Source organism: Pagrus major, chromosome 8, assembly GCF_040436345.1.
Source record: "Pagrus major chromosome 8, Pma_NU_1.0".
NCBI lineage: Eukaryota > Metazoa > Chordata > Actinopteri > Spariformes > Sparidae > Pagrus > Pagrus major.
Genome location: NC_133222.1, coordinates 8,578,491 through 8,688,221, shown reverse-complemented (window position 1 = coordinate 8,688,221; position 109,731 = coordinate 8,578,491). Strand labels below are relative to the sequence as shown.

General features: G+C 42.1%; 2 protein-coding genes across 2 annotated transcripts; both read left to right on the top strand.

Moving 5' to 3' along the window:
- The first annotated feature begins 47,734 nt into the window (after positions 1–47,734).
- Positions 47,735–71,026, top strand: sema3ab (sema domain, immunoglobulin domain (Ig), short basic domain, secreted, (semaphorin) 3Ab). Its single transcript, XM_073471822.1, has 17 exons — positions 47,735–47,852; positions 55,859–56,019; positions 56,470–56,532; positions 61,004–61,123; positions 62,108–62,198; positions 62,981–63,100; positions 63,490–63,632; positions 65,045–65,159; positions 65,277–65,346; positions 65,449–65,593; positions 65,685–65,904; positions 66,048–66,139; positions 66,241–66,282; positions 66,915–67,072; positions 68,832–68,899; positions 70,077–70,222; positions 70,487–71,026. Exons 1-17 carry the CDS (start codon positions 47,735–47,737, stop codon positions 71,024–71,026), a joined length of 2,412 nt encoding a protein of 803 aa, XP_073327923.1.
- A 5,624-nt stretch (positions 71,027–76,650) lies between these two features.
- sema3e (sema domain, immunoglobulin domain (Ig), short basic domain, secreted, (semaphorin) 3E) lies at positions 76,651–108,586 on the top strand. Its single transcript, XM_073471766.1, has 19 exons — positions 76,651–76,655; positions 76,742–76,932; positions 87,738–87,881; positions 98,556–98,716; positions 98,985–99,044; positions 99,405–99,524; positions 101,841–101,934; positions 102,216–102,332; positions 102,594–102,736; positions 102,835–102,949; positions 104,311–104,380; positions 104,465–104,609; positions 104,947–105,172; positions 105,473–105,564; positions 105,979–106,020; positions 106,621–106,787; positions 107,144–107,214; positions 107,540–107,673; positions 108,086–108,586. Exons 1-19 carry the CDS (start codon positions 76,651–76,653, stop codon positions 108,584–108,586), a joined length of 2,598 nt encoding a protein of 865 aa, XP_073327867.1.
- The last annotated feature ends 1,145 nt before the right edge of the window (positions 108,587–109,731 follow it).

The following is a 109,731-nucleotide window of genomic DNA, read 5'->3' as shown; positions in this document are numbered from 1 at the left end:
GGGCATTTACATGGAACATGAAAAAACAAGTTCTTCATATTCCTGTTTACATGATCGTGACAGTATCCAGGTTTGTGATCATCTGCCTGCAGGTGTGTCCCGATTTCTCATCATCTCAGCCACTGTGAGATTAACATGTCAGAGTATCTTAGTTTCTATCCATTGCATCCTCATGTCTAAATGACTGAACAGGTCCAATGCCAGTGACTCCCAAAATAACATACAGTATATCATTGTTCCCATAATAACTTTGTCACAGTTCATCAAAAAAGAACCCAAACACAGACACAGAGGCAGGCAGATGAGCCGATATCCAAAGTCCAACAACCTAAAATGCAAACAACAAAATGCAAGCAAATAAAAGTCCAAAGAAAAAAACTCAAGACGAACTAGAAGCCATGGAGAACAAAGTGGGAACACAAAGGACACACAAGGACCGGGGAACCAACAAAGAGTAAAGGAAAAACACAGACTTAAACACACAAGGGGTTAATGAACAAATGACAGGAAGCGCAAAGCAATACATGAGACGTGAGGATAAACTGTCAACATAAAAACTGTGACGATTGTGGCTTCCCTGGTTGGCTGGAGCTCCTGCCTCTCACACACCTGCAGCCCATCTACTCATCAGCGTCTACATACTCTGGTCTTCTTCGCTGCCAGACTGTTTCCGCTTGTCACTGTGGTATTTATGGCTAAACAACTCGAGTTTTTCCTCTTGTGATACTTTGTTTGAAATCTCCTCCACCTCTGCCAGAAGACAAACACCTCTGTGGATTCACCTGTATCTCACTCACCTGTGCCTCCACCTCAGCCTCTACCTCCTAGTACCATGAGACCTGCTACACCACCCGCTGTGCCGCTCACCTGAGCCTGAGCCATTATCAACTACCCTTTCCCCTGAGCAAACCAATAAATTCCTTCAAACCTTTTCCCTTCAAAGGTGGTTTATAGCCACAGTATTTTCATTTCCTCCTGCATCAGGAATGCTGTGCTCTAATATGATTTGCTATAATATACCTGGTACAGAGCCTATTCATAGCTTATATGCCTCTATTTTCTGGATGCATTATCCAGCAATACATAGTAGAGTTTTAAACACATTTCAGTGTCTCTTTTGATTTAAAGAGAGGCTCAAAATTAAAAAAAATGCCTTCGAAAATAATCATCGAGTGTTTGATGTCACCGCCCGGTGTTGGCTGGCACATCCACCAACCAGCAACACAAATTAATGTCGGGTTTATGCAGCTGTTCCCAGGTGCAAGAATTTAAAGCAAAGGTGTTTTCCAATAAACACTGTCCTCACAGCAAAACCTGCACAGCGCCACGCCGCAACTCAAGATATCAAAAACCATGACAGGAAGACTAAAGGGAGAGAGAAAGAGAAGAGCGGAATTAAGATGTCAAATCACGGAGGTTTTTCTGCTTCTATATTACAGGGTATTTACAGCTGTGCAGATGTGTGTGTTTATCAGGCGTTGACATTGAACCTCTGGGCCTCCGGGTGGAGAAAGCTAAGTGTTGTATGAGAGTTGTCGGGCTGGGCGGTATTGATGGCCGCCTGGGGGTGATGGAAGGCGAGTGGTATGCGCGTATGAGCTGGAAACAGTTGTTCCCTCGGAGTAATGACTACCTGTGCTCCCCCTTCCTGATTTACGGTCGTCCACGATCTCTCCTCACTCCTGGATTTGTGGCAGGACAGGCAGGATGCAGTGAACGTCCTAACCACACCCCATGATAGATGTTTTCATTTATTGAGTAAGGAGCTGCTTTGAAAATCCATGTAAATGAGACGTCTCCTCTGAGCGCTACTTGTCCTGTCGGTCTCCCTTGCTGTGGAAAAATGCTTCGATGTTCCTGCGTCAGCCGTGGGGGTCATCGCTGCTGATTGGATATCGGGCGTCGTTTGGCGTCGCGCATCCACGCATATCCGCTTTCACAGGGGTTTTGATCAGGCCCATGTTCTTCTCATTAGGGGTCAGGGGTTACATGAGAGGCGGCTTGGCTCAGACATCTCTGGTATCAAAGTACCAGAGTTTAGGGAATGCTCCTTTTAGATTTTATCAACAGAACTTGCAAGTTCAAAAATCCAAGTAGCAGCCGTACTGATTGTATTCACATGTCTTTGAGTATAATCAGATATAAAACACATGTAAATGTGGCTAAATCTAGTGTCTGTGACAGTTTAAGTTTTGTCTGGCCTGTGGTTTGTATAATTCACTTCAGTCTTTCCCGACTGGGTTCATGGGACAAGTTTCTCAATTCATGTGGCATAGAAATGTCATTCACTTAAACACTGAGACATTTTCAAACACGAGAAAACTTTTCTGATTATATAACCACTGTTGTGATGACACCACGACTGCTGCTAGTAGGACTGCGTTGGTAACAGCTGTTAGATCAATTCGGAATTACCTCTACGGATCAAGGATCAATCGTTAAATCATTTTAATTATCTTATACGGAATCGGACGGAAAACGTCAAACCTACGGAAGCTACTGAAATGTGTAACACGAGAGTGTGTCTGATATTTTATGTACAGACTGCTGAGCTGGAAAGGGGAAGATAATATGATTATATGAAAAACATCCTGTAATGTTCATTTGAAAAGAAAACTGTACTTAAAGCTGTCCTTTTAACTAACTTCCTGTCCGTTTTGCACTTAGCAATCCCCTCCCTCCTCTCTACATCACCACACTCACACAACTCCTCTCTTTTTTTCGAGGCAGCTCTCTTTGCATGGCCTTTTATAAGCCGTCGCAGGGAGTGCTGCAATTGGAAGGTTTCCCTGTTCTGCCATTGCTGGTGCAGGTTACGGGACAGGAGGATCCTCCTCGCTGCACGTTCTCTGACGGACAGGACCGCCTCTTTATAGAGATCTCTGTCCTGATTGGATAAAGAGGGCGGGGATACCAGAAAATTTCAGTGATTGCAATTTAAGATTTATTTTAATAAAAACATATTGCTTAAAGCAACTTTAATTTCGCCTCCACTTTTTAATAAAGTCCTTCACCATCCTATTTATTTATGAAGGCGTCCGCCTACACAACTCTCATGCTACAGACATGTGAAAAGGATTATAGAGTAGCAGACCTCCACATGTAGTGATCAGGTTTCTAGTTGGACTAATTAATCAAAACAGCATTGCAATAATAGTGTGAAAATCCAGTGATTGAGGTACTGTGTCCGTCACCAGTTTAAATAAATATATGGCTTGTTTTACTCTCTTCAAAGAAGAGGCTAATTAAAACGGGCGTCTCTCGAGGATTCAATCTGATGTTTTATGATCTGGGGACAAGGTTGCTGACCTTGTTCTGTTTGTGGTCAGACTTTCACATCAATGATGGACAAACTGTCCCTCTACAATACGACTATAACTTGTCTGACGAAGATAGATGAGATACTATACAACCCCTCAATTTGCTGGGATGGTATGTTACACAAAAATGTTTGAGTGATTGCTGTCTAGTACTACTACCTTGCAAGAGGAAGCAAGTACTGAGTTTCCTCTAACACTGTGGTGCTTTCGGTCAGCTGATCAGGTTTATATAAGGTCTGCTGGATACCAATGTTCCACAGGTGAACTCTGAACTCTCCTCGCTAACCCTTTGAGGCCTTTCCGTCTCATCACCTCTCCTCCCATTTCCTCCCTTGGTCCTTTTCCATAGTTTTCCATGCATCTGTATCGGTTAATCTCTAAGGCTCTAAGGTTTTCCTATGGAAGGCCCAATGAGAGTTAAGAGAGACTGGACAAAGTGCTGCGCATGATTAGCAACAACCTGTCCCGTGCCCGCCGTGTATTGTGGAAACCTACTCCCACAAGAGAACACCTTCAGCCATGAAGGTTAATGAGCTCAGTAAACATGGAAATCTTACAGAACATTGTGGGCTAGGGAGGATTTTCAGCTATTTCCCATGCTTGGGTGTGAAGAAAGCACTCTCATTTCAAGCTTGATATTGTAGATTAACAGTCAAATAATCGCCCTTATTTTCTCAAAATATCCATTTCAAACAGCCTCAGGTTACCGTGATTTCCAGTGCGGTTGTAAGCGTAATGAATTCAACTCTGTCAAAATATATATTGTGTGTGTTTATACTGCGTCAGATTCTTGGAAATTTCGCAAGATATACTCGAACGCATTCCTGCGTTATGTTGTAGTGTGCTCTAATGCTGTGTTGACCTAAGTTTGACCCACAGGGTTCACAGTAACATGTGGAAAATACAGAGGATTAAATATGACTGAATGTTTATGTCATCTACCCGCCTCAAAATAATCTAAAAGACTTTGTTTGGTCAATGTTGAAATTTAACTTGGAGTGTATAAAAATCTTCATTTGTCTGTTTTTCAGAGTTTTACTTTTCAATTGTTTTTACATTTTGTCAGAAAGAGAACATGTTTAACTTGATCAAGATATATTGGTGCAACTAAACCCTGTTAAATTTGAACAAATATTCCTCAGCCAAACAACCAAGTTTGTGAATTATGTTACTTTCACAGTTATCTGACAGTGAGTCCAATGCTTGTGTCTCCCCTTTCTGAAAATATACTAACTAAAATTTGTATCCTATTCTTTGACAGTTTATGTATTTTTGTTTACAATGAAATTTGTACAATATATGAGAAAAGACAGTTTGGTTGTTAAACCTCAAATAAAAGCAATTCTCAGTGAAGATCACAAACTGTTTCCTAACTGTGGAGAAAGTCATCAAAAGCACACACGCAAAAAGATCTCATCTTAAAGCAGTAATTTAAAATAAAAAATATAATATTAACAACAAATAACAATAAGGAACAACAAAAGAAAGACAACAAATAAAACAGAACATACAGATTTGTAGTACTGTAAGTATATACAGAGATAAAAGTAATATTAGGCTGACAGATATAATCATTTTATTGTTGTTGTTGTTAATCAGTAGACGGTAACTACAGTAGCCTGATGTCAAAGGATTTCAAGGGATCTTGGCTCATTACACAATTCAAACTTACATTTATCTAATACTTAAAGGTGCTATAAGTAAGAATTTTAGTTCAAAACATTTAAAAATTTAAAGAAGCCAAACAAGAGTAAACACTGACATGGCTTTACGCCGCTGGAGACAGCTCTTGGCAAGAAGCGGGATGAAGTTTGAAACTTGCAACATTTCTTCTAGACTGGTAATTTAACAGCTGCTAACGTAAGGCTATTAAGCAACAACATACAAAGCTATCTAGCTGTATAATGTTACAGTCAACGTTAACACATAAGCTAAGCTAAATTAGCTGTATGTTGAAAGAAAGGCCAATGGGAGAGACCCAAACATTCTGGTTACATGCTGAGTGAATTTGATACGCGGCCAATTCTTACATATAGCACCTTTTAGCACCGTCTTTCAGCTGGAGCAGAACCTATAGAGCAACTGAGTGATTCATACGTCTGCAGACAATGCTTTAAAATTATACAGCTAATTTAATGTACTTAATGAATTGGCATATCAGGTTAAGTGTCTTGCATCAGCCTGAGCCTTACTGCATTAGGGATTACAGTGTGTTGAAATAACTGGATGTATGTGTGTGTATGCAACATCGGAACGGACCACATTCCTAACTGTATGTGTTTCAGTATGAGTATGTGTGTTTGTGTGTGTGTGTGTGTGTGTGTGTATGTCTCATATTGCTGCTGGCATCCACAGACCCCAGGGGCGAACATAGTGTGCATATCCATGAAATAGATACGGCTTTCAGCGGAGTTTGATGCCACACCTCATTGACCTTTAGCCTTTCAATCGGTTTTTCCAATTGGTCACATATCTTTACTTTATCCTTGCTTGGCTGTGCGGCCACGTGGACTACACTAATCTCATTTGGAAAATACTTCCCTGAATCATGTATCAGATATCGGCTGTACGTAAAGGAATACCATACCATATATATTCAAGTTAAAAAATGAGTGCCTTCATAGCATCACTTCTTTTTTTCTCATTTTTTATTTAACTTCTCGAGCACTTTGACAACGTTGGACACTATGAAGAGTCTTTAAGCAGTTCAGCAAAGTCATCAGAATAAAATGTTGACATGCATATGTTCACTTTGTACTTTCCATATATTTCATATCAATTATCTACAATATGTTTCATATTACACTCAGGTTATGTCCATAAACTGGCTTGTTGGAGGGGATGGTGGTGGTGTGACAGCTGGGTGAGACGGATGCCACGTAAGAGAGCATTGTCTCGTCGGGACAAGGGTATTTTTAACGAGATGTCATGACAACGGCGAACAAATTTTACAGTGACGGGACGAGGTAAGCCTAAACATGATCTTTCCTGAACGTTGAAGGAGTTATTGATACCATACAGCCACTAAATGTGGCATTCCATCTCCCCCTTTCCATTGTATTAACGCCACAACACCGCTGTTGTTCCAATCATCTGCTCCCTCAAGTGGTTGCCAGTTGTTGCACCAGCTAACATTAGCGTTGCCAACACTTGCGAACATTAATGTTGCTATCACTACCTGGCTAATACTAACATTGCTAACGCTGGCTACCTTTAAGGTTGCTGGCGCTCCCTAGCTCACGTTGGGGCTGGGCGCATACCCTAGAACTCATCAACAACTATCAAACAATGTACTAATGGCTCACAAACCTTATTAGAAGCTGGAACCAATTGTCAGAAACAGAAAAAAAATTAAATTATTAATTCACCATCTCGATAAGGAAAAGAAGAAAAGAGATACTTTTTATTCTGCACCTTTCTACAAACTCTGTAGATAAAAAAAAAGATTTGTCTACATGAAACATTCTCAATATGACCTTTAAACCTAACCTGACCCTACACACTGTGTTCTTGCAACATAAAATTCAAAATCGAGCATAAGGAAATGTATAGATTTTCAACTTATCCATTGTTTGTAGAAGCATACATTGGTAACATTTATTCTGCCAGTTTGGTTGAGCAGTTCAGCTACTGGAAAGATATTTTAAGCATCAAGTGCCCATCTGTCCCTCCTTCCAAATTAAGGTGACTCACGAAAGGTAATTTCTCTTAAGCCCATTTGACGGATGCAGGGACTAATAACGAGACAGTAGGACATGGAGATAGGCTGACAGAAAATGATACTAAAGGTAAAGAGTGAGAGGTTTTCATCATATTGATCTGAGACACTGAGTGGGATACTTGGCAAGTGGTCAGGGCTATCAGATGTTAGGGTGAGGAGAGGGAGAGGAAGGAAGCAGCGGAGCGGGAGAGAGAGGTGAGAGAGGAAAGTGGGATACTTGAATGGGATTAGTATCCCTCTGCAGCCTGATGGCATGCGGTGGCATCTCCTCCTTCTTCAGTCATACCACATCACATCATGCCACTGAGGATTTGGCGGCTGAAACCGAACACCCCTGCGACGGTGCCCTTAGACACGACTCCCTCCGCTTGACTCCAGGGTGAGAAAAATTCCTTTTCCTTTTGAAAGCCAATTTGTTATGCATTATAACCAATAACAATAGGTTTTAGAAGCTGTGTTTTCCCTGTCATGGTCAGACTCCTGCCTGTTGGGGTCACTAATTCACTTGCTCATTCACCTAAACTGCGTGAGTGTGAGAGCACTGTGCAGGGCAGCCTGTATCATGCAGTTTTGTGGGATGTTTCTCTTTTCCTGTGTTTTTTACCTGATTTTGGTTGATGTTGTACTTATGTGGAAAATTATAATGCTATTATGGAATTACATTTTCAAGTTTCCATTATAATTTTAGTCCCCGATGGCCTTCCATACAATGTGTTTTTATTGGCACTGACTGGTTGTGATATCTTAACTTCTTACATCACACTAATCATGAAGCGACAGTATGTCACTGGGTTTTGTATCTTTAGGATAAGTTGATGAGCAAGGATCAATATTGAAAATGTTCTATCAATTTTATTGTGTGTCATTCCTAATGTTTGAGTCGTTTAAACATACGATATGTAACTTCTGCCTCGGGTAGAGAGTCGGGTGCAGAGACAGACTCTCTGGAGAATAAACACTCAGAATCACATCGAATACTGATATGATCCAGAGCTCCTCGATGGGAGGAGAGCTCAGAGATTACTTTATAAGTTTTGGGATTAAAAAGTGGATTTATCTTCACTCCCATTCATCAACCTGACTGCATCAGCGATCCGCGGAGAAAAAGTTTTATTCAGTCTTGCCTGCTGATTTTCCCTATTCCAGAAGTAGCATAGGGCAACCAAATAAAACGCACCCTTACTCTGAGTAAACTTGTGGATTTCTCTCTTTAAACATTGTTGGAAACATTTGAGATAATGTAAGTACACAACTCAACAAAATATATAACAAAGGTCTAGTCATTTTTAGACATTTTAATGCAAAATTCCTGCATATTATATCTTCAAGCTATATGGCCAAAGCCTGATTTCATATGCTGTGTTCAGGTGCTTGAAAATAAAATATTTTTTTTTTACATATTTGTAGTTTATCTAAGGAAAAAAAGCATGCATACCAATCAATGCTATCAAAAGACATGGTCTAAACATGTGCACATGTGCTGTGGGCCTGGATGGGCTTGATGCAAACACTTCCCCTCTTAACAGCTTCAGTTAAACCTGTTTTGATTCTCCTTCTCAATTATCAGCTGCAGTAATGAGCACGGTAATGAGATAAACAGATCTTCACATTTCTAAAAATATAACGAATCACATCAGAAGGTGCGATGGAGCTCAAATGCTAGTGGCTGGCTCAGAGAACGGGGACTTTAGCTGTGTAAAGGTATCATAGCCCCGTTTAACACGTTAACAAACAAGGTGGTGTAGGGACTCAAAAGACTGTATGTGTGTTTCCGTGTGTGTGCACTCCTGGTATGCTCTAAGTATTTTCCAGAGGTGTGAATGGTGATGAGTTGCCAGCGTCGGGAGATCAAAAGCTCAGATGAAAAGTTTGTCACTATAACAGCTGCAGCACTGTGGATTTCCACTTGATACTTGCGAGCACAGTGAAGGCTGCGGGCACCCCCATTCTTAGGTCTCTGCTGGATGACTTTGTTTTCTATAACTCAAAACACAGAATTTATTGAGACATTTCCGCATGTTTATCCTGGTTCGTCACATTTTACAAGGTCCACATTGGCTGTTTCACAAACAATCTGTTGTTCTTTTGCAACTACACACACAATGTTCCTCTGTGTTTTTCTGTGGATGACTTCCAAACATAGCTGTTTTATTAAGACCAAGGAGTATTTGATTTAAGTCCCCAGGTGCCTCGCCAAATTCACAACAACGTTGCATAAGACAAAATCTGGACAAAGTTTACTTCCAGGAGAGGCAGTAAAACAAGGAACTATGGTTACAGGCTGAATAATAAAATAAATCCAACTATTAAACCCAGCAGGAGGATTTGTTTTGACCTTAAGAGATACTTACCCCACTGCATGCAAAGTGCAATATCATCACCAGACTAAGATATATATAGACAGGCATTTCACGTGTCACATTTCTATTTACGATTGCTAACAAGATTTGATGCTGGCACCCCGGTGAGAAACAAAAACACGAGCAGTGCAAAGGCAGTAAGAACAGGCATTCTCAGTATTAATCAGTTTCATCTGAAAAGATGAATGGACGGGCCGCGCTCCTATTGAGTGAAAATTCCCCCTCCAGATTCATGGCCATTCACACGTCCCAGTAATGAATGCCAGTCATCAGCAGTCTAGCAGTCCAGTTAGCCGGGGCTATTGTATACAGCTGGAAATGAAAAATGACATCCACGGCTCGACAGTCCATACGTTGCTTCATCATTCATGAAACTGATGTCATGGCCTGGTGATCGCAGCGGGTCTTCACATGGCTTCCTTGTATTTTAAACTGATTTGTGTGACGGATGATTCAGTGCTTTCATAAAAGCGAAAGCTGCCTGCGCCTTCCTCGCCTGTGATAAGCCCCCGTCTTCTAGCATTTGTCTTAATGAGTCCATTCTACATTCATTACGAGCGAGCTAATTACTTTCCTTAATCGTCACCAGACACATGGTAGTCTATTATGAATATTATTTATGATAGACTGTAAAATGGCTGTATTTTTGAATACTTTCTTTCTTTATTTCTTTCATCCTCCCTTTCTTCCTTCCTTCCTTCCTTCTTTCCTTCCTACCTCCCTTTCTTCCTTCCTGTGGTTTTGGTAACCTTACCCATATGGCTCAGTCTTTGATGTCTTTCCCAAATCCAAGTGCATGTTGGTTGTCATGTTGCTTCGTAGCAGGCGCATTCCTGTCTTCCAGCGTGTGGGCCTCCCAACACACCGACACACACACACACACACACACACACACACACACACACACACACACACACACACACACACACACACACATCAGTGTCTCAGTCAAATCAAAAAAGACATTCGGTCCCATATTCTGCCAATGCTGGTCCAATATTATTTAAATTTAAGAAAAGTAGTTACAAGTTACAACTATTTAAATCCGGCCAGACGTGCTTGCACAGAGAGAGGTATGAAGGCACCAGTTTTGGCAAGCATGAAGGGCACCGCGATCATCAGGACAGAGGATGTTCGGTAGCCTTCTGCATGTGACAGATGACTGCGCTCACTGCCGTTTTATGGCACCTTCAGCCATGCTGAAAGTTGAAATATGTGAAAGAATAAGCAGAGCATATATTTCACGCCAGACATGGAGGTCACATCCAACCTGCTATGAATTTTATGGTGGTTCAGATTCCCACTCAGTAGATATATATATGCGTGTGTGTGTGCCTGTGTGTGTGTGCGTGTTTGCTAGATAGAGAGAAAGTGAGAGAGACGAAATAAAAGTCACAATCAACTTGATAAATGGTGTAACATTCTCAGTGGAAAGTGTCATTTCATGAGATTCATGAGTCTCGGTCCTTCCAGCTGTTCAGTTCTGCGCGCTGGATTCAAGGCTCAGCCGTTACTGTCGGTGGTGTCTGATATCTATCTTGGGAGTCCTAGACGGTTTAAAAGTTCATTCAACTGTACTTTTTGCCTCATTAATACGCTAGCATTTACTACTGTTTGTACTGTAATCACGCCACTGTCGACGCTTATGAATTACCCGTTTTTATATCGGATAACATCATAGGAAAATCAAATTAATGCGTAATATAAAAGACAAGCTATTTAGTGGCGAAGGGATAATTTCCGTGATCATATTTTACACAAATGATCTCAGTAACCTTTTTTTTCACTGGCTTTGTTTATGCAAAGAGAATGCTAATGGTCATTCACTGTTATGTGTGTCTGTATAAGTGTGTGTGTGTGTGTGTGAGTGAAATGGTGCAAGAGAGAGATAAAGAGAGGCAGATTGATCACAGAGAGAGGTATTACTCCCCTGTGAGTGTTGTAAGGGCATCACTATTATGCAGATGAGCGTGTTAAATGTAGTTGGACACCGCCCTGCATGTCATTAAATGTATAATGGTAGTGGGACCTTAATGTTAGGCTGCTATTTTAATGCGCTCCATCCTTCCCCCTGTTGTACGCTGAACTACACCGAAACCACCATTAACCACCTGGCAGAGCCTCTCGGTTGCTCTCACTTATTTATTTATTTATTTTTTTACATCTCTCATTCTGCTCGCTGTGTTCAGCTCATTCTCTTGTTCCCTCAAATCCTGGTTTTGTCTTTGTCTGCCTCAGCGTGCGCTCTCTCTCTTCTCTTCTCTCTTTGTCTTGCATTCAAACCCAAAATAAAAATACAGACAGCAGCCAATTACCTCAGGCTCATCCTATTATGCCACTGGGCAGCTAGCGTAAATATAGTGGCCCATACCTGTTTGTAATGATGAGCTCAGAGGACCACAGTGAAACCCATTACCCCAATTACCCAATTATCCCAAATGACGGGTGATTATCAGACATCATAACCAGTACTGCTGTGGCACCAACTCTAGAATAGCTGTTTTCCTGGCTTGAATGTAGCTATTCATGTCTCCATTTTCTTAGTGTCAACACAGGCGCACATGCAAACACACACACGCATGCATTTGGTCCTTGGCCGGCTGTCATACGCCTGTTTTGACAGGTCACTCAGTGCAGTGTTTCCTTTTCTGAACCATTCAGGGATCACGGATGAAGCTCTCGTATTCGATGGCAAAGGAAACAGAGCTGTTAGTGCGGGGTCACAACCTCTCACCAGACATGTGAGAAGACTGTGTGTGTGTGTGTGTGTGTGTGTGACACAGGTCACACTGTTCACCATCCAGTGATATGTTGTTTTTGTAGCTCCTCTGCCTCCCTCTATCCATCCATCTGTCCACAAACCCAGATCCCAACACTCAGTAAATAGGGCTCTGTTAGACCTCAGAGAAATAAAAACTCCTCAAAGCAGACAGCAACACAGATTGCATCTCTGTCCTTTAATCAGTGATAATAGCCCGAGGTCTTCATGAATCTAAAGTCAAGAAGCTCCGGCAGTCCTACTTCCTGATGATTATCCATCTCCTCCCCCTCTTCCCGCCCCCTCGTCTTCATCTTCCTCCACCCACCTCCTACAATTCATGGCATCACACCCAGCGATGATGGACATCTCAAGCACAGACCACTGTTTACTCAGTCTAAAAATAAGAGGTCGGGCTACAAACGCCATAACTCGCGCATGCCTGACATGTAAGGTGCAGCAGCTTGTATTTGTGTGTGTGTGTGTTTCTCTTTGAGAGTTGGAGGGGTCATTGGTTCGGTCATGTGTGTGTATCTATGCAGGTAAAAGAGATGTCCAATGAAGGACGAAGGCTCCTGAGTCCCATGGGCCGCAGTGTCACTTGCCCCCTGTCTTGCCTCTTGCCCTCCACACCCGCCCTTCTCTGGCGGTAATACAGCCAGGGCTATTCTTAGCTTCTGTGTCAAGCCTGTCTCTGGGGATCAGTCGAGGGGTCTCCGTTACATGACGCACACGCACACACATGCACACAGGTGTCTTGAGACATCTCTATTAGATCTTTATTAAGCCCTCTAACTCTAAAACCAATTTAAAGAACAGCCCTCGAAGTACGTGATCATGTTCCACCGCAACTGAAAAATCAATTAATTGAGCGCTGTGCAGATTCAGTTGCTCCAGCAGGATGCCTGCAGTTGACATGTTACTCATGACGGCCTGACATGACACAATCCAGAGAGCAAGCAGTATTTCTGGACTGCAGTTATATGTCTTGCGAGTCTGATTTTTTTCTAGCAGAATGCTGACACATATTTTATTCGTATTTTCAGTGGCATTTGGATAAATTAGCTCGAACACTATATTTTATGTAGGTAATAAAAATATTTCAGTGTGAGGTTTCAGGAGCATGTGTTTCCATTTAAGGTGGGAATGCAGAGCCCATACCTCGCATTGGAAAATGAAACATCAGTTTCTCTAAAGGGTCTGTACGTAAAAAATAAGTGTAAAACATTGAAAAAGTAACAAACTATCAACAGAATGCGAAGAAATAACACTTTTGACGTTATGTGTTGTGTTGCAGAGATATCTAGCATGCTAACTGGCTAGCCTTGGCCCCACCTGTCTAGTGAAAGCCTTTCATTTTGTACCTCAAGAGACAGCAGTGAGTCACCGTGGCGTCCAGTATGCCCTCAATCCAACATTACAGGATGAGGAAGTAGCGCTGCACAAGTATTAATTCAACAGATGGGCATTTCTCATATTTATCACCTTTTGGCATCTGTTTCTGTAATCTGTTTGTGAATTGTTACCCGTCCTCATATCCTTACAGGGTCATATGGTGAGGTTGTGGTGGTAGTGCTAATGGTAAAGTTTAAGGTTAAGGTTGGGGGAGTGAAATGTAGGTTGTGTCATGAGGTGAAAATGTCTGTATGCATCTTTTCATTTGTGCAGCTTTGCTCTTCCTGCAAACTGCTCGGTGCTGTTGCAGAGGAAACCTGAAGTTGGCCTACAGCTTTGCACAGACAGCTGCCCCTGAGTGACTCTGCATGTGTCACATCAACACAAAAACTGATGCTATTGCCCCTTTATTCACCCCTGGTTACTCTAGCCTCTCCATGATAATGTGATAGCTGTAACTCAATACTCCTTTTAGATGTGTGAGGCTTAAATCTGCTTCCTATTACAAATGTATTACTCCCAACACGCACTACATAAGAACAAGCCTGCCTGTGTTTGTTAGAGAGACGGTACCACCTGGCTTTTGGTGGCAGGCATGTGTGTTTGTGTGTGTGTGTGTGGGTTCACATGCCTGGATCAGGAGTACAGTTGAAACTTCCCTCTCATGTAAATCCTGAGGTAAGCGGTCCGAGCACGTAGCACTTCATAACAAGGGCATAGCCTTACAGACCACACGCATGATCGGCACCCTGCTAAAGCCTCGCAGAGGGTAGAAAATCCTGTCAATGTGTCTCTGTGTGTGGCAGAGGAAGGGACATGAAGAGGAAGGTCTGGTTTAGACCTCAGTACAGCTGTTCTGACCGGGGCGTGGGGCCAAGACACTCTGCACTTATTCAGTCAACTTCACACACATTACACACATGAACACCCACAAATACTGCAGCAGGATTACAAATGTTGCTTTAAATAATTGCACATAGATAAGTAAATCACACTGAAGACATCGGTGGGACATAAAAGGAACAGACTGTGCAAGCTTTGTTCGGGGATATCATGACATTTTATAGCTTAATTCATTTTTAAACGGTACACATAATTGTGTAATTTCCCATTAATTATGTGTGGCCTTTATTGTCAAATTAGATCTGCCAAATGTAAAAGAGATTTTACTCTTAAATTGCCTAGCTATGAATCAAATGACCTTCTCTGACCATGGAGAATTTGGTAAATACAACATTATTTGCCAATAAATATGAGCAACAGGCGTAAATTTGCAGTAATCCAAAGGTATTCCTTAAAGCTTTTGAACTGAAATGTAAGTCACTGCATCAAAAAAAAGGTCACGCCTAGTTCCCTCGGTGTTGAGTATTGTACGATGCCCTGGATGACAAGGGTGCTGTGATTGTCTGTCTGCCAGTGACCATCTCCTTCATCCAGCACCACACTCCAGGAACAGAATTACACCTCACAGCTGCATATTTAAAGGCTCCAAGGAACTTTTTAATGGTTATTAAACAGTCTCAATTTGAAACTGATGCCATTATGTATATGACCTATAAGCATTCAAGACTAGCAAAGATTTTATGAGTGCTGAGGATTTTCACTCTGCTGTTATTTTTTACACACACACAGACCCGAAAAATACACACATGCACAAACAGGACCTATATACATGCAATAAATAATGGAACGATGTGGCTTCCCTGTGGTCAGACACCACAAAATTTGGCCATGCCACAGAGGTGAACTGGCATTTCTCCAGCCACCAGTCCACACACCGTACTGACTGATCCATGTGCGTCTTGAACCAGCCACCCTCTGATCCCCAAGCCAAGTCCCTACAGATCAAGCTTCTGCTGCCTCAGTCTATGTAGGATAACGTTACCTAGGGATATGAACTGTTCACCATCTTCCCATAACAGTTATTTATCTTAAATAACCACAAATTGAAACATTATCTCATACCACAGCTAAGAAAAATAGCATATAAAAATAAATAAGTCATAAATTATAACTAATAATAATAAAACTCTCTCATTTCCAAAACAAATGCATGCAAAAGCAAACATTTGGGAATATAAGATGGCTTTTGTCTACATGGGGTGCAAGAATCAACAAAAAAAGAAAGTTTCTTGTAGCTGCTTTAACTAAAAAAAAAGAGCCTAACACACATAAATGAATAACTCATCCCAGTCTCTGCTTTTGTTACAAAAATATGTACTCGGTCTATTGCTGATCACTGTTCACCATGTTGTACACAGTGCTGCAGGGCCATTTGTTGCACAGTGCTGGTCTACCATACTTGGTTCAGTGGTTGTGTAAAAGAGTCTGCAGTCGTTTTGCTCTGCAGCAGAGCTCTAATGCCGCGTTTCTGGTGGTTAATGGCCTCCCATGAGCCCGCTCCTGTTTTACTGCCCGGCCTGTGGGAGGGAGGGAAGGAAAGAGTGATGGTGCCTGGGGGAGAAAAGAAGTACAGAAGCCCAGAGAGAGAAAGAGAGAAAACCTAAGTTAGGATAGGGAGAGTTTGCAGGATGAAAGGAGGAATGATGCATTGATATGAGATGTGGAAGTAAGAAGTTGACAAGGGTAAAAAGGTAGAGAGGGACAGGAATTGTGGTGTGAGACATGGTGTAAGGTGACCCAGAGCCCTGCAGCCAGCCTGACTCCTGCTGATGGATGGGCTGTACACCAGGAGACGTCAGACTACTGGAGCTAAAAACTTGACATTTACCCACACAACATCCCGAAGTAGTGAAGTACATTTCTGCTAACGAAATTATACACAGACTAGCTTGAAATATCTTAGCTCAAACACAAGTAGAAATGCAAATCTGGCTGTACCCAGTCACCACCCTGACAGCATGAGCTATTTATTTCACACGGTTTCTGTATGTGTGCGGTGTGTGTGTATGTTTTACTGGTTTCTGTATGTGGCCGCCAGTGTGCAAAGGTCCACCATCAAGTTCAGGGTCACATTCGCACCCATTAATCACAGACGAGGCACCAGATTGAAGTACTGCCTCAGCGTCTCTGCCATTCTCTCCCATTCAGCAAGCTGAGGTTGTGGTTTGCCGTTCAAGGTTCAAAATCTACTTCTAACCGCCCGCTCTGACTGCTGATCGGGGGATTTTCATTACCTTTTCATCTGTGTGGTCTATTTTGTGGGTCCTTAATGATAAACTCATTGCGTGCAGACAAACAATGCTCTTATATTTCAATGGTTTTGCAAAAAGATCAAAAAGGTAATTTAAAAAAAATAATTTTCCATTCCAGTACTGGTGCAACTATAAAAAAATAGTATCTTCAGTATTTCAGTTAAAAGTGCAATATGTAAGACTTGGCCACCTGTTGAATTCATACTCCAAAGGAGCCGCATATTACCAGGATGACTGCTAACTGTTGCTGCAGTAAGCTGGTTAACTCAGTTAGGTTCTAGCGGTTTTTGTCTGGGATCTCGGAGCACTGGGGGAGTGCGAGCACAGTAGCTTTATACCACTGGGAGGTTTCCTAGCCCAGGGCAGGAAGGGGGACCCAGCGGGGCGCAAGGCAAGCAGGCAACAGAACCAGGCTTAGCAGCCTCTCAGTGAACGCAGCTGGACCAGGACCGAATACAGCCTCAGCGACCAAGAGAGTCCAGTTTGACAACAAGGAATACATTACAGAGGCGATTTACAGTGGCTTCTGAGTCCGAGGACATGCAGCATAAAGATTGGGACAGGAGAGGCATGAAACGTTCACGTCTGGAGGCCAGAGCTATACTATTGGACTATTGCCACTTGAGGCATCAAAGTGGTATTATGAGAAAGCAAGGGCTCGTTAGCATGCTAACTTAATCAGATACTGTGATGTCAGAGCAAGCAGAGCAGACTATAGGCAAGGTCATACTTATACGTCACTTAATAATAGCTTAAAAATAATTGTTTTATGCGGCCATAAACAAAAAAAGGATATTTGGGATGAAGAAATTCTTGAATGAATCCACAAAGAGAGCAAATCTTTCCGTCTCCATTTATCTTGGGCTTTATGGCAAGCCGACAGGAAGCTGTGGTGGCAGTTTAGTACCTCTGTAGTCTATAGAGCTGGAGTCAGTTATAGGGCAGAGAGATGAGCAGCCACACCAAAGCACCCTCCCTGCAGTTATATATAGAGCCTGTGCACTCCCGCCCTGCTCTGGAGGTGAATGGGCCATACGCAAACACATTCTACAGCCTGACCTGTTTTCACACCCACCTCCTTCGTTCTGCTTCTCTTTCCTCTTCCCATTCTCACATCTCCGACATCCCTTGTTTTTAGTTAGTGGTTTGGCAGAGCGGCACGGTGGTTTAAGAGAAAATACAAAGCACAAAGCTGTCTCGTGGGATAGCTATTAGCTGAACATATCAGTTCACTCCCTGTCGTGACTGTTGCCCGAATTAGTATTTATATATGTTTAAATACAAGGTTTCCGTTGCACTTATGATTTAATGTCTTAGCAGTAGCGTGCAAATTAACACCCAGGCTGCATCTGAGAACACACAGACAAGAGTACACTTTGTTTTCTCAAGATGGTTTTATATTGTGCTGACTTGTTTATAATGGTGAATTAAATGATTAAGATTTCAAGACAGTGAGAGAGGCAACAAATAGAGAGAGGGTGAGAGGGAGAGGAGGGATGAGAGAGACGGGGTGGGGGGGTGGTAGGGGGTGCTGACAGCAACAGGATGCATGGACAGTGTCACAGAGGCCAGTGCGGTGTGGGATTGGTCGAGGCCTCCCATGGCGCTGTGAGTGTTTTCGGCGTGCGGGCTGTGACTGTGCGAGAGGTCGGAGCTGGATGGACACTGTGGCTATTGTCCTGAAATGGCTGAGTGCTCATTTCCTCTCACTGACCAGGTGCTGAGGCCAAACAGATGACCTGCGAGGAGTCTGTGTGTATATATGTGTGTGTGTGCAAGCACTTTCACATGTGTTGCTTCAACCATCAATAAACATTTTAGTGTTAATGGGTCAGATGTTAGCAACAGCAGAAATAATATACAGTTACAGCTCAAGATGTGATTGTATTACTGTACTGTATAAATCTAAATCAATCTATACTTAAATTATACTTTGAACAAGTGCAAGAAGTTGATATGTCTCTAAAATACCCAATATTTATGAGTTACAAATTCAATGAAAGTGTTTTCAAAGTAATTTTTTGCAAAGCATACTGATGAAATAATATAACCTAATTTGTAATTTATTGCAGTTGTTAAATGTGCACTATATTGTTAACATATCATTAATTGTATAATTCTAAACTGACGTAAAACATGTATTCATGTCATGTTTGTTTTTTTTACATTTAACTTAGTTTTTTTTAAAATATATTTTTAATTATAGTTTTCAAAGTTCTTTAAATTAATTATGTTTACAAATACATTGGCAAGAAACTAAACATTTAATGACACTATACTTTTGGACATTTGCAAATTAAGTATATTTTAACAACATTTTGTTATAACACTATTTTTGGTGGGTGAAGGTACCCAAAAGAACAGGGAAATATGCATTTAGTGTATTCATTTTTTTGTATTCATATATACATATATATATATCTATACTAATGTAAGGTAGTTAATGCCATTACGCCATTGTCAGTTCTTGCGTTGTTACTTGAGATTTAATGTAACGGGTTTGTTAATGCTCATATTACAAAACGACAGCTTTACTGCAACAGTCTGCACGCTGTCATTGATATTGCACCATGTATGAAAGGGTCAGATAGGTAAGCATGTGTGTTTATGTGCCCAAAGATTCCCCCAAGTCCTGGCTATTTAACTCTCAGTCTTTATTGGGTTCGTGCCCCTCCCCTCCTTCTCCTCCACACGTTTTCTCTGCAGAGTTAACTCATGAGGTGTTGTTTTTATTGCTCTTTCTTGGTGGGTCCTGGCCACCACATGGAGCTCCTGCTGTGAGCGTAAATCAACACCTTGTCGCACACACCAGCTTATAGCCACCTGTGACGAAACACCCAGAGAAAGGGGACTGGTGGAGTAGAATTAAAAAATGAGAGAGCCGTAGGGAGGGAGATGTTCTCCCGTTCCCCCTTTTTTTTTGTTCTTGCCATTCATCACGTGGCTCATTGGTGACTGAATAACAACAACAGTGCCAGGAGACACTTTCCATTCACACACTTTCCATTTCCCTGAGATGGACTGACAAACACAGACACGCAGACACCAGTCTGCAGTGTCACCAACAGCTGCTGCCCCGTAACCCTTGAAACAAAAAAGGTGAAGAAGGTTGAGAGAAACTCAAGGGTGGGAATGGTGCGACACGTGTTTTCAGAGAGCGTTTCTGAAAAGCTAAAAAGACTAGACAATGTGATTGTAGCTGGAAGGCTGAAACAAAGAGGATTATCTAATTTCTCTGTTGTCACATTTGACTGGTTTAGTGTGGCCTCAGTAGCACCATGACAAATTAAGGACACGCTCTCTGCCACACTCTCTCTGTGGTCCAGCTGCTTTGTCTATTATGAACCAGACACTGACACTCACCTGATCAATCACATTTACTCACTCACATTAGCTATCGTCACTACATAAGATGTTATTAATGACACGATCACAAACACCAAATAGGGGACAAATTCTTAAGGATTCAGGGGAGTTCAGACTGAATCTTTCCTTCGTAATGTAGAGGGATCCAGCGAAAAAACGCAGGATGGTTTGGCAGAAAAGTTGAACCTTGAAATCAATACATTGGCATGAAAAAAGCCTTCAGACACACGGATCTGTTTCTTCAAACTGGATTTCCTGGATCATATTTCATGTCTCGCCGGTAGCTGAAGCAACATGCCCCTTGTTTTTAAATCCAGGGTATTTTAAATCCTCTGTATTGAGTCTGCACCGGGCCCAAAATGTTTTCGAGGAGCCTGTAATTGCTAGCAGTGCTCCTGGACACACCTTTCTAAAGCTTCTCATCTTCTACAGTCACCTATAGTCCATGTAGTCGTCGGTCCTGCGCAGGTCCAGTTACCAAACATTTCCGTCTCAGGTAGAAATAATAAATAGTAAGGCTGGGCAGGTCAGATTAGAGAGACCGGTGTGTATTTTCATACAGCTGAAGACAAGGGCTGCATACTAAAGCTCTAATGCCCTACAGATGGTTCCACTCACTGTAGTCAACTACAGGACGTACCCTCTCTCCACGCCGGCTATTTGATATGCTGAAGCTTGACCAGACCTCTGATATGTCTGCGGAGACTTTGTGGGAGGATAGACAAGAATTCGTCAAGGATTTACCACATCAGATAATAATCTGCATGTCATAATCTACAGTGTGCAATCATCATTTCTCACTGATTCAGGTTTTCCAGAAAATTATTAACCAACGATCGTCACCGGATCACTTTCAGGGAAAAGTTCAGTGCTAGGCAATTAAAACAATACAGTTATCTGAAGACGCTTTCAGTCAACAAGAGTCTCCAGGAGACAGTTTTCATTTCAACTTAATGTCACAGAAAAATGTTTTTATTTCCAGACTGTTGACGTTTAACAATTACAGACACATAAATCCATCCAGAGTAAACATTCTTCTTTCCACGATAATGACTTGCGCTCTTGCGCTTCTGTAAAACTAACAGCTGCAACAAGTCCAGGCAGGGTTCTTATGGGGGTTTATCTCCAACAACATTTTCAAAAAGGTTGAAAATCATTAGATTAAAATATCATAAAAGTAGACGAGGGAGGTTGAGAATTACTGTAAAGCACCGTACGTGGACGATGTAAATGTAGATATGTATGGCAACAGTCACAAATAACAGAGATGATGATCTCAGACTGCAGTGGAGTATTGTTTTAAGCCCAGCCTTGTTGGTGCTCTGTTTCAACAGGATGACCTGGGCTTATATAGCCTACCCCATTTGCCCGTCTCACCATCTATCTGATACGCTGAAGCCTCGGCTCCGATAATGTCTGTGTAGACATTCTTGGAGGACATACTTTATACAGCAATTCGTCAGGGATTTACAGTGTCAGATAATGATCTGCCTGTCATGGTCTACAGTGTGCATACAAGAGCTCCTACTGGCTCTGGCTGTTGGGAGAAAAGCTCAAATCACTACAAGGTTGATTTAACTGCCACCCACATTGTGACTGCAGGTCAACTTAAAGGAAAACCCCCACCACATAACATGCTTTATAGGACATCGTTCACTGTACAGATTGTAAAGCCCACTGAGGCAATGTGATTATGATTTTGGGCTTTATAAATAAAATTGATTTGATTTAGAAGTTTTGATTAAGCGATACACGAGAGGGTGTCACCGCAGTGATGTTTACAAACGCATGACTGTCGTGCCAAGACGTTCAAGCTCACCCTCAAGTGTAATATTACCATTATGCAAATTACCAATGAAATAAAAGATTTAATCAAATGTTGTAGGGCAATAAGCTCTCAAAGACAAACAGAAAGAAACGTTTTGCTTGTGTTATCTTGCTTGTTTTCATGGAAACACACATTAGGGAAGGATTTCCTCATGGCCTGTATGAACAGGAATAATTACAGAAACCAAAACCTGTTTCGGTGCACTTATGGGTGCCTGACAGTGTTGGGGAAGCTACTTTGCAAGCGTAGCTTGTAAAACTACATGTAGTTCAGCCTGGCAGTAGTTTGAACAAACTACATTTCTACCCCTGGAGAAATGTAGTTTGTAAAACTACTGCTAAAAAAAGTAGCTTTAGCAACTACTTATACTCATTTAACTCAGCGTTAAATAAATCAACATATGGTGTATATGAAACAAAATATAATAGCCTACAAAAAATTCACATGCCAGCAGAAATATGCCTCTCAACTCAAGTTTTATTTTTTAAAGAACAAAAGCTGACATTTTTGGTCAACATCACAGGAACTTCAGAGGCACTAACACTTAGGCACTAGAACTAGATGCCAGGGCAGAATCGCTTGTTGACACGACACGCGAGCAGTCTCTCAAAGTTTTTATCAGACAGCCAGTTCCGTTTGGCACTAAAAACATCTTTACCAACACTAAAAAGCCATCTATATCCAACATGTACATGCTCAAATATGGCCCTGGGTTGGCTGGCGCGTTTGGGGGTGCATCGGGGGTAGCGGAAGGGTTGTCCATGATGTGCTTGTGCCATATGAGCACTGCCTTCCTTGGCATAAAGACCCACCCACTCTGTGAAGCATTTGAGTGCTGCCAGGGCAAGCCAATCAGAGGCAGCGTTGGCTTAGCATGTCATGACATGTTTCATGCCTTTTTTCAAAGAAAAGAAAAGAAAATTTATATTATATAGGTCTTTTTTTTATAAAAAAAATAGTTCATGTTATTGGCCAAAATTGTAGTTTGTAAATTGAGTAGTTAAACTACAAAAAATGACCCAAAAAGTAGTTGAAATACTTGACAAAGCACAAAATATGAATGTAGTTTAACTACCAGCAAGTTACAGCAAATTGTAGTTAAGCTATGTAGTTCAACTACATGTAGTTTAAGTCTCCCCAACACTGGTGCCTGACTATGGTTTAAAGTAACATCATGAAGAGATTTGTATTTTGTGTGATATGGTGCAACCTGCTAATCCTCTGTCAAAATGTGCAGACCTGCCTTTTGTTCAACAACTAGGGAGTTGACAACTTTGCTAACACAGCCAAATATTAAACCAGTGCAACAACACAGGACACCTTATTAGCCAGCTAATATTACTGACTACTCAACAGCAACAAGTCCAGCTCACCATCTGTCGTGCAGCCTTTGATTTAGTGAAGCTGACGCCAACGACTACATGCCATTCTGAGATTAACTCTTGCCTCTTGCTCGCCCACTGTCTCCTTTTCTCTTCTTAGCTTCCCCCTATATTGTCCTCTTTGGTCTTTTTTTCCCTCCATCATGATGTCCCATTCCGGCCCTGGCGGTGCTCCGAGCAGAGTCGGCTAGCAGAGCTACACACTAACTGTACACTCCATATATCACAGAGTCGAGGCAGAGCAGTTGGAGGACTTCAGAGGGAAAACCAGAAAACACCAAAACCTATCCCTGATAGTTGGTTGCTGTGTGCGAGGTACTGCCTCTCAATCTATTACAAGTCATTGTACCATCAGAATGGTTTTAAAGCTGTTATTTTAAGGAAAAAGTTACATAATGTTGATTTAAGGCAGACATGAAAAATATTATATAATATAATAATATAATTATATAATATAATCATTTTAGACTAATGCACCGAACAGCACAGAGTCATAATAATGTCTGAAATCTATTGTTGGAGCTGATTTTCAACCTTAAATTACACACACCCCTTTCCGCTTTCTTTAAATCTGGGACAAGGTCAGGAGTTGTGTAATCAGAATTCGTCTCGCTCTTTTTTGGAATTACTGTCTGGTCACATTCGTTTCTCTCTTCACTTCTGCATTACCGCGGTGCAGGTTGTTAAAGGGCATCTGCAGCGTCTCCGTGGCGCGGTGCTCTTTACAGGGGAGGTCAAAGAAGTGTCACGTATTTGAAATGGCAGAACGGTAATATGCGTGATTACTGGTGAAAGGTTAGCTGTGGACCCACGAATGTTCACATTTACGTCCTCACTTCTTTTATTAAACGGAACGCTCCGCTCGTTCAGTCAATCTGCTGAATTTACACAAGTTTTATGTCTTCAGTCGGGGTTCACTGACTTTTAATGAAAAACTGTACTTTATAACTTTGATTGCTCAACAGTGTCCAATTTGGGCGATTAAGTTTCATTTCAAGCCAGTAAACAGTATAACTTGCTCTGCCGCTCTTCTGTTGTTAAGCCACTAATCACACTGGAGCCTTGAATAACTGTTGTTTACCGAGGTTCACCAGCAGTATGCTAATCTGTACAGACACATAATTATCTCTTAAGACTTCTTGTTGGCTCTTGGCTGCTCTGTTCCTTGAATTCCATTAGACTTGCAACTTTTTGGTCATGCTAAACCATCTTGTCATTTAATTTGAATAATTGAATAATTAAACGAGATTTTGCTGATGGAGCGGGTCATGCCTCGGTTCAGCCATTCATCACGCACTTTATTTCATTATAATCAATTTCATAACGGACAAATTATTCATCCATGTTGTTATATGTAATGCTATTAGACTGGGCCAGTCTGTCTGGCTCTCTCCCCATAGGAAGATGGACAGGAGAGACAGTACAACTCCTAGCACAGAGGGGCTTTGTAAAGGTAACAGGGAACACACACACACACACACACATATGTGCATCCATGTGCATACACACACACACTTCCCAGCACCGCGGCGACAGGCAGTCCCACTCCGTTAGGGGTAAAAACACAGAAATTAAACGCTGCGTGCTTGTGGTTTTTAATTTAGCGTGCTGACAGCCATCCAATAGTCCTGTGGTGACATTGGATAACTTTACGACCCTGGTAAGCGCAGCCCGGGACAGGGACCAGGACAGACACCCACTTCAGCTTCAGCCCTCCTCTACACACAAACACACACACACACACACAGATCATTGAAAACTGAACTGAAACAACAAGACTGAATTACTACTGCAGATGTTCACCGTTTGATCAATCACTTGAAATACTTAATGCAGGGACATAATAGAGCTATTGATCATTTAGTGAAAAACATTTCTGTGGTGAAATAATAATAATATTGTCAAAAATAAAAATTTAAACAGTTACTCACTCACAGTAAGCCAAGTCTGCGTCGGTCGCTGTGGTCTCTGTAATTGCCTAATTTAGAACCAAATAGCCACTTTCCTGGACAACATTTATAGCAGCCACACACGAGTGCATTGTGTGTGTGTGTATGTGGTTGTAAGTATTTGTTGGGACTTTACCATTGTGCTGATTGCCAGTTCAGTAGTGCTGACTGTATAGTATTTGTGTACTCTGTACTTCAGACATGTAAAGAATTTATGGTTAAGAAAGCATCTCTTGTTCTCAGGTTACCATAGTTCCATTACTAGCTGTTGAGTGATGAAAACAGATCTGACTCTTCGCATTTGCTCGGTGAAACCTTGTGGCCCGGTGTCTTTACTATTGATTGGCTAAACCCCGTCCTGAGTTGACGATATTGACATGCTGTCAAGCGTCTCACTGCCATTTGACTGTGCTCGGTGTGACCTTGGTAGTGTAAGCTAAACGTCACTGTAGTGTGAGGAGTAAAACTGTTCAGATCAACATTTACAACGCATCAAAAAAAAAAACGTGGCTTCCTTATTAATTTCAACGAGACCACCGTGTTGGCACAGCAGGTGTGGCGAAATGGTGCGCTGTCAAAAAACGTATGGTTGTCCATCGAAGAGTTTGCCAGTGTGATAAAATATACATTAGTACACATTCCAATAGAGAATAAATACTGCGGTGGTGACTTTACACAGTTGTAAAATCCTGTCTTATAATATGATTAACCTTTTTATTGTAACATTAATAAGCCTTTCAATGAATGGTAGCACTGTTTCATTTCCCACGTTCTCTTCCCAGGTCATCAAATAACCCTTTGTCACTCCCCCCAGCATTAAATCAAAGTCCTTATAGGCAACTCTTGCCACTCGACAGCCACCTTTGCAACGCTCCCAGGCAGTTATTTTGGGCTAACAAGACCAGGCCCCTATCTCAATGAATGGGGAGGGAGCCAGAACTTCACTTTAATGGCCCTGCGACATAAAAACTGCATGTATAGACTTGCCAGTGAATCTTATAAAATCTGCTTTAAAAGTTTGGTGACTTTGCTGTTAAATAAGTTTTGAAATGCCTTTTCACCACAGGTTATACTTCTATTGATTTTCAATACACTAACTTCTTTGAGTTTAATGTCTTATCTGTGGATAAACTTGCCTTGCTTGGGAATCTTGTGAATTATTTGTGATATTTACTCCTCCATGCTCATGAATCTCAACTGTGTGCTCCCGTCAATGCAACAATGAGATTGACTGACATCTTTCCTGGTTCAGCTGCTATAAATCAGATGATTGGCTTTTTTTTGGGGGGGAAGGGGCCGTAGGTGTCATACAACTGCTATCTCTGGAGTTTTCTGTTCAACTCCTTTTCTGTCTCTGTCTTATAATGTCTCTGATTTAATACAGACACAAACCCTTTAGTTTTTTCCAATACGTGGTTAACACTGAAAAAAGGTCACAGTTTGGTTAGGCAACAAAACGACTTAGTTAAGTTTAGGAAGACATTACGAACGTGACAATAAGTGACGTCATCTTTGTGAAGTTACGTACATGACGTTTTGTCTGACGCAAGTTCAGTACATTATGTACTTACACAAGTTTGGCTTGACACGCACATGAAAAGAACAGCCGTCTCCGACTTAAAGTCCGGTTTTCATTTGACCAAATCATCAAGCCCAATCTCAACTCTACACTGACTTTGTCACTAAGTCCCCTCACTTGCTCTCAACATCTAATATGCCATGGATGGGTTTACATTGGAGTTAGTTGATAGCCCACTGCGTTTCATACGGATGTTTACGGGTTGTGTGTCCTACTTGTTTGCTTTAGTGCACTGCTGTTTTGGGCCTGAAAGTGATCAAATCCAGCAGGAATGTGTCGAAATTTAATGTACGATTTAGTTTTTTGCATTTATTGGAATTTGCACACAGAGCTGATTGATGATACGAGATCACAGACAGCCATGGAGTCACTTAGTTACTACAGACACACACAATCGCGCATAAAATGAACATACAAGAGAACACATGAGTAGAAAACCATGCCTGTGGTCTATGTGTTTTGCTTTCTTTATGAATACAGATGTAAAAGTATATGAATCGGGGCAAATGCTGCCTCAGAGGTGGCCTTGTGGGGACATCTTGAAAGTGCTTGCTCTGTAGGTGCTGGATATGTGGCTGCTCCACTGCCGCATGGTGGTGACAGTGTGTGTTGAAGAAAACCACGTGCGATGCCAAGAGAATAGTTCCATTTCTATGTGTGTTTTTATTGAAGCTCAATCTAAGTGGATTGTGGTCAAGGCTCATTGGACATCCAATAATAGGCTCTGACAGTGAACTGCATTAATATGATGTGAGAATGCATGTCTCCAAATTAATACTCGCTGATGTCTGTGTGTTTCCTGAATGAAGACATACAGAAAACGGGTCGTATGAAGTCATGCGTTGGACTGTCGGAGAGGAAAGATTTGCTGATCTGCTGGAATAGTCTGAATGGTTACCAGGCAGGCTGTTCTACTGTGTACAGCACTTTGGAGAGTTGTAAATCTTGTTCATTTGGGAACCATAGGCTGTACATACTGTAGCCTTTTTATGTGCCTGTGGCATCTGGAACACGCAGTCAGTCACACAGACTCCGTGAATGAGTCACAGATGAGTCTTTCTCCGTTGACTGGATCTCTGTAGTGCCATGCTTGTATCCCCGCACATCCTCTCTCAGCAGGGAGACACTCCACATCTGTGATTCCCCACCCACACTCTTCATTCACTCTCTATACCTGCCCGTCTCTCCCTATCACGCGCTCACTCTTTGCCAAATACTGCATACTCCCAGGTTCCCCACAGAGGCAGGCAGCAGGCGGGCATGCCCACTGCCAGCCCCTCGGTCTCCTCTGAGAGTGGCTGACGTCACCGCTCTTCTCCCAGGTGACTCTCTGAGGCACATCAACACGTTCACACACACCGAGATGATTTTTCACATCAAACCAGTAACTAAGGAACTGTGTGTGTGTGTGTGTGTGTGTGTGTGTGTGTGTGTGTATGCGGAGCACAACTGTGTTTATGTTTTAAAAATAGATGGAGAGAGAGAGACAGAGATGCTAATGATCAGCGGTTGGCAGATGGTAGAGTGATGTAGCGAGGAGTGATATTACTGCCCACTTAAACTCATCTGCTGTTACTCCAACCCCCAACACTACTACGAGGCTGGACTCAATGCACACTCATCCACAGTATATCTCTCTCTCTCTCTCACGCACCCAAAGGCGCTGGCTCTCACACACACTCTTTCAGATACACGGGACTCTGTACGAACACTAATCTGGATTATTAAGTGTAAGTGTACACCCTTTTGTTTGTTTAAAGCAGCATTCTTCCAGTATTAAGAGATTTGATATGTCTGTCTTGGGTGCGAGACAGAACAGTTGTTGTTAGTTACCCATAGAGACGTCTATTGTCTTGTCATCGCTGATATCATGCCGTCAGGGTAAGGAGTTTCAGTGATCACATCTTTTGTCACGGCAATAAAATGAGTCTCAATTGCAGTTTGTTTGTGTTGTTGGGCTGGGTAACAGATACAGAGGGGGCATGCCATGTGTTCTCATAACACAATCTGGTGTTTTCCATCACATCCGTATAGTAACCAGGAGAATGACTCTGTGTGTTTGTGAGTGCTTGTGTGTGATTTATGATGGCAACTCGGTTTATGGAATTATGAAGTGTTCAGTAATAAACTCAAGGCTTTTTATGGAGTCCGCAGGGTGTCATAATTTGCATATTGGTCTGGAGTTAGACAGGGATCTTCAGCGGAGGAAAACACTCACAGATCTTGTGACTCATTTAGGCGTGAAGCTTGAGGAAATCTCCTCGGTATGATTGGGTTACATTTCACATGTCGTTTGTTTCGCCGGTTTCTCGGGAGCCGTATTTTCAAAGTTGCAGTATTTATTTTAGAACTCAAAGAAATCACAAATCAATCAGATCTTACGTGATGAACTGCAGAGGGTCACGACTGATGATCACATTACTGCATACTTGCAAGTACACGCCCACTTACTGTATACCTTCAGTGACTGAGGATCTATGATCAAATTTCCACTTCTACATAACACCCTCACATCACTCACTGCAGTTTATCTCTACTCGACCATCAACAACTATGGTAAGGGTCACCCAAACTATAAATATATGCACCTATGGGACACACAATGCATGGTCTGATGGCAAACAATAATTAAAATCAGGCCTCGGGGTGCGTTCTAATGATGCATGCTGTCAATAGAAATTAAATGTAGCACATAATGCCTTGTGAAATAACTGGTGTAAATTGTGCAGTACTCTGTGGGATGTTATTCCTCAAGTCCGTATGTGTTTACACTGATCTTTTAAGTCTCTAATTAAAAGCTGTGTACAGGGATGTGCTCTCTTAAGTGAGAGGCTGAAAGGCGTGAAAGCGTATTTACTGCCATGCTGCACTGTGGGGACTAGTTAACGGTGCTGACAGAGGCTCGTGCTGGTCCGAATACTGTAACGCGTGCACACACACACACATTGATGCACACACCATTAGGGAGAAATGGATAGAGCACAGCTGCCCTGTCTCAGGAGAGAGACAGAAGATACTACTCTCCTCAACAAGACCACTCCACACCTTGTATGTAACTACAAACTAACAGCAAGGAATGAAACAAAAAGTGACATTTTTTATCAAACCAAAGCCACATGCATGACGGTGAATTTACCAAACAAAGCCAATGTCATTATGAGTGTGCATCCCAGAAAGCAGGCTGCAACTTTGGTGCTGGGACAAAGTGCTGAATCTCTGTCGAGGCATTATATTTGGGCCAGCTTGAACTGAAAATGCATTGTCTCCTGACATTTAGTCTAGATTTCTCTCCTCACGTGGTCAGCTGTTGCAAAGCCAGAACCACGCACATGGTTTTTGTTTCTCCGGGCACAATGCAACAGAATACCTCTCATTAAGTGTAGCTGACCGTTACCACATGGAGGTGAGGTTAAGAGGGGTTAGCATAACTCTTCTGCTACTGCTCAACCAGAACCTGTAAAATGCGAACCGGATTCCGAGAGGAAGGAGCTGAATGTTTGAATATGGAGTATGCAAAAACACAACTGTAGCGAGACAAAACAGATTTTGCTTTTACAAGCTTGGACGAGAGCGGTGCAGTCACAGAGGCTGTGTTGTGCTTTGAAATTTCTCTGAGCACACTGTGAAATGGCTGTAGGAAGTTTGAAATAATATCAGTGCAACGGTGCTGTGAAACTGCCAACAACACGTCTGTTGACTACAAGTGGAAATGGAGCTTCATCCCACCGCCTATTGTCATCAGGGAGGGTGGCAGAAAGCATGGAGTCGCTTATGCTATTTCCTCTCATTACACCCTCTTCACACACAGCTTTAGGGTCAGTGTGCAGAGGGCTAATTGATCCTTAAGATAGCGCAAAAGAAATGTGCTACTAGTTTACACCCACCATAGTCTGTCACTGGCATGAGCAGCTAGCGGTTATGAGTTACAGTCACTCCTTTTGAATGTTTGCTGGCAGTTAAGTATTTCTCTCGCCAAGACTCTCAAAGCAGAATCACCTGTCACCTGTCAGTGATCTGCTGGGTAGTCTCTAAGAGAGGTAGACAGAAGACTTCTCAGAGAAAGCTTTGGGGTTTTCTTCAGCTATACTTTACTGTATCTTAATCCCTGGATATGTGAAGGTTTTCTTTGGCAGGAGCACTGCTGCCTTTAATAATTTCCAGAGATTGGAAAATTACCCAAATGTAATTAAATTAGGGCTTTCTGTTTTTGATTACTGTGGATTGTGGCCTGTGGCTTTAACATATAAACTAAATATTTAGCAGAGATGCAGAGATAAATAAATAAATAAATAAACAAATGGCAATGCTTTTTTGAAGGCAACGTATTTTGAGATATCACTGATGGAATCTTGTCCTTATGTCCTTATGTGGGCTGCTCCTTTTTTTCATTGGGTGCCATCGCCTGCTATGTTGAACTCAAAAGTCTCATTCATAAGTCAAGAGTTTTGGTGGTGATCAGTTCACACAGCCTTCTTCAATTTCTCAAAGTTGGGGACACACATCCATATTTTTGAGAAAGCCATATGGCCTTACACCACCACAGATATCTGAGTAAAAAAACTTTGGTCTTTGTCTGTGCAAAATCTTTGGTGCAAAGTTAGTTACGGCATTAAGTAGCTTACAATTAGCTCAATAGCTTACTGCGTGTTGTGTCATACTGTGAGAAACACATAACACAACACAAACACAACACATTCTGCTCAGTCATCATGACTATTAAAACACAAACCAGCTGATTCCCAAGCTGTGCAGGAGAACTAATCTAATAAGTGCCACTATTAGGGCTGAGCGTACTACTCGGCTGAAACAAGTATCCGGTACAGAAGAGATGCTTTTCATAAACACAAGTATCAGCCGAGTCAGTGCGTCAATATGCATGATGAAGGAAAATCCTCAGCTGTGTCCACATCATTCTGTGCTACCATTGGTAGTTTCTGACCGACGCGGCTGTCATTTTCACGCCCACGTGTAAGTAGCAAGTGTATTTGCGCCCATCTGTGCACCCATGAGCAAAGTCTGGTCAGGCACATTGGTGGCACATTGCTATCTTGAGGCAGCAGAAAGAGAAAGCGCCACTGAAGAAAAACATGTTTGAAAATCAATGGCTATGCTATTAAAAGGGTGCACTATTCAGATAGTAAGACGTGCCTATGTAAGGGGGATCACAGCTCTGGTTAAAGAGGCCACTTTCAGTAATTTTAAATGTGCACAGTAAAATCCCTGCAGCAAATATTGTGGCACATTTAAGCGGCAAAACAAAAAATTATAAACTTGGCAGGATAGAGGAAACTCTTCAGAGGAAACGGAATCAAACTATTTGCTTCTGCAATACAAACTTTTAGACAGCTGTCAGATGGAGATCACGATTTCTCAGGAGAACGAAACAATTTCGCAGTATGAAAATGACACAGAACGTTAATTAACCAAATTGTGACAGATCCTGTCGACATCTGGAGATTTAAATAGCCTAATCAATGAAGTTAAGCTGCTGTGCCTCCAGCGTACAGTAAATGTGCACATGGGTCTCTCATAAAGATGCACTTATTGTTTCTGATGCTGGGAGATCGCTGCAGGCAATGTAATTAATATTTTCCTCAGTAAAGATAAATAATTGTACGCACCCGTATATCCCATCCTGGAGATCCATGTATCTCTATTAAACACACGGGACGCACATTGGAGTTTTTCTCCTCATTTACATAGTTGTCGAAACCGAGTACGAATACAAATACAGATGATTTAGCTGGTTGAAAAGATACAGATACAGATAATGGTGTGTAAACCTCAAATCACACGATTTTATTATGTAAGCTTTCAGTGTGTTATGTAGGCTATTGTAGCCAGCCTACCTGAAGCTTTACAGTTGGCCATACTTCCCCTTGTTCCCAAACTTTGGCCATGTGATTTGGTAAGAAATTACAGTAAATGATAAAACATGTTGCACTTATGATTGTTAATTTCATGACACTAGGTGAAGATGACACTGTTAAACAGAAAATCAAACAAGAATCTGTATTTTTAACACGTCAGCATGTTGATATTGAAAAAGTCAGAACAGTCTATTTCCTTTAATACCTGATTATTTCAGTTATTGTTGAAATACAATCCTCATCTTCGCTCACATCAATGTGATAATGTATCTTAACTCTGTCTTAATCTCTGACCCACCGTCAGTCGCTATCTCAAAGGTTATCTTGGAACAACAACCCCCTTTACACCAGCTCAGATTTCCTTCACTCCCCAACTAATGGATCTGCTTCCAACTGTGAGCAACAAGTCCTCTTTTAGAGCGGCCTTTCATCTTTAAGATAACACAACTTTGATTTAGTGATAACATGTGCTCGTGCACTTTGCAGTAAGCTATTTGTTTATTGCATCCACTAAACCGGAGTTTGCTCAGCGCTCCTGCTGGTTATTTTTACTTGAATCTCCATCTGCTCCTCTTTCATCTCCAATCTATCCGTCCACATCCCCTCCTTTTTAAAATTATTTGCTCCCTGTTTCAATCTTGACGCTCTTTTAAATTCCCTCATCGTCTCTTTAATTCTTTTTTCCACCTCTTTTCATCCGAGCCACACACCATCCTCCCCACCCGAAGCCCCCTCTCGGTGCTGACACAGATGGGCGCTCTGTTAGTTCATGCTAGCTGACCCATTCGGTGAACCCTTCTGCCCCACCGGACGCTTCTGTTTGCAAACTGTGACAAAGTATCAGATTTACCCTTTTCTGTAGGTGCAGGAAGCGTGGAGGAACAGATATCTGGGCATGTTCCTCCATATTACCTATCACGCCCCCATCGCACCCCGCGGTGCACACACTCACCGACACAGGTTGACATGCCTGCGCGTGCTCACACACACACACACACACACACACACACACACACACACACACACACACACACACACACACACACACACACACACACCAAACAGACATTCCAGGAAAACCAAGTGTGAGAAACCCTCTGTGGTTAGACTGCTGTTCTGAATAAAAGTCCGCCTTTGTCTATGAAGGACAAAGCCTTATTAAATTAAGTGATTATTTGGCATTTGCTAAAGTTGCTCCAAGGAACTGAATTACACACACACACACACACACAAAGATATCCTAATTAGCTAAATGAGTCATTAATTTTAGCAGAGAGTTATTAAGATAAAGTTAATGAAGGTACGGCTAATTAAGACATGACGAATCGACATGTCTGCAACACCCATTAACACGTTATCTACTGCCTCTCTGTTATCTCACTTAATCTGCTTTAACTGCAGAATGCTCCCTGGAAATGAGACATTAAAGTGTCATCCAGCTGCTTTATCTTACAGATTGACAGTAGCAGGGAATTGGAGGGAAGTTAGTTTTCTTTAGCTTTCTTTACACTTTTACGTCATCATTATTTTTGCACAAAGCTATTATGCGGCTCATTCCTCTGGCTTGAAACTTGGCTTAGAAAGATATGAGGTGGTTGCCTGTGACTGCTGTTGGCAGAACAACAAATAGATCCAAACCTTTTGTAACGCCCACTCTAAAACATACCTGAACAACACGAGAGGTGAGGCAATAGCTTGCTAACTAATGTTGGTGAAAAGCAACTAATCTCCACCAGGGTTATGGGAGAAAATACTGTAGTTACTGTAATACTGTTTGAAAGAAAAGTTTAGACATTTAGACTGACGACTGATAAACATTTCACTGGACTGGAAAGAACTTCTATTGCTGCTGGGTGGGATATAACTTGTTATAGTGTAACTTTACCAAGACATTTTAGACATTAAGTTGCTTATTACAGTTGTTGGTTAGCTTAAGTGTCCTTAATCAACAAGAATTTATTCTTTTTTTCATGCTCCGCATTATTATTCCCTTTTTGAGTTGTGTCTGAATGATCTGTCACGTAGCCATACTGCTTCAGCAACCCTTTTACAACTTGCAAGCAGTGTTAATAGTCGCAATTACAATTACAAGATAAGGCGGTGTTTAGACCGAACAGCACTTCATTAAAAAGGAAGAAAAGAAAAACAGCCTCCTTATTCATTTAATTGAAACTACTGCATTGGCAGCAGTGTGCACGGCTCTGGTAAAATGCACAGCCATTCAGCAAAAAAAGCTGAATCCGGCTCAACTTTTCTTCACAAAGCAAAAGTTATTTGGCATTAAACCGTGTTGGCCAATGAAATACGTGCAAGAGAACATTCACTGTATTTCATCTTTTCAGCAATACCTGAAACAACAGCAGTGGGACCAGCTGAGTGCAGTTACCTTGTAAATATGACACAGTCAAATGGTAATATTTATGGACCTGTGTGACAGGATAAGGATGCCTTAAGTAAACATTGCAGAGAACACAGCCTGAGGGGTATTTCTTCTCCCTCTATCTACTATCTGTTTAGGAAGGGAAGGTGACAGACCGTGTCAAGCGGAGTGTTAAAACGACCCAAATGTCCCGAGGTGAGTTTCGATTTGTTTTGAGAACACTTTCTAAGTACGCCATTAATTTCCGTTCCTCCCACCTTAAATGCTGACCTTCCTCTCCATGGAGAGTGCAGGGTGAAGGGGTGGGGCCAGATTATGATAAGCTCGTCTGTGCAGGTGTGAGTGACAGCAGTCAAAAGGTCACTCGTGTCTCCAAAAGCTCCTCAATACCATCAGTGCTTGCAAAGAAAAAAGGGACAAGAACAGAAAGCTCATGTGAAGGCTGTGGCGTGAAGAAATATTGCAAATGATAAATATAAATCACGAACGAGCTTGAGTGTTTGTTCACAACATTATTATTGTTCTGTGGTGTAATATGGTCTTATACATCCCACGAGCTATACTTTCGAGATAATATTGAGCTGGACTTGAGCTGCTTTTTCTCATCTACTTGCTAACTCCAACACAGCACAATATATTATGCAGCAGCAGGGGCAGACCACACACACCAGAGAGAGAGGGAGCCAAGCATGATAATACACTGCTGCCGGTTTGGTTAATTACTCAATTTAACAATGTAGCTAACATTGTGTTCTCAATTATGCTTTGTTACATATTCAGAGCGATGAAGTTCAGTGTGTCCTTTTTTTCCACTCAATTTGATTGTTTTAAACAAACACGGCAAAATATTCAGCAGTGGTACGAGGTTTGGCACCGGGCTACTTTGTAATGCATCTCTGAAAGAAAGCACGTCATTAATGGTGGAGAGATTGCCGTGTTTTTAAACAGAGTGGTTATTCACACGAAGGTGGCTTTATAGCTAGTGGAAACTTAAAATGGTGAACTCTGTTGGCAGAATTAATGATTACTTGTTTTGTCCTATTTCATTTCATCTTGAATTTTCACTCTGATTGGTGATTTTATACAGACCCTTCCTGGAGCCAGTCGAGAAAAGAACCAGACATGTTTTCGAGAAAAGCTTTCAGTGTCATTCTTTGGTCTTCTTTCAATGAAACATACTCATCACTTCTGATATAACCGATGCTAGAGAAGCTATGCTAACCTCTTGAGGTGCCACCATTGCTGTTTTCAAATGAGCAGTCGCTTCCCTTGCTTGTCATGACACCTAAACCACGCCTGTAGCTGCCAGTAAATCATCTAAGGGCGCTGATTAGTATAACCACTGTGTGTCGGGCCGCAAGCGCACAGCTAGCCAAAGGGTTTTGGGAGATCACATGATATCTTGAGCTTACGAATTCAGCTGCCTTGCAAGGTGACTCTAGCTACCAGTCCACTTCTGTAATGGCCGGTCCACCCTATAGACTGAGCAACTGCCGCCTCCAGTAGAAGTAGATTAGAAAACTGAGCCCTCATTAAGAATCATTTAAACCCATGTTTACAACACCCAGAGTAGTCAAATTCAATAGATCCATCGTAATGATGAAAACAAATTGATGCATTTATGCAATGTTTCCTGATCGGACGGAGAGATGAAAGCTGCAGAACACAGCGGTATAATTGGAGATGGCAGGTTTGGCACTGTAACCCTCTGTGATCACGGGCGGCGAGGCAGAGACTCTGAACACAGAGGTCAAGGGTGGCACAGACAGAAATAGAGTGACTGCGCATGTTGGGATGGTTTGCTGAGTTCCTTTGTTTGTGTTTGTATTCAATCAGCAGCATTACCAGAATGTGTCCGCTCACTGTAACAGTGGCTGCCTTCATCTTCCTTCACCCATGGGTCACTTAAGACTATACATCTATGGGCGCCGTGATGAGGCACCCAAGCAGAAGAACATAAGGCTTGGATGAGGATGAGTTAAAGGGATTAGGGAAAGGAAGAGTGGATGAATGAGATTTTTAGACTTGGAGAGCAGTGGCTGTGTTGTGTTTGATGCCTTGGCAAAGACCGGTCCCTGACTAATGTGGCGTGATACACTGGGTACTGAGAGCAGGGCCAAGGGTTCCTTCCTGGGCATGAGTTTCTGGGTTGGAGCTTCTGCTTAATTGGACAGCTGGACCGTTTTCCCCACATATTTTCACATTAGAGGATGCTGCAAGTTTCTCTTCTCTTCTGTTCTCTTTGTGCCTGCCCAGTATTGACATTACTTCAGCATGGGGTGCTGGCTATCAGTGCTGTAATCAGAGATTGAGAGACGGATATGTGTTGTTTCTCTCTTCGCTCCAGGTAACAGCCTTTCTCACTCGACCGTGACAAGCCCGGCAGTTATTGATACTTTAGCTAAGGGGGTCATACAATAATACCCCCTTCTCTTTCTGCGAGTTGTAGGGGTCCTCCCAACCCTAATTTGGAGCAGAAACTCTTCGTAGTCAGTGAGTGCCGTATATTACCTTACAGGAATGCAGGCTTTCTACTTAGACGTGAAACCAAACACACTGTCCTTTCATGATGACTTGTTTTTGTCTGCAGGGAACTCATTTTGATAAATGCTTTTTATGTGACATGAAAGTTGATCTGTTAAAAACAAGTTTCAATGAAGTGCTTACATCGATGAAATATCACTGTCGCTGCAAGGCGCAGATTGTGAGGAGGCATTATGCAAATTGGACATTAATCCTAAATGCTACTTGCCACAAGATTATTTATGAGCCGGATGTTAAATATCTTGTAAAAATTTTATAGCTGCACCTGGAAGGCTGCACGTGTGTCTGAAGACATACCTGTGGATGACGGAGGACAGAGGTGGAACGAAGGGTCGAGGAGTTAGTCGTACGTGGAAAGAATGCAAAAGATGAATTCTAGTGCAAATATATAAATACGTTTCTTTATTCTCTAAAAAACGGGAAAGTACTGTGGTGAATTAAGAGTCAACACCTGGGCTGACAGGGCAGGATGAAAGACATGTCGTGTCACATTTCTGCTATGTGTCCAGCAATAAGCTAAAATGAGGTGCAATTTCCTCTTGACTAATTAGTGTGGAATTGGTGCTGTTTTATCAACCTCCCCAGGGCAGAGTGAGCTTCGGCTGGAAGCAGGGGCAAAGAGGTGTGAACAAGAAAGGGAGAAGCAACAGAAGCGGCATCAGCCAGAGGTTGTCGTCTGTTGGTTTATTACGGGACAATGTGGGCTGAAACCCAAGCCATTTCTTTGGCCTCATCGCTGTCAAAGCAGCAACAAATAACGACCTGAGAAGCTTCTTTCTCACAGGTTATGTTAAGAGCACTGATGCAGCCTTCGAGCCCTGCAGCACGTTAGCTATGACCTCACTCTGAGATGCTTTGCACAGTTGAGTGATGTTCACCTGTGGACACTGATTCTTCCCTTTCCTTATAAACATCATGTAATGAATGATCCTGTCCTCTGGCCCCTTGTTATCAATGGAACTGAATGGCATCAACATCTTCTCTCCTTTTGTGCTTTTTGTCTTCACTTTTGTTGCTATCCATGTTTTTGTCCTCCCTTTTTACCTCACTCCCCCCTAGTCTTTTGTGGCCCTGTGTGATTTAGAGGAGGTAGATTGTTTTCAGTGAGGACAGAAGAGTCCAAGGCTGAATGGGAATTATTGGGTTTATGTCGGAGTCAAGGTTCTGATTGAAGGTATAAATCTTGGTGGAAGGACGGAGGCTCATGGATCCCTTCTGTTTGACCTCAGCTTAACACCAGGAACCCCATTAAAAGAGACGCCCCAGATCGATCGATCAAGCCCCTCCCTCCCCTAGACTCCCCCCTGCTATTGACAAGGTCAGTTAATCCATCGTTAAATGTCAGAACACACAATGTTTATGGGCTCAACTGGCACTGCTGATGTGCACATTTAGGGGTCAGTAATGGCAAGCGACTTGATTAAAATGCACAAAGGAGCATGACAAGGACATTCAACCTGTAAATAGGAAAGAACAGTAATCAAAGTAAAAATTAAAGCATAAAAGCTTTCGTACATAATAATTTAGTTTGTGCTTTTCTTAATCAAACTTATCTGGTATCAGCGACTATAAAATATGTGCAGAGATTCAGGGTCTGAAATGTGAATGCTTAAGTGCCACAAACCTGCATTCTTTGTAATGGCCAGCAGAGGCAACTTCACTGGTTTCAAAAAGAAGCTTATGAGAAAATAAATTCTCGCTTGATTTATTACCACAATAAAAAGTTTCGGAATGAGTTTATGGTCTCAATCGGTAGTTTCAAGTTTTCTTCAATTCAGCATGATGTTAATTTAGTAAATTATGGTCTCATTTTAAACAAAACAGACGATAAAGCAGGGTATGCTTTAGGGCGCGGCTACCTTGTGATTGTGAAAACAGTAACTGTCAGCATTGATTTAGGCTTGCCATGACCAAATCTTACCCATAAAGTCGGCATATAAGAAATGATTGCGAGATTGATTGATTATGAGTTTTTGCTGGTGATTTGAACAACTTTTGACTTGACACTGATGAGAGATATTGTTTTCAGACCGCAGGAGTTACAGGCTTAGAGGTGAGGCTTAACCCAGAGTGACACAGGCTTTTAGCTGACCCCCTTCTTCTCTGATCAAAGACTCAGCAGAGGTATAATCCCAAGTCTTCAGTATTGGTTTTTAATGAACTCTAACCTTTAACCCCCAATAAGCCCCAGCATACCATGACAGTAGTCACTGACCAGCGACTGAGTTTTCTTGTCATGTTGGCTCTCGTGTAAAGTTACAGTCATACAGTGAAAGTGTTTCCCTTTAAACCATCATATTTTTGTTTCTCGTGGAGCAAAACCATCAGAAAATATTAAGTGTTGATTATTATTGCTCGACTCTGTATGAGTTGGCAGAGACGTGTAAGCAGGGAAAGATGCATCTGTCTCAGGAACAGTGTATCAGCAGATTTAAACTGGAGAAACAGTAGCTCCTGTGTTCTTGGAAACTACTTTGCCACTGGCACTGCCCGCAATGAGTGGAAAAAAGAGGTTTGAGTCGGTCACGTTTGCCTCCAAGAAGTTATTGTTATGTCTACTTCCAGAAGGTATACCATTTCATGCTGCGCTACGGTTTAGTGCTTTACGGCTCTTTCCCTCCCTTTTTCCAAACATTTTTCCTCTTCACACCTCGAACTACACGGGGTTTTGCGGTGTAAACCACCAGGAGTGTGACAGAGAGACAGAAAGTGAAGTGTATGGTCATAGGTTTGTTATAGCGTGAAGGAAGTGAGCTGTGTGATGTCTAGACTGCTGTCAGTCTGAGCTGGGTCAATAAACAGCATCAGTGATGAGTTTCAGCTTGTCCATCTTCACATACAAACGCATTCACATAGACACACACTGTTTCTCTGTCATTAAAAGGTCCTTCCCCTCGCTGGAAAGTGAGACTTTGCTCCGAAACATCAGCTTTGCAAACACAAGTGTTTTATTCTCAAATGATTTATTAATTTGTACAGTAAATCAGCAAAACTGCAGAAGTTTTAAGACAGATTTAATGATGGAACAGCCTAAAAAAACATTGTTTATAAAAATAGATTTTCCAGACAAGTTGTGTGGGTCTCACTGTTGTTGCATTGCTTCTTTGCCACATTATATATTTGCTGTAACTTCCTGTTTGTAGTAAAAAACAGAGCTTGCTTGGGTGTGATAACATTGAATTTCTGAATATATTTGGAAAGAGCCACAAAGGCACGCATATGTTTAAAATGTGTCTGCATTTTTGTTAGACAGGAAGCATTTTTCTGGATCAATGCAGATAACCATCAGCAAGCCATTCAGTAAGAGGAACAGTTTACACTGTCCAAACTCAGTTTATGAAAGGATATTTGGAAAAGTCTTACAGGATCGTACAGCAAGTGTGATGGTTTCTTTCTAAGGAAGCAATAGTACTAATATTATTCTTCGGTTAATGCATTAATAGATAGCCAAGACAGAAATGGTGCGTGACTTAAGCTGCACTGTATGTCTGGTTTTTATCTCCCCACCATAAAAGCTCGGTTGGGTCAAATACAGTTTAGAACAGAAGCTGATTCTCCAGGATAGCAGATCGCTGTGACGAGAACTCCTCCAGAGGCATACGCATGGAAAAGACTGTCAAGGAAATTAAATGTGTCTGCCAAGTGGTGCTGCACAACACCTCTGCCTATCTCCACATATCATTAATATAACTGAGAAAAGTTAGAACTTCACGTGCTTCGAGATGATATCCTGGAACGAGTCCACGCTGCTGAACTAAAGAGCAAAACCCTGGAACGCTACCAGCTCCAGGCCAGTGTACTACAGCTGACCCTGCGCTCCTACCTCCAGGAAGGAAGGCAAACAAAAAGAATCCTATTACATTATTGTTATGTGACTTTTAGGCCTTTCACAAAGTCGTCAGAAGTTCAGCTCACAAATATTGTGTTCATAGGTCACCCTTTCAACTCTCTGCACTGTTGTACACATTGTGTCTTATCTAACACAATCACATGTTGAAAAGATGTCTTTACTTTATACACCAGTGAACACCTGCTGATTATCTTCCATATTTGTCTTCCATACTGACCTTATTTCTAGAAGTACATGACCAAGAGCGGTGCTGTCACAGCCTCTGTCCTCGTTCGTGTAATCTCCGGGTGTGAGTCAGAGAGAGGCTCTGTGTTTTTGTTTTTCCCTGCAGAGGTGAAAAGCAGGTAGCCTGAAGGTTGAAATATTGATGGATGATGATAAATTCATGTGGCTGGTGAAAGATTGAAGCACATCCAACAACAGACGCTGTGTCTTCTGATAGCCACTGTTAACGCCCATCTGAGGCAAACTGATATTGTCCCCTAGAGAGGCGATCCTGTGAATGAAATGAAATTTGCGCTCTATGTAGTTAAATTTCAGAAAGCTGTATGAGCATTCTTCAAAGTCTGATGTGCTTCCAGGATGTATGTTTTTTCCCTGCATTGCACAATGCACAGTCTCAGATTTGCCATCGCAGATCCCCTTGGTTGTCACAGTAAGGGTGGGGTTGCTTCGGTGTTGACGACAATGCACTGTTCTCAGTAATTTATTCATAACTCTGAGGATTTTCGCTGTATTTTTCATCAATTTTTCATTAAGAAAGAGTAAATCACCAACAGCGTGTGGTTTATTCAGTCATGAATAGTGCACAGCACACTCTGTCTATTTATGCCGTACTCTCATGAGCCTGCTTACACAGAAGAGTCGGAGTGGAGAAGAGTTTTTCCACACTTTTGTTAGATGACAGCGATGAAAGATGCACTCAAGTATGGTTTTACTGTGTCCCAACTAATGTTATGTTCTAAATAGTAATGCTAGTGTGCAGCGTGGTCGGATCTGATATGTTTTTCTTGTATATTGTCTCCCGGATGCTCCTGGGGTAAGTTAGTGAGGACTTGAGCTGATTCCAGTAGCTCCCAAGGTGAAGAAAGGCCTTCTCTTTTTCCTTCATACCAAGCCCTGCTGGCTCACACAGCTGGCTTCCATCACTGCATGCATTGTGTGTGTCTGCGCGTGTGTGTGTGTGTTTTATGCCCATAATAACGGCAGTGCCAATATATCAGTCCTGTCACAGGCAGCAACCCAATATCCATGGTGGTAGTGGGGCAAACCACGTCACCGCATCATAGCTGATCTTGTCTGGGGCATGGGAATAAAATGTCATATATGTATTTCGATTCTCGTATTGTAATTTATTCTGCTTTATTAAATCATTCAAAACAGGTTATTCTATACACAAACCAGTAAAATTTACTCTTAATAGTTTTTCTTCTGGATATGAGCTTTTTTTTCCCCTTCGCCTGTTCCAATCACTGAATAGTAGTTGTCGTGACGCTAATCTTAACTACAGCTGGGTGGGTGGATGCAGGGGGGAACTATGCAGACTGGTATTGTAAAGGGTAGGTGGGCGGCAAACGTGGTTAATTTGCTTGTCTCGGGCTTGTGGTTTGTTTTGCTGAGCCAAATCCTCTCATTTAGGAGATTATGTTCCCAGGCCTGTGGAGAGTAGGTGGAGGTCAGAGAAGATGAAACGGAGAAAAATGGAGAAAGGAGCGACGGAAAGAGTTTTTCAGTGTGGGGTATAGGTGCAGACGGATGGAGAGACATGGCAGCAGATGGGGGTTAATATATGTACTGGTGTGGAGTGGGGGTAGGTGATGCTCAGTAGAGAGGCAGAAGAGGAACGCAGCTTGTGTGTGGAGACATCTGAGGGTTGGGGGGTGTACTTGTGTTGGCAGGAGGTGTGGTGAGGTGGGATGGGATGGGCATTGTTTAAGGAGGGCTGAATGAACTCTGATGGGGGGCTCCAGCTTTCAATGGGTATTGACAGATCTCCTCCACTGCTGTTCCTACTCCACAGCTCTCATCAGCCCATCTTCCAAACATACCATTCCTCTCCACGAGTTAAAGAAATCCCCCCTCTCTTACTGCACTCACACACATGAGCTGATTAACTCTGAGATGGTCAGAGTACCCTGAGCCCTCTGTCTGAGTGAATAGAAGACTTGGGACCATAAAGCTGAATTGGTGCTTCAGAAGGGGGGGATCTACTTTAAACTCCCTTTGAGTTCTGTAAAAACCAACACTTGGGCCCAATACCATTTCCAAGTTTTACCCCTACCCCTCACTTTCAAGTGCTCCATATGTGGAGACAGAAAAGCATGGAGGCTCGCAATTCCTTCACGACTTCATGCTATCGACTAAGTCATCAAATAAAAAGGAACCCTGCTTCCTCACTGGCCACTAATGTTAGCACTGCTTTGTAGGCTAACATTAGCAACCCGTGCGCCTACCCTGCCAGTCTGCACTGATATCAGAGGAGTGGTACCAACTACAGCAACTTCGCTGATGGACTAACCCAACACTGAAATAGGCCAGAATGCGGGACAGTCGTGCACAAATCAGCAATAAAAATGTATGGTTAGCTAGCCAGCTAGTTGGCTACTGACATCAGCAAACTGATCATGATTGTTTATTGCTTGTTATCAATAATAGAACCATAATACACTGAAATAACACAGTTCTCATAACCCTCAGTTTGAAAGGGCCATGTAACCTTACCACTACGCCTCACCCCTCAATCCCATCAAGAATCGAGACAACCTACCCCTGAACGTGAACACGCAAAACAGAGTGAGAGAAGTAGGGCTAAGTGGTAGGGGCAGGGGGGTGTATTGGGATTCGGCCATAGTCAAGGACGTGCCCTTCTTCACATTGGACCACTGTTATTCAGTATATTTTTTAACCATGGCTAAGCTGAGAAGCAAAGAAGGAAACTATACAACAACTGAATAAAGCTAAAGAAAAGTTTGAATATGCACAGAACTTGTTTCCAAGCCAGTCAGAAAAAAACAAGATTTTTGAGGGACAATAAAGAGCCACAGTTAAGAGGAGAAATGAAAAAGATGAAAAGAAAAAAAGTTAGGGAGAGTTAGAATAAGATGTGAATTGAGAGGGTTCAGTGGGGTTGAGTGGATGAGTGGAGAACTCTTGAGTTGGAGCCTATGAATACCTCGCCTATGTCAGGAACTGGGACATTCTCACCACCGCCTTTTTCCTCTTTGAGGAGGGGCCAAGAGGATTTAACAGCTGATTGTCAAGTCTGCATATGAATCTTTTGATAAGAACCACACATAATCATAAGGGACAGTACTTCAGCTGAGAGCTTGAGATGGCATTATTGATGCCACATACAGCACAAGACGCTATAGCTGCTGTTATCCACTTAACATGCTGTTATCCACTTAGCATGAAAACACTTTGCCAGTTATCAACATGCAGGGAGTACGGCCAGTAGAAGTGTGGGGTAACATTCTCAAGTGGGCCATTCACTCCTAATTCACCTCAAACAATCGCTCCGTCTGGCCTTAGTTATGGCAGATTGTGTTACATGATCCCCGGAATAATGAACTGGTACGTCAACACTGCCAATCCCACATAGCAAAGAAAAGGATCTGTCTATTCCAGCCCCTAATCCAGTCTGTTTGGGAAGCGGAGTCTGTGGCGTGACACTTGTTCCCCATAGTCTCCAGTGTTCTCGCTGGAACCTCCAAGCGCCAGCTCACATTAGCATAACCGTGAGGCCCATCCACTCACTACAGGATTAGTTCAGCTCTCCTCCCACTGTCTGATGGCTCTTTATCCAGATGGATACAGCCTGTTAGAGGTCTTAACCACACCATTGCCACTAAAGTCATTATCATTCACCACGAGGAGGAATCAGCTCACCGAGGCTCTGCTGTGTGGAGCGAGATTGACATCTCATTTGGGATGGTTTAAGAGAATAGACAGGGAACTCCCCTTCAGACGATGATGGAGGAGCTAATAAATGCCCAATCAATCTGCCTTTATGCTTAAGTGACTATTAACAAATTGTTAAGCTAGTCTTGTAATGTTTTTTGTAACGCTATTATTTTTGGATTATTTTTGTGGAACAGGTTTTTCACCAATAGCAGCTTAAACTGAGATTTGTGTAAGAGTTTGTATACTTCATGTTCATGTCAAGTGCCCAAATTTGGTAAACGTACCGTTCTGTATCTCATCCTGGAAATGATGTTAAATTCTCGGGACTTGAACTCAAGACATTTGCCACACTGTTTAGCTTGAAAATTAAGTTAAGCTTGAACGTTACGTCATTCTGGGAACTCCTGTGTTCACCCATGTGATGTTTTTTAAAACTCCAGTGGCGCCATCCCTAAAGAGATGGACAAGATGTATTTGTCTTTTGTTCAGATAGTTCCATATCATAGCTACAACACTGTAATGGCAGCTTCACCACTAATCCATTGGACTCAGGTGAAGTAGATAGCTTGATGTTTTACATTGAGAGGGAGCCAGTTAAATAGCATGCAATTGTTAGTCTCTTTGCAGTCTCACTGTCTGGCTTCCTTAACCGGGAAAACTTTATCTGATATGTAATGGACATCTGTGTAAAATGTGTTTGTTTATCCTGTATTATATATATATATATATATATATATATATATATATATATATATATATATATATATATATATATATATATATATATGTATATATATATGTATGTATATATATATGTATATGTATATATGTATATATATATATATATATATATATATATATATATATATATATATATATATGTATATGTATGTATATATGTATGTATGTATATATATATATATATATATATATAATTTATGAAGTAGTGTGTTGGATAAGTGTATACATTTTCCTACTCCTTTTCAATCATGCACACTGTGTTGTTAAGGTTTTCTGTTCCTCCTGTTTCTCTAGTTTTTTCTTTCAAAGCTTTTATTTTACTGTTTGTTTTCTTTGGTTTTTACATGTTCGAAATAAATCATCATAACATATCAATCGACGTAAAAGTATAATATGATTGACCACGAGTGAGATAAATGATGTAAATCGGGAGAAAAAGATAAAGGGACAAGACAACAAAGAAATAACAGGACATTCAGCTGACTTAAAAAATATTACCAGTAGCAAATTTTAATATCTGTATATAAATTAAAAAACTGTAAAAATGCATTTAAAATTGTGCTGCTTTAATGTGTTCCACTGTTTTGTTAATAGTAAAAAATGTAAATCTAAATACTGCGCTATATTTTAGGGTCTCATCTTTGCTTAACGTACTAAATCTGCAATTTTTACTCGACTGAGCTCCCTCCGAATGTGCTGCTTTCATGCTCCGCTGTATTTTCCTGTTTTCCCACTAACCTCTTGCCTTGCCCTAACCTCTTCTACTCCTACTACTCTTGCTTTCACTGTTTTCTTTTCTCTCATGCTTCCTATGCTCTCTCTCACCCTCTCTTCCACCTACACTGCACTCTCTTTTCTTAATCCTTCCCTCCCTCTCTCTCTCTCTCTCTCTCTCTCTCTCTCTCTCTCTCTCTCTCACTCTGAATATGCTGTCTGCCTCAGCTGTTCTCAGTTGCACTGTGTGCCTTGTGCTGTGGGGACAGGGCAGGAGCTGCGCTTAGTGGGGCTGAACTAGTCCAGAGCAGTGTTAAGTAGAGAGGGAGAGAGGTAGATAGAAAAAAAAACAGTGTAAGAGGGAGAGAGAGAGAGGGAGTCAGTGCAGATTGTGCTTACCAAGCACACTGGATTAACAGCTGAAACAAACTGGACCTGTTTTTCTGTCTTTAGCTGAAGGTAGAGACTCAGCGGCAATGTGGATGGCTGCTTAGACAGAGCTGCACGCCGGTCGGGTAAAAGGACAAAACTATGGCAGTCGTACCCTCGCACTCTTCCCACAGTTTAACGTGGTGAAGATCTCTTATGTGTGCTTAGATTGGTCAAGTTTACCTTGGACTTACTGGTGTTGAAGGCTCACTTGCAGTGACATTGACCCATAACCCCCAACTCTGCTTTGCAGGTTCTTTCTCCCCCGGACTTGGACTCTAATTTTGGCTTTTGACCCCTGGAGCAGGAAAGAGTTTTTTGATTTGGCAGGGGACGAGCCCTGCTGAGAACCAGCCTGGACTGACCCACCAGCATTTATTCGTAATCGCTGGACAGCAGGAACATTTCTTCTACTAGACCAGATCTGAGACTGACCGCTCTGGAGGCGTGCATTTAAAAGGACCTCACTGGCCTCTATTGCCCCAGGACCATGGGCTCTCTCTGGGGCAGCGTTATGCTGCTGTGTGTAGTGGTTCTGCTCAGGACGGAGGGCAGCGCAGCCCAACAGACCAAGAACAACGTCCCCCGGCTAAAACTCTCCTATAAAGGTGAGTTCCTTGGATTTGTATTATCTGTCATAAATATCCTAAATGATTCAGCTCTTCACTATTCTGTCTGAAGTAGAGCCTGCAGCTTTGCTTCTTGATCATGCAGATTAAAATCCCCAAACCACATATGGTGTACTGTAATGATGAGACAAGCGGTGCTGACTAGAAAAGAAGTTGTAACCGTGAGATCCTCGACATCCCTGTGAGGCACCTGTAAAAAAACAAAGTAAACATTGTTGAAAGATTTTTTTTTTACAAGACTTGTCAAGCTTGACAGCTTATCAGCTGTATGCTGTAATTGTGTGATGTGATGTGTGAAAAATTTGCATGTCAGTGCAAGTTCCCGTTTAATGTTCATTCAGTCTTGCAGAAAAGTCGTCCGGATATTGTATTTATATTCCGTTTTCATCCACTTTAGCTGGAAAATAAGAAAAAAATTGTTTTTCTCGTGGAAACCTTGCGGCAGTGTTTAGAAAATTGTTCAGTGAAACAATCAGCTGGGACTTATAAATAGCAATTAGTGATAATTAATATTTCACCACATGTGCTGTCATGCCAAGAAGAGACCTGTTTAGTGGTATTTAGGAAAGTAACTCTTGCCAAATCAGAGGAAGTGTTCCTGAGTGTCCGTTACAGAAGTCTGTCTCTGATGCACGCTCTCTTCCTGTCGCTCCGTCTGTCTTTTGATCAACTGCTGTTGTCAGTTTTTCGATGAAAAGTGGTGCCAGACATGGACTCCCTGGCAGTTGAGCGTCATTTATCCCTCTCTCCCTTCCTTTCTTTTTTTTTTTCTCCTGGATGTCATTTTTCCGCTCCGCTTTTTTCCTGCACGGTAATTATGCTCAGGATGAATGGTGCAGGTCTGTTTCAGCAGATGGCTTTCCCAAAGAGAAATGCTTCTCGCTCAGTGCTGGGAGATCCATAATTATACACACACAAGCATGCGTGTACACACACACATGTGTGTGCGCACACACACACACACATGGCCATCTGTAGATAGCTAATGATACCTGTGAGCATATCAGTCACTTAAAACAACATGCTGTCAGTTTGGCGAAACACGCCCATGCAGTTATATCTCTATTAGACGTCAGGCCTTCAGGTAGCAGCCCGGCCAGCTTGGTTATTTGGCTGCCATCTCCACATTGAATTTTTCCATTAGAGCTCATTCACATTTTGCCCGGTGGGGACAATATCTGGCACCATCCTTGGCTTATGATAGTGAGCAGGTATCATTTTCATGCCTGCAACGTGGTGGAAATATTATTCACATAATACTGTAGAATTTCATCAAACATTATCCACTGTAGGTCCCATTTGGCAAGTGACATGGGATTATTGCATTATGAATCATTTATATCACCATATAAATTATTTATTACCCCTGTGATAGGTGAAGCAGGCTCAGATTTACTTGTGGGGAGGAAGAAATCAGATGATTCACAGAGCGGTACCTGCCTAGACAGCCTGAGAAGTCGCCGAGTCCTGAGCACAGATCGTCTGATCAGTGACGCATGGGACTGGGAGGTGAAGGAACTCTGACCCCTGCAGGTCGCTGGGAATACTGGGAAAATCGGTCCACATGGATGCGTCTGTGTGGGTGCAGGCATCCACACATACCCACATGTTTTTGAATCTACCGAAGACTTAAGTCTTATGAACTCAGCAGGGAGGTGTTTATCTCGAAAGTGCGAGTCTGACCAGCAGCCTGCTCCCCCACAGTATGAACACAGTTAGGCGCTCTGAAGCATACATACCAACTTCTCTGACCAACCACCACTCACACACACACACACACACACACACACACACACACACACACACACACACACACACGCGCACACACACACACACACCTCCCCGCTAAACCCCAGGAGATTGCAGCAGATCTTTTGAAAGTGAGGGTCGAGGGGCAGAAGGGCAATGGAGTAGGGGGAAAGATAACAATGGTACCCCATGGCTACCTAAACATGAGCTAAGGTCCAACTGTATCAACAATTAAGTGACTAGGTGATGATGAGGTGCTGGGAGGCCGTGAGTTTACAGTAAACCCCATGTTATACTCGACATAACTGATATGAGATCGATTCACACCCCCGGGGTAAGAGGTATCCTCAGGGGAGTAAACAGATATCCATATGATTTGCAAGTTTATGGGCCACAAGAAGTAGAGCACATGTTGTTTACTGTCCGAGGAAGAGAAGAGAGGGTGCTTTAGTTTTATAGGATATGGGTGTACTGCCAAAAGTACTCCTTCTTTTTGACCTGTCCACCCCTTTCCTGAGCAGAGCCAAGGGCTTGCACCCAAGCACACACACATATCCACACACACATACGGGCAAATAGACTCTCAGCAGCCCAACTAACATCTTTACTGTCGAATACCAAGAAATAAAAAGAGAATTTGAAAAATTGAAACTACAGTCCATAGTTTCATTGCCCGCAAAATTCCCCTTCTAGTAGTCATGCAGTCAGCTGCTTGTGTTTTTGTGTTGTTCTCGTTTCCATTCTGTAGTGAACGGACTTCTACATCAGTGCTGGAGAATGGAGGAGTTCTCTTAAAGACTTTTAATCCATAAGCACGTTAAGAATCTTCGGAGCGGAGTTGGGTTTCTCGGGGTGTGTACAGTATAAACTCTGAATGGCCCTGAATGGTCATGGGAAGGTATCTTATACACTCTGGAGGCTTTCTCGGGTTCTGGATAGCCTGTTCCCCTCCAAATGGAGGCATGTTTAAGATTTGTTTAGCAGTGTTTGGTTTTTGTTTGACTCTTTCTCCAGCAGGAATTGTTGTAGTCATTTGACTTAGTCACATCTGTACCAGCTGCAAAGTAAGATGCTCTGAAGAATAAATTCACTTATTCACTGATTATGTAATCTCCAGTGCTCGTGGCTATTGGCTGTCAAACAGGCATAGTTTGATAAAGCGTTGGGCAAGTGTTGGGCTTATGATGAATTAGAACATTTTTTCAATACAAATAACAATGTGAGAATGCATGAAAAATCACATTCAAAACTAGAATGACACTCAGTAGAGTGCATACCTCTGCCAAGGCCCAACAGTCCCCTTTAATTCAGTGACGCCTGAACTAGTACATTTAAAAAACATACTTAAGATCCTGATTTTTGTTTTGAATTTTTTTATTAGATTGTACCCACTCATATACCAGCCACCTAAATACGCTTAATTTCTTTCGTCCACCTTTTCTTCTTTTAGCAATTAACGAAAATCACACCAACAGTTAATGGGCTCTTTTCTGGGCCGAGACTCATCATCCATCCAAGTTTCATGGAATTCCGTTCTGTAGTTTTTGTGTAATCCTGCTGACATCCCATCCGACCAACCAAAAGGACACGGACGACAGGATTTCGTCAAACAGTAACAGAGTTGAACCATGTAATCACAATGCGATGATACATATCAATATTGGACTGTCGCCCAGCCCGAGATATGTAACTCAGAATGTTTGACAATAACTTTATTTAATGAAAAGTGCACAAATATCTTAAGTATACCCTTTCATTCATGCAGTGCACAAAAATTGACAGACCAATATTCCCCCAATATGTTAGGAAGGCTTTTTCCTAGAATTTCTACTTGACACTGAACAAATTACTCGACTGATGAGGCTTTGTGCTGTTTGCCCCCCAGGCATGGATGAATCAGTGCCTGTCTTCACTTCAAGTGACGCAGTGATACTTTGGGTTTTGTCAGTGTGCAATCACACATTAAGTCATGAGAACTGAACCGGGGCCAGAGATCAATGTTCCCATACACAGTGCAGGCCACACGTGGGTTATTGTTAGGAAGTGTTTCTGCTTTTTTCTTAGGAAGCACTTAGATAACACTCTGTGTGCCCTCCAGTCGGGAGAGAGAAAGAGAGAAAGATGCGGAGAATGTAGGCTAAAAGAGTTTATTTTTATCGTTCTCACATGGGACTGTTGATTCTTTGCATCCATTCCATCTGCCCCCTTATCTCTCACTTTCTCTCTATTCCTCTTCCTCTCTCACTTTCCTTTTTTTTTCTTCCTCTCGCTCCTCTGCTCTCTCCGTCCTTCACTCACAAATTCATTGTTACAGAATGTAGTAGTGGTGAGGGAGGAAAGGGAGTGGGATTGAAATAGAAACAAAGGAAGGATAGAATAAAATTGGTTTTGGATGAAAGGGATGTGAAGGAGAAAGTGGGCAAAAAACCCCAAAAAAACAGCTGTTAAAAAGTGACTTTTGCGGGATTCTTGACAGGCTGACTTCAACAGTTTTGGGGTAAAAGATAAAATTTGTGAAATATGGCAGGGCAGCAGCTGACACCTGTTACTGGCCACACATTTGCCTCCGCATCTGTTTTTTCTGTCTGCCAGGTTTGTTTGTCCGTGTGAAAGTGTCTGTGTCTCTTTTAATAAAGCCACGCAAGCACAATATTAAACCGGATTATTACGGTGAAAACTTTGTCGCCGAGCTCGTATCAAGACCCCTTTGCAGAAAGAAAAAAAAAAAGGAAAAAAAAAAACTTAGGTTATTGGTCTGAAGTTGCAGGTGTTGCTTTAAATGCACTGGGTGTCAACTCATTGTATATTTAACCAGAGGGGACACCAGTTCAGACATGTATATGTTACCACCTCTGGCGTAGCACGGAAACATCCTGTTACTTTCCAATAACACACATGCTCCGTAAACACACACACACACACACACACACACACACCGATCCACGCACAATACCCATAGAGTATCTGTCTCTGGATGAATAGCTTTTAATAACTTAGCAGTAGTCTCTGTTGAATGGTCTGTTGCCATGGACACTACTCCCATAGACAGTTTTGTGTGTGTGGTGTGTGTGTGGTGTGTGTGTGTGAGTGTGTGTGTGTATGGTGGGTGGATGTGGCGATGCTGTTCTCCATTCTCTCACACAGGGATGTGGTTTGAGGAGAAGTGAAGTGCAGTCATCATGTCTGTGCAGTTTCCCTACCGCTCCTTGACACTTTGCTGTTTATAAAACAAGGGTTTAATACGGTGGGCGATTAATTGTTTCCTTTATATAAACAGATTACATACAAATAACACAGAAAGAGTGTTTGTATTGTATTCTTTTTATTTTTATATACATATATGTATATAAAAATATATATATATCTATATATTTTTCATCAGTGTGTATTTTTGTGTGAATAATTACCCTGCTGGGCGTCAGGTTGTAGGAAGGAATTTGTTGTAATATGCAAAAACAAAAGTATTTCCTAGTTCTGGAACACAAGTGAAAAATATAACATGTGGAGGATGGCTTCTCTCTGTCTTCGTCTTTCCCTCCCACACACTGGTGCAGGTGAAAAAGGGTCAGAGGTAGCAGGTGGGTGTTATTGTTCTGTCAGTGAAGGGCTTACAGTGGATCCGCTAATGATTGATCACCAAGGCTACGGAGGAACATAAATCTGGGACACAGCTTTGGGCCGGGCCGAGCTATACTTTTACTGCAACTTTTTATGACCTTGAGCTTCTTTCCGGGCTCAAGACAGCGTCTGTGTTATGTGCAGCCCAATAATCCCTTCGTAAAATTAAATCACTATTATACCGAGATGATTAACTAATAAAACACAAACAGAGTGATCATCTGTAGCTGGTTTCAATTTCAGCAAAACTTTTACAGAGACATAAAAACACTTGATACCAGTTAAGACAGTAAATATCTGGAAGTCTTTGTTAAATCCTAATTAAAATTGTGTAACTGCTCTGGCTTGAATTGTACGTCTTCACCACTTTTTGGCTGCTTTTATTTTGGAACCAGGACTGGGAACCATCTGAGATCTGTTCCTTTACGACTTCAAGAATACTTTCAAATCCTCGTGGACTTATTAAGTCAAGTTAAGATGTCAACTTCTCGGAGGACTTTGAAGTGGAGAGCCATGATTTCATATTTACAGTATGAGACTGTCCCGATCAGCGCTGAGGCAAAGGAAACCAACTAAATCACCAAGACAATGAAAATAAAAACAGGGTGTCGACCCATTGTATGTGACCGCCCCGTGTGTACAGTAGTGTCCATGTGAACGAGGCATTCACATGTACATGCATGAAAAAAAAAAAGGTTGTGAGTGCCCGAGGCAAAATGTAAGGAGTCGAGGAAGTTTGTAACTGGAGCCAAGAGGGTCTCTATTTTTTCTTTCTCTGCCACAGCTGTGTTTCCTCACCTTTTAACGATTTTTCCTTTCTCCAGTCCGGATTATTTGTTTTTTCCATTTATCTCATAACCTTTTGTTTTTTTCACTTCCTGTTAATGGCTATTGTTGCTCGCATACTGGCCTCAAGAGTCAAAACAAAACAATAAAACTAGACTAAAATACACAACATGGATTTGATTAGCATTTATGCGACAATAATGATTTCAATATGCATGTAATAGATATTTCCATATTATTTATGCTATTCACAAATTACATTTTTATTATGAAGGTTTTATAACTCATGAATTGTAAATAATGAAACATGTTGAATGCCACAACTGTTGTCCTCTCCAGATGTTGTAGTCGACATCACTCCTACCACTTCAACTATTCCTCTTTTTTTTATTGATCTGCTCTCTCATGTCACCACACACAAGTGGCCTGCAGCCATATATTAAATTTACATTCACGTTTCTGGGATTACATCTCCCAAAGTTTTGTTGGACAACTTTCTTGACCCGTGCTTTTAACGTGAGATTTCCTGCTAAAATGTGAGACTTTATGGATGAGTAAAAAGCCGTCAGTGTGATGCCCTCTCTTCTCCAATTTTCTTTTCTCTTAAACCGGCTTCAGCTTGTGTCCTCTCATTCTCTCGGGTTCTGACACACTTCAGAGAGGGGGCATTCTCCTTGCTAAAACATTCATGAACATATTTGTTATTTACTCCCCGAGAAAGAGTGAGAGAGTGACGAAGAGAGAGAGACAGAGAGAGAGAGAGAGAGCACCAATGGCACCAGTCTTCCTCTGTTCCATAACTCTCCACCCTTTTGTGTGGGTGGTCAATGGGAGGGGGTCACAGTGTGGTTAGACTTTGCGGGTGAGAACAAAATGTGAGAAGGACGGGGCATGAATGTGTGTGTGTGTGTGCACATGTTACACAAAAGGTGTGATAATGCCGTTGCCATAATGCCACCTTTAGAGGTCGTTACGGTAATGAGATCCTCAATGTCTGTTTGTGACAAGTTCGGCTTTCCGCTGTGAAAGCAAATGTCGCTTCGTTGCCAGACTTGGCAGACCGTTGCATTACACTGCAAAACGTGAGCCGTAGCCCATAGTAACGTGTCCTAATAGCCGATGTGGTTTAGAGTAATCCTGCAGTTTGGACTATGACATATTAGCACAGTCATATGACATGACATATTCCGCCCTGTTTTCCACAGCGAGTGTACCGAGTTGTGCTTGGCTCGGCTGCTCTGGTCAAGGTCACATCCCCGCGCAGACAGTCTGATCACTGGCTCCCAGCGCTGGCATTACCTGCCCAGTCCAATTTGGCTTGGCAATGGTTTTTCACTAACTGTCAGTTGCCTTGCTTGGCAAAGCTGTGCAATTTCTAGTTTCTCCTAAAGGGAGTGGAATCTATTGGAACACAAACACAACATTTACACATCGAATAAAAACACATAAAACAAGCAGTGAACGGGGCTCTGACAGAAAGAAGAAGCAGACCAGTCTATTAGGGATGCAGCCAAAAGAAAAAAAGTAACATCTTTTAATGTATTCAGCGTTCCCTCAGGGCATAAAGCAGTGATCCTTAAACTGTAACTAGACTAGTGAATGGAGAGGTGAACCTGTGGTCAAGGAAAACTCTGGGTGGTTGGAAATATTGAAAGCTCTCTAAAACTACGTCTGCGTCTTTTGACAAGCCTACTGGAAATGTAACAAAGTAACTGAAAGAAGTTTCAACCTGATGGAGTTTTTCTTTGAATTTCATGCTGCCAACTGTGATTTGCACAAAGTGATCATCATATTATGCTGATCATCACTTTTCCTTCCACTTTTCCCTGCAGAAATGCTGGAGTCGAACAACCTTGTGACATTCGAAGGCCTGGCCAACAGTTCGGCTTACCACACCTTCCTGTTGGATGAGGAGAAAGGGAGGCTCGTGGTGGGAGCCAAGGACCACATCTTCTCTTTTAACCTCCTCAATGTCAGCAGAGACTATGCACAGGTAAAACCATAGTTTGATTTCCAGTCAGTCTGTCTGCTGGTTTTCCTCCATTATCCATTTATGACGACTGCGAGTCTGTTTGTGTTTCCGACCGACTTTAATATCTGCCTTGAGTGTGCCTCTTCATCCAGAGTGCCAGTCAGGAGCTCAGGTATCTCGGGACTTTCTTTTCTGTTTCTACAGAAAAGTGCCTCATGCATATTTCAGACCAGGCCTGTCGCACACGATCACACGCTGTGCCAGGCATGTTAGCTGCTCTCCGCACACCTGGATGAATAATGGAGTAAACTGAAACAAAGTGGAAAACAAATCGCATTGTGACCCCTTCAACCCTCATATATACACATGCATGTGCGCAAGCTGTAGCTGTATCGACTCACTCTGTTAAATTGATTCTGAGGGGGGGGCGATTCTTCTCTAACGTGCACGGGAACTGTGTTTGTGTTGCAGATCCCTTGGCCAGCTTCTCCCACCAGGAGAGATGAATGCAAGTGGGCAGGAAAAGATCTCTCGGTAAGAGCTAAAACCATCCATCTTGCAAGTGGGTGTCAGCATTTTGGCCCTGCACTCCCACAAATGTTTTGAAAACGTCTTTGTTCTCTTGTTCTATAAAGGATGTGCAACCCTGCAGGTCTAAAAGTAGACCTCACTGGTAGCTGCATTGGGATTACACGGCATGAGCGCTTCATATATATGGCATTTTAATCATAGACGAGATAAGGTTTTTCTTCTGTATCTTTCAGCTTGTTTATACCAGTGTGTTGACGTATACAATCTGTCATATGGACAACACACCGCATAGCTCACTACAGGTCTCATCATAATCTCAGAGCCAAGATTGAGACCATCATTTGACCTTAATCACTTATCAAGCCTCTGGGCACTCCACTTAATAGACTGAGGCCTGGGAAATCACTGTGATGTCTGCCAGACCTACTGGTATAACAGTGCTGCATGAATAATGACTGCTGTCATATATTCAGGGATCATAGGCATTAGTGTTGCCATGTTATTAAACTGTAATTTTCCATGTTTCTCCCTTTGTGCCCTCAGATTTTTGTGCGTCCAAATGTCCCATTATTTTCAGGTATTTTTAGACTGACCTCAGGCAGCACCGAAACTGGACTTAGCCTTGATTCGTTTGCTGTAAACCAGTGGTGAAAGAAGTAATCAGATCCTTTACGTAAAGCAACATTATGTAACTTTTTTACCGTAAAACAACAGCTTCAAAATCATTTTTATGGTATAGAGTCTTGTAATAGGCGGAATGGTCTCTCTGTCACAGCCAAAATGCCCATTTCTACATAATGTTGCTTGAAGTTAAGGTGAAATATATAAGAACTGGCCACCTATCGAATGAATACTCCAAGCAAATAGGGGGCAGTATACCACTAGAGTAACCGCTAACTGCTGCTACCTGTAGCTGCCTTTAGTAGGTTTAGTTAACAACGCTGCTAGTGGTCGTATCAGCTGACTCTAATTAGCGGACTTGGAGCTCGGAGCACAGGGGATGTCTTGGCGTGGTTTGCTAACAGCTATCAGGGACTATCTACCTCTTGAGGTTCAAAGCGTGGCTAGCTGGTTAGCATGCTAACTTCCCTAGATATTGCAACACAATATTTAGACGTCTTTGACGTAATGTCAAACACAACTCAAAACTAAAGCTGTCAGACAAATATTGTGGAGTAAAAAGAACAGTTCAAGCCTCCGAAAAATGGAAATACTCATATCGATTTTGTACTTAAATAGAGTGCTTGAGTAATTGTACTTAGTTACATTCCACCACTGATCCTTTCAAACAGAATAATAATTTACCCCATTTAAATCTTACAAACTGGTGTCACCCAATCAGATTACATTATTTTGAAGCACTTTATCATCTGGGTTTTCTAAAGCTGCGTTTATTTGTTCAGGATATTCATGTATTAAATCCGATGAGCTCAATTTAACGCTGGATCTGAAACAAGAAGTCTTTTCTTGTGGCCTTAAGATCCAGGGTTTTTTTCAGACTCCTTACCTCACTCAACCCTCGCATGACAAGCCAAGCATCACATCTCCCTGTATCTTGAAGAGTGCAGTTTTTTAAAGCTGCTTGTGTGGTATGCTGAAACTCTGTGTAAACACGCTGAGAGGTTGTCTCTGCTCCCCGCGAGCTGTGTTATGAATTCTATCTTCAACGGGGCCTAAGGCAAAATGCTGGAATGTAAAAATCATGGCGATGCCGTTTGTGCCTCATTTCGCTGCGTGAGCATTGGCCAGAACAGGGCAAAGCTCTCCTGCCCTTCTACCCTTCTCTATGGCTGATTTGAAGCACTGTGAAGTCCTTTGTGTGTTTTCTGTAAACATTGTGGCAGGGATGAATAAGGTGCCCTGAGGGGTGGTCTTTCTGTTACAGAGATGGAGGAGAGTGAGAATTAGAGGGAGGTGGAGAGAGATGGAGAGTGAGTCCGCTGATGCTCCCTGATGTACTGTAAACAAACACTTCTGGAGATGAAGCGGAGAGGAAAGAAAGAGATAGATGGGTGTGAAAGATGTGACGCTACACCCACAAGCGGAGAAAAGGAAAGCTGTAGCTATTCCACAGCCTAACAAACATAAAGTCGATGTCCCTAATCCCTGACTAATTGTTGACCAAGCGTATGAAGGAAAAATACAGTATAATAGCAGTGAAGGTTCAATATTCTGCTCACTATTTCTTCTCTGAGTCTAAAATCAAATCAAATACTAGAAATGTATTTGTAACAAACTAATTACAGCTGCTCAAATGACTGTAATTAAGTCATTTATTGGGGTACTTGAACTTTTATGAGCATAGTCTCAAGTTTGACAAATTACTCTTACTTAAGTATGCATTATACCATGCGATCTACTTATAAATAAGTACTGAGTACAATCATACAGTACAATTCATATCTACACCTTTTATCTACAATTTTTCTAGCCAATAAGTCTATCCAATCACGAACGGGGCAAAGGAAACCTGACATACAGACAAAAAATAATTGAAAAGTAACTAATACTCTGAGTAGCATTTGAGAGGAATAATTTGTAGTTTTACTTAAGTATTATTTTGATACCTGTAGTTTTAGTTCAGTAATATTAAAGTAATGTAACCCTAACATCAGTACTCTTTCTACCACTGAATATAAATGTAATCGAACTAACAGCAATTTACTGCCGAATGAAGTTAAACTACTAGTTTAACTATACATAGTTTACTATTCCCTAACTCTGGACACATCTGTTTGGTTCGAGTCATTTTATGTGCTTCATCATGCTGGATATTCAGACGTATGACAGGTCCCACAGCACAAAGACATCATACCGATACTTACGTACATGTTCATTACTCAGATAAATAAATCCACCCACGCAGGCCATATAAATCCAAGGAAAGACAGCTGCTTGAATGACAACAAAGGCTTACACAAACAGAGGCTGCCGTCTGCTGATGACCTAGTAAAGCCAGATGAACTTAGTCATGCATAATTTGTGGCGCTATTCTCTTTTTTCATCTTTTTTTTTTTTTTTCTCTCTTTGAATATGTGATGACACATTCAGTTTTATTTGAGGTCAGGTCTGCTCAGGCACGTGCTGCCAGAGCACGAGGAAATATGCCATATGGCAGCGGTGCAATGCATACAACACATACAGATGCCTGTTGTGCTGCACAAACACAAAGGCACACACAAGGAAATGATTAAATACATCTGCAGCATTGTGCAAGTAGTAAATACCAAACACTGAAGTCACTGACTCCAGAAAATAGGTACTAATTCCAGAAAAACAAATATCCCTATGTTACAATAACCAGAACATCACTTATTTATTCTATACTGACAGAATGACAGTCAGCCAGTGTTGTCCTGCATTACTCTGGTTTGCTCAGGATTATTATGATATGATATGATTTTTAATGACGGCCTCTTTTGTTTTTCTGCAGTCTAATTCCCTCCTGAATGGATTTCACAATTATTCCATGGAAAATGACATGCAGCTCAAGTGTATAACATCTCTGAAGCGTTCAGTTAATGATGTCACTGAGTTCAGTGTGTGCAGAGGAAGAGAGAAAATACGGAGTCATGGATGATAATGTCATTAGCCAGGTCATAATATTATTTCCAGAAGTATTAGTCAGCAAAGTGCTGGAGTTCGTACGGGCCATTCTCTGGGGAATTACAGCAGATTTACTGTAAGCCCTCTGTGGCCTGTGCTCTTAGTGACATCTGACCTTTTTATTTATCCAGCAATTTCACCACTGAGCCAAAGATTTTGCACAACCATCGGTCATATTCACATGGCGGCCATTTGCCATTGCGCCATGCTCCAGGTGGAAGACTCGAATGCTGGGATGTTATGCTGCTGTGCTCCAGGTCCCATAAACACAAGGAATCTGACAAATCCTTTTAATTTCACCACATCCTGATTGGATGCTGGGCCATATTTCAAGGAATAACAACATATTCAACAATCCCTGAGCTAATGTTAGCATTCATCCACTTCCTAGCTCACGTAACTGTTCGATTGCATCCAGTGTGTTTCACTTCCAGGCTTAAATAAATTTCCAAAATGTGTGTTGAAATGCCTCTTATTGTATTGTTTAACACTATCAAACAGTGATGTGAGCTAGGAAGTAGAATGCTATCATTAGATGTTGTCTAACATTAGTTAATGGGTTATCGAATATGTTGTTTTGCTTTAAGATATGGCCCAAAGTCTTCCAGATTTTTAACTATCAATCGTTTTTTCATTCGCTGATCGATCAGGAAATGGTGAAATGATAACAATTTGTAATTTATATAACTTGCAACCTAAAACAGCAGTACGACGTTTGAGCTTCCCACCCTGAGCGTGATGACAGAGGACAATGGCCATTGTGTGAATATGGTTTATGGCACCAAAGACTGTGACAATGTTGCTTTAACATGATTTTCTGTCGGAGACCGATTATTCATCCTGCTTCATCTGTTCTCTGGTCCTTCAGAGGGAGTGCTCAAATTTCATCAAGGTGTTGCAGCCGTTCAACCAGACCCATATCTATGTGTGTGGGACAGGAGCCTTCCACCCCGTGTGTTCCTACCTGGAGGTGGGCAAGAAACCAGAGGTACAGGCACACATCACATTTTCTTTACTGCCTCCACTTCCTGCTAAACACAAAAATGTGTTAATATATAAAAGGTATTCTGAGTTTCCTATCATAGTAAAGTACTTAAAGTTGAGAGAGACTACGTCTAGTTGGGTGTGAGTGCATACTCTCCCAAATACATGATTTGCTAAGTACATAAAAATGGTTTTATTCAGCAAAATGAGGTGGAAAATTAAATACGGGGTTTCATAGTCTGTGGGATTTCCAATTCATCACTTTAATATGGAGCTGCTGTATGTGTGTGTGCATTTGAGTATGAGCGAGGGAAATTGCTCTCCTCTCTTCCAAATGTCACTGAGTCAGACTTATAAATGTGCGTTTCCCATTCATTAGACGGCTATTTACAGACAATTAGAGGCAGGAAATTTCTCCGAGAGGTCATCTTCTGCCTGTAGATCATAAATTTAATTCATCTGATGGGTTCCCTATGAGCCCCGAGGCCATCGAGTCAGTCCGAGCAACTAGATTTATTATTTGTATTCTCAATCCTTTCCTCAAAGATGGCGGAAACAAGTTTTTTTCAGATTCCTCCTTTGGTTTTTGGTTTTCCACATTGTATGGTAATGTCAATGGATGGGTTATGGATTCTTTATCTTCTTATTTCGTAAACTATTTGAAACAAAATCATGCCTTTCAAGGTATATATGTAAAGCCAGAATGTCATTTTTTCATTTGCTGCACTTTTGCATCTATTTTTCTGTGAGGGGAACCTCATGCTTTGGACCATAATTTCAAATATATTTTTTGTGGCTCATATTAAAATACTGCAAGTTTCTCCCAACTTGGATGTAATTATGTGCTGACAGCAAAATGGGTTCCCCAGAACTGAATCCACTCTTTACTCCATGTATAATATACATCCTGAACACCAGAAAATAATGTGAAACTGTGTATTTGATCGTTTGCTACAACTCCTGTGACTTTCTATCTCTTAATGTCCAGGACAGCGTGTTCAGACTGGAGTCTCACGTGGAAAATGGCCGTGGGAAGAGTCCTTATGATCCCAAGCTGCTCACTGCCTCCATGCTAATTGGTGAGTTTAAGACCGGATGCACTGTGCTGCTCTTCTGTGCGTTGGAGCGAGGTCAAATAAAAACATGGGAGTCTTGAAAACACCCTCTGCCTTGCTCTTTCATTTCAGCACATATACAGGGTGTAAAGTAAATGGGAATAACAGAACAGGACATTCCTGTCATTCATTACAAGTGGATCTGCTCTGTAGTTTGTATTTACACACATGGGAACCCCTCATTGGCACGACTGTAAACTCTATTTCAATCTGAATGTACCTCCTCTAAGTGTTGGGCGGGCATGGCAGATGACACTTAATTGAGTTTTCTTTTCACTGATCCCCCTTTTTGGCAAATAAAGCAGGACTATGTGAGCATGTCTTTCCTCTCTACCCCCAATTATTGCCAGTCACATTGTGTTATATCACACCGTTTAACCTAGCAGATGGCCATTTTCCAGCCCATCACCCCTCATCTCCTCTCCCCTTTCTCTCTTCCCTCTCAGCAGCATTATTATGTACTCCCCCTGTCTCACACCTCTGTCCTGTCCCTCCTCATCTGTCCCTCCATCCGTGCATCCTTCTCTCGGCTCCCGTCTCAGTCCTGCCCGCTGTGTTAATGCCAATTTCACACTCCCGATGTTCATCACTTCTATCACCGTCTGTGTTCTCTCGGGACACCAGGTCTACTGTACCTGTACTGCTAAGCCTCTGAACAATTCCTGAGACTTTACACCTGCATCATCGGGGAGAAATCACCCCTCGCTGTTACAACACTAACACAACATCATTCATCTTACTCGCAGATGGGGAGCTGTATGCTGGGACGTCAGCTGACTTTATGGGGCGGGACTTTGCCATCTTTCGCACTCTCGGCAAGCATCACCCAATCAGGACGGAGCAACATGACTCCCGGTGGCTAAATGGTGAGAAAGAAGAGGAAAACTGATGATCAACTCTAACAGCATATTCATGATTGGTTTAAAAATGCAGTACTTCTTGGTCCTTAGTTTTAAAGACTAACTTTTTATTGCTTTCCGTTTTATGCGGATGACACTCAGTTGTACTTGTCTATCAACCATAATGATCTCAGCCAACTGACTAAACTAAAGGGTGTTTTTAGCAGTCACCGTAGAAGAGGGTGAGGTGAGGTGTATTCAGTAGATTGCAATTTGCAACCTCACCACTAGATGGTGGACTCTGGACTTCTGAAGGACTGAGAAATTAATGTATGCTTTTATGTCTTCACAACTATGCCATTTGTAATACTCCTGCTGCTTTAGCTTATGAGCTTGTTTGTCTCTGTGCGTCTCAGATCCCAGGTTTGTGGGTGTTCATCAGATTCCAGAGAGTGACAACCCAGAAGATGACAAAATCTACCTGTTCTTCAAAGAAAATGCTATGGATGGAGAGCATGCTGGGAAGGCCACACACGCTCGCATCGGACAGCTCTGCAAAGTACGCATACACACACACACACACGCAAGCTGGCTCTCACACAGAAAAATTCAGACACACACAAAAGAAGCGAGAGACAAAGACGCACGCACTTTCACACAGACATTATGTGAAATAGCTTCTGTATCTGGAAAAACACTTGACGGGTGTCTGAGTGGCTTTCATAATGGCAGGTTTCAGGGGCTGTTATCTGTGATTATTTTTAGCCTGGAGGAGAGTGGGCTTTGTTGTGTGTGGTACAATCGCCCCCCGAAGACAGAAACCTGAGAGAAATGTTAAATGTCACCAGAACCTGAGAGGCAAAGACGCTGTCAATGGCAGCACTGTTATCCTAATGCCAGGCTTTGGCACTGATTGGCTCTGCTACAGCCTCCAGCTGCACGGGGATGGTTATGTTAAATCGCTGGTCCCGTATCAGCTTTCACGTTCCAAATCCTATTCTTATTCATCAAGCAGGAATCCACCCAGCTGACTGCAGATCAGTGAGCGATGTCCAGCCTCAACCTCCCGTTTAACTGCATATCGTGCCTCTGTCATAACAGCCTGATTACCCAGAATGTCAGGAATCTGCTATGCTCAACACAAGACAAGCCATCCATTATCCAGAGATGTGCGTTAATTTGGGCCAATGCATATTTGGACACATTCTAATTCATAAATCAACACCAAGTGGGATTCGATTTTATGAGCCAGCACTTTGTGCCTCTGTTTGCGTGCTATGTTCTGGAAAACAAACACTATACTGTGAGCCACAGACACATATTAAAAGCATGTGTAGTGGAACATTCAGAACTTAGACAGTCGTCTTCAGCAAGCAACCTGATCTGGTTGAAATAGTTAAAAGCTGTCTGCTGTAGCTTTCAAAGAAAGATGCTTACATACGTTCTAATTTGGAGTCCTCTAAAGGTTCCTCGATAAGCCATACCTCTACATACACTACATTAGTTCAAAGTTTTTAAGTATGTATTTATATGCTGTGTATTTCCATTACCAACTGAATGAATCTATTTTGTCATATAATTGACACTATAGCGTGTATAGTATGCATTAAAAGGCATAAGAGGGAGGGAATGACAGCATCTCTGGCACAGGGACGGCAGTTCTCATGCTTTATATCCAACCAGCAAGAGAGCGCCTCTCCTCATTCAACCAAATGGTAATGAGGCATATGTTCTCAAAGCTCAGCAGAGGAGAATGAAATTAGGCAATGCAAGTCCATTAACATCATAGAGCTAATGCATTTTTTTTTTTTTTTTACCTTTCAGACAAGACATACAGCTGCATACAAATTCAAAAAGTTAGCTGATTAAAGCTGAAAAAGTAACTTTGGAAAATAAAACAGTGAGTCTTGTCATTTCCAAATGAATGAGCCCTTACCCCTGCTGAACGTCTACACGTGATCTGTCCTACAGAATGATCTGGGAGGCCACAGGAGTCTGGTGAATAAGTGGACCACCTTCTTGAAGGCCCGACTTATTTGCTCCGTTCCCGGCAGTAATGGAATAGACACACACTTTGATGAGCTACGTGAGTGATTACTGCACCTGCACTTTAAAACATGTTTTACACGATGTTTGTTGAATGTGTGATGCTATCAGTGGAGATTTTGTGTGTAATACATGGTGTCTTCTTTTTGGCTTTCAGAGGATGTTTTTCTAATGAGCACAAAGGATCCTAAGAGCCCGATCATCTATGCAGTATTTACTACTTCTAGGTACTGTGCATGACATTTTGGTCATAATCACTGACTAGATTACCTGTGTTTTCAACAAGAACCTGCCCTATCCTTACCTGACTTATTCCTTCTGCCCTCTAGCAACATCTTCAAAGGTTCAGCCGTGTGTATGTACAGCATGACGGACATCCGGAGAGTGTTCCTGGGTCCTTACGCCCATAGAGATGGACCCAACTATCAGTGGGTGCCCTTCCAGGGACGTGTTCCCTACCCACGTCCTGGCACTGTGAGTACAGCAATCGCTAAACTGGAATGTCTTTGAGTTATGGACGAAGCTTGATTTGATTTATGGTATCCAATTTTTTTTTTCTTTACAGTGCCCAAGCAAGACGTTTGGAGGATTTGATACAACCAAGGACCTTCCTGATGAGGTTGTGACCTTCGCCAGAAGCCACCCAGCCATGTTCAACCCTGTCTACCCCATTAACAATCGACCAATCATAGTCAAAACAGATGTGGACTACCAGTTCACCCAGATAGTGGTGGATAAAGTAGAAGCAGAAGATGGCCAGTATGATGTCATGTTCATAGGCACAGGTATGCATTTCCATACATACTATATATTGTCAACTGGAATATTATCACAGTAATTAATTGATTCACTCATCAAAACAGAAAGATAAGTGTATTTGATAGATTAGATATTAACCCAAGACATGTGTGCTTCAATTGTGTGCCAGACATGGGGACGATACTGAAAGTCGTGTCCATCCCAAGAGGCTCCTGGCATGACCTGGAGGAAGTCCTTCTGGAAGAAATGACAGTCTTCAGAGTAGGTTATTCTCATATCACAAATATCACTTCTCCAGCAACGATGGCTGTCGGATCAGCAAGAGTTGACTTGTCAATCTGTTTTATCGCAATTTCTTACAGGAGCCAACAGCCATCACAGCGATGGAGCTTTCAACTAAACAGGTATTGACTGTAGCTCCTATTGTATGTCAAACGAAACTGTAGTGACACATGTAGCAGAACAAAGCAAAGTAGCCGCAGAGGAGACGTTAATCAAGATAATTCTGAAAAAAGAATGTCACCTCAGTAAATTAGTTCAGTGAAGGCTGGAGATAAGCCACCTGGACTGCATCAGGAAGAAACATGGAGATATGAATCATAATGAAAAATTCACAAGAAACTACAGTGTCTCATAGAGAATGAAAGCTTTTTGTATGACACACCTTGCTGCGCAGGCTGAAGTACAGAACAAAGACACACTTGTCTGCCGTTTCACACACAAATGAAGGGGAACCACCTTATCAGACAAAGATCTCAATTGTCGGCCTTTCAGCAACTGTCAGCTCGGCAGCTTAAATTGCAGGCAGAGACAAAACAAGTCAGCTAATTGACAGGTAGGAGGGTGCTGAGCACCTGTAGTGAGATGGTCCGTTCACATTCCTCTTTTATTGTTGCTTCACTGACAAACATAAGCCGAGCCAAACATGGCTGCATTGTTCAAAGCACACGCTACCCGTTCAGACTTAAAACCTAAATTGTGGCTCCTAAGACATAAAATAGCTGATATTGACTCTTTCTCTCCTCTACCTGCACAGCAACAACTGTACCTGGGCTCAGACATCGGTGTATCCCAGATGCCTTTGCATCGCTGTGAGGTTTACGGCAAGGCCTGTGCTGAATGCTGCCTGGCGAGGGACCCTTACTGTGCATGGGATGGTACAGAGTGCTCCAGATACTTTCCCATGGCGAAGAGGTACTGAAAACACACTCAACATTCACAGTTTTCATGTCGCCATGCTGCCATTGTGGTTTGCAAGCTGCTCAACATCTTGTACACAGTGATTAATCAGCGCCTCACAATACTGAGCAGTGTTATTCAATTTTGCCTACAGCACAATATGACAGTTCCAACCTGGCACAACAGCAGATTTTAGAAGACATTTGGCTCCGCATACACATTAAATTTGATGAATGCTTTGGATAAATTGACACATTCTTGGGCTGAAACATACCGCAAGTCGCAAAAACTACTTTTATGGGTTGTTTTTTTTTTTACTTTTAAGCTTTTGTACAAAATATAGATATCGTATTAGTATTGGCAATACCGAATTGGGTTTTTCTTGGTATCTGATCAGAAAGGAAATCAGTGGTATTATGCCGCGTTCACATGCTTTTGGGATCGTTCATCTGCGTCGGAATGTTGGAGCAACATGGAGGCCAAAAAGAAGTCGTTTTGCATTTTATCGCTCAGCACCTTCCAAAACCACGTTGACAGCTGCTTCCAGTGTTTGAGTAACAAGGAAGAGAGACGGAAACGATATAATGATTATGCAATGTATGACTTTGGTGAAAGTTTCTTACCATGAACCCAATGTTTACTTTGGTCCGCATTCGATTCAGCGTCATATGATGTCAACTCGGCAACTTGCTTACCAAAATTTTCTTCAACTTCTGAGTTGTTGACTTTAGAGGGCATTCACGTGACATTTTCCAGCGGGAAAAACGTTTTTCTGATCATTCTGACCTCACAGATACACATCACTAATGCAAAGAACATCAACAGAAAAGTGTATATGTTTTGCACGAGAGCAACCTACTTCAGATTTAATCATGCTTGTTTAAGAGGAACCTTTGTTCAACATATTGAGTCTGTTTTACAGAGCTGAAACCAGATTATAGTGAAGTCTTTTCCAGATTGAGAACCTATTCAGCCAGACTGCGTTTCATAGGCTGCAGCTAGGGCACACTTTTAGTGCAGGCTTTGTATATTTGCCAAAACCCCCTGAAGGTATAGGGGTCGTGTTTCCAGCAGAAAGCTAGAAATATAACCTGCCTCATGTGTTTACTGTAAATTAGAACCAATGTCAGTGATGTCTGGAGGCTGTCTGGGTGAACCAGGGGTGAGGAGGGTGTTAGAGGTTCTCTGGAAATGTGCTTGTAGTAGTGGACTGATCTCTATGTGCACACGTATGTGTGCAGCCTCCCACTCATAGCTCCATGGGGCTTATTGATTTGAATGTTCGCTGCACAGTACCTCGCTGTTAGTTGGACTCCAGAGTCCTACATTCAAAAAAGAAGACAGCCAGAGCCAAACTCATACCTCCAATTACCAACACGCTAACGCTGGGTTTGGAACAATGGGAAGCAGAGTGGGAGAAGTTACCAGTTTGCTTTGGTGTCTCCATAGTTTCTTCAATTATTGTTTACAGAAAATATCCTCAAGGTTGTGTTTGATAGAGCACTCGAAACTGTCTCTTTTGCATCTGCAGGCCTGAGAGATGACAGGCTGAAATGATTGATTGGGTTTGGATTCTTCTGTTACACACACCCTATAATTAAAGCTTTACAATGATACTATGGGCTGCCTGCTGGTAGTTTATCTATTTGTGTTGGCCTCCGCTATTGCTGCACACCTAGACACCTACACGCACGTAAACTCCCTGTGCACACACGTACAAAGGAACCAGTGTGTGTGCTGACTCATGAAGGTGTTTATATTTGTGTTTCTGCAGGAGGACAAGGAGACAAGATATCAGGAATGGAGACCCGCTCACACAATGCTCAGATCTGCAACACCATGGTAAATGTTTTTTTTTTTTTGTTTTTTTTTTTAAATGTGTGCATTGTGTTGTAAAAGACTTTTTTTACTCTGACTAATAACATGTAATTTTAGAATTTGCAAATCATACTAAGCAAATAATCTAAGCTTGTCAATTTTCCAAATGCACAACACAAAGAGCTCTTGTTTTGAGAACCGATTTCTTCTTTGAGCCTTAAAAATGCTCCCAAAGCTGCTGTTGCTGCTGCTGCTGCTGCTGCTGCTGCTGCCGGCCTTTCCTCAAAACACTAGAGAGACCAGTTGAGTGTGCGTGGCTTTGTGTGTTTGTGTTTTATGTGTTTCTGGTGGTGTGAAGATTAGAGTCGGTCCATGTGAAGCTTGTAATTAACATGGTCGGGATTCCTCCGAGTCTCCTCTCTGTCGCCGAGCCCCCCGCTCCGCTGCCCTGTTAGTGGTCTCGGTCCGAAAACAGGACTCACGCTGCTCTCTTTCTCTTGATTGTACATTTCTTTCATTTTCAATGAAAGGGAAAAGAAAAAGGTTATTGGAAGCTGCTGATTTGATGAGGAGGGACACATGGAAAATACTGTTACCTGTAGCTACGCACTCAGCTGGCAGCAGCACTTTTGTTTGTAGATTTTAGCCAAAGATCACAGCTGCCAGATTCAGCACTCTCTAAAAGAAAGAATTAAAGGAAATAGGTGTTTAAGAAAATGAGGACGGAATAATAGTATACTGTATTAGGTTTCATCGGAGTCTGAGTTGTTAAATTTAACGGGATGAGGAGATCAGTCCGACTGACCTTACAGTGCAAAAGCCCTCTAACTGCATAGCACTGCACATACTTGATGCTGTAGAAAACCCAGATTTTTCCCTTTCCTCCAGTGACTGCCTCTGTGGCAGGAGCTGCCTGTCCTGCACATGATTGAGTGTGATAAGAAAAGAGACAGGATGATGAGATAAAATAATGTTAAATGCAGCCATTGAAGGGAGTACTCAGGAAGTGCTTAAAGATAAAGTTTCTGACAGATGGTTTTAGAGTGAAAATCACAAAAAAATCACAAAAGCTGCCTATTGAGTTCAACTTTTTGCCCGTTAAATAAATCATCTATCATATTCAGCTATGCAAACTAGAAAAATCGTTTACTTTCACAAACTTGTGTAACTAATATACTGTGATCTTTTGTTTTTTATCTAGATGAACTAAGTGGGCAGTCGACTCTTCTGGATAAAACTGTGTATGGTGTGGAGAACAGCAGCACTTTCCTTGAGTGCAGCCCCAAATCCCAGAGAGCCATGACTTATTGGCAGTATCAGCGCTCCACTGTGGACCGCAAACAAGAGGTTGGTTGCCGTGCCTCTGCACACACTTCATCTGTTTTGTTGAAATAGATTCAGATATAATCCGTCTGCAGAGCACATAAGTAATGATAGATGGTATTTCATAAGGAAGATTATTTCGGATGATATTTTCTGCATATTTAATACCATAATTGATTGCGCTGTGGCGTAGCTGATTAGATTTTTAGGAAATGTTGAGTGCCGTATCTTCCCCATCTTTATCTCTGTGTCCTTCACTCGATTGCTTTCAATTTTCTCAATCTCTAGATCAAATCAGAAGAACGATTCATCCGCACAGACCAGGGCCTCCTGATTCGCACACTTAACAAGAAGGATTCTGGGATCTATCTGTGCCAGGCAGTGGAGCACGGCTTCATGCAGACGCTTCTGAAGGTGACCTTGGAGGTCATCGACACCGAGCGCCTGGAGGATCTGCTGCATCGCGATGAAGAGCCCGCCGCCAGCCCCCCCGCCCAGGAACGTTCCCCACCTCAAGAAACTCCCAATCACAAGCTGTGGTACAGAGACTTCCTGTCGCTGGTCAATCACCCGACTCTGAACAGCGTGGATGAGTTCTGCGAGCAGGTTTGGAAAAGGGAGAGGAAGCACAGGAGGCAGAAAGCTCACCTGGTGCAGCAAGTACAAATACACCAGCAGCAGCAGCAGCAGCAGCAGAAGGTTGTGGTGAACCCTCACACCCACATGCATGCTCAAGGGCTGGCAGCCAAGTGGAAACACCTGCAGGAGAGGCAGAAGGGACGCAACCGCAGGACCCATGAACTGGAGAGGGCCCCCCGCAGTGTCTGACCCATAAACCTTGACTTTTAACACCCAAACCTGAAACCACACCCAGTTCTCATTCTGTAACCCTGATTAACTTACCCACCTTTCTCCTTCATACTGAGACTTCTTCCACAAAGACTGAATAGAAAACTGGAAAAAGGTAATACTACCCTGTTCTGCCGGCTGCTGTGTTCTGTGCGTGGGCAGCCATGTTTACAGTAAGCCAGTACAGAGGACCGCAGGAAACAGGATGTTGTATCACGCAATGCCATTGGAGCATATTATCACAGCTGGCCTCTGTGGCCTGAACACTGCAGAGGGACAGTGTCAACCAGCACCAAGAACTGGATACACATACCCACCCTATAGACATGACTGACTCCATGTTCAGATGGCTGCGTCGATGGCATTGTCTCATGGCATGCTACTTAGGTGTCTTTATTAGTGTGAAACTAAAGTAGATACCTGATCGTACCTTTTCTACTTCACAATAATGAAAGAAGAGGAGTTGGGATTGTATTAAAAACAGCACGGAGAGTAAACAGACTTACAAGCACAAAATAAGTGAAGCACAAGATGGGATATTTGGTCAGTTTTGGTATTAAAGATGGTTAAAACAGTCAAGACAATAAAGTTAAAAGCCCAAGCACCGCAAGAAACTGGGAGCGACAGTCACCATTTTGTCAACAAATCTGATTATGTAGCTAAGATCCGTCTGTAAATACTGTATTCTATGACGTCTCCTCGTACTAAAGGGAATGGCTTGCAGTTGTCTTGTTGCTTTCTGTTGTTTCCCCAGATAGAAATTTATTTAAGAAAAAAAAGTCTTTTGGGAAGCAGTTGTAAACAGGGAGATTTTGTACTCGTCTGTGTGTCTACGCCCTAGATAAGCTTCCCAAACAAAGTCAGGTTTTTATTATTCTGTTTTGTTTATCTTTCTCTCTCGAAAGCATCAGATTCCTTCCAGTGTCAACAGTCGTTAAATGGGCTGTCACTTTACGGGGATGTCTGCCAGCTGCATCATCTCGGTGCACACCACGTCACGCCGAGTTCTTCCATGTTCGTTTGATTTGTACACACCTTGTTTCCACTACATGTGTATTTATTGATATACAGTTATGTACATTGTGAACATATTGTTATTGTTTTTCTTGCAGTTTATTATTTGGTTGGATCGATTTGATTGACATCACTGATCTCTTAAAAAAAAAAACTGTATGATCACAAAAACTGTAGTAAGACTGGAAGTTATTTATGGGTTTTTGGTCAATATCACGTACATTACATATCAGATTCACTGAGCAATAACTCAGTATCCATACTGTATATTTTTTCTTTCACTTTTATTGCCTCATATCCATATTCTTCTTCACAGGCAGTGTAGTGTAAAAAAACATTTCACTGCATGTTACAGAGAAAAAGACTCAATCCTTTAATATACAATGCACAAACACAAACCTGGAATGTAGCTGTGAACATTATGTAAATATAAACACTATGGTCTATGTTCGACACTGTGTACTAGTGCATGTGAATACTATCGTAGTGTTCCTGTTTTGCTATAGCGACGATATACTAGTCTGGTGTTGTCACCGTTATTTTGTTGTTTGCTTATGCAGTACACAATATTAACTATTTCAAAGATGTATATAGTATTTCTGTTAGGACTCTAAACTGTATAACTGATAATTCCTCCAGTAGGTATTCATAAAAAAAAAAAAAACAAGATCTCAACGGGATCATACCGCAGATTTAATTGTGCACAGACAACATTGAACAATGTCAGTTGAGCAATGCAACACATCAGTGTGTCAGATGACCTTATCTAGTAAGTGTTTGCAAACCTCATCTGCCTTTGGAAGCCATGACGGGGGGAAGATGAGAAACAGCTGGAGCCGACCAGCTTGAGAAAGTGATTTCAGGGCCAATAAGACGAGCTGAACACCAGCGTTGTGGAACTTTCAGTAGAGATGGGGCATATGATAAGATCATCATTATAAAAAAGAAAAGGGTCTCTCACCACGTCTGTCTTGGACACACAATGAAAGTGAGGAAATGAAGTGCTGCTGCTGCTGCTGCTTTTTGGCATGATGATGATGATGATGATGATGATGGTGATGGTGGTGATGTATTCTACTGATCTAATAAATGTCTCTTCATAAAGTGCTGGTTTCATTAAATCTATTTTTAATGTGCCGTGTCCTGCTGCTATCATGATATGTGGTGAGTGAAGAGAAAGGCTTCCTGTAGCGTGGATGATCAGATTAGATTTCTGAGGACCTTGATTGCATAATAATGAGAAAAACTTTTATTAACTTGTATAACTTATCTTTTATTTAACATTTGGATATATTCAATGCTGTACTAGCCCGTAATGTCCTGACACCTAACAAGTTCTGTATACTGACATAGAGAAATGGGCTAATTAATGATTTAATTAACTGAAGTAATTAACATAACTGAAAATATATTAAAAATCTGAATCGTTATAGAATATCAGTGAGCTCAAGTGCCTCGTATATTAAAATGTGTATTGAAAGGTGCAGTTATTAGGTGCCTCAGGCAGTGGAGGGATTACTGTAAGTTGTTATTAAGACCTTGATGTGTGATGTGATTTGAATAATACATGAGGTCCCCGACCGTCTTGAACTGAAATCCAGCTGCTGTATTTGCATATCAACAGGAGTTGGTGGTTCAAGATACAGTATGACTTTGGCTTCCAGTGTATGCGAGCAGAACCTTTAAAAACAAAGCAAAAAAAACAACATGTTGCAACCAAATATCAGTTCTCAAGGGGAGAGGCAGGAATTAATTTCAATAAATCCTGCAAAGACATATGAAGTGTGTTTTACTACTGCCCTCTAGTGGTTATTATGGAGAAGCACAAAAGCCCTTACGGTACATGGAAAAAAGTGGTTTCACATTATCATCTGTTGATAGAGCATATAGTGACACAGTCTTTTTTTAAAAAAAAAAAATCAAAATATAGCCTCTGTTGACACCACTGGTCACCTTAGATCCAAGGTCAAAGGTCAGTCAGCGTATGTCTCACCTGGGGTCTGACCTTCACCTCTGTACTCGGTTCAACTGCTGCTGTGGGAGCTCATGAGTTTCAGTCCAAACTGCCTCAGACGCTTCAAAGGGAACATTATTGAGAGGTTCTGGTGTTGATGGTGTCAGCTCGGAGGAGACACACACACACACGCACACACACGCACACACACACACACACACACACACACACACACAGAATCAGTAGCAGTGTGCAGTGTTGTAGTCAAGACCACGTAAACCGAGACCAAGTCATGACCAAGACCAGAGTGTATCAAGACCTTTGGAGGTTGAGACCAAGTCAAGAGAGCAAGACTGAGTCAAGACCAAGACGAGTGCGTTCTTGTTTTTCCTCGTCTCACCATCCACCTCACGATATACAATTTTTTGTACAAGCATGAGATTTTCTTGGTGACTCTTGTCTTCCAAAACAAACCATCATGAAGAACAGAATTTATCAAACAGTAATTCAATTCAGTGATATCCCCGCAGTTGTGGTCTTGAATGGTCTTGAAATAAATTCCAGAGTCGTTTTTGTCTGAGGCTGAGACCTTACCGAGACCTTCAGGAAGTGGTCTTGAGACCAAGTCCATGTCTGGAGCAGAATGTGGTGGGTGAATGGATAAAGCACAGGACTTTTGGGTTATTATTGTTGGGTTATTATTTTTAGACTTAGTTGATTTAAATTTTGTAGTTTTCTTTTCAGTTCTCTGTCAAAGTTTGGTTAGCATAGGGCAACAAAACAACTTGGTGAGGTTTAGTGAAAGATGGTTTGGGTTAAAATTGACCTGTAATTCCATCTTTTTCCCCAAGTTGCAAAAGAAATTACCACAATGTGATTAGTCAGTTACATTGATGATCCTGGAGCAAAATGTAATATGACTTTCCAGAAAAAGCAGCAACACGATGATATCACATTGTGCATGATACCAGGCTGACTACGACATTATATAGGATTTTAGCAGTAACAATTAGCCCTATGAACCACAAATGCTGAGAATGCTTAGGCAGAAACAGAAAGAAGGGTATGGATGCAAAATTGCAGCATACTGCACATACTTTCATCATGTCATCATGAGCTTTTCAGAGCTGTCTGCCTCCAAACACAATGCTCCTTGATAGGATTACTCTGTGGCATTGCAGTCATACCTGCAACACAGAGCATGACTGCCCTCCGGTGGCTGAGGGGACCTCTTTCAACACGGTTCAGCTCCAACGTCCCACTCCGCCTGATGGAAAATAGCAGCTCCCCCCTTTGACTCACAGCCAAGGCCACGGATGAGTGAGAAGGGCCTCCCTGATACTCACACAAAGGGACCACTACACCCAGTGGAAAAACTGACACGTGAGTGACAGAGCTGGAGAGTGCGAATACAGAGATGTGGGAGTTAATAAGCCTCTTGCTGCTGTTTTCACTGCACTGAAACTGCTGTTTGTGGAGATTAATAGTCAGTGAAGCTGGTTCAGTTTTGTATAAAGACACCGAAACACTTACCACACTTTTCAGTTATTACAATTCAATTCAGTTCTGTTCTTTTCCAAGAACCTTTATGAACATTAACATTTATGGTTGTGATACATAATGCATCCTAAATAACACACAATGGGTAACACCACATTATCTAATAAATCATAAGATGAAGGAAAATGTGACAAAATTGCACACAATGCAGAGATCGAATGACTGGAGGGCGTTTCAAAAGAAACTTGAGTGTGATTCACCTTGCCTGGTTTTATCACATGAAACTCTACTTGCCCCAGCGTAGCCTCTTCACAGGAAAGGTGTGGATTAGGAGTCATCTGGCAGGCAGCTGAGTGAATACGTTAGGCGCACACAGTGCTTTAGATTCTTGCCCTCAGACACTTATCATCTTTTACTGCAGCTGCATCCTTTACTGCAGCTATGGGGAAGAGGCATCGGCGTATTCCCACTCTATCAGGAGGCTTGGAAGAAGTGAAATGGAGCAGAGATAGGGTCATTTATTTTACACTAGTGACAATACTAGCGGGTTGCTGCTTCACTAGGCCCAGTAGGGTTCTGCTGGAGGCATGCGCAGATCAACTGGTGCGTTCCAGCTGGTCTGTTCTGGGTCACCTCGAGAGACAACACGTTGGGCAGTCGGGGGAGATTGATGGAAAAATTCCAAAAGCAGAAGATTCAGCAGCAAATTATTGCATATACATCCACATTGTTGCTGATGTTTAATGCAAACCCCAGACATGGATTCTCCCAACAGAAGATCCGCCACACAGCTGGGAGACGCTGGGAGAGCTGCATCTCCCTCAGAGCTGCGGCCAAACACGACCCACTCAACCACAACATGTCTGACACTTACTCAACTAAAGAATGACCCCTGACAGCATCCGGCCCATTAGCCAGGCGAGAAATAACATTCAAATGTCATAACTTGGATCTGCCACCTTATAGCAGAGTATGGTATATCACATCGCTCTCTGAGTGAGGTAATGATCTGCCCTTTCCCCTCCAGCTGTCACTTATCAGAGGCTTGGTCATAGAGTCAATACTGGCGGTGGAAGTGTGTGTATGTGAGGGTGAGGGTTATAAACTTATTTTCTGGAAAACCTAATTTTGCAGGATGGGGTGAGGGGATTTGCTAGCTCATGGATGAATAATGCTTTGAAGCGTGGTCAGATTCATGTGTGTCTGTGTGCGCTGTTCTCCATCAGACTTAGGCAGCGTGTTAGCGTCGTGTTAGCATGCAGGGGCGCATCCTTCGCCTGGGGTAAAACAGAGGACAGCGTATATAGCTGTGGCAGCTTGGCAGCAGCGGTGCTGGTGGTGTGGTGTACAGTTGGCAGGAACCTCGAGTGCTTCTCTGCTGTGAGTGACAGCATGGCACAAGAGGTTTACACTGGTGGTATGACAAGATCTTTAGCTCATTTCCTAAATGGAAAAGAGCTGATGTTATGTTATTTTTTATGTCTGTCACATAGTCATGGAGATGCCTGCTAACTCTCATGGAACAAACATGTATGGACTCCTCCTTTATTTAACAATGCATGCCAATATACTGTATCATATGGAAGAGGATTAGGGCCAGTGTAAAAAAAAGGAGAAAAAAAAGTGTTTTGACTTTTTTTTCACAATTCTGACTTTTTTCTCAGAATTATAACTATAAACGTGAGAAATCTGAGATTTCTGACTCAGACTTTTGAGATTATAATCAGAATGCTGATTTTTTTCCTCAGATTTTTTTTTCTGAGTATAAAGTCCTCAGAATTCTGACTATATTCTGAATTCTAACTTTTTTTTACGTGCGAAAAATTAAGAAAAACTCAGAATTCTGATTTTAATCTCAAAATTCAAACTTTTTTTGGTCAGAATTCTGACTATATTCTGAATTCTGAGTATAAACGTGAGAAAAACTGAGACAAACTTCTAATTTTAACTTTTCTTCCTCAGAATTTGGACTTTAAATTCAGAAAAAATCAGCATTCTGAATATAATCTCAAAATTCTGAGTTTAAAGTCAGAATTCTGAGAAAAAACTCAAAAAGTCAGAACTCAATTTTACAGTGGCCCTGATTACTCTTCCATCGCATCACGGCTTCTATTCCAAAACATGTCTCCTTTCATCCGGACATAATGGAAAATACATGGAAATCCGAGCTGAGCATACGCACAAACACACCTTGTACAAATTGCGGCGGCTTAGCCAGACATGATGACATGAAAAAAATAAAAAAAGATTTCCATGTCCCAAACAATAAAAATGTCAAAGTGATCTTTTAAGTATTTGATTGGTTTCCCTGAAGCAAAATAAAGTCACACCTTAATTTGCTGCCTGTCACTCTCAAGAGTTGCCTTTATAGTTTTGACAGTTCACAAATACAAAACCTCATTTTTTAATCAGGCCATCCGTCAGGTTTTTTCCCATCAGACACTTGAGTCAGTTTTGGAACATCTTCCGATCAAGTAAACAAAAGAAAAGTGAACTCTTTCCCTCCCCTCACCTTTTCTAGCTCACACTTGACTCACGTCTAAACATACAATTACACTGGAATAAACTTCGCCATGAATGGTCAATCACGCTAAGTCTGTTTGTAAGCTCCTTGAGTTGTTTATCCAGTGGCAATGGTGTACAAGCCCAGTAAATCAGGGTATGTGTACAGTGCTTTGTAATGTAATTGTCTCTAGACGGTCCAACATTAGCTTTGGCGAGAATGTGAGTCTGCGTGAATCTAAATGAGAACGTGGAAGTAAGTGTTTATCAGCCGTGTCATGGTCTGACGGATGGAGGACAAAGTGAGTTTACATTGAAGACATGGCAAGAAAAAAAAGTTCACGTTTCCAGTTCATGTTTACGCTTTTTTAAGTGGTTTGAAAAAGGTGCAGAGAAGGTAGAATCAAAGCAACGGTGGCTGATTATCCTCCATAAGCCTTCAAGGGAAAGGCTGTCGACTACAGCAGATATCAGACTTAAGGCGTTATTGAAAACAAAAGCATGAAAAGCTGCTGAAAGGAGCTGATGAGACAGGAGCAAACAATGGATAAATGAGGTCTCAGGTTTGACCTCAGCAGCCCCTGAGATGGGTCAAAGGTTCGTGCACCAAAGAACAGAGGTCAGCTTCTCCAGAGAAACATGTCTAGGTAGCCTGCCGTGTGTCTGACTTGTTGCTCGGCTGCTCCCTTCCACACTTCTAATCTGTAACTGATTGAGGTCTGCTTCGGGCTGGCTCCAACTCCTGGAACACATCACCCGGCGGAAGGCTTAGCTCTGTGTCATTCTGGCTCAGCCCTGCTTAACCAATATTAGATAAACACAAAGAATCACTGACTCCTTTATTTGAAAGCAACAGATCCTGGCAACCGCGAGTGAAGACTTTCCAAAACTTCACCCAATTTTTAAAATTACCAAAACTTCGCACGAATTTGGAAGCAAACACACCTAAATCCCCATCTCCATCTGTGATCCCTCCCTCTCTTGCATTGTTGATGCAATTTATGATAAATTAGAGACTTAACAAACCTTAAACATTCACCGCCAAAATTCATCTTTGTCAGCATAGATTAGCCATCGCGAGCAAACAGCACAGAGGCTTTACCATTCATGTAAAACAGTGTTACGTTAACTCAGTCTAGATGTAATTAAAACCTTTCCATGGCAAAAAAAACATGTCGGCATACATTTGCATTTCTGAATCTTTATGTGCTTACGAAGCAGAACTAATGTGCTGAGAATGAGAGCAGCACATTCATAATTAAACTTCTTTATGGTTTCCTCTGTCCTCTATTCTCTTTCAGGCGGGAAAAGGGAAAAACAACACACGGGAGCGCAGACAAGCCTATCAGTGATCATATTTCACTCCTTTAACATTGAGAAAACAAATTCCAAACATGTTATGCAAAACACAAGCTTGCTCAGTCTAGTTGTTACTGATACAGTGCAGCCAACAGTTTGATCATTGTTTGGTCCAGATTGTTTTACTTTATCTTGTTTCCCAGGAAAAATGATTCTGTTGAAATTTATTCTCCCACCTCTTTGGACATAATTGTTTTCTTTCAGATATATAAATGTGTAGTAAAAAATAAAGTTGACATTTCCATTCACATAAATAAGACTGGTTGTTAAAATGCAGGTTGTGCAAAGTTCTCAAAATAGCTCTCCGGCTACACAGTCTTAGTTTGAGAAATTCATTTTCTTGTGTGTGTTGATTTATTGATACCTGTCAGGGTGACAGGGTAATTTTGCAGCCTAGCTTGCTTTAATTGCATGCGTTAGCTCCAAGGTGTTTTCTCATCTAAATTTAACCACTAGCTAACCTTTCATGTGGTGAACACATGAAAATAGCACATCTGTTTTGTGCTGTTGCCACATTATCCCATTTGTGGTCGAGGAGAGAAATTTCCTCAGCCACCGCATCACCCAGCTCATGCTGTGCGACGCTTTGTTGATGAGGATATACTGGTGGCTCAAAATATGTGACCCAAAACAAAGTGTGTTTTCTTCCAGGAAAAGTGTTTGTCAGTTGACAGAAAGTGTTGACTGGTGACCCTTTATTGACTCTGAAAACCCAAGTGTTTACCTTCAGTTCTCCTCAAAGTCATAGCGGGCCTTGACATGGCTTTTGTGGAGTTGTTAGTCCAGTAATTACAGGCACATGAAGTGACAAACAAAGGCTGTGGAGGTTGCAGAGGCACGAAACAATCAGACAGTGCAGACACCAGTTTTACTGGCATGGCTGTGATCAGAACCACATTGACGTCAGTCTAACACTGTAACTTATTAATGGATTTATAGCTTCATTTCTGTTTTATTTGGAAGAGTTCATTGGTGTGGGGACTGCTAAAAACTGTTTTAGTTGGAGAGACACCCATGTTGAAGCTAAAGGTCCAGTGTGTAGGACTCAGGGATATCTATTGGCAGAAATCTACAGAGGGAGTCTGCCATGTTGCAACGCCATGTTAGTAGCCAAGAACAGAAAAAACACTGTTTCTAGCTAGGGCTTTTAATTTTTTCACGTTCGGAGTGGCCACCATAGTTTCTTCTACAAATTTGTAACGGGAGTATGAGGTGAGGGGTATTCAGTTGGTTGCAATCTGAGACCTCACTGCTATATGCCAAAAAAATCCACACACAATGGACCTTTTACATTACAATTCAAACAAGGGGAATATAACCAACTCCAAACCCAAAATGTGTCTTTTTTTTTGTCATGGTGGGAGTGGTGGCTTTTTGTGCCTTTATTCTGACAGGACTGCCAAAGAGTTGATAGGAAAAGGGGGGAGAAAGCGAATGATGACAAGCAGATCGGATGAGGCACAGGGGCACTCAACTAAGTGTCATTTTTAAACTTTGTATGGGTGAATCAAACAAGATACAATGTGCCAACTGACCTTTCCTAAGTCCTGCCCATTTTTGCTCTGTGGTCCAATAACAGTTGAGCAAGCTTAGTACCAGGATGTACCTTGGTCAAAGAAAAACAAGTCAACAACACAGTTAAAAGATGTTGCTGGTGGACCTCTAAAAGCGACACCTTACACCCTGACCATACTTATTCCGGTCCCAAAAACAAAGACAATTTTAAAGAGTGGATTAGGTTGAGTGGTAGGTAGACCTCACCATCAGATGAACATCAACACCATCATAAATAGTAACATCACAATGTGTACAGTCACATCTTAGGTTAGCCAATGTTAGCAAAACACTAGCTAACTGACTAGCTCACGTATAACAGTCAGCACCACAGAGTGCAGACAGGAATAAAGAAGGGGTGTCATCCTCAGCCTTTACGAGACTGAGGATCTTGGGGGGCACTGAGGATCGGTCAATACTGAGCTCCAGAGCTGGGTTTTGTTATCTTTGTATCCCTGTTTCCAGCCTTTTTGCTAAACTAAGCTAACTAGCTGCTGTCTGGATGCAATATCGTTGTTCCAATGGCCTTTTAATCTGAACCAATATTGGTCCAAAAAATGTCCCGTTGGACTAAAAGCCCATTTTCAGAGCAGCAGGCCCTCAGAGCATTGGGCTTTTGATTTTGATATAACAGGCTGTCTGACAAATGGGCTTTCGGTGCAGTGGGACGTTTTTGTGACCATTGGGGTTTCAGAATAATTGGCTGTCAGCACAATGTGCAGTCCCTGCTGGCTGAAGCTTCATATATAACACACGTCAGAGCGGTATCATTCTTCTCATCTAACTTGGTGAGAAATGTAATACAGGTTTTTTTTCCCAATTGTTAAACCATTCCTTTAACATGTAATGCATTTGGCCCAGCTGGAGAAAGATGCAAAGGCTATCTTTGTTTTTAAAGGTTATGATACTGCCTACCACATTCTTGGGACTATGTATTTACAGTAAATCAGTTTGCTTGTGTTTCTCTGGTGTGTGTCTTATTGTGATGTAGAGCACTTCCAAAGGTTATTAATCAGCGTTAGGGAGAAATGTAAACTCAGTGACATCTGCAGATGGATCAACAGGGGAGTTTGACACGGGTCACTGATAGTGCCAGTCAGAGTGATAGAGTGCGGGTTAACAGGTTAACTTGATAGTTCTGCCAGAAGGAACGGCACAGCTGTAACAAGCATTATCCCCAATGCCTTCAACTTCCCACTCACATTTTTACTCATGATTAAAACATGCTGCACGTCGGCGTACGAGCGCTGGGTGCAACTGCGAAACTTAGTATTGAAGGGTCGTTTCACACCTCTGTCGTCTTGATAAGTAAGGCCTGGGCTCAGACGAGGACAACGTGCTGATGTGAAGCGTGTTTGGCATTTGTAGGAGGAAAAAAAAACAGGAAACAACAAACACTAGCCCGTAATTTACTAAGACTGACATACCAGCTTAAAGATGCACCCAAAGTATGACTCACCCACTGAATTCACGGATGTGGATACTGTATGTAGTACTTTTTCGAGCATTTGGTCTCAATTAAACTCATTTTGTTTTCACTCTGTGTCTCTCGACTTCAAACGGGGGTTTCGTTTTATATAGTCGCATGTTTATTCGTTGATTGGTTCGAGCAATTAATGACAGGGCTTAAACACGAGAGCTGGCTTTTTATTGCTTACAGACGGACAGTCAATCCATATAGGATTCTGAGGAACTCGCACTGCTTCTGAGCCACTTCAAAGCCGACTGTCAGAAAATGGAGTCAGAGAAAATGTACCGCATTTCCCCCGCTGCAGCAGCACATATGGTGGTCCGCTGCCCCGGGGCGAGATGGGAGCAGTCTGATTCGATTTACATGTCGCTATTCATATTTCATAAACATAGAGGCATACGCATAAACACATGGTGTCTCACACACAGACGGACGCCGGGTACATTTACACCCAGAGTCACACTGAGAAAAAGTTGTTTTTCCAGTCAAAATGTCTGAATTGATGCCATGTTTCAATCTCAGCGTTCACATATAGCACTTTGCTATTGAATGATATGTGTCCAACATTTCTGCGTGGGAATAAATCACAGCCCCCGCAAGCTAGAAAAAAACAGCTGTAAGTATATGTTGAAGGCAGATGTTTAGTCTATGCTTGTCTCCATTATTATTCCATCGATCTCTATTTTGTCTGTGATCATAGCTGAGCGTGTTGAGGACAAACTGTCAAGACGGACACTACGTTTATAAAGCTTTTCAAGCGGTCTGGTTTTTCAATCCCAAACTTCGCTGCATAAATACTCTCATGACTCTGTGCCAGGCATGACTGATGACGGTGCACAGGAGGATAAAACGGGTACTTCCACATGCTCAAAGTGTTTTTTTCCCTTTGTGCAAAAACATGACAAAACTCACCTGAAAGCACATAAACACAGGCACACACTCACCCACACTGACGCACACACCTGTAGATTATATGACGGTTACCATGATGACGGATGAGGCCAGATGGTCATTTCCACATATCACTCTGGAGGCGTAACCCATTCCTCCTCTTCACCATCTACAACTGCAGAGCGCTGACCTGGGCTGGGTTTCCCATTACTCACCCTATAACTAAGAAATATTTCCTCCGAGCTGAATCACAGGAAGCAAAGGAAGCCAAAATGGTCGCCATGCAGCCTCTTTCGATGCGTTGTGACCGCCTGAGCATGGATGATACATTGTAGTTTCTGGCATTACATTATTTGGCGAAAAGAGAAGGCATTCACCACGCTTTGGTGCCGCGGATGCTCATGCGAAACGCGCGCCCACTTAGGGTCTCACCTGAGGGCCAGCAGCACTCACTGTTAGGAAATAATGGAGTGTAACCGAACATTAAACAGACTTCTTTCCACTTACCTATAAACATCTGTTAAAAGTGGTCACAAGGAGGATTTCATATGCGTGAAGGTGTGCGCAGTTTTTATACCATAATGTTCACACTCAGCAGACGCAGACAAGCCAACCATAACACACCTGGCTTCTCAGTCAGAATCGGCCTACATCTCGAATCTCTCCCAGTTCGCTCCTCCGCGGCTAACAGCGGCTTCCTCTACCCTGCGTGAGCTCTCTGATACAATCTCCAAACCCCACAAAATAAAGATAAACATTTGTGCGTCTCATTGAGGTTTTGTTACCCGGCCTCTCGAGTTCTGTTCCATACAGTAATCACTGATGTATTGAGCGGAAACAAACTGCTACCTGCCTTTAAGTTCTGACTGATGTCTCTGCAGTTAGTGTGTGCCACGGGGACGGACATCAGTGGACATATGATAGCCACCTGTGTAAACGGTTGGAGTATCTAGTGGCTCTGAAACACTGGATCCTCAGAGTGCTGCTTCTGTTGCCGCGGGAGACCGGGGGGCCTGACCTCTCCTTAGCAGAGGGGAGCCCTGCAGGCGGTCATGGGTAGACATACACTAACATACACACTGTTTCATGCATAAATGCATGTAGGTATACTCACCCAGTGAAGTCCATCTTGTTTTACATCTCTCTCCTTCTCTTTCTCGCTCTCTTGTTAGACACTACACTGGCATAAACAGTGTGTACGCTGGGGGGGCAGGCAGGAGGAGCGTCTGTCTCTGCGGGTCAAACGAGAGGCGAGGGGGGCTTCTGTTGAACCGGGGCGGATATTGACACAGCATTAACATGAATGAAAATATTTTCAGTGTTCAGGGAGCATGAAAGGGACGCCGCCAGACGTTTGGACATGGCCTATTCAAACAAACGCTGGACATCAGCACTCAATCAAACAGTCTTTTCACACAGCTCGGCTTCCTAAAACAGCCAGCCGAAGGAAGCGGGCGTTCAGTGATGAGACAGGCTGCGGGGTTGTATTTTGTGACCATGAATCTCGAAATTCGACGCATTCACAGAACTTCAGATAGTGCGGAGCAAATATCTCTGCAGTGCACTGCGCGGTGAATAAATATTCCAGGTATTGGTGGAATCCCAGGGTCGCATGTAAGAGGATGGAATTTCAATTTCGGAGCTGTGCGTAGGTGTGCTGCATTGTGAAGGCCCTTGCTACAAGCTGCTAGCAGAGTCAGAATCGCACTAATGGAAACATCAAGGGCTGAAAGTGCAACACAAATCAAGAAAAGGGGCGGGAAGAAGGGACAGAGGGATAGTTAAAAGCAGCGGAGAGGTGGAGGTAGATTTCTGACTGATTACTGCTATTAGACCGGGTGAAGGAAGGAGAGACCCATTCACTCAGAGGGGAGTGGATGCTGTGCCCACCGGCCTGTGTGCATTAGCCTCTTTTAAACAGCTATTAATCTGATGTAGTGGCTTAAGAGATCGGAAATGAAAATCTTCCGGAGCACCTTTCATCAGGATGCAGGGCTAAAATATGCTCTCGCATTAATGCACCAGTTCAGAGTGATGAAACTAGGTGTCACAGTCAGTCAGATAGTGTCGGCTCCATGGGAAGCTGACATTGAACAGTTGTCTCACCCTCAACAACAGATGAGAGTCTATAATTGCACCAGGCGATGGAATAACAGGGATAGTGTACGTTACGAGACCACGGCACACACAAAGTCCTTCTGTTCTGGCAGGGAACAGGTGCGACGTGGGAGTTGGAGTTCTCAGATCTCGGGGTGGTGCAAGGGGGTGGGGGGTGCAGCTGCTGCAGTCAAATGCAATCATTTCCAATTCCATACTACAGCGTGTGTCTTAATTTATAGGCTTGCCATTTCTTGATGGGCATATATTCACACTCACATTCACACTACCTCTCTTTCATGATTTCTGCCAATCGTTTAGCGATTCATCAGATTTTTTTCACCAGAGTATGTTTTTGCTGTCAGTCAATGCAGAGATTATAATTATAGACATAACAACTGGGAAATGTTCTCATTAAAAATCCCCGTTTTGCAAATTAAAACGCAGTTATACCACAATGTGAGCCAGACACAGATTTGGGAACAGCAAAAAGAAACTTCTCTGTTTTTTTTTTCTTTCTTTTTTCGCAGAGTGATGGAATGTTTCCATTTTAGGGATTAGCATGACTTAATGTTGGTGTCACCGAGGAGCCATGAGAAAGAGACGGAGACAGAGAGAAACAGATGTATGACAGAGAGCTTTACGGGAGACAGACAACGCTCTGCTCCGGTAACTGGACGCCTGTGGGACTTTCCTGTGGGACACGTTTAAATTCAATAATGACTCCGGTCACATCCTTTTTTCTTTTTTTGAGAGTTTGCTAATCAGATTCAGAAAGCTGTAGACCTTGAGACTAAACAAAAAGACTACAAGGACACAATACAAGACTGCATGTCAATGAGTTCAACATTAATATTTTACAGGATACTGACGGTACCTGAATGCTTGTACTCACCCACAGGTACGAAAACTGACAGATCCTAACTAAGTCAGAATACAGTGGGAGCAAAAAAAGGGTTAGACAGGCATGTTGGGATACATTAGGGAGGAAGTTCTGGACACGAGGACAAACTAATAACTAGGTTTCACCGAGCTGAGGAGTGTGAGAGATTGGTAGATAGACAAACAGAAGCAGAGATTAAATGGGAAGGGAGAAGAAAATTGCCATGAAAGAAACCTTGTGCATGAAAATCCATGGTAACAGTGATAATGACTATCCACATGGAAACAAACACAAAGAGGCCAATAATTGAAAATGAAAGAAGCGCCTGAGTTAAGAGGCTGAAAACCTTGGCTCGGGTCCATGTTAATGCAGCCGAGGTAGGAGCAAAAAAGGAAAAAAAAAAAAAAGAGCGTGTTGAAGGGGGAGGGGAAGGGGAAGGGGAGAGGAGAAGCGAGGGGTGGTCTGTAGAGTGACATGAGAGGCAGCAGAGGAGCCAGGGGAGAGTCTCACAGAGCTCTGCCTGGGAGACACACATGCACACTTAATCCAGACAATCTAGAGGAAGGAGGCGGCAATATTCAGCCCCTTCAAGCTGATGCACACTCCCCACGTTACCAACCACACACAGACACACACACAGGCTACTCCTCAGACACACCACACCATGGCAGGTGGCCTCTGCCCAGATCAGTAGCTGTGGTAGGAGCCATCTTAACTGAGTCACTGAGGTTTGAGCTGAGGTTTTGGATCCTCCCTGACTGTTGGAGCGTGAGCAGAGTTAGGAGCCAGAGCTTCACTTTCTTCCCCAGTGCAGAGGGACGGCACGCCAGGCACGAGGCTCCCCACTCCTCCGCTCTCTCACTCTGCCTTTTCCTGGGCTCATGTCCAGAGAGTGACTGGCTCCAGTGGACCCAAGAGGAGGGACACAGCCTGAGGATACAGTACAGCAGCTCCCTGCCTGCCTGCCTGCCTGCCTACTGGGACAGACAAATACATTGAGGTTTTACAAATCAGCAGCTCCTTCACCTGGGATTCACTTGATTTATTTTTTGGTTGTTTTTTTTCCCTCTCATCAGATCTGAAAGCCTGGATCTGAGCTGGGCATACAGACAGACAAACAAAACAGAAGGACTGACATATGGACAGAGAGCAGTGGGCACTGCGGCGTGAATGTAGCAACTGGACTTCTCTTCTCCCTGGTTACTAAGACCAAACAAGGATAATCGCCAGAGCACTATCCTGTCCACCGAGGTGGTGGGTGGATGCAGCTTTCAGCAGGCTGCTATAGGCGAAAGCAGTGACTGTATAGAAGCTGCAGAGAAACAGCTAGTTGATCCACAAAAAAAAGGACCTTTGCCTCCAAGAAGACTTCAGTTGGATGGTCATCTCTTATTGAACTTGTAGGGCAAAGAACTGTCTCTCTTCTCATGGACTTGAGTGGACTTCTTTCAAGATTTCTGTGCAGATGAAGGTGGAGTGTGTGTCTCAGTGAGGATGGCAGAGTGCACGAGGACTGTGTATCTGACTCTGATGCTGCTGTATATTGTTCTGCTGGGCACGGCTCGCGCAGCCCACAGCATCTACCCGAGGATACGGCTCTCCCACAAAGGTAGGAGACACCTACTGCGTGTTTCTTTAATCACCTTTAGTCTATTTTGGCAACAGATGGTGACGTTGCACAAATCCAGCGCTCTGCTGTGTTGCACAAATACAAAAGGCAAAGACAGGCTGTAGGTAATGCAGCATAATGTGTTCAACTGTCTATAATAGTCAGTGCAGCCTCCACAAAAACTAGCATTCTCTATTTAGTGGCGTCATTGCAAGAACAGGATCTTTCACACTATAACAGACATCTCAGTTTGAAGCATTATTCACTGCAGCATTCCTTAAATTAACAGTTAAACATAGTTCTTTATACCTGTTATTGATATCTACACTGATATAACAAGTTTTCACACATTTTTCTTCAAGATATATGTAAAATACAAGTGTGTATGTGTGCAAAAATATATATATTTATGACCAAAAGTGCACCACTACAGAGAGAGTGCTGTAAACAAGCTGAAGCCAGAGAAGCGGCATCTTCTGTGAAGCGAGCAAAAGAAGCTGCAGGTAATCATTACCACGTAATGAGACGGTCATTGAAGATTTATGTTTTTAGCCTGAGAGAAAAAGTCACCATCCACGCTGGATCTAAGACTTCTGCTCTCACATACTTTTTCTTTTTTTTCTCCACTCACTGTTGATGTTGAAGGAGCCTCCTCGTAGTTTGTTTTGATCCCTCGGCCACGGTGGCTGAGAATCCACAATGTGGCTTTCTCTCATGCCATGGTGGCAGAGAGATGAAGGCGGTTTATTTGGACATGCCAGAGAGGGAAAAGTGTTTGTGCGTGCCCGTTTTTTTACAGTACGTGTGTGTGGGAGTGTGTGATATGGATGGGCATGCACTGGAATGTGGACAGACTGTCGTGTGTCTCTTCGACAATCGTGGGGGTTGTTTTAATCTTTTTTATCTTATCGAGATAAAACTCTTGAGTAAACACTGGCTTTTTTCTCACAGTTTCTTTGATGTCTGTTGCAGCAGAAGGTGATGATTCCACATAAGCCTGTTAGTCATGGTTGGATATAGGTGTGGAATGTGGATGGTCAATAACTCATAAGTGCTGCGCTGTGAGTCAGTTATGATAGTTGACAAGTTTGTTTCATCAGTTGTGAGGAGGGTCCTTGTGTTTCATGTCCTGTATACTTTATTTCTAGGCTTTTAGCTAAGTGGAATTCATCAGCTAAAAGACAATAAATAACTAAATGCCGTAAAACAGTTTTCCAGTTAAAATTAATGGCAATGGCGGTAGAAATTGAATGAATTTTAAAGATAAAATAGAGGAAAAAGAGACTTTTTGCACTTCTAGCTGCAGTTCATATATCAGCCAAGTAAGCGGATGGGTGCTCATGTGCTAAGTCATAAGTGTCACATCAGTATATGTGATGATCGTGACTTTTATATCACCCAATTCATTAACCGCCTGAGGGGAAAGCTGGTAAAGTGATTGACACCCCACACCTCTCTCTCTCCTCCGATACATGTTCTGGCTAGCACCGAGCGCTGTGAAAAGGCCTCAGTTGGATCCTATCATTATGGAATGAAAAACATCTAAGCCTTAATATATGCCTCATGGGCTCTGTGAGTGATTTTTTTGCACACACCCTTCAATTCACACAAACCCCATACACACACACACACACACACACACACATCCACAGGCAGAATAGTGTGAATTCTTTACACGCCAATGACTTGGATGCCGTCCAGGAAGATGGATAGGGATGTGGTTTTAACTATTCAGCCTTGGGACTAAGAAAATATTACCATAACATCTGGTATCAAAACATGGTGGATAAACTAGATTCTCCTCTCTGACAGAAGGATTGATAATGGGAAAGAAAAGTTAATCATATCAGTGCAGAATATATTTTTAACCTGCGTCTGGTTATATGGCCCACACCGAATGTTGGATCAATAGAAACCTCCATAAAATATCGGATCAACTTTCTCCTGCTTTCTGGGAATCAATTCCTCCGGGCACATTATCGTGTGTTTCAAGGGCGACCTTACTACCGTGCAGCATGAATCTCTGCATGCTTTGATGTTAGCCACACATCGCATGTGGTGTTGAATTATTATTACTCTCTCTTTCATCTCTTCACCATTTTCTTGTCTAGACTTCTGGACCAGCGGAGAAAAAATCTGCAAATTTCCCCATCCGTTTCACTTTCATCCCAGTCATCCTTTCATTTACGTACACCCCAATTAACTGCGGTTCAAACAGGCCGTTACCTAAATCACACTGAGTATTGAGTTACGATCACAGACTCTCGACCGTCTTTAGAGAGGATCGCGCCGAATATTTAAGTGCACAGCTTCCAAAGACCTTAACCACAGGCTAAAGATAGTAATACAGCTCAATTGCTTGGACTTTTAGCCAATCAAACTGCCTAAATCCTAGGTTATTACATAGAAATGTCCTGCAGGGACGTGCTGAGGATATAACAGAAATTAAAATGTGCTGGTTTTTTTTCTTTTCAGTTTTTGTGTTTTTGGACAGAGATCCATGAGATCTGGTTCTGCATCATCCAAGGCTCTTGGCAGCGGCTTCAGATCTCCACGCCTGTGGTGGCCTCTGGAGTGAAATGAGCTCTTCTGTTAGGAAACCCATCAATTCTGCCGCTAATGAAGCCGCTGCACAGCTAGCATGCGTCAGAGCCACGGCGGGCTGCAGGTAGACGGCCAGGTGTAGATTTATGTTGCCGCCTCTGCAGCACCATCATCGTGCTTGGCTTGAGCTTCACAGAGCGTGATACAGCAGATTTCATGTTAGTGATGACCTAATCAGAGCAAAGTCACTTCCAAAAACTCTTCACTTCTTCCAATTTAAAGTCATTATTATTATAGTTACCTGTGCAGTTGGCACTTACTTCTAAAGGTGAGTTTGTGTTGGATGCTCAGTTCCTCTTGATGTGTCACTTAAAATCCAATCAGGTTAATTCATACCTGGCTTAGTGAAGCTAAGTCCTACCTGTCCAGAACTGCTCAAGCAATGTGCACGTACATGAACAATTACTTGATTAAGAAATAGAGAATCATCCATGCGCTCTTGCTCCTGTTTGAGCAAAAGAAAATGAAAAAAAAAACCCAGTTTTCGGATGTTTTGCACAACATGAGTCGGCAGGTTATTACTGCAGACGAGTCCGTCTCTACTAAAAAAACAATTCCATAAAAGTGTTAATGCGGGCAGCTGTTGCAAACATACAGAATAAAACCCGACCATTTCAGAATGATTATATTGAGCAGGCATTTGTTCAGCATGTCTGCCAAAGACGTGTTTACTTAGAAGTCGTGATGGTTTACTGAGATGTGAGGATTTTTCTTCAATGTTTCCGTGAAGTTGAATTAACCCATTCTGATACTAAGCTGTTCTGACAGGGTTAACATCAAACTGTGTACATCGCTCGTATAAATAAACACACAACCCAACATTTACCTCATAGATAATGTAAATAAAAGATGGCTTAACAGCTGAATTTAACCATATGCCGTGTCAATATAAGTGTTTGCAAGACACATACTCTTCTAAAACTGCATGGGTGAGAATGTCGGTGAGCTTGTGCAAACACATCGGTCAACAAATTCTGAACCTCTCTTCGGGCATTTCTTTTCTTCGGCACTCACTGTAAAATTAAGAGAGGCAGAGGCACATGCATGTGTGAACACAGGGATTACTCAGGTAGCAATTACTGATGTATGAAACCTTTGAGCTGTAATTTTAAATCTTCCTCTCCAGACAAGAAAAAGCTCTCTATATATTTAACAACCATGAAATGACGTGGCTGGAGGTGACTTTCTTCTGAGGGTGAGACGGGGAATACCAGTATGGCCTAAAGTTGTGTCTGCATGAAATGAAATCAAGTTTTTCTATAAAAACCTAATGTGCAAAGTGAGTCCCATTAGATTTCTTCCGCCTACATGTGCAGAGACCTATAATTAACATTTACCACATTGGATCGTGGCCATAGGGCAGTCATAGACCCTATATCAAAGCACTGGAAAATGGAGGGTATGGTGATGATTAGATAAATCACACCTTTTAGGTCAGCAGAGGGAAAATGATATTTTTTCAACCCCCTCCCCTACCCTCCACACTCACCTCTCTCTCTCAGCTCTCTCGCTTTCTCATTTTGTCTGTGTACGTCTCAGCGTCCTTTCCTCTCCCATTGTGTTATGTGTGTGCTCTGCAGTTCATTAATGAGATGTCCAGAGGGGAAGGCAGCTGGTGAAACTCTAATATCCTTTCTGACCTTTTCCCGGCGAAGGGACCAGGGAGAGGAGATGAGTTAAGTTTTCGGAATGGGAAAAAAGAGAGAAGGCACGACTGTTGGAGTCTTCAGAGAGTATGTTGCAATGATAAGAGAGGGGGAAAAAAGACGATGAAGGATGACAAGTGACACGGAAAATGCAGAGAGGATATTGTTCATTGTGAGCTGGCAGTTAAAAGCAAAGCAAAGCTTGTTTTCATTTATTTCGCTATGCGATGAAGAAGCAAAGAGGAGAACTGTTCATCTGGAATTCGGCTACGAGTTATTTGTTAAACTTACAATTAGGCCTGTCATGATGTTTATTTTATCGACTCATGTAGAATATCTTATTTTTTCATACATATTGTGGTGTTTACATGCATGTTTGTTTAACAAAAAATGCCATCAACATTTTAGCCAACATAACTCCACAATATCTAGCAGGATTTTCCTTCCCGTTATGAGACCTGGACATGGAAACTTAGCATTTATTTGCATTTTAATCATTGTTTTGGTTGTGTAAGCTCTCATTTTATTTGTGTTGTATTTTATTTAGGACATCTTAATACTTTTTTTTTTTTCACATTCCATTTCCAGTGTCTGAAAATTAGGAAATAAATCTTCATCTTCATCATCATCATCATTATCCAGCCTGTTCTCACTCCCAAAGCTGTAGTTACCCCACTAGCATAACTTCTTGAAGCACCCCTCTAGTACAGTAGAATACAGAGCGAGAGAAGTTTGGGGTTGGGGGGTCGTTGCATGGGTCATACAAGGGACTTTTCCCCCCAGTGAACAGGATTTGTGTCCTGTACGTGACCAAACGTCTGGAGCAATTTGATTTTAGCTTATGTCTCATACGTAACTTAACGTATGTGGTGTTACTTACATCACTTATGTTACCTGACGTTGGACCCGTCACTTACGCTATGTTGCAATAATTAATGTTGTTATTTTAACCCACACCAAGTGGTTTTGGAGCCTAAACCCAGACCAAGTGGTTTTGGAGCCTAAACCTAACCATGTGGTTTTGGAGCCTAAACCTAACAAAGTAGTGTTAGCCTAGATCTTACTAAACTGCGACCATTTAGAAAATGTTAATAACAGTGCAAAAGTTATTTGTCATTAAATGTGATCAGTTTGTCAGCAAGCTATATTTTGAGTCTAACCAGACGTTGTATATTACATATTATTGCTAACTTGACCGTGGTGCCTTTGTTTTGAAAGTCTAACAGGACATTTCATCTTATGTATTGTTGCTGACTTGACCGCGGAAGGGTGGGTAAAGCATCGTAGTTTGAAGCTTAAGGCCGCTGACCAAGCTAGTGTATTGGAAGAGTTGGGAGTGTGAACGTGTTGCATTATCATGCTATTATATTTCAATTATATCACTGGCACAGAATGGTCCTAAAATGACAATAATATGGTTTATCACACTATATTATCCAAGAAAAAGTAGTTATTGTGACAGGCCTGCTTATAATAACAAGATTAAAAGTGGAATAAACTGAATAACTAATCTAATAACAAATGCAGCAAAAAAATCTATGTGCAGGTTTGAGTTTGTTCAGTGTGTTCTGCTCCTTTAAAATTTGAGCAAACTTGTTTTTTTCTGTGCTTTAGGTATTCCAGGCAATTAACAGTTAATATGAAAATCAGTTTACACTTTATGGGTTTTGACATATGGCTATATGCACTGACAGACAGGAAGTCACATCAATAAGAAATTCATTTGGATTCCGAGGTCATATACATGTACAGTAGAGGCAGTATAGTTTGGACCAGATGGGGAATAAGCTTTGATCAAGTATCAGCCAAATACAGAACATTCCTTCATTCAGAGCACATATTAAAAGCTGACACACATTCTGTTTGTAGATACCTTCAGTGTTTTAATTAGACGTATATATCTGAACTGTCAGTGGTGAAGGTATCCTCCAAATTCATAGCATCAATCAGGTTGCAGACCTTTTCCTCGATCTTTATTACAGAGAAACATACTTTGCTTTCATTCTCTAACTCACATCCTGCTTGGACACTCCATGTGGCTTTCATTTGACTCTGACATCATTCCACCCGCACACACACACGAGGATATGGAAAGACAAGGCTATATACCGATAATGGCATAACACCCCAGTTCTCCAGCTCCTGACCCCACCCCCGGGGGCTCCCAAGTCTCACTCCGGCCTGGACGGCATGAGGAGAACAGACCCCGTCCTTATACTTTAACTCCAGCCTGCTCCAATAATTCTCTTTGTTTCTGTTCCAGCACAAGCGCCATTACTCAATAAGTAAATCTCCATAGGCTTATTTTTCAGGAAACATGAGACCGCCTACCACACGTTTAATTTTTGACATGAAATGCACGCTTAGCGTTGGCGATAGATATCAAATTTAATTTGTGTTTTTAAGTTTCTAGAGGAATGTTTTTTCATCAACTTCTGTGTGCATTTATCTCGGTTCTTTGACTAAACCCCGCTGTTAAGAGACTTATAATCAAAAGTTGATTGCTACTGCACACAGATACACATATTGTTCTCCCCACTGCAGCAAAACAGTGTTCCCATACACAGATACAGAGGAGATCACAGGGTTTATTTTGATTTCACTTCACCAAATCTTCTCAGGAATCTCTCGGCAATGCTCAGACAGCCGATGAAAGTGTCTGTCTTGAGGGAGTCCTTTTTCTCTGTGTTTTCCATTTGAAGTGGGATCACAGTAGGGCCATGTGTCTCCCTGGCTCAGTTGCTGATGGAGAAACGCCCTCCTCCTACTCCTCCTCTCGGCTCCTTCGCTGACGGCTAAGGAGCCATCACTGGCTGCAGATGGCAGAAAAACTTGGAGAGGAGACAGGACAGAGAGGAAATGTGGAAATCCCCCCGTTGCTTTCTTCAGTCTGAGCAGTGGCTTCGACTGTCTGACTGGTGCACATAATGACAGAGGAGAAACCTTTTAAATTGTGCCCTCCACAGCATCTCTTACTGTGTGTCAGTGTAATCACATCCCACCAATTGTGTTTTACAGTGACCTTGTAATCATGTACAATTAAGCCGATTAATCAACTCCTTCTTTTAATATAAATGTGATTACAGTTTACAGTTTCCTCTCACTTGTACTTGTATGGTGGCAGGGAATGGATGTTCTTTCTTTCTTTCTTTCTTTCTTTCTTTCTTTCTTTCTTTCTTTCTTTCTTTCTTTCTTTCTTTCTTTCTTTCTTTCTTTCTGTCTTTCAGTTTCTTCCTTTTTTTCTTTCATTTTAACGTTTCAAGCTGGTTATTGTTAGTCTCCTCACACGATAATGGAAACATTCCATGCCATACACATGTAAAACACATGTAACATAACATGCCATACAACTCTTACAAATATGTAAACAAAATCATAGAATGAGATCTATTTGTAGTTGTGTGCGTGTGTGTTTGACTGTTTGTGTGACCAGTGTTTTCAAAAGAACCCAAAATTCATACTTGAATAAAAGCAAATATATTGAAGTAATGATAACAGTGAAAGTCATCCATATGAGTAGTACCTGAGTAAAAGTCTTGAAGTATCTGATATTGAATGTACTGGTAACACTTTACAATAAGGTACACAACAATGTGAGTAGTTACCCAATACACTCATGAAATATTTAATCATTACTTATTCTCTGTGTGGACCTCCAAGTAAAGTTAAATATTAATGAGGTAATAAAACAAACTCACTTCAACGATTCATAATTGCATAAACAAGCTGTTCTTAGAGGAAAATAAGGTCCCCAGGACACTGAAGCTTGAAAGGTGGCAGGGTCCGCCAAATATAAACAAAGTAAAACAGTATGAAATTGTGTTGTTCTCTAAGGTCATGAAAACAAAGAGAGTTTGTTTATTTAGTTTGTTTCAACATAAAAATCATTCTCTTCTGATTAAAATGTCTTCTACAAAACTACATAGTGCACCTTTAAACATGATACTGAGTAGTTACCCAATAGACAATAGATAGAACAACTCATGAAGAAAGTGGTCAGTATGTCGATTCACAGATATTTATGAATTAATCATTACCGACTGATTCGTTCATATATTATCTGCCAGTCTGTTCTCAAGTAACTCTTCATTAGTCCTGAATTCACAGCAATTCAGGAATTACTCATTAACTATCAAGTAGTTCCTGATTCGTTCTTTATCAGCTCCTCAGTAACTACTCACATTTTTGTGTACTTTATTGTAAAGTGTTACCAATGTACTTCAGTATCATAAGTTCAAATAAAAGTAAATTATACATATGTTTGCATGTAGGTTCACACTGAAAAAAACACATAAATAAAAGTACATTATTTGCCCCCAATGCAATGGAGTGGAAGAATAATGTAACAGAAAATGGAAAAACTCAAGTAAAGTAAAAGTACCTCAAAACTGTACGTAGCTACAGTACTTGAGTACATTTCCTCAGTTACATTCCATTACCGGGTGTGAGAGAGCGAGAGAGCTGTCAATGCATCTCACTGTGTACGTGTCCATATTAATCAGCCGCCGCTCATCATAATTCACAAAGACAAGTGAAAGAAGATGGAAAAAAGGGTTTGGCTTGTGCACTGTTTAGTCCGTCACTTTAAATAGCCATCTAAGTCCGTCGTCTGAATAAGTGGCAGCAGATTTGACTTCTCTTAAAGAAGGAGCTGATTGTTTGAGAGCTGGCTTAACACTTGTAGAATAGTAGAAGTGGAATGTTTTGGAGGACTGTCCTTGATCCAAGTTCAGCTTAACTCAGAGGGAACTGTGAAGAGAGAGAGGGGACAGTGTGTGTGTGTGTGTGAGAGAGAGAGAGAGAGAGAGAGAGAGCGCTCCAAGTGTGTGTGGATTAGATAATTACAGGAAGCATGTCTGAGCCCTGGCAGAACACCGCTGCCACATCCCCTCACTCTCTGCCACCTAACCGGCCGAGATCTAATGCTACTAAAACAAACAGCCGCTTGTCTCCAACATGGAAATCTTAATAGCAACAAAATATACACACAGTCACCCACTCCTCTGTGGATATCTAATCCCATGTTAAACAAATAAAACCCTCCACAGAACGTATGCTGCTGTTGCTATGAGTAATCTACAGAACCGGGATAAACACTGTCTCCTACCTTGGAGATCAAGTATCACTAAAAATATACAGATGCTAGGAAAACAAATCATACAATTACCCCCTGCAACCTCAGCATGTAGAGACATCTCAGCATCATTTGAGGTAGTTTGTTGGCATAGTATTACAATTATGCGTGTCAAGCTGGCGGTTTTTCCTCTCTTCATTTAAAGGGAGGTTTTTTGAGAATAGTAGTGCATGCATTAAAGGAGAAGAAATGGAGAGATTACAGCCTGTGCAGTGCCATAAATTTTGATCTCGAACCCAGCCTGGTGTGCTTGAATCTGTCTGAGGTTTCAGCAGCTCTGCTAACACACACCAGATCCCCCTTTCTTCTTTTTACAAGGACACCCTGGTCCAACCCGGTCATGTGTTAATGAAAAAGTTTTTCAGGCCAGTGCAACCCAGAGGAAACACACACCTCTGGGGCTTCACTTAGTTTAAATCCTTCACCCTCAACCTTTTCCAGAAGCTCACGGAGAGCAGAGGAGCAGCCTGTCAGGTTCAATCAGGTGTGTACAACTGGGCGTATTGCCTGTGTGTCTACTACTACTGATGAGTGTGTGTTTATGTTATGTAATGACATATCTGTCATGGGCCGCCGCTTCCTTTTTAGAGAAGGATTTCAAATCACGTAAAGCGAGACTGACAGGGAGTGGCTGCTGATCTCAAACTAATGGCAGATAAAGAGGCTGGTTCCGTTTCCTGTCTGATAAAACTATGACCATGGGCCATACTGTGGACATCAAATGCCTCCCATGAATCACAACATCATTCCCAGGACTCATACCCAACTTCCTTCATCCGCGCTTTTGACAAAATGTCTTCATGTGCCCCCTTAATTGAGCTTTGTCAACAATAACAGCAGTATAGTCGTTGGTGCCAAATAGGTCGGCTTTGAGCTGCCTGGATGCTTTTGTGCCAGCTGAACTTTTACTGATGATATAAATAAAAGGCCTAGCTGAACTGAGAGAGAGGAGACATAGGTGCCACATGAGAGGGACAGATGAGATGGAAAGATAACCCGGCTGTTGCTCTCTGCTCTCTTGGGGAAGCTACCAATCAAAAACACATGTTGCAATGTGCCCTTGGCCATGGGAGCAGTTGGGACGGAGGTTACTGGAGCAGCTACAAAACCCTCCAGGATTGGGTTTGGTCAAATTTGATCTTTGCCGGTTAGCACAGGCAAGAAGCTCGATGATACTCCACGTTGAAGATGAACACTCTATCTAACCAGACAGCTATCCGTACCTTAATTGCAGACCTCTGTTGTGTTCCTGTATTTATTTTTTTTCTCTTTGTGTGTTGTTGTCTGCAGAGCTTTGGCAGTTAAACAGAACCTGGGTGTTCCAGGGACATGGAGCGTCTCTTCAGCCTCAGACCATGCTGCTGGATGAGGGCCACGAGAGGCTTTATGTTGGTGCCAAGAATACCCTGTTCTCCCTTAGCCTGGACCGGGTTAACACTCACCAGAGAGAGGTAGGCCTGTGTTCATCCCTCCATGCCTGTTAGGAAGTGAGTATTATAGTGAACCCATTTACCCACAGGGCAATAGGTTAGCCAAACTGAGTGTGCATATGTGTGTCTGCAGGTATGTGTTCAGTATAAAACAGTACTTTTTGTGAGTGTTTTTATTGAGAAACTGAGAAGATGAAGTAATAACGGTGGGATTATTTTGCTTGGTCAAGTTTTCTGCACATCTTTTATGCGCTATTGTAAATATGAGTGCAACTGTGTATTCTTTCAGATCCAGTGGGCCAGTACAGAATCTCAGATAGAGGAGTGTCTGATGAAAGGGAGGGAAAAGGTAAGGGACACCCTCTACAGGACTGCATACAGATGTGGCTTAGGTTGACTATCAAGGGCAAAGCAAAAATGCCCAGTTCATAATGCGCATTGCAGTATAATTAATTTATTATATAGGTAGATAATTCCATTATACTACATACAGATAGATACTACCAGCATGTATTAATTGAATACATATATCACTGTGCTCATTAACCTTTGTTTAACCTAAAGTACTGATGTTATTGATGATGCAGTAAAAGCCTGGCATTTTTCCAGCACACCATTTTCTCTTCTTGGCCTCAGTCTGCCCTCGTGACCTCTCACCCGTCAACCCTTCTTCCCATCGGCCGCTTCATCTCTGTATCTCTTCCAACAGCCGGAGTGCGCGAACTACATCAAGGTCCTGCAAAAGTACAACCAGACCCATTTGCTGGTTTGTGGAACAGGAGCCTTTAACCCCACCTGTGGCCTGGTCAGAGTGGGACACACAGGGCAGGTGAGTCCCAAAGAGAGAGGAGTTGATTTAACGATAATTTATTCAAGTGATATTCAAAGGGTTCCTCCTGTCAGACACATTTCAAAGATTAGGGGTTGAAACCTCCTCTTATGAAATGGGAGTGTCCTTCAAGACCCTCATCCATCATCAGTAGTTGTGGCGTAAACAGAGGCGACTAGACCGTTCCGACATCCTGTCTTCAGCTGTTGCCACTTCTCTCGCTTTACTCTGGCAATCTTTATATCATCACAATGCCATGTGCTATGTACGGAAGCCCTGAGGGGGCAAGTGAGAGTCATGTAACTGATGGAGATGGAAAAGCATTGACGCGTGCAATTCATTCACAACTTAACACTATCAATCAAGTTATCAAATAGAAAAAAAACACTGCTTACCATTAACCTCACTGTTTTAAATGCTAATAGCAACCCCTGCTTGTGCCCTGCCAGTCTGCACTGATTTTAGAGCGGTACCAAGGGTGTGCAGTAACTGTGCATTAACATTCCTTAACTGATGATCACACAAAGTCATTGTAATTTTATTAGTTGACAGAGAGCAGCAGGAGTTCATGATATATCCTGAATTAATCTGTGCAGTAAATCTACATTAGTCGTGCATTAGTTAAGCATCGCCAGGACCCTTATGATAAAGTTTTACTGAAAAAAGCTTGCACATTTCTTCTTCATACAGTGAGCCAAATTTCCCATTGTGCTCCTCCACTCGAGTGTGTTTAGATGACCGTAGCCAAAACCTTCTTCGCACTGTTTTGATAATGTTTTAGCCAGGAGCTCTCAGAATTGTTAGTACAGCTTGGACCGCTGAGCTGCTAAATTCTTTGCACATGCTACTGTAGTTGAGTTTATCCTCCTAGCAACAAGTGAATGCATGACCTGAGGTGGAGGTGGAAAAGACAATGAGTGAGAGAGCTTGGGGTGGTGTTTTTGTTTTTTTAAGGAAGAGAACTGTTCAGCACAAGGTTCTCATTTGTATATTTAAAAAAAACCCTGACATTGTTGCTGTCCAGGTAAAGAGGGAGGACAGACCAGGTGTTGCTGTCTGTGGGAGCAAGTTTGAAGTCAGGGAAGATGAATGCTCTGTCTCACTCAGGGGTCGGTTCAGATGTGTGTGCGTGTTTCAGGCTGTGCACACAGGAGTGTTTCGCGTGCATACTGGTGTCCATACAAAATTGACTGCATACATCTGTGCGAGCGTGTTTGTCTACAGTATGACACATATCTCCCAGATGTCAAACACAGAACAGCCCTAGGTGTGTGTGTGTGTATGTGTGTGTGTGTGTGTGTGTGTTTCTGGAGTGTATTTAGAGAGCGAGGAGGGGAGAAGGTTTCCACCCTGCATTCCAGCACTGGTCCAGTAGGTCGACCAGTCCAGGAACCAAGCTCAACCATCCCTCATACCATTGGAATGCTCACAGACTGAGCAAAACTGGACCAGTCCAGGCAACCTAATCTCTCCATTGACTCACATAAATTTCATACTTGGTGTACGAGATTACATCCAGTCTATAATTACCATTAAACTTGAGCTGAATAATATTTTGATAATAATAAACTATGATATAAAATACTATTGCTATTCATCAAGTCAACCACTGACCACCAAATCAAGTATTAATGCCCTACTGGCCCAGACATATAAAAACAACCCATATATCAGAGTACTGCATGCAGAGTAATATTGATCGACCATATTTACCTATTTTCCGTTTGCTTTTGATAGACCACGCTACATGATGGATGAGTTTAACCCAGAAACTGACTTCTGTTACAGTCAAATGCCGGGCGGTAGTCACAGAACAGTAGGGTTCCTTGGCTACTCATAAATCAATATATGACACCCCCTCTGATCTGCCAGTGACAGTCATAAACACCGTGGTGGCCCAAAACATATGAGCTCTGGTTCTAGAGGGAGTTCAGGGTATGAATGGGTGTGTGTGTGTGTGTGTGTGTGTGTGTGTGTGTGTGTGTGTGTGTGTATTTTTGTCACCTGCCGTGCAGGACAACGAGATCAGAAGAGAGGAAGTAGTGAGCCCACTATGGAGTAAGAGCAGAGGATAGTCGGTTATATGAAATCAGACAACAGTCCTTCATTCGGTCATCCATCACTCCTTGTCTCATCTATCTTTCTTCCTCCTGCTCATCCATCACTTTCCCATCCCTCCTCGCCATAATTCACTTCAATCTCTCTGCACACGACACCTGCTGGGGTTTGTCTCGAGGTTGCCAGAGCTTTTGCAAGAGTGCAGTTTTTTCTTTGTGTACGAATAACTGTGCTTGTGTCTGTGTGTGTTGTCCTCAGAACAAGCAGTTCACTCTTGAAGAAGACAGTATAATGAGCGGCAGAGGGCGCTGCCCGTACGACCCCAACAGCCCCTGCACGTCTACGCTCTCCAGTAAGGCACCGCTCACTCTGTCACTCATCACCTCACCATCAGCTGAGCTACAAGCACAGTTGTGAGACTCCAATGAATGTTTTCATTTCAGCTGGGTGAAGACATACCATGCAATTTTACACTGACGACAGGCCCTCACTTTAAACAAGTCAATGCTGCCATCTTGTGGTCGTTTTTCATGTCAGCATTTCAATCACTGCAAAAGGGAGGCTGCACTTTTAATGTTTACATATGAACTGGTGTTAATTGAGTTTTTTTGTTTGTGTGTGTGTGTGCATTAGGAGGAGAGCTGTATATTGGCCTGTACACTGACTACTGGGAGAATGATGGTGCTTTGTGTCGACTCAACAACCAGACCTACACACGCACGGAGAGAGACGACAGGCAGCAGCTCAGTGGTCAGTATGCATTACAGGAATGTGATCACATTCCCCTTTAAATGCAAGGGAGTGCAAACATTTAGTATATGTGGTAACAACCCCTAAGTATGACAAAGAAAAGCAGCAAATCTTCACATCTAAGAAGCTGAATTTACTTTCAATCGACTAATTGATGATTTCAGAGATTCCTCCCATAAAACACCTTAAAATGAGTAGGAATTTAAAAGTTTACAGGCATAACTGTTTGCTCCACTAACTTTTGTTTTCTTCTTCCTCCAGAACCCAAGTTTGTGGGGTCAGCAGTTATTCCTGACAACGATGACAGGGATGATGATAAAGTTTACTTCTTCTTCACTGAGCGGGAGACGGATGCCGATGGAGCGAACAAGGCCGTCTATACTCGTGTTGGACGAGTCTGTGCGGTGAGAATGCTAATGCTTGTGTGGAAAGATTTTTTTGGCAAGATTCAGCTAAAGTCAAAGTTCTGCACTCACCTTCTATATGTGCCTCCATCTGTCAGAATGATCAAGGAGGACAGAGGATGCTGGTGAATAGATGGAGCTCCTTCCTGAAAACTCGGCTCATCTGCTCTGTGGCCGGGACAAATGGCATCGATACACACTTTGATGATCTCGGTAGGGCTGCATGCCATCTTATTTATTTATTGTTATTTTTACTGACAGTAACACACACATCTGTGTATACCTCAAGATTTGAAGCGTCACTGTGGTATTGAGGATTTTTGGTACAGAACAAGCATAGATTGACATATACTGAGAAAATAATGCATTAAAAAAATACATTTTAATATATGAAAGGAATGAAATGTTTTTATATATTATGTATCCAAAAAATCTATTACTTAAAATATATAATTGCATATATTGAAAATATTTGTTCAGATATTAGATGGCAATATGAAAAATGGGAATAATTGGTATACATTTGTGCCAATATATAGAGGATATATGACTTTAAATATTCAGTAATACATAGCCTATATGTACTGATATGTATTTAGAACATCTTTTACTCAAAATATATATGCATGTACAGTATCACTAGATAATACGTGTTTGGATATTATATGGCAATAGTTTTCACCATATATGAAAAACAGCAATAATTGATATATTTGTCAATATTTTGAGACTACATCATTTGAAATTTGAAATAATGCCTTGCTAACATATGCTGATATGTATTTAAAAAATCTATTTCTTAAAATGCATATTTGAATATATTACTAGATCATATATTTTTGGTTATTTCATGGCAATATTTTTCCTAGCAGATTAAAAGCAGCAATACTTGGTAGAATTGTCAATATATGGAGAATATATCATTCAGATCATACAATAATTGATTTCAAATACATCATTTAATGTATATTTCAATACATATGAAGATATTAGACGTGATTTTTTAACAGAGGCCTCTTTATATCGGTACAATATGTAATTACATATGAAAATATAATGGGAACAAATGAGTTATAACATAGTAGATCTACATAAAGAGTATAGGAAATATATTCCTATTTCATAAGGGTGTGCCAAACCTACAATAGTTGTAAACAATTGAGCAGTAAAGCAACTCATTTCAACACTTCTTTCCATAAGATACACAGCCAGTAGTGTAGAATGACTAAAGCCCCAGTGTGCCTCACATGTATCACCATCACATTCATGTCACAGAGCTAAGCATTAAATCTACTGAAAAATAAATAAACAGTGATCTCTGTAAAAACCAATTAAGTCATTTACTGCTGTTCTAAAGATATCTAAAATCCACAAGGACTCTTCCAACCATCTGGACGGAAAATATATTCTGTCTGCTGCAGGATCAAAGAGAATTTAATCTGTTTCCCAGCCGAATAGGAGAAATCTTAATTCCTTGATATACAGCGGTGCTTTCAGCTAAATGTGAAGCACGTAAAAATGTCAGCCTAGTATGGCTAACAAACAACAGCTAACTTCTACATCTGGTGTTTCAGAGGATGTGTTTGTGCTCAAGAACAAAGATGGAAAAAACCCAGAAATCTTTGGCCTCTTTAGCACAACAAGGTGAGTCCGTGATGCCGTCAGCATTTCATTATGCAGTCATAATCATATCATCTATCTAGTTGCTAATAAAACCTTCTTTTGCAGCGCGGTGTTTAAAGGCTATGCAGTGTGCGTCTATCGCATGGAGGACATCAGAGCAGCCTTTAACGGTCCATTTGCCTTCAGAGAGAGACCTGAGCATCACTGGACGCCTTATGAGGACAGAGTCCCTTACCCTCGACCTGGATCTGTGAGTGTTATAGTCTGAGTGAGGAAGTGTTTATAGGGCTTCACTCCTTGACGGACAACAATATTATGCATTCACAGCACTCTTCATTTGTCCGCGTCTACGACAGACATCCCTTGAGAAGGGACAGTGTTGAGGCCATGTAGGACAGCTCTGGTGAATGTCAGCACTGTTGTAGCTACCTCAGCAGGTCATACAGGGACAGCACGGGCCAGACGACAGCATGTCAGCCTTTTTTCTACGCTGCATAAAGTGCCAAGGCAATTAATGGCCCTCTTGTGTCTCTGTCTCTGCTCCTTCCTTTAATCTCTCTATTTTCGTCACACTATCTCTCTAACAGTGTGCCAGTAAGGTGAACGGAGGTGGCTTCTCCAGCTCTAAGGAGTTTCCTGATGAGGTTTTGAGGTTTGTGCGTTCTCATCCTGTGATGTATCGTCCAGTCCTTCCTCAGCACCGCAGACCTGTGCTGCTGCAGACAGAGCCGGGGAGGAGGAAGCTGACCCAGATCGCTGTGGACAGAGTCCAGGCACAGGATGGACACTACCATGTTCTCTACATTGGCACTGGTACAAGAATGACTGCCTATTATGTATATCCAGAATGCCATGCATGACTTTTTTGCACAATGTTACTATTTTAAAAATGAAAGACAAGAATGAGATGCTCAGAACATTTGGGTGCACAAACACACTTGACGGGACATTTTGATGGAATAGTCAGATATAAAAAACATATATATGAGTGTTACCTCAATACAAAGTTGTGCATATACAAAGTCGTTTTTTGCAGTGGTTGTGAAAGAGGTGAAGAATTTTAAGTCATCATCTGTAAAACTTATATGTAACATTAATGTCTTCTTGCATTAGATGACTCAGTGGTGTTGAAAGTTATCACCATCTACAACAAAGACACAGACACTATGGAGGAGGTGCTGCTGGAAGAGCTGCAAGTATTCAAGGTATTTTTAGCTATAGAAAATGAAAATGTGAAACAGAAGTAGACTTTGTAACCAGGCAAATTCTGCATTTGACTGCCTACATATCACAGTCCATTACTGCTGCAGCTAGAGAGATTGTTTTGGATTCATTGATTGCTAATTTGTGTCCTTCCTATCATCAGAGGGACACAAGTATGATTGTGCAGCCAGCCTGCTGAGAGATCTTCAGAATGATTTGAATGTACTTAGATCAGTTACATTTTAGATCCAGCCTGCAAGCAGCGGCTGCTGCCATTTTAATTAAGACCTGATTTGGGATGGACAGAAGCATGACGGGAGGCCTCCAGTGACAAAGAACTTTATGTCAGCTCTTGTTAATTTATTCTTATAGCATGCGATGAACCACTGATTCAGTCAAATGTGTCCTATTTGCAGCTGCCAGCGCCAATAAGAGAGATCATAATATCACCTAAAAGGGTAAGAGGACCATCTGCATCCCTATACTGTTGTTTGTTCATGCAATACTGTTGTTTAGCCACAAGATGTTAACATTGCAACAATTTCCATTGCTTTGTTTTTACATAGTTACATGTACTGTAGCAGCTGTCGAGGTCAAGACAAAGCATGTATATTATCTGTGATTTCAATCCAACTGATTCAAGGATTCAAAGGCTTTATTGTCAGTTGCAGAAATAAGCAATTTATCAATGGATAAATTAAATTAATGTTGATTAAAGGAGACATATTATGCTGGTTTTCAGGTTCATCATTTTATTATAATTATATTATAATAGGTTTACATGCTGTAATGCTCAACAAACTTGTCAGTTCTCTCATACTGTCCAGCGCTGCGGCACTTTATTTGGCCTCTGGCTGAGATGCTGTTTTAGCTCCTGTCTCTTTAAGAGACAAAACCCAGTCTGCTCTGATTGATCAGCTCACACACGCCTGAGCCACCACCGCTCACCATGTCTCCTATCGGCTCTTTTGTGTTTTCAGCTTCCAGTTGGTTTCTCTTCTACTGTGAATATAGGCATAAATTATGGAAATGTGTGACATTGTGACTTGGCTCCACAGCAACAACTGTATGTGGGATCAGAAGTGGGAGTGGCCCAGGTCAGACTGCATCAGTGTGACCTCTATGGCTCTGAATGTGCTGACTGCTGTCTGGCCAGAGACCCTTACTGTGCCTGGGATGGTCTCACCTGCTCCAGATACTACCCTGCTGGAGTCTACACCAAGAGGTACCAGCACACACACTCTCTGAGACAGAGCCCTTCTTTTCCTGCCTGCAGATGTGTTTGTGTGATATCAGCTCTTCACACCTTTACCAGCTCACTTCTGTTTCATCATAGCATCTTGGCCTGAATGTCACAATGCTCTGAGGCTGGTTTATCAAGTCAGTATCACAGGCTCAGAGAGAGGCGGCAGCCAGCTGTTATGTAATGCCTATCAGTATGCACCTGATCACCGCCCTTCCTCTTTTCCTCTCTCTTTCCTGTCCCTCGTTGCTTTTTTCAATCTTTCCTTTCACCCATCCCTCGCACTTCATCACACGTTCAAAATCACTCTCTCTCTACTTCCCTCGCTCCTATCTCAGCAGACGATTCAGGCGGCAGGATGTTCGCCATGGCAACGCCGTCCAGCTGTGCAATGGGCTGCAAATTGACGGTTAGTGTATAAACTGACTGTGTGATGGGTGTGCGTGTGTACGTGCGCACGGGCATGCTTGTGTGTATTTATCGCGGAAATTTTGCCAAATAGTGTGTACAAGCAAAGAAATGATGCAGTTGTTCAGAAGCACTAGACTGAACACGAACAAATATGAACTCTTGATATGCAATCACAGCTGGAGGTGAGAGAGGGTAGTGATTCTACTGTGGGAGGAGATTGGGGTAGAACAATCCACTCTACAGTTAATGAAAGGTCATGGCGGTTCTTTGCCATGTCTCTCGCCTCACTGTCTTTTACGATTTGTGTGTGTGTGTGGGTGCAGACGAACAATGGCAGAGAGCTGAGGAGAGGCTGGTGTACGCCGTGGAGAGCAACAGCACTTTACTTGAGTGTGTCCCTCGATCACTTCAAGCCAAGGTCCTCTGGTTCTTACAGAAAGGAGGAGAGAGGCACGAGGTGAGTGTGATCTTGGGCCTGCGATGAACAAAATGCACAGTGTGTAGAGCCCCACGAGGAAAATGTATTTCTCCTTTGCACCAGGGTAGTGACTTTGGAAACTGCATTTGAATGCATCAGAATAGATTTTAAAAGGTTTATACCAGTATCTGAACTATTTCGATTTAAACATTATGTTGACACAACAGCAAACAGTAATACTGAATCATTATATAGATCACAGAACCTTAAGTACAGAGTCACAGTATTGAGTGCATTATTGAAGGACTACCATTCCTTTATTTATCCCTTACTTAGTTTAGCTCTGAAGGTTTTTTAATTAGAATTCCTCTTGGAAGAGAAGCAGCAACAGTGCAGAAAAGGCTACATCAATGACTAGAAGAAAATTGTGTCTCTTTCTTCCTCCGTGTAGGTTCGAGGTGATGAGCGGGTTATCTTGACCTCACACGGGCTGCTGTTCTTGCGTGTGAAAAGCTCTGATGTCGGCGTGTACGTGTGCCAGACTGTGGAACACGGATACGTGCACACGCTGTTACGCGTCTCACTCCAAGTGCTCAAAGGGGAGAGGGTGGAGTCAGCGATCCACAGGCCTAATGATGGGGGAGGAGAGAAACCTGCAGCTTCGTGTCACTCCTCAATGGGCTCCCCACCAGGCCCCAGCATCAGCCCCAGAGCTCTGGTGCCTTCCTCACTGCCAGGCCCCCACTCCAGGCTGTGGTACAAGGAGTTCCTCCAGCTGATCGGCTACGGGGATGCACAGAGAGTGGAGGAGTACTGCGAGAGAGTGTGGTGCTCAGATAAGAAGCGTAAAAAGACCAAAAGGAAGTATGTTCCTCCGAGTGGCGAGAAGAGAGGGAAGGGGAGAGCAGAGGAGAACTCCCACCGAGCGCCCAGGCACACCTTGGGCACCTGAGGAGACCGACTGCACATACACAAACAAACACACGCACACACACACAGTCTAAAGGTCAGACTCTCTCTGTGTTTGCACCATGTAAAAGGTTTTCACTTTGCTTTCAACAAGAGCAGTTACAGAAAAAAAGTAGCAGGTTACCTTGTTTTGTAGCTACATTTATCACCCAGTAGTTTAACTGTTACGTTTTAACCTATTTTGAGAAGCAACTTTTTGCCTTTTTTCTGGCGGGTGAACCGATTATCCGCTGCACACCCTGGGTAAATACTATGTATGTCAGTGTCAGTACAGAGAGGAAGCCCCGGGTGGAGATGGACGACTGATTAAGCCACGTTGCCTCTGATCTGAATGGGACAGAATATAATATATCAGCTCCTGTGGACCCAGCTGTCATTACGAACGCACACAGAGACTGCTGCACGAAAACCTCCGCTCCACCTCTCATTCAATGGCTCAATATGACAAACTCTTACTGTATCTATTATGAGAGAAAACAACTATGTTAAAGGTAATGGCCTTCTAATCTTTTTTTGGGACTATGATAACTTATTTTCTCTGTCTCTATTTTGAGTTCTGTAGTCGTTTAGATGTCGTAAACTGGAAAATATAGTGGTGTTGTTTTTGTACAGTGGAAACTGCTTTAAGCTTTACATGATTATAACGTGGTCATGGCTGTGTTGTGTGTGGTTACAATGGCCACAGTAAGATGTTGCAATGCCACTATTATGGATATTTGAGGCATGTTTTAGTGATAATTATGCCCTCTGTAGAAATAATTACTATTTAAGCACTTGTAAAAACTGTTACAGTAGATGAAAAGCGGTCCTATGAGTGGATATTATTATTAAGTGTCTACATTTACATCCACAGTTGTGATCAAATGCATCGACAGTATTGTGTGTATTGTGTTTTTAATTTAAAATTCAGGGTTGGTCTTGCGTGCACATCTGGCAACTGTAAAAGTGTATTCCAAAAAGTCCGCCCCTCCTCTTTCTTATCACTCCTTCAACCCCCTTTTGTTTGTCCGTAATGATGTTGCAGATGGGATTCATAATTACCACCACAAACAGCTATGTAAAACACTGCAATTTACTCCGAAGAGAAAAAAAAGACAAATAAATGTTAGAGTGACCATCCGAGCATGT

Excerpts from the sequence above, each read along its gene's own strand:
- sema3ab (XM_073471822.1), top strand. The coding sequence starts at position 47,735 with ATGGGCTCTCTCTGGGGCAGCGTTATGCTGCTGTGTGTAGTGGTTCTG. Across the intron at positions 56,533-61,003 it reads GGGCAGGAAAAGATCTCTCG|AGGGAGTGCTCAAATTTCAT; the intron begins GTAAGAGCTAAA and ends CTGGTCCTTCAG. Across the intron at positions 67,073-68,831 it reads TACTTTCCCATGGCGAAGAG|GAGGACAAGGAGACAAGATA; the intron begins GTACTGAAAACA and ends GTGTTTCTGCAG.
- sema3e (XM_073471766.1), top strand. Across the intron at positions 98,717-98,984 it reads TTAACACTCACCAGAGAGAG|ATCCAGTGGGCCAGTACAGA; the intron begins GTAGGCCTGTGT and ends GTATTCTTTCAG. Across the intron at positions 99,525-101,840 it reads GAGTGGGACACACAGGGCAG|AACAAGCAGTTCACTCTTGA; the intron begins GTGAGTCCCAAA and ends TGTTGTCCTCAG.